Source organism: Lacerta agilis, chromosome 6, assembly GCF_009819535.1.
Source record: "Lacerta agilis isolate rLacAgi1 chromosome 6, rLacAgi1.pri, whole genome shotgun sequence".
NCBI lineage: Eukaryota > Metazoa > Chordata > Lepidosauria > Squamata > Lacertidae > Lacerta > Lacerta agilis.
The window spans coordinates 19,838,175-19,975,971 of record NC_046317.1 but is presented as its reverse complement, the minus strand read 5'-3'; the positions used below and the strand labels follow the sequence as shown (position 1 = coordinate 19,975,971).

Genomic DNA, 137,797 nt, shown 5'->3' with positions numbered 1-137,797 from the left:
ACCTTCAACAATACACCTTAATTTTCAGAAAGTGACCCACAGTAAGATAGCAAGGGTGATTATCCTCAGCAAATTTATAGTAATCAGCCTAGAGATTACGAAAGAGAAACTATTCTTGCAGTGAATATCTCAACATTCCCTCTCCTTCATAAGCACAATTACGTTACACCTTTATGATGATTATAAGAGAATAAAGATAAGCTATATTCAATTTCAAATAGATGCGTGGATTTAAATAACCAGGAACCACTCACAAGTTTGAGCATTCCTATATTCATACAAATAGCTATGACATCAAGGCTTTTACTGATGGGGTGAGCTTGTGTTGGATACACAAATTAAAATTCCACAATATTTCTGTAAATCACCTCTTGCCTAACTTGCCTTCCGAAGGCCAAGCAAAATGGCCACAATAATACAGAGCAAAGGTTGATTGATTCTGTCCTGCTCAAAGCTAGCAACTGCATCCTGTCCCAGCTTTTCGGTGGTGCCCAGGGGCGTAGCAAGGGAGGGGCGGAGGGGGCGGGGGCCCCCGGGCAGTGCCCCTGCTGGGGGTGACACATTGCAGGGTGGCCCCGCCTCCTGGGCTTTTTTTTTTACTTAATTTTTTTAATAAAAAAAAATCTTTTAAGGCTATTTTTGGCACTGCCGAGGTGGAGCCGCAGGGGCGGACAGCAAGGAGGGGTGTCACCCCACCCCGCTGGCCGCCCCGGCAGCGCCGAAAATAGCCCCCCCTTCCAGCGGCGGAGCTCGGCATGGAGGCAAGGGGTGGGCCAGCGAGGTGGGGTGCCACCCCCACCTCGCTGGCCCGCCCCTTGCCTCTTTGCCGAGCTCTGCTGCTGGCTGGCTTGCGGAGCTGGGGCATGGAGAGGGGCAGGCCAGCGAGGAGGGACACCCTTCCTCGCTGGCCCGTCCCTCTCCCTGCCCCGACTTGCGCTCCGCCAAGGGAGCCCGGGCAGCGGATTCGGGAGTCTTTGCAGCCCGCAAAGACTCCCAAATCCGCCACCCAGCACCCCCGGGGGCGGGGCGTCGCGTGCGTCATGACGTCATGATGCACGCACCGCGATGCCCCGCCCCCAGGGGTGCCTCTTAGCTTCCCGCCCCCAGCAGCCAAGGGGCTAAGAATGCCCCTGGTGGTGCCCTCTCTTTACAGTCCTTACTTGTGTGGCATCATCATCCTTACAAGAAGGTGGGAGTCTGCTCAGGTTCCCTTATCTCCAGCCACCTCCAGTAGATCAACTCTAGCTCCTCCCTAAGTTACCAGTTGCCAGCTACCCTACAACATAGTTATAATTTTTGTTTGTTTTTTAAATCAGCCCCATCCAGTCTGTAACTCAAAAGACTTGCCTTTCAAACACCTCTCAAGCAGGGATGAGGACATGCATTTTGAGAAGGCTTGTTCTAAAATTACAAATGTTTGGGTTATGTTTTTTTATTTAAAAAAAACACCCACCCCCTACTTGTGGACCCCCCCCCCAAATGAACAGACCCCCAGAAAGAAATGTGATAGCATCACATACAGTATGTACCAGGTACACTAGTGATGATCTAAATTAAAAATGTTTAATTACATTGCCTCAGACCCACTAAAACAATGGGGTGTTTTTTTTTCTTCAACAGCATGCTTTGTGTTTGCATATAACTTTTTTTAAAGGTTTCATAAATTTAAGACCACTTAAATTCCTGTCATCTTTAGTATAACATGTCCTTAAACTTAGAAACGGCATAGGCATTTTAAAATGGGCCTTTTGTTTGAATAGGATGAGGACGACACAACATTATCCATAATTCAGTTAAGACAGACTATTTGCAATTAAATGAGTGTGTTTATTAATCACATCTGGAGTCAGAATACAGCAGTGCTTGAAGTGGGATCAAACCCTAACTCTACTGGGTTTTTTTAATCCCACTTCAAGTACCTCAGATTATAAAAGTACAAAGAGTGTCTCAAAGTGTAGGTTCGTAGGACCCTGCTTATTTTTATGGTTGTTAAGTTGTTTTAAATTGTTTTTCATATTGTGTTTTAATGCCCTTGAGACCTTAGAGTGAAGGGCGGGACAGAATTAAATAAACAAACAATAGTTTGGGTGTTGTTCGCAGCTCAAAATCAGAATTCGGGACATTCTAAACTACTACATGGCTATTGAAGTCCTTATTGTAACATCCCTACAGCAGGAACCTCCGTGACACTTTAGAAGCTAGAAAATACAACAGAGAGGATTCAGGTTGAGGCCAAACTCCATTAAAATTCTGTGGACCTTTGGTAGTCGAAGAATTAACTGTCAGGAGAGGGTTTTTCAGTTTTTCACTCTTAAGCCAGTCATACTCTAAAGTAGACCCTTTGGAATTGATGGACTCAAGTCACTTACTCCCATTGTGATTTCAATGGATCTACCCTGAGTATAAGTAACCATGGCTGCCCCCCCCCCCGTGTTCACATGTGCCTAATCCTTTAAAGCTTGCATCATTGTTTTGCATCGCTTGTGGCAAAAACTCAATTTTTTTCTCAAATAAGGCTTTTAGGATTCTGTTCAAAACCAACTGATAGATACAACTTTGAAAGGTCTTTAGGATGTAATATACTGTTCATTTGAATAGGTATTAAATTGTTCTAATAAATTTATTATTGGTTTCATACAAACTGCCGTGCCTAAGCAATTTGTTGTTCTATTTTTCAGTAATTGTATCTGAGAGACTGAAGAAGCCAATTTATGTGGGTTTCATAAAGTTTATGCTTGAGAACATAAGTTAGATATCCTGGCTATATGCTGAAACGGGAATGCCTAAAAGTTTATTTAAGGGAATGTAGTGCTTTAGGGAAACTAAGGGAATCTGGTGCTTTCAGATAGCTGGAAATAGACACCAAAGCAACATAGATGGAGCAAATACTGCCCTCGTGTTATATGCTTCTGAAATATAATTATTTATGTATTTCAGGACGTTGACATGCATTATTCAATCTCCTCCACCCACCCTCTATATATATTTTTTCTAATGTCACTTACACATCCCATATGATGAGCTAGTATGTGTGTCTCTTGCAAGATGGGATAAGAGTAGGAAGGAATGATGACCAGGAATCAAAGATATCTCTTTGCCAAAATGAACTATTCTATGACAGACTGACGTTGTTTTGTATACACCACCAAATAAATAAATAAATGTTTCAGTAGAATGGCTCGAATGCAGCTGGGGGAAAAGCTTTGAATAATTGCGCAGATAAGCCCGTCTTTAACCTTTTCTAAGATAAGAATGCAATTTTAAGTGCTCATCAACAAATCCAATGTTTAAAATTCCATTTACAGATGGTTTGCCGCAATATAGCTTCCACTGCTGAAATCATTTATTAGCGCCTTTTATCCGTGGGTCCAGAATTGGCCTCCACAGTCACTTACAGACTCACTGTTAAGACCGTGTTCATGGAAGACAATCTCACTCGGTTACGAGTGATTGCCAAAGAAGAAGAACCTGCATTCATAGCATCTCAGGACAAAGCCAGCTACACAGACTGCTTCACAGATAAACAGTTTTAAAGAGGGCATTGTGCATTCTTGGCGACATCGGAAGGGGACCACACTGCAGCAAATACTACACTAACAGTCTACGTGAGAAGAGGACCTTAGTGCCATGTATAAATTCATATTTATATCCAATACCAAAGACGTACTAGTACATAACATTCTGTAAAGTCACACAGCATATATTACCATTCTGTGCATCTAGTCAGAAAAGAGACATAATGGAAGTGGCATGGACACACAATTCTCTATTTGTGGCTGTAGCTTAATCATTCGTCTTCACTTTTCACTTGCTACACCTGCCACTCCCAAATATTCTTCAGAGAATATGAGTTAAGGAAGAACTCAGTGTTCTTGTTTCAGGAACAGAAACTTAATAGCATTCTAAGAGAACACGATAGTCCTTTAAAAGAAGATAAACATACCCATAGGCCTTTATGAATCTGGAATTCCGAGCAATGAACAGGAAAAGCCAGTTTGGCACCATTATAATGCCCAGGCTAGACTGACCTGCTTACATACTTTGACTTGCTTTACCAGAAAGAACATCAACTATGTTAGGAACTTGCACAACGGCTACTGAAAATGTCATTCGTAGTTACCAACCCCCGTGACACAGGGTAGTTTCCAAAGACACAAGGGCATCATAATGGACACTCTCAGAGTTTTTATTAACATGTTTTCAGCTGTTTGCAGTTCAGCTTGACAGTTCGCCCTTTGCTTTTGAATTTTCAGGCAAGGTATCAAAAGCAAATTTATTGAGCGCTTGGTGGGCTGCCATTGATGGTGAGTGGGGTGCATTTTGCTTGAATGGTCACAGATGTGCAGGTCTACCTTAGGCAAATGTTATTTGGAAGGGGGCCAAGGAAGACCCTGGCTACCTGCCGTGTCTCACAAATATTGTGAGCACAAAGTTTAAACAATGTCCTTTATTGTGTGTTATAAGAAAAATACTGCTCCTTTCCCTTATGGGGTATCTAAGAGCCCATACAGAGTCCTTAAGTAGGTTCTCTGTTAGTAGAAGTAAATAACAGAGGCTAACCAGAGAATATTGAGAAGCAAAGCAGCTAGTAAGCATTATCTTTATTAAACTGTTGCAACAGGGTCCCCCGGTCACCCCACGCAGGGCGGGAGGAGAGGAACCTAGAACAATGGTGTGCAAGCTCTTATATAGACATTTGAAAATTGCCTCCCCTGTAGCTCAAGACCACCCCGCAAAACATCATACATACATCACTGAAGGGGAGGTCTACAGCAGAAAACCTGTCTGCCAGGATACCTGATAATGGTCAGCAGGGGCGTCGCTGGGGAGGGGCGGTGGGGGCGGTACGCCCCCAGTGACAGGGTGAGCAGCGGCGGGTGGGGGTGACAAGCGGCGGCCCCTCCCGCCACTCCCACGCGCCGCCGCTCCCTCCGTCACCCCGGGAGCAGCAGCACACGGATGGGGTGCTTCTGCCGCTTTTTTCGGCGGGGGGGGCGACCAGCGAGGGGGGTTGTCACGCTTGTCACCCCCTCCTCGCTGGTCACCACCCCCCGCCGAAAAAACCGCGGGGGGCGGGGAAAGCCTGGAAAGGAAGCAGAGCAGGCGCATTTAAGCGCTGCTCTGCTTCTTTTTCCGCTTTCCGCCGCTTTTTTCGGCGGGGGGGCCGACCAGCGAGGTGGGGGGCACGCTTGTCACCCCCTCCTCGCTGGTCACCACCCCCCCGCCGAAAATAAGCCTCGGAAAGGGGAAAATCACCCCTTTCTGTATACACGTGCGTCGTGACGTCATGATGACGTCATGGCGCGCGCGTCGTGCCCCTCCCCCAGGGGGTGCCTCTGCGCTGCCGCCGCCCCCAGCAGCGCAGAGGCTAGCGACGCCACTGATGGTCAGATTACTTTTACCTAGGCATCCTGGCCATTCTTTTGTGAAAACAAAATAAAAAATAAAAAAATAAAAAATAAATCCTTCCAGTAGCACCTCAGAGACCAACTAAGCTTGTTCTTGGTATGAGCTTTTGTGTGCATGCACACTTCTTCAGATACACTGAAACAGAAATCACCAGACCCTTATATATAGTGAGAGAGTGAGGAGGGGTATTACTCAGAAGGGTGGTGGGAATGGGTGATTGGCTGATGGGTGTGGAAAACCTGTTGACGACTGTTAACGACTGCAATTAGTCTTAAAGTAAAAAGCAAGGGGTGAGATAGCTAAAGATAGCTTTGTCATGTATAATGAGATAAGAATCCAATGTCTTTGTTCAGACCAGGTCTCTCCATGGTTTTAAGTTTGGTTGTTGTTGTTCAGTCATTCAGTCGTGACCGATTCTTCGTGACCCCATAGACCAGAGCACGCCAGGCACCCCTATCCTCCACTGCCTCCCGCAGTTTGGCCAAACTCATGCTAGTCGCTTCGAGAACACTGTCCAACCAGCTCATCCTCTGTCATCCCCTTCTCCTTGTGCCCTCCATCTTTCCCAACATCAGGTTTTTTTTCTAGGGAGTCTTCTCTTCTCATGAGGAGGCCAAAGTACTGGAGCCTCAACTTCAGGATCTGTCCTTCCAGTGAGCACTCGGGGCTGATTTCTTTAAGGATGGATAAGTTTGATCTTTTTGCAGTCCATGGGACTCTCAAGAGTCTCCTCCAGCACCATAATTCAAAAGCATCAATTCTTCGGCAATCAGTCTTCTTTATGGTCCAGCTCTCACTTCCGTACATTACTACTGGGAAAACCATAGCTTTAACTATACGGACCTTTGTCGGCAAGGTGATGTCTCTGCTTTTTAAGACGCTGTCTAGGTTTGTCATTGCTTTTCTCCCAAGAAGCAGGCGTCTTTTAATTTCGTGACTGCTGTCACCATCTGCAGTGATCATGGAGCCCAAGAAAGTAAAATCTCTCACTGCCTCCATTTCTTCCCCTTCTATTTGCCAGGAGGTGATGGGACCAGTGACTATGATCTTAGTTTTTTTGATGTTGAGCTTCAGACCATATTTTGCGCTCTCCTCTTTCACCCTCATTAAAAGGTTAATTCCTCCTCACTTTCTGCCATCAAGGTTGTGTCATCAGCATATCTGAGGTTGTTGATATTTCTTCCGGCAATCTTAATTCCGGTTTGGGATTCATCCAGTCCAGCCTTTCGCATGATGAATTCTGCATATAAGTTAAATAAGCAGGGAGACAATATACAGCCTTGTCGTACTCCTTTCCCAATTTTGAACCAATCAGTTGTTCCATATCCAGTTCTAACTGTAGCTTCTTGTCCCACATAGAGATTTCTCAGGAGACGGATGAGGTGATCAGGCACTCCCATTTCTTTAAGAACTTGCCATAGTTTGTTGTGGTCGACACAGTTTGGTACTCTAATGAGTTGCAATTCAGCTGTTGCAATTTGTGATGGTACTTATTTCCTGAATTCAGGTCACAGACTCACCCTATTCATACACAGATACGCCCTTGTCGGGGTTTGGGTGCTGGAGCTCCTCGTGCACGGCCTTGGATTGGTTATGCACGAGGTACCAGTTGCGGGGAAAGTGGCCAGCGTTCCGCGTGCTTTTGAGCACGGTCGCCGGCCAAGCCTCACAGTCTGAAGGATGATGAGTAAGCCAATTGACGACTCCGATGAAGTGTGAGTTTCTAATTGCCTTCTTTAATGAACAGTTGCCTCGTGAAATAAAATATATACCCTGACTCTGAATAGACGGACCAGTTTAAAGAAATAAAAATTTTACTTTACTCCCCCCTTTAACCCCAAAGGAAGACAGACACCGGTTGTATCTTTAGTGGCTTCGGCAGAACCCGCATAGGCTCGTCCCCTAAGCTAAGTTCTCCTAAGCTTAAAGACCCTGCGCGCCCAATCTTCCGCGAGGCTAACTAAATAAACTAAAACCGAAATATCTTCCGCAATTCTAGCCCTAAGCTAAACCTAAAGAAAACCTAACTAAGGCTAAACCGAATGATCTTCCGCGATCTAACTCTAACTAAAGAAAAACCCATCCAACCCGTCCAGCCCGCTCCTAGCCCCTTAAACTAAACTTGACTTCAACTAAAACCCAACTAAAAGAACATAAGAAGAACGTGCGGTCTCGTGCTACTCCTCCTGCCTAAGCGGGGTGCCTCTGCCTTTTATTAGGGAACAAACGTGACATCATCAATAGTACTTTAACCAATAAAATCACTGTTGCTGCCCTCCAAAAGGGCGGGAAGCAAGTTTAACGCTCATTAACAACTTTGAACATGACCGGATCTACAAAATAAAGGCGGATTAATCTTGTAAGTGAATCACACTATTCATTCATGCTTTCACTTTCACTTTTGCGCGCAATTATACCAAAAGTAAACCTTGAAAAACCCATAAAATAACCAATTAATTATGAATCCATGGCGGATCCGTGAAACGTATTCCGACATATCATCTTTCTTTTTTTGTTTTAAATTAAATTAATTTTGATTTAGTTATATAAAAAAAAAATTAGAGATATCATAAGCATTTATCTTGACACAAACATTACCATTTGCTTCAATATAAACCTCGACATGAAAAGGCAAAGCGTCAACAGTGCTGACAGTGTCCACATCAAGACTGTGATATAAACACCAGCAAAACTATCAACATCCACCCCTTTCATAGGAGGAAATACTTGTACAATAATGTAGCAATAAAGTCATGAAAATAACAAACCACTAGCCGAACATAAAAAATGATCGATCCGATACACTATAAACCTTCTAGGCATATATAAATACTTCAATATGTAGTGTAACACAACAAATCACCTCATAAACATGTATACTTTCGCGTGCAGCGTAAAACAACAAATTACTCCCCAAACACAAGAGAGGACCTGATACAGGTCCAAAATTAAGAATAACGGATAACGACTGCCCAAACATAAGAGAGGTCCCGATCCGGGACCCAAAATTAAAGTATAACTAGAGCTGGGGCTACATGGCCTACCCAGACCCCTCCCCCATTTTTTTTAATTTTTTATTTGGAAAACTGAGGAAAATGGATAAGGTAACGGAAAAGGGTTATGGCTCTGAGGCTACAGAATCGAGGGAACTTTAGATTCTGGACTTACCACAGCGACCACAGGTAACGGGGAACTAGGGTCCGATTCCAGAGAGGGGATTTAAGCCACCTATGTACAAGTGGTTTTCGCCACAAGAGGGGATTTAAGCTACCTATATAAAGGTGTCCCAGCCAGGATGAGGATTTAAACCATCTACGCAAGGGTTTCCAGCGAAACGAGATGGGAATTAAACCAACTACATAAAGGTCTCCCATCAACAGCAGGAAACAGAGTGAAGGGAAAAGCTGGGAACCTGGTTTACTGCCAAAAGGTAGCATATAGAGGGGTATTCTTCAAAGAAAATAGGGGTACCAAAAGGGTAGGACGCCACCAGACTTGACACATATATCTTGAACAAATCCGAGAATGACCAATTCTTTGACCAAAGGAAATATTTCAAATAAGGCATATAAGTGTTACCACATTTTGAACTACAACTTTTGCAAGCACAACGTGGAGATTTAGGATTATTGAAATAAAACATATATGTATAAATATGTCTATGACTAGAACTGCACAAAGACGATATTTTTAACCTTACATAAACATTTCCATATCATCAAAGTTGTGACGCTCTAAATGGAAACCATTTCAGAAAAGCTTTGCATATATAAACATCCATATCATTAATTATCAAGCTATAAGGAAAACACATGTAACATGCGAGGCGGATATTTCAAGAAGCATACAAAGGTAAATATGCAATTTTTACAAGTACAATATAAAGTACAAGACAGGTTTAGAACTGCAAAATGGTGTTGGAGAGGAGGATGAAGACGATGAATGAGTTGCCGGTCGTCTTCTTCTCCGACTACACATGACCATGTAGAAGAAATAGTCCTGGAACTCAGGAAAAGTTCATGGAGCTCAGGAAAGTACTGAAACATCGAGTTCTGAAGAAACAACGATACCTGTAGAAGAAAGGAGGTTAAGCAAGCAAATCAAGGTGATCTGCTAGTGAGTGCAGGTATGGGAATAACTGGAACAAATCTAGGCAGCCAGGAACCAGAGGCCGCCCAGAGGCAAACAAAAGGCATAGGTTAAGGATAGTTGAAGAGTTGCTGCATTTGACACTGGAAACTAGTGCAGCCAAACAACGAGGTGGATATTCTCAACTTGGTTCCTTAGCTCTCCAAGGGCGCACACATCTGGCAGGCACCCAAACAGCCTTTTCTTCAAGGGCAACGGCAGCATACCCACGACCCCAAGTGATGAGTGGAACTGGTCCTCGCCATTCAATGTCAGGCAAGAGGCGATAAGAGACCAAAGGTCGAGGAAGCTGTTCTTCTTTCTTGAAGTGGAGATCCACTGGGGAATGAGGCTTGTTATGTGGAAAGAGAAGAAAATTTAAGGTGAACAGCACCTTTGCAACTGCCAAAGGGATCTCCGAGGCTGGAAGGTGACGTCCTGCGGTCTGTTTGTGGAGCAGAGTTTTGAAAGTGAGGTGTGTCCTTTCAATGAGAGCTTGGCCTGTCGAATTAAACGGAATCCCGTGGGATAGGGAAATATTCCATTGCACACAAAAGTCATTAAAGGCCTGAGAAGCATAGGCCGGGCCATTATCTGTTTTAATGGCTTGAGGTTTTCCCATAACTGAAAAGGTTCTCATGCAGTGCTGTATGACGTGCCTCGTAGTTTCTCCCTTCAGTGCTGTAGCCCAAATGAAACCTGAAAAGGTGTCCACTGTGACATGCAACTTAGACATTGGAGCAAGGGCTGGGACATGTGTCACATCCATCTGCCACAGCTGATTCGCCTCCGTGCCTCGAGGATTTACAGCGTCAAATGGCAAGCAGATAGGAGACTTGGAGCACGAAGGGCAGCATGAAATAATGTCCCTTGCTTGTGACATTGGAATGTTGAAGGTCTTGTGTAGAACCTTTGCTGATTGGTGGAAAGTTTCATGGCTTGTCACAGGATTGTCGAACAAGGAGAAAGCTAGAGTCCTGAGGGCAGCGTCTGCTACTGCATTTCCTTCCACCAGGAATCCTGGAAGGTTAGAATGAGAGCGCAAGTGTGCAGCAAAAAAGGGAAATGAACGTCTCTGTAGTAGTTCTTGAAGCTGTGCGAACAGATTAAAGAGATTTTCGATACATACTGAGAATCTACAACGAGGTTGAATGCTTCTGTAGTGAAAGTTTTAAAAGCGAGAATCACTGCTGCCAGTTCCGATCTTTGTGCTGAAAGTTGTTTCTCTGTAAACACAGTTTTCCATTGTCCATCCTCCTTCCATGCAAGGACACCATAGGAAGAGGAGCCATCTGTGAACAGAGTTTTTGCAGTGGGAATAGGCTGAAGCACCAACATGGATGAAAGGTGATAGTTTACTTGTTGCAACAAAGTGAATCTTTTGTCCTTAGGAGGATTATACAAGAATGAACCGACAAAATCTGCAATAGCAATTTGGAAACTATCTGAAAACTGAATCAAAGTTAGTACTTGTTCTTGAGAGAAAGGAAGGTAGATGGAAAGCAGATCATTTCCACTCAGGCGAATTGCACGGCCTCTGCACTTAACAAGGAGATCAGCAACAGCGTCCATACTGGGGTACACATTCCTTTGAGGCGTGTGCGAAAGATGAATCCACCCCACGATTGCCACCTTTGAGGAAGTATCCGGAACGTATAAGGCTGCTGTCGGCAATCTTGGTGTAGTGAAGATAGCACATGAAAGAGCGCAGTTGGCTGTTGGCACACGATCTACAGCTATTTGGTGCAGTTTTGTGTTTACCCCTTGTAAAGCAAGACGCATCTCAGAAGTGCATGGAATAACATCTGAAGGAGATGTATGTCCCTTAAGAGCAGAAAACAATGGCGAGAGTTCAGATGTTGGAACTGCTAGAGACTTTCGAGCCCAGTTTATCTGTCCCAAGAGATGCTGCAATTGTGTTAAAGTAAAGGATTCTGGAATGACTATGCTCGGCATCTCCGGCAGGGCTGTATCTTGAAGCAGTCTGTGACCCAAGTAATGAAATGGAGCAGTGCGCTGTACCTTTTCTGGGGCAATACAAAGCCCAAAAGAGTTCAGGATGCGCGTAAGATGCTCAATATGATGCTCTGAGACCTTTTCTCCATGGATCAAGATGTCATCCATGTAATGACAAACTTCTAAGGCTGGATATTGTGCTCTGAAAGGCTGTAATGCTTTATCTACAAAGTTCTGGCAGAGAGTCGGCGAATTCACCATTCCTTGAGGGAGTACCTTCCAAGAGTATCTGGAAGCTGGTCTGGTGTTATTGAACACAGGTAGAGTGAAAGCGAACTTTTCTTGATCTGCAGGTGCCAGTGGAATGGTAAAGAAACAATCTTTAAGATCGATGATTGCAAGCTGATGGTTTCTAGGAATGAGGTTAGGGTTAGGAAGTCCACATTGAAGGGGACCCATTGGAACAATTCTTTCGTTGATTTTTCTCAGGTCTTGAAGCAAACGCCATTTTCCACTTTTCTTCTTGATGACGAAAATTGGAGTGTTCCAAGGGCTATTAGAGGGTTGCACACGATCCTGGTGTAGCAGCTCTTTGATTAGGGCCTCTGCTGCAGCGAGCTTTTCTGACGTCAGCGCCCATTGGTCGACCCATACAGGGGGTCCTTCCTTCCATGTGAGTGGAAGAGCATGTACTGGCGCTGATGCAAAGGCCCACATCAAAAATGCGTATGGACAACAGTTCTTGCTTTAGACAATAAGTCTCTACCCCAAAGGGTGATAGGCACATCCATAACAAGTGGACGGAGCTGCACCATGGAGCCTGAGTCTGACTGGAAGGTAATCGGATGCACGCTCTGGTGGGCGGGTTCGAAACCTCCGACTCCGAAGACTTCCTGGGTGACAGTCGTTGCCCACTGGTCAGGCCAATCTTTTCTGGCGATCACTGTAACATCTGCGCCTGTATCAAGAAGACCCTTGATCTTTCGTCCACCCATTTCTAAGACGAGATGAGGGCGTTCTTCTGTAATCTTGATTAGCGCCATTGCTGTCTGAGGAGGCAAAGAGTCTACAGGAGCTGTAGGCGTAGAAGTAAGCAAATAAAGTCTGGCAATTTCTAAACCTTTTGTTAGGACACAAGGAACAGTTGAAAATCCTGGAATCAGCAACTGCGATGAATCTGTGATTCGAACTAGGCCTGCAGTCAGTGTGACTGTGGCAGGGAGGCGATCCATCCTAGGCAGGATAAGGCAAATTGAGGTGTCTGGGAATGGACCACGAATGGATGTTGGCAATTGCTGAGCAAACCATGGATTTGAAAAATAACAGTCCTCTGTTAAGAAGAGTGGTATACCTGGGACAGAAGATTCTTCTTGTTCTTCGTTGGCAGTGTTTGAAGATATCTTTTTGGCTTCGGGTTTTTTGCACTGCTGAAGTTGGCAACTCTGAAGCTGCTTGGCGTTGAGTTGGCAAACTTGAGGTTCCTCTGTTGGTAAAAGTTGCTGATGCTGTTGAACCTGCTGGCATTCAGTCAGTTGTGCATCAAACTGGCAGGATGGAACTTCTTCTTTGACACGAGGCAGTAGAAGTTGTTGTTCCTGATAGTTGTTTGGTTGTGGCGGGCTGAGCTTAAAAGCTGGAGGTGACACAAAGGTGTGGACATTGTTAACTGGAGTGATGTTTAAGCTTCCACAAGAGGGAGCTGGCTCACTCACTTGCATTCTTTGGCCACATGGAAAGTGATCATCAGCTGGGTTGCAACTTGAACACTGCTGTTTCATCAAGGGCAAATGTCCTTCAATGACAGATTGACCTTGATTTGAAGATGAATAAAGCTCAGGAGTTGCGAGATTGATCTCAGTAGGATGTCTTCTCAACGTTGAAGGCAATTCTGCGATCAGAGGCTTGACTGTGATTGCTTGCTGTGAAGCAGGATCAACATCAGCAGGAACTGAAGGGCGGTCAGCAGAAGGTGAACTGAATGCTGTGTTCTCTACTGGAACCCTTTGAATAGGTAAGGCAGATGATGAAACCTCTGGAACCTGAATGCTTGATGAGGTCACATCTTTTCTCTGGACATCTGAAGAGTAGATATCTCTCTGGATCACTCCTTTTTCCTGATGACCTGGATAAGGAGTAGCGTTGTTCACCTTTCTGGGATGGTTGACCTTCATGATGTTCTTGAACTTGCACCCTATTGTTTTACCGGGGCCGGGGCGCGGCCCGCAGAACCGTTTCCCTGAACTGGAGATGAGGTAGGTGATGTGTTTTGTGGATTCAAGCGACAATCATTCGCCCAATGAAATCCTTTCTGACAGATGGGACATCTCTCTGGCGGCTTGGCAGAAGGCCTTGGCGTTGTTGTGCACTGCGACCGGAAATGCCCATCGCCTCCACACCCATAGCACTTCTTGACTGGCGTAGAGCTGTCTTGACGTGGCATCTGTACCGCAGCTGCCAAGAGCTGTGCTTTGTAGGAGTGGGTACCGACATTCTGGCAGACGCGTAGCATCTCAGTCAATGTGGCATCTGGACGAGCTGCAACTGCTGTTAGGGCATTCTTGCAGTCATCATTGGCATTTTCAAAGGCAAGTTGTTTTGTCAGCATGTTTCTGGCATGACGATCTTCTATCTGGCGTTCCACTGCAACAATCAGGCGATCCACGAAGTCCCCATAAGGTTCTTTTGGACCTTGCCTAACTGCAGCGAATCCTGATACTGAGCTAGCATCTGTGCGATTGGGTAGTCTGCGCCAAGCTTTGACTACAATGTCTGCTATGGTGACAAGTGCAGCATCAGGTATGGCTAGCTGTTGATTGAGATTGGAGTAATGTCCTGATCCTGTGAGCATATCTTCTGTGGCAAGTGGCGTTGCACGTCTGGCTGCTACTTCTTTCCACTCTTGCAGGCACAGAAGAGCATCTGTAGGCGACAGGAAGGTGCGAAGAATCAACTTCCAATCAGATGGCAGAAGTCTACTAGTGGACAGTCCTTCAAGTAAACTTCTAGTATAAGGAGCTTGAAGTCCATTTTCGCGTATGGCTTTTCGCAGTTCACGTAGTGTTTCAAAAGGAATGGCTTGATATCTTGCAGGTTGTCCTCCATTAGCACGAATCACTGGAAAGATGTGCATTGGATCAGCACTAAAGTCTATTTGTCCCAAAGCTGCTTCCAAAGCTTGGGTTCTGCAGATGGGCTGCATTGCTGTTGGATCTGTAGGTGGCATCAGTGAGTTTAAATCTTCTTGATGCTTTCCAAATGATGAGCCACTAGATGGTGCTAAAGAGTCTTTGACATCTGGATGCCTTGAAGATGGCTGACTATGAAGACAAGATGGCTGACTTGAAGTTGGATGAAGACAAGATGGCTGACTTGAAGTTGGATGAAGACAAGATGGCTGACTTGAAGTTGGAGCATAAGGTTGTTGGCTCTGTACTGCAAGTCCTGGCATCTGGATCATCATTGTTTGGCTTTGCTCTTGTCTTGGAATCTGCATTGGCATTGGAGGTGCTGAAGGGTTGGTAAATTGCTGTTGTGCTGCTTGCATTGAAGCTTGGATTGCTGTTGATTGGAAATCAGCTTGCTGCAAAACTGGAGCTGCTGGCTTGAGCGCGGCCTGCAGGGCAGCAGGGTTTGCTGGCAAAAAGGCTGCTTGCTGCTGCTGCTGCTGGATCGCTGGCAAAAGCGCGGCTTGCGATGGAGGAAGCGGGACCGTTGCTTGGAGCGAGGTCCGCGGCTGCTGCTGACTTGAAATCGCTGGCTGGTAAAAGGCCTGCGATGACTGCTGAGCGACTGGCGGTGGGGCAGTCCGCGGCGGGGCTTGAAAGGCCGACGGCGTCTGCTGCACCGGCACAGGCGGCAATGAATCTGGCAATGACAAATTGGACAAGGGCGAGTGCGTGTACGACAACGGGGCCTGAACTGGCTGCTGCGAGGGGGCCGAAAATGGCACAACCGCAAGCGGCAGCACAGGGGCACTATTAAAAGCAGTATTTCCTAAATTCACTGTTCCATTAAGCAAAACATTTCTTGGAGCGATTTGTTGAAAGCAGTTTCTTACTTTGCTCCATACTAATTGTACAGGAATTCCGATTTTCGGGTTGGCCATAAATTCTAACCCGATCCTTTCCCATGAGGCTAAATCTTTCGTTCCCTCCTTAGGGACCCAGGGACAAATTTCCCCAATGGTTTTAACTAAAAGCTCTACTTCTGATTCAGAGACAGGGTGACCATTTCTTTTCAAAAGGTACAATAAATCTTCACAAAATTTTACTTGAGCAGTTGAGAGTGAGGAGCCCATTTTTTAAACACTTTTCAAAACTTTTCCTCCCCCACCCGTAGGCTTCTACTAGGGGACACCGGTTCTACCCGTAGGCTTTAACCGAAAAACCTGGCACCCGTAGGCTTTAGCCAGAAAACCTCCGCCCCCACCCGTGGGCTTCTACTAGGGGCTACCGGCCCTACCCGTAGGCTTTGACCGAAAAACCTGGCACCCGTAGGCTTTAGCCAGAAAACCTTTCCCTCCCACCCGTAGGCTTTTTCGGGAGACACCGGCCCTACCCGTAGGCTTTGACCGAAAACCCTGGCACCCGTAGGCTTTTGCCAGACCCTGGCACCCGTAGGCTTTTGCCAGAACCCTTCCCACCCGTAGGCTTTAGGGAAGACCTTACTCTGCCCGTAGGCTTACACTAAACTCCTTGCCGCTCTACCCGGGGACCCCTTGGGGCAAAATATACGCGCGCGACTTCTATTTACACTACTTTGGGCAAGCGGTGGATTCGCGCTACTGCAGCGAAATCCTGGATAAACCGGGCCGTTATACCTCACCTCTCAATGTCTATTTCCGAGCCACTTCCGATATGTTGCCTTCAACCGGAGTCTTCGTGGAAGCGATTTTTGACTACGCTTTGCCTCAGAGAGGGCACCACTTGTCGGGGTTTGGGTGCTGGAGCTCCTCGTGCACGGCCTTGGATTGGTTATGCACGAGGTACCAGTTGCGGGGAAAGTGGCCAGCGTTCCGCGTGCTTTTGAGCACGGTCGCCGGCCAAGCCTCACAGTCTGAAGGATGATGAGTAAGCCAATTGACGACTCCGATGAAGTGTGAGTTTCTAATTGCCTTCTTTAATGAACAGTTGCCTCGTGAAATAAAATATATACCCTGACTCTGAATAGACGGACCAGTTTAAAGAAATAAAAATTTTACTTTACTCCCCCCTTTAACCCCAAAGGAAGACAGACACCGGTTGTATCTTTAGTGGCTTCGGCAGAACCCGCATAGGCTCGTCCCCTAAGCTAAGTTCTCCTAAGCTTAAAGACCCTGCGCGCCCAATCTTCCGCGAGGCTAACTAAATAAACTAAAACCGAAATATCTTCCGCAATTCTAGCCCTAAGCTAAACCTAAAGAAAACCTAACTAAGGCTAAACCGAATGATCTTCCGCGATCTAACTCTAACTAAAGAAAAACCCATCCAACCCGTCCAGCCCGCTCCTAGCCCCTTAAACTAAACTTGACTTCAACTAAAACCCAACTAAAAGAACATAAGAAGAACGTGCGGTCTCGTGCTACTCCTCCTGCCTAAGCGGGGTGCCTCTGCCTTTTATTAGGGAACAAACGTGACATCATCAATAGTACTTTAACCAATAAAATCACTGTTGCTGCCCTCCAAAAGGGCGGGAAGCAAGTTTAACGCTCATTAACAACTTTGAACATGACCGGATCTACAAAATAAAGGCGGATTAATCTTGTAAGTGAATCACACTATTCATTCATGCTTTCACTTTCACTTTTGCGCGCAATTATACCAAAAGTAAACCTTGAAAAACCCATAAAATAACCAATTAATTATGAATCCATGGCGGATCCGTGAAACGTATTCCGACACGCCCTTAAGACAGGATTCGTGAACAAAGAGACAATGGGGAGGCTTTCCCATTTCCTTCCTCCTTGCAGAGAAACTTTTCAGGTCAATTTAGGAAAGTCAAAATGGTTTCAGGATTGCTCTCCTGTACTATTTCAGACACGTAATTTATACACTTACGTTATGTGTTTGCCTTGTAAATTTATGAATATATATATATATAGATAGATAGATAGATAGATAGATAGATATGAGAGACCTTAGAATCCTATAACACTGTTCTTGAAGAAGTGTGCATCTGAAGAAGTGTGCATGCACACAAAAGCTCATACCAAGAACAAACTTAGTTGGTCTCTAAGGTGCTTCTGGAAGGAATTTTTTATTTTATTTTGTTTTGACTATGGCAGACCAACCTACCTGTAACTGTTCTTGAAAGTTACCCATACTCATGTAGAAGAAAAAGAGAGAGAATGTTTAACATGAAGGAGAACGTGGTTACATCATAATAATAAAAACACTGTGTGAGAGAAGGTAGGCTTATGGCACCATAAATCTGTCCCAGGACTGTGCATGGCACTTGTAAAAAAAAGGGGGGTTGAAGAGGAGGGGCAGGACGAGGGGTGCCTGCTGCCCTCCGCTCGCTTCCAGCCCCTCAGCCTCCTTTCCCAGTCTCTGCGGAAAGCTTTCTCCCGCCCGGACTCCGGGGGTTCCCCGGGGGAAGTTCGCCCTGGAGGAGCGCGGGGCTTCGGCAAGGAGCCTCGGAGAAAGGAAGGGCCGTCCGGGGCGCTGGGAACCGAGCGGGCGGAGCCGCGGCTGCAGCCGGAGCGTTGTCGGGGCGGGACCGGGAGTGGATGGCGGCGGCGGCGGCGCGTGGGGGGGAGAAAGCAGCACCCGGAAGGGAAGAGCGCCAGGCTCCCCGCGCGGCAGGTGAGGATGGGAAGCGAAGGAGACTCGGGCGGGAAGGAAGGGCAGCTCCTCGCCGAGGGAGGCAGCGGGAGGAATCGGGCCCCGGAGGGGATGCGAACCTGTAGGAGGTGGGGTTCTTTGGGGTGGGGGGCGTCTTGGGTTTCAGCACCCCCCACCCCACCCCGAGGGATTGGGCTCCCCCACCGAACGCGGGTGGTCCCTCCGAGCATGTGCAGAGTGCCGTCCCGCCCAACCGCAGCCAGAAGCAGCGAGCCCGTTCTCAGCCATGCCTGACGCTTTGTGTGGTCACGGCAAGGAAAGGAAAGTTTCGTGTTCTCAGCTTCGCCTTGCGCATTGCCCTCTGGAGTCCCTCGAGGAGCTTTGATTTTTCCCCTCCAGGATAAAAGATGGACTTTTTGGCTGGGAGACAGCTCTCAGCCGGTGTTGCATGAGGTCCTTGATCTCAGGGTGAAAGGTTCAAGTCAAAGATTCCCGCGCCGCGGGGGGTTGGGCTAGATGACCCCCGAGGTCCCTTCCAACTCTGCAGTACTGTGATTGGTGCAGTGGGTCAACGTGTCTGGCTGTTGGGGGTTTGAGGCCACCCAGGGACCGCTGTGGGCTGCATTCCTGGGTTGCAAGGGGGTTGGACTAGATGACACCCTGGGGTGCCCTCCGGCTCTGCAGTTCTGTGATTCTTGTTTTAGAAATGTCTGGCGCCAAGGAAAGCGACCGCTGAGCTTAGAATTGGCTAGTTAAGCTTGAGGCTTACAAAAATTAAGGAGCCATTTGAATCAGGGATGCATGAAGTTAAGAGACATCCTGCCATACCTTTGTGCCTTATGCCACTCCTGTCTCCTGCCAAATAGGTTGCGGCTTGTTGATGGGCTCAACTTGAAGGACTGTTGAGAAACAAATTTATTACTATTGTGCATTGAGTTCTTTGAACACTCAGATGGCCTGGATTCCAGTAACTTGAACTTTGGCAAGTGAGGAACACAGGGAGATGGTACATGGCAGTTAATTAGAAACAACAGCAACTTCTCTATGGTTTTTTTTAACACATGAATGCTTAAAAAAAAAAAATCCTTCCAGTAGCACCTTAGAAACCAACTAAGTTTGTTCTTGGTATGAGCTTTCGTGTACATGCACACTTCTTCAGATAATAAATGCTAGTTTGTTGCAAGCCAGGAGCATGTAGCCCAGGGGTGTAGGTAGGTAAGGAACTGGGTTGTGAGGAAGTTTGAAGCTTAACACTGGGAAAGATGCAACGAAAAAGGGCTGCCATTCCTTGCATATGAAAAAGACACAAACAGCAGAAACTCCCAGAATTACTACACTTGTATTAATTCAGTTTACACTGTACCTAAGGATTAATGGCACATTTGTCCAAATATTAGGAAAAGTGCAGTGTGGTCTCACTGAGCTTTACTCTCAAGAAAATATGTATGGGTTACAGTGGTACCTCGGGTTACAGATTCTTCAGGTTACAGACGCTTCAGGTTACAGACTCCGCTAACCCAGAAATAGTACCTTGGGTTAAGAACTTTGCTTCAGGATGAGAACAGAAATCATGCAGCGGCAGCAGGAGGTCCCATTAGCTAAAGTGGCGCTTCAGGTTAAGAACGGTTTCAGGTTAAGAACAGACCTCCGGAATGAATTAAGTTCTTAACCCAAGGTACCACTGTACAGTATAGGATTTCAGCCTAAAGTTACTATGTGTACTTTACCAGCTGGTGCCTATCACTATATTATACAAAGAGAAAACATGGAGTGACATTTACACAATGAAAACATTGTATGTACTATTTGTGAATAAAGAGAGGGAAACGATTCCATTTGCTTTTGCCACAGAGAGTTGGACGCAGGAACTCCTAAGTCAATACCAAACTCCTGCTTCTCTGTGTGTGCACAGTAACAGCTAATTTGTGGAGTAATGTAAACCTACGAGGCCCAGAATTTCCTGTGTATCAGGATTCTGGTTTTGCGCTCTTCCTTACTTGATAGCTGAATAGCAGCCATCTAATCACACCTTTGTGTATTGTGTCAGGGAATTTCTATTTGGCAGGGAGGAATAGAGGAGACTGAAGATGTATCACATGTTTTACACTAAGGTTACAGCCTGACTCTCTATAATGCCTCTTTGAAAGGTTTCCCCACGCAATTAGGTTGTACAATTTCCAGAAGTATTAAAAGCACAGTGAAACAGGTTTCTCATATCCTCCCTGGTAATTGAAATTTGGCGGCGGGGAGAGACGGTGATCTTGGAAAGTATCCAAAAATATCTGTGTCTTTGTAGAATTACTATTGAAGGGGAACTGAAGGATTAAGAAGTAGAATTTGATTTTTGAGCAAGAACTAGAAAAAAATAACAGGAGGACGAAAGAGGATGTCAACAGGGAGATAAGAAATGACCCAGTGGCTTACAAAAGGAAGGCAGGGATTACGGGGTGAGGTAGACAGAGGGCGTATTGGGATCTACTGGCAAATCTGTGTGAGTTGCAGTAGATCTGCAAGGGTTTCCAACTCCTGATTGTTTAACAATAGCAACAGCAAAATGACTTTTCCAGCTCAATTAGACTGCTGAAATGAAGAAAAGTTGAAGTACCAGTAACTAGGAGTGGACTCTGCTGCAAAAGAAAGTAAGCTCTTTTCTAGTAGTCCTATGCATGCAAACAACCGTTTTATGTCTCTTGCACCTGACTCTGGTTGGTAATCTTTTGATTCTAGGAAGAGACAAAATACATGCAGCAAGCCTGAACTCTGCCCACCCCTGAGTTGAAAGTCAAACTAATAATTGCCTACAACTGTTAGTACTACTGCTGCTGTCATCAGTCTTTGAAAAACACATCTACCTTTGCCAAGTGCTTTGTTGAAATAACTATAGATGATGTTGCATCGCAGCCCAGGCCATGTGAGATTTGTGTCACACTGTGAAATGGGTGGGATAATAATTTATTATACCCCTCCCATCTGGCTGAGTTTCCCCAGCCACTCTGGGCGGCTCCCAATCGAGTGTTAAAAACAATACACCATTAAATATTAAAAACTTTCCTAAACAGGGCTATCTTCAGATGTCTTTTAATAATAGGGCAGCTGCTTATTTCCTTGACATCTGATGGGAGGGCGTTCCACAGGGCGGGCGCCACTACAGAGAAGGCCCTCTGACTGGTTCCCTGTAACCTCACTTCTCGCAATGAGGGAACCGCCAGAAGGCCCTCAGAGCTGGACCTCAGTGTCTGGGCTGAACAATGGGCGTGGAGACGCTCCTTCAGGTATACAGGACCGAGGCTGTTTAGGGCTTTAAATGTCAGCACCAACACTTTGAACTGTGCTCGGAAACTCACTGCGAGAAGCAAAACTACAGGGAACCAGGCAGAGGGCCTTCTCGGTAGTGGCGCCCGCCCTGTGGAACGCCCTCCCATCAGAAGTCAAGGGAATAAACAACTACCTGACATTCAGAAAATATCTGAAGGCAGCCTTGTTTAGGGAAGTTTTTAAACTGTGATATTTTAAATGTATTTTAATATTTGATGGAAGCTGCCCAGAGTGGGTGGGGTACAAATAACATATTATTATTATTATTATTATTATTATTATTATTATTATTATCTCTCAGGACTGGTGTTATATGGTCCCAGCGGCCACTCCCAGTCACCAGTCTAGCTGCCGCATTCTGGATTTATTGCAGTTTCCGAGTCACCTTCAAAGGTAGCCCCACGTAGAGTGCATTGCAGTAGTCCAAGCGGGAGATAACTAGAGCATGTACCACTCTAGCAAGACAGTCCGCGGGCAGGGAGGGTCTCAGCCTGCGTACCGGATGGAGCTGGTAGACAGAATTAACCTGCGCCTCCATGGACAGCTGTGAGTCCAAAATGACTCCCAGGCTGCACACCTGGTCCTTCAGGGGCACAGTTACCCCGTTCAGGACCAGGGAGTCCCCCACACCCGCCGTCCCCTGTCCCCCCAAAACAGTACTTCCGTCTTGTCAGGATTCAGCCTCAATCTGTTAGCCACCATCCATCCTCCAGCCGCCTCCAGGCACTCACACGGGACATTCACTGCCTTCACTGGTTCTGATTTAAAAGAGAGGTAGAGCTGGGTGTCATCTGGAAGTGTGCATTGATGTGATGTTTTGGACCACAACTCTCATCCTCTTGCAATTTAATTTCGGTAGTATGGAAGAAAGGTGGGTGAGGTTAGGCGATAGCAAGTAGAGCAGGAAAACTGAGGGTATTTATTCATTCACATATCCTGCTTTTCTGCTTGAAAATTTGCTAAAGGCAGTTTACAATTGTGTTTGCGTGTTTTTAAGTGATTATACAACTTTTTTTTTTAAGTACACAATCGAAACAGACAGGCAGTAGGGCAGATAAACAAGCCAAACATGACAGAATAATAAACTTGACTAGATTTCTTCTACCTTCACACTATGTTACTGGGACCTCAGTCTTAATTTATTTTAAAAATGCATTCTGGCTCAGGAGAAGCTTTTAAAATAATTAAACAAGTGATTTGACAACGTGAAGGGGAAAGTTGTAATTCTCTGCAAAGTACTTGCAAGTGAGGTCTGACGTTGGAAATACTAAACTAGAGAGAGGTTTGAACAAACAGAACTACAGTACCATGTTTACATTGATGGGTGTAGGCCTGGGTAGGCAAACTAAGGCCTGGGGCCCAGATCCGGCCAATCACCTTCTAAATCTGGCCCGCGTCCAAAAATCAGTGTGTTTTTACATGAGTAGAATATGCCCTTTTATTTTAAATGCATCTCTGGGTTATTTGTAGGGCATAGGAATTTGTTCTTCTTTTTCTCTCTCCAAAATACAGTCTGGCCCACCACATGGTCTGAGGGATGGTGGACCGGCCGACGGCTGGAAAAGGTTGTTGACCCCTGGTGTAGGCCATGGGTAGGCAAAGTAAGGCCTGGGGCCCAGATCCGGCCCAATTGCCTTCTAAATCCGGCCCGCGGACAGTCCGGGAATCAGTGTGTTTTTACATGAGTAGAATGTGTCCTTTTATTGAAAATGCATCTCTGGGTTGTTTGTGGGGCCTGCCTGGTGTTTTTACATGAGTAGAATGTGTCCTTTTATTGAAAATGCATCTCTGGGTTATTTGTGCGGCATAGGAATTCATTCATTCCCCCCCCCAAATATAGTCCGGCCCCCCATAAGGTCTGAGGGACAGTGGACCGGGCCCCCTGCTGAAAAGGTTTGCTGACCCCTTCTGTAGGCCAGTGTCATTGGTGCATGTGCTGACTAGCCTTTATTCATACACTGAAGCATTGTGAGGAATTTAAATGGTGGCTCCAAGCTGCCCCGAGGTTAGGGCAAAGTTTTTCAACCTTTTTGGGTCCACAGCTCCCTTGACCAGCTACGTTCCTTCTGCAGCACCCCTTTGGGGCTCAGGAGCTCAGTTATGTCACCCCTTGCCTGCAGAGCCAGCAGCCCCCTCACCCCTTTTCAAACACCCTCAGTTGTAGAGTGTTCCCCCAGCCTCCTCTCTTCTCCCCTCTCATTGGGAGTCCTCTAGGCAGCCACTGCTGCCGCCCCTGGTCTCTGAGCTGCCCTACCCCCACCCCAAAGAGAGGCGCCTCCTAAAATTGCCCCACAGGGGCCTGGGAAGCACCCCCTGGCCAGCCCCAGAGGCACCATTCGCCTGGGGGAGCTTGTAGCCAGGGCTGCTGCAACAAACAGCCATGCAAGCCTTTGGGAGGCAGAGACGCGAGAGGGCATCAGAGGAGGGAGGGAAGAAAAAAGGAACAGAGGCCAGGGTTGCCCGCGGCACCCCTGACCATCATTCAAGGCACTTCAGGACGGCACCCTGGTTGAAAACCACTGGGTTAGGGGGACACTGATGATACAGCTCACCACTAGGGGGTTGGTGAGTTTTCAACTAACATAGGAGGGGCCCAGGGGCTGAAACTCTGCCAAAGACCTAGTCAATGCTGCAGCCAGCCCAGATTTAGCCTATTATTATTATAAGGTGGGCAAACATATGCACCACACTCACAGTACCTTTATGTTCAAGGTTTTATCTTCAAATCTGAATAATCACAGTTCCTATTTTAATTCCTAACGCCTCTATCCCATAAGGCTTAAATGTTTAGTGCAATCCTATGCATGCCTGCTCAGGAATAAGTTCTGTTGAGTTCAGTACAAGGTTGCAGGCTTTTCAGCCTTAGTTTTCTAAAAGTCTCCCTTGGCTAATTTGTTGTGTTGCCCAGTAGTTTCTACAAATAGGAAGATTTCCAATGTAAAACCCCTGCGTTAAAACCTGAACCCATTGCTTTTTGCCACCATATCCCCCCCCCCCAAAAAAACCATTGGTAAAGCCAGTGTGGTGTAGTGGTTAAGAGCGGTAGACTCGTAATCTGGGGAACCAGGTTTGCGTCTCCGCTCTTCCACATGCAGCTGCTGGGTGACCTTGGGCTAGTCACACTTCTTTGAAGTCTCTCAGCCCCACTCACCTCACAGAGTGTTTGTTTTGGGGGGGAAGAAGGGAAAGGAGAATGTTAGCTGCTTTGAGACTCCTTCGGGTAGTGATAAAGCGGGATATCAAATCCAAACTCTTCTTCTTCTTACCTTGTTTTTGACAAGGTTATAGATATTTAATATTTACCCCCAAAATTATACTGCTGAATATAATAAAAATGCACCATATCCTCTGCTGCTGAGCAAAACTCCATTCATTTTGGTCTTTCATGTACCATGCACCGTTCTAAAGGTGCAAATAAGGTTATCAAGCTGCGTCTTGGAAACATTTTATAGTTGCCCATTTACATAGACACATAGCAGGGTTAAACCTTATGTTGCAAGTTTCTATGTTCGTAAATATTTAGCGTATATAAAGTGCTTTGTGGAATTGAGTCTCTGTTTTGAAGATCTTTAGTCAGATTTCTTATCTAGAGGAAACACGGTATATAAATAAATATCTCTCAACGGGCTGTGCTTCGCAGTGAGTGGTTTATTGTTTGCCAGTTACACAATTTCTGACACGTCACTTGTCTTATATGCAGTGTTAGGTACAGCATAGCATCGAATGCTTTTCTGTGTGCAAGTTACTTAAGTGTCCACATGAGGAATCGGTCTTTTGGAGTCACCTCTTGACTTAGAAAAACATTTTCCCTACAAGAAAATGAAATCATTTTGCGTATGCTACAAAGGTTGGTGTTTGCTGAAGAAGAACGACAGCAAGAAAAATTGGTGTATAGCAAGCTGACGATACACAAAACTTGGAAATCTTGTGCTTTCTTGTAAGACTGCTTGGGAAGAAAATGTGCCATGGAACTTATCAACTGATACCAGATGGGTCGTTCTTTTCCAGCAAGGTTGACTGAATAATTCTATGTGCCTTACATTTCAGTTTTTGAAATGGCAGCTAACGGAGAGAAGATTATACTTGAAGTTAGTATATCTCTATGGTAATTTTTTAATTTTAATTTTTTTAAACCATTTTCTACCGTATATGTTTTTATTAAGAATGCTCTTAAGAAAATACCTAACAGTGCTGAATATGTTGGGGGGGGGGTTTCTTGCTGGCTGAACTCTTAATGGGGGTGAGGATCCAAAGAGCGACTTCTGGTATGCCAAAGGAATTAGGTATGTCAAAGAAATTTTTGCCCCCCCCCCCACCTTCAAATATTAGATCTGTGTGCTGCTTTTTATGCTATATTGCAAATCACTTTTGAAAATCCCCTTAGTTTCAAAAGTGGTTTGTATGTGGCATAGTTGTTTTTCTCTTTGATTACCATAAGCCCAAAATCTACTTGAACATGCAGAATTAGTCCTGAGCTATTTGAGGCTTTATGGGTCAAAACCAGCACTTTGAATAGGGCCCGGAAACTAATTGGTAGCCAGTGCAGTCAAACCAGAATCAGTGTAATATGCTCAAACCGTCTTGCTTCGGTGAGCAACCTGGCTGCTGAATTCTGCACCAGCTGAAGATTCCGAACCGTCTTCAGAGGCAGCCCTACATATAACACATTGCAGTAATCTAACCTTGAGGTTATCAGAGCATAGACAACAGTAGTTGGGCTATCCCTGTCCAGATAAGGGCATAGCTGGGCCACCAGCCGAAGCTGGTTTGACATAAAAGTTGAGAAACTTGTTGTTCAGGAGAAACGGCCATCTGTCTTCTGTTGGACAACTTGTTTATTAGGCTGTATTCAACAGCTCGTATGTTAAGGTAGTTCATGAAAATTTAAATTGGTATTTCTTCCTGGCTTGTGTTTTGTTTAGTTGTTCAGATGTTATACAAATATAAAATATGTGCAGGAGAACTCTAAGAACAGTTGTTGTTGTTGTTTAGTTGTGTCCGACTCTTCGTGACCCCATGGTCCAGAGCACGCCAGGCACTCCTGTCTTCCACTGCCTCCTGCAGTTTGGTCAGACTCATGTTGGTAGCTTCGAGAACACTGTCCAACCATCTTGTCCTCTGTCGTCCCCTTCTCCTTGTGCCCTCCATCTTTCCCAACATCAGGGTCTTTTCCAGGGAGTCTTCTCTTCTCATGAGGTGGCCGAAGTATTGGAGCCTCAGCTTCAGGATCTGTCCTTCCAGTGAGCACTCAGGGCTGATTTCCTTCCGAATGGATATGTTTGATCTTCTTGCATTCCATGGGACTTTCAAAGAGTCTCCTCCAGCACCATAATTCAAAAGCATAAATTCTTCGGCGATCAGTTAGATGTGTTCTTTTCACTTCCAGGACGTTTGTGCAAAACTCAAAATGCTGGTCAGTGTGAAATACGTCTGGCTTTGAACTGAAATGTTACAAATGTACAAATTCATTTATGCCTTGCACCATTCCAGAGTGTCAGGATGCCTTACAATATTGTAACTCTTCCTTCCTGTGGGATTATTTCTATCTTATTCCCTTACAGCTATTTCTTCTAATCCTTGAACAGTTTTTTTTAAACCCACAGATAATCGTTCTCATTCCCTTTTGTCCTAGTCAGATTAGCATTTCTTCACCTAAGTTTCCATAAGCAACTCATACAGTTTCATGAAATATTACTTCCTGAGCTCTTCTGCTTTCAGTTAACACTGAAATCAAGGCTGGGTCTGTTCCCAAATCATCCTCTTCTTGGGTACCAGGCATCCATTGGGTTCATCTACAATAGATGGCATCATCTACCATAGAAAAGGTGTAAAGAAAAGGTGAAATTGGTCACAGATGGAATGGAAAGTCACCTGGCTGTAAACTTCCTTCCTTCCTTCCTTCCTTCCTTCCTTCCTTCCTTCCTTCCTTCCTTCTAGTCTTAGTGACAGCTACTGCCACTTTGTGCTATAATCCTCTATCCCAAGCTTTGGTTTTCAGCTCTAAATCCACATTGCTCCGGAAAACTCAAGGCAAGAACCCATCAGGTATTTTTCCCTGAAATGTCATTGGGAAATAAGCATTGTGGGACATAAAGTTCACATTTGACTAAGACTGCAGTATTCAGTTGATCGATATATTAATCAGTTAAAAAAAACCTTTTGGTCAAGCAAAAAGTTGCTGGTTATCTGGGCAGCAGATTAAAAAAAAACTTTATTACATGTATTTTAATACCGGTATATGCTTAGAAAAAGCACAAGTATTGGGTGCCATTCTAAAATAAAAATTTTTTTGTCCTAAAGTGCCACAGCATTGTTATACTGAGTTTCACATATATATCTAAAATCAATTTACAAAACCTAGTAAAAACCATTAAGAACAGTGTAAAAAAATAAGAAAAGATTAATTTAAAAAAACAATACAAAACAGACACCCCTAGCAGAGATCTGTTCAGCCAACTGGAAAAGCTTGTTGGAGCAAAAAGGCATTTTAAAAGGCATTTTAATTGCTTCCGGAAAGTACAAATAGTGGGAGGCATTTATCGCATCTGGGATTTCTTCTCAGGGTTATCAAAAGAAGAGGCTATTCAGCATCCGTGACTGGCTAGCAAGTAATAGGAGCTTGCTGAAGAAAGAGCCAGCACCTGACCTTTTCATGCCTTCATAATTTCCTGCCCTCCGAGGCAGTGTGGACAGGACAGGTTGAGGGCTTGAACAGCTTGGGCGACCATCTATTATTATTATTATTATTATTATTATTATTATTATTATTATTACTACTACTACTGTACTATTATTAAATTTGTACACCACTCTGCAGCCATAGATCACAGGGCAGTTTGCAACATAAAAATACTATTGGAAAACAAACAAACAAAATGCATAATAAAAATAAGAGCAAAACCAAACCGGTCTCCCGCGACACATTTAAGGGTATCGTATGTTAACCAGCCAAAATCATCTCAGGCCCTCTCCTAAGGCTGCCATAGCATCCCATACACCCACCCCACTGCTGATAAGAGGCCATTGGAGAACGCACAGAGGAACATTTTTTGCAAGCCTCCCTCTGCCCCAGGCCCTCCAAGTGTCCTTATTTGCTAGGGACAGATCTGGATTTACAGAAGCCATCTGGGTTTCTGATTTGATCCTGGAATGTCCCGCTTTTCCTTAGGACGTCTCTATTGCCATCAGAGAAATGTTGGAGGCTGTGGAGTTATGTGACCCCCGCCCACCCACCCAAGCCAAGGAGATAAGTCACTAGGAGACATCTGAAGGCAGCTCTGTAAAGGGAAGTTTTTAAAAGAAAAAAATGTAGGTTTTTATATTTGTGGGAAGCCACCCATAGTGGCTGGGGCAACCCAGTCAAATAGGTGGGGTAAAATAATAATAATGTCCCTGTTTTCATCGGAGAAATGTTGGAGGCTATGGAGTTATGCAACCCCCCCCCAAAGCCAAGGAGATAAGTCACTATGCAGACTTATAGAAGACATCTGAAGGCAGCTCTGTAAAGGGAAGTTTTTAAATGTTTTTTCTAGGTTTTCTTATGTTTGTTGGAAGCCACCCACAGTGGTTGGGGCAACCCAGTCAATTGGGTGGGGTATAAATATAATAATAATAATAATAATAATAATAATAATAATAATAATAATAATAATAATAATAATAATGATGTCCCTGTTTTCATTGGAGGGAACGCTGCCCTCTTGAGAGCAGAGGAGCTACGCAAGCCCATTGAGCTCCATGCTCTTCCCCTTCCTGCCTTGGAGGCAGAGAAGGAGGAGGCCAAGAAGGCTGGAGTGTTGAATTGTGGGAAAGATGGATGAACAACACACCTCTTTATTACAGCAGTTAGAACTGCTCCTTGTGTCTGACACAACAGCATAGCTGGCTGCTTTATATAATACTAAGTAACTTGTAACAGTAACAAATTCCAATTAACTAACCAATCAGTGAACGACAGCTCTCAATCCTTCATTTGCATACTGGTGGCCCTGAGTGAGAACTGCAGCCAATCTTAATACATAACTTGGAGGTTGGCCTGGCTCCCCTGTCAAAATGGCACCCAGCAGCAACCAGGCCCTAGGAGAGCATTGAAGGCTTTGTACCCAGAGGGGCTCTTCTTTCCTGACTTTTGGCATCATTGCAAGCAGTGTTGCAGCTCATGCCAGCTACCCCCTCTATAGAGGCACAGGAGGAACCTCAGCCTCCTCTCTTTGCCGAGCATCTCTCTCATCCTCTTACGAGAGGCAGTCCTGGAGCGCGGCAAGAGGGAAGCCCTGTGGCGCCTAGCCTGGGAGGAACCAGTGCAATGGAGAAGGTTAGCAAGTCCCCCATTTCCCACCTCTCCCGGGGGCAAGCAACTTCCCCTCTCTGTTATGGGGTAAAGAGCTGGAATGGGGTAAGAGCCAAACGGCCTGACGGAGGCCTTGCGGTTCAGGCACGAACAAATCCAAGATAGGTGGCAGCTTTTTCTTTCCATGAAGGCTTTATCGAGGGTTAATAAGTAGAGGGCCTCCCAAAAAGCTTGTCACCCACAATATCCTGAAAACTAGCCTTTCTCTTCCTATAACAGGAGCCTAGAGAACTCCTGAACTTCTGACCGAGACGAAACTATAGTATTATAGAGTTGGAAGGGCCCACAATGTGGGGTCCAAACCCCAAACCCTGATGTTAAGAAACTTGTGCTCTTCCAACTGAGCTATCCCAGGAGCCCTGAAAAGCAGTGAGGGAAAACGTTTTGCCCTACTTCTTCTCAGACCTACGTAGACACTCAAACCCAGAAGACTTTCCTGATGAGAAAAGTTTGATAAGTTGTCGGGGTGGGAAATTGTAGGGGCCAAACAAAATTGTTATTTTAAATATAAATTTGATAAACTGATTTGCTGAGTGATTGCCCCCTTGATGGAGGCTAACTTCACGCGATGTTAACAATATAATTAGTTATATAATAACTTGTTGTGGCTTTATGGTATGGCTTTTTGTTTATGTTGCTGTAAACTGCTTTGCTATATATATATATATATATATATATATATATATATATATATATATATATATGATAGAGCAGTATACAATTTTTTTAAAAAGGAAATAGATAAATACCTTTATAAGGGCCAACCAAAATGTCACAGCATTTTGGCAAGCTTGCTCTTTGTTAAGGTGAAAAAAGCTGGTTTAATGTCAAGTGAAGGATGTCAGCAGGAGACAAAGTAAGAAAGGAAGCGGTATGGAAGGGGAAATTATGGACATATGTTTGCAACAGGAGCAGGAAACCTGATTTTAAGAAATTGTATTAAATTTAAGTAATTTGGTTTGATTTGTTATAATTTGGAAAAAAATAATTAAAATAATTAAAACCTTTTGGCAAGCTTGTGAGTTCTGCACAACTCTTCATCAAACATGAATCGGAGGGGGGGGGGAGCCATAAGGTCAGAGATGTAGGCTCTGTTCTGAGATAGAGATGGCAGCCAGAATAAGTTTCTTTCAGGTGCTACACCCCAAAGAGCAATAGCTCTCCATTGTGAGATGATAAATCCTGGCATGTAACCCAGATCTGCCCTGTACCTTAAACAAAACAATCAGATTCCAAGATAACTAGAAAGCAGAAATAAAGAAAAACAGGGGAGTCTTTATCTTGGTGAAATTGGAGATTAAGTTTGAATAATGTACTAGTTAAGAGAGAAGCAAAATAGTGCAGTATAGCCTAGTTTCTGATGGAGATGTAACCCTCAAAAGTCAAAGTGTTTGTATCCTGAATCAGGGATCAGAGGGTTGTATCCAACTAAATTCTACTCAAATCAGACCCATTGAAACTAATTGGGAGTGGGTTCCTTTTATGATCTGATCAAACCAGTTGTAAACATCAGCTAATTGGCACTGAAGTCAACCAGGTTAGTGTTCCTGGCCTTCCAGGATAGTATCGCACGTCTTTTCATTCAATTGGGTACCATGTCTTCAAATGCCTGCATTGATCCCCAGAGAAACTTAAATTTTGTTCTGCTGCAACAGGAAGCCAGCAAGGTCATTGTCAAAGTATAGATGCCTTTGACAACCTTTCAAGTAATCTGTAGAAGTTACCTCAGCAAACAGAGGGGCCTATTTGGTGAGCCTGAGAGTGGATTCCTCTCCCTCATTGATTCCAGCAGATTAAATTTGGATATAGCTGTCCATGGCCCCAGCCTGGCTCTGACAATTTGTATAGAGCCAGTGTGGTGTAGTGGTTAAGAGCGGTAGACTCGTAATCTGGTGAACCGGGTTCGCGTCTCCACTCCCCCACATGCAGCTGCTGGGTGACCTTGGGCTAGTCACACTTCTCTGAAGTCTCTCAGCCCCACTCACCTCACAGAGTGTTTGTTGTGGGGGAGGAAGGGAAAGGAGAATGTTAGCCGCTTTGAGACTCCTTCGGGTAGTGATAAAGCGGGATATCAAATCCAAACTCCTCCTCCTCTTCCTCTTCTTCTTCTTCTTCTTCTTCTTCTTCTTCTTCTTCATAGCTTTCTTGTGTATTAAGGGCACGATGCAACTCTTGTGCAACCCTAATAAAGTCTACATTTGGGGGGAGAGTACGCTCCAAAGTCTGCTTTATTAACAGTATGCTCCTGTTAGTATGGAACTACATGAGACAACGTCTGGCCCAAATATGCACACACAGCACTGTATTAAAGTTGTATGTCAGACCCTCAAGTGTCCCTATTTTCCAAGGACAGTCCTGGATTTACAGAAGTTTTCTAATTTGATCCTGGAATGTCCCACTTTTCCTTAGGATGTCCCTATGTGCCCCCCCCAAGCGATAAGTAACTATACAACCTTTAGAAGATATCTGAAGGCGGCCCTGTATAGAGAAGTTTTTTAAAAAAATGTTTAATGTTGTATATGTTGGAAGCCTCCCAGAGTGGCTGGGGCAACCCAGTCAGATGGGTGGTGTATGATGATACTACTACTACTACTACTACTACTGATGATGATGATGATTGATGATGGAATAGGGCATCCCTATTTTCAATGGAGAAATGTTGGAGGGTATGGTATGTGTGTAAATGTGACTTACAGTGGGGGAAGGTGAGGCAATGAAACCTTCAGATACAGAAGAATAGCCACCAGCTCTTGAAAAATCATGATGAAATTCTAAAGGAGTGTAAAAGAGTAGGTTGGAGTTTCTTTTTACACAGTTCTGGCTTTTTAATCAGCTTTTGCTATGCCCCATTTTCAAATGGGGAACCTGTGGCCAGGCCAATGTTTTTGGACTACAACTCACATCAACCCCATAGGGAAGGATGATGGGAACTGTAGTCTAGATTCACTATTCCTGCTTTGACATTCAGTGCTTTCACCAGCAGTGGAATTCTTCACTGCCGCACAGACTATTTTGTTCCAGCAGGCTTTCTGTTAGCGTTGGCATTTGAAGTGGACTCTGTTACTTCCTTGCTGTACTGCTTTGACTTTTGATTGTTTTATTGCATGATGAATGTTGTTGGCTGCACTGAATGCTACTTTGGTAAGTGGAAGGGCAGGTTATAAATAAGAACCAGCCATCTGTTAGCAAATTTGTAAAATAAACATACCCTCCATAGTAACATGGGGTGGTTTTTTAACTACCTGCTGATTTGTGGGTATATAGTTTAAAAAGACACATTTGTTTTTCTTAACTGTCTTCAAAATGCTTCCTGCTTTTGAGTAGCTTGAAGTTTTAATTGGGGAATTGGCAGGCGGCTCAAAGAAAAACCGACTGAGCAATAAGATTTATTTATTGTCATTGTACAAGTACAAGTACAACGAAATTGGATGCCTTAAAGCAAAAATACCAGTCCTTAAAGCAAGTGGCAACAGCCAAAGTCAGCAAGAAAAAGGTACAGTGGTACCTCGGGTTAAGTACTTAATTCGTTCCGGAGGTCCGTTCTTAACCTGAAACTGTTCTTAACCTGAAGCACCACTTTAGCTAATGGGACCTCCCACTGCTGCCGCACCACCACCGCCCAATTTCTGTTCTCGTCCTGAAGCAAAGTTCTTACCCTGAAGCGTTACTTCTGGGTTAGCGGAGTTTGTAACCTGAAGCGTATGTAACCCGAGGTACCACTGTATTGTTTCTGTTGCATTGGCTCAACGCTGCCACTACAGACCATTGGTTCTACCTGTAATGCAGTGGCTTCATCAAAAAAAAAAAAAAACTTGGTTCGTTACTCCTTGACTTCAGAGACTTCTTTTTGTACTGAAAGCAATTCCTAAACAGGCTTCAACATATTATTTTAGCCTACTCAGTAATCCCTTTTTTTACATTTGATATGTATGTTTTCTTTTTCCCCACCAGGAAAGCGATAGTCAAGCTATGTCTACCAACTTGAAATACCTATCCTTGGGGATTTTGGTATTCCAGACAACTAGCTTGGTTTTGACTATGCGGTATTCAAGGACACTGAAAGAAGAAGGACCTCGTTATCTATCTTCAACTGCAGTGGTTATTGCTGAGCTTTTGAAGATCACAGCCTGTATTTTGTTGGTTTACAAAGACAGCAGTAGGTGTCTGCTATTTGTTTGTTTGTTTGTTATGAGGCGCTTAATACTTTTTTCAATACAAGGTGGGACCTTTAGCAAAATACTGCATTGTATCCTCCCTCCTAAATGAAACGTTCCTGTTCAGTGTTGCAGGAACTCGTCTTCCTCAAAAAGAAAAATCCACTCTTCTTCCCACACCTACTTGTTTTTTGTTTCCCCCAACTGTATTCCACAACTAGGCTAATGAGCATGCTCAGACCTCATGGGGCTGTTTTTTTTGGGGGGGGGGGTCAGTTTGGCCTCTTAATCTTTTTGTGTGTGTAAAAAAATAAATAATAAATTCCATGTCTGTAAACCTCAGGTTTTCCCATCCACAATTATAATACTGTATTCTTCTTGTTTCTTGCTGGTCCTGTTTTTGCTACAATTCTGTTGCCACTCACCACCTGAATTAACTACAGTGGTGCCTCGCTAGACGAAAACCGCTAGTTTTCGCTTAAAAAAAAAAACGTCTTGCGAGGCAGCCCCATTGACTTTTTCGTCTTGCGGGGCAGCCTTCCGCTTGCGAATGCCGTTCGTCTAGCGAGGCATTCGTCTAGCGGGGCACCACTGTATTAGAAATGTACGGAATTGTATTTTGGACACAGCAACAACTTCTTCATTTTGCTGCCAGTGTTCCTAGTGCTGAAGAGACGAGTTAGATGTCTTCATCAGCAAGAACTAGATATTGCTATATCTTAATCGGGAGACACCATTGTCAGCTTTGCACAGTTATGCAATGAAGATGCTGCAGAAAACCCATTGCTGTAAATTGACATTAACTACATAGCTATGCAAATTTTTGCTTAGAAATGGCATGTTTAAAAGCAAAGCTCTAAAAGTTTTTAGCAAAAAAGCTAGTTATAATTAATAGATCACACTAATCTATTTTTAAACCTACAAAGAATTTATTATCCTCTCTTTTTGCATAGAGTGCAATTTACGATCTCTGAACAGAGTGTTGCATGATGAAATCCTTAATAAGCCTATGGAGACACTTAAACTTGCTATTCCTTCTGGGATTTACACACTGCAGAATAATCTCCTGTATGTTGCCTTGTCAAACCTAGACGCAGCCACTTACCAGGTATGGTATGCTTTTGAGGAGTTTGCTGTTGTTTGTTTGTTTGTTTGTTTGTTTGTTTTTAAAACTGTGCACACAAATAATGAGTCATTAATCAAGAGTCATCTTGATTTGGTCTTTTCAGGTCACGTATCAGCTGAAAATTCTTACCACTGCGTTATTTTCTGTGTCCATGCTCAGTAAGAAATTAGGTGTGTATCAATGGCTTTCATTAGTGATTTTGATGGCTGGAGTTGCATTTGTACAGGTAAATATTTACATAAACATACTCCTGAATATTAAAAGTGTAGATCTTATTTGCTTTACTACTTAATACCTGGGGTAGTATCCAGTGGTTTTTTTAAAAAAAAAGTTTAGGGGTACTCTCATTATCCTACTCATATTAAAATACTGCCCCTCAATGAGGCCAAACTTAGATTCACAAAATGTTTAGGGGTATGTGTACCCCTGCATCCCCATAGAAAAAAGGCACTGGTAGTATCCAACAAAGGACTTTTGGCTGCACAGTGGAACATCCCTTCCTTCTCTCCCTCTGTGCCCCCTAAATCTGTTCTGGGAGGATTGTTTTTTTATTGATATTTAGAAATGAGAGAATAAGGGTGGGATCCTTATTAAATGTTGATTCCCGGATCAGTTTATCCATTGATTGCAGATGCTGTCAGCTGAGAAATGAGACAATACAGAGTACAAGATACAAAATCATAGCCCCAGTAAAATATCAAAGAAGATCCAAGACATTCAGATATTTTGGCACTTAATTGGTAATAAATGTATTGGTACCTTCTAGGAACATATTCAGAAGGGTGTTTTAAGATTGGCCAGGAAAGAGTCTCATGATAAGATATATTATGTGTTCTCTATTCTGCTGATAAAAAACTGTTGTAATAGAACACATGTTCACACACGTTGCCTACAGACTGCACCCCACTACTAATGGTGTTTCTTTCCGGGGTCATGCACTTTTGCACAGTCTTCCTAAGCCAACGTTTGGCTTGGCATGTTGTGTGAAGCAGATCAGTAAGTGCAACAGAACCTCAGGATCCATTTCATGTGTTTGAACCTGGTTTCAATGAAGTTGGGCAAACTCTTTTCTCTGTGTTCGTGTCACAAAATCCATAACTGGATATTAAATGCCAAAAGAGGAATAAAGAAATAGCACACAGTTGCAATCAGCTCTTTTGTCAATAAACGTCCCTCCCTGGATCTCTACTTGTAATTCATTTGTCAGATATACCTTAAGGGTGCATTGAACTCCTGATTAATTTAACAGTGATAAGCAGATGGTGAAACTGCAGAGCAACATGGGCCAAACATTCACAACTCTTTAATAATAATCTTGTTTAATAATCTTGTTATTTTGGAAGGAAGTAGCAGAATAAATACTGTCCTAAACATGTTTTCACACGTTCAAATTATGCATGCTGTTCTAGGACATGATCCCTAGATATAGGCCATGTCACCAATAAATGTGCCTAGTTCTTTAGGGTCACTTACAAAACATAGAATTCAGTGCTCCCAGTGTTGAACATCTGTTGAGTGACTTGCTGGATTAGTTGATTATTATTAGTATTAGTATTATTCCCTGCACATCTGGCTGGGGTTCCCCAGCCACTCTGGGTGGCTTACAGCATGTATAAAACATAGTAAAACATCAAACATTAAAAACTTCCCAATACAGGGCTGCCTTCAGATGTCTTCAAAAAGTTGTGTAGTTTTTTTAAATCTCCTTGACATCTGAAGGGAGGGCATTCCACAGGGAGGGTGCCACTACTGAGAAGGCCCACTGCCTGGTTAGATAACACACAAACAGCATTTAATAAAATAGTAAACCTGAGAAACCCCAAAACGCTTCAGAAGACTGGGTTAAGAACTAGATGTTTTTATTAGCAGGCGCTACAGCACAATTCTGTTTGTGTTTGTTTGGAAACATGGCTCTCTGTATTCAGTAAGGCTTAGTCTCAGATAAACATGCTTAACTACCAGCACATGCACTCTTATATGAGAGTACGTCTCATTGAGATAAGTGGGACTGGTTTCTGCATAAACATCAGGGCAGCCTGAATATGTTTAGAGCCACAAACTAAAAAGTTGCAAAAACAAAATGGTGGGCATTAATTTGGGCGAAAATATTTATCTTTTTAAATGTGAAGGGCTATGCCTATGCATGCAACTTTTAAAAGGACTTACTAAAAACCCAATTCTATTGTCAGTACAGTTTGATTCACTGCAAACTTGGAATGCCATCAATAGCTGCTCAGGGGTATAAATATGTGAATAAGGACTAAACAAGAGCTGGATGGGAAATGTATCTGGTATTTCATTGCCTCTTTTCGCTTCCTGTCAGCACAACTTCTGCGCTATGTTAAATTATATTTAGCAACCTGTTGTACGATTTTAATATACATGTTTTATTTTGCTTGTTTCCTTTAGTGGCCATCAGATTCACAAGAAGCGGCCACTAAGGAACTCTCAGCAGGATCACAGTTTGTGGGCCTGATGGCAGTACTTATAGCCTGCTTTTCAAGTGGATTTGCTGGAGTGTATTTTGAGAAAATCTTGAAAGAAACAAAACAGTCAGTATGGATCAGGAACATTCAGTTGGGTGAGTCTTGTTTAGAGAGAAACACAGAACGGAGATTCAGATTTATAGCAGAATCTTATCAGAGTACCTCAACATGCTTTTGTGTAATTAAATTGTTAACAGAAGCATATGCCAAATTTGCCATTAACTTTGCTAACAGGAACTCTAAACGCTGCATCCTGTTCGGAATGTAATTGTTGTTCATTTAACGTCTGAGTCAGCTTGTTTTGTTTGATTTGATATCATCTAATGGGTGCTAAATACAGTGGCTAAGATCCAAACCACAGTGCAACTAAAATTCTCTTTTAGGGGATTTTTTTTAATGCTTTGTCATTTTCCATGAGGGTCCTCTGTTTAAAGATTAAAAAGTCAAAAACTCCGTCTGAAGTGTCACAAGTTCATGGGCAAAACTCAGATAATTCTTTGGATCCTGGCTCATGTATTGTACTAGAACTAGATTAAATTTGACTGCATGTTTCCTATTTAAAGCATAATCGTAATGTGGCAGTTATTTATACTATGCCTTTATTTTAAAAATAAACTGGGAATATCATGTATCCTGCAAACATTTTCTTGATGAATACTTAAATCCCTCCCCCATGTCTGTAATAGAAATGTGTAATAAAAACACGCATGAATTCCTTTTGTTTAAAACAAAATATATCATTTCTCAACAACTGATTACAGGATTATGGACTGCCATTTTAAAAATATGATTGCATGTATATTTCTAGAGATATATTATGAACCTGTAGGAAAGCTCCTCTCCAGTTCATAGGTTAGATCTGAATTGACTGTACAATTGTGACACCTCATGTAAGCAGTTGAATTAATTTTGCTAATTGCCTTTGTCCTAAATGCACTCAAGGCAGCATTGAAAAATCCAGTCTTGGTTACACAGTAAAATAACTATAACAGTAAAATGTAACTGCAAAATTTTTTTAAGCACAGGAAAATAGAAATGCATTTACAGTATGATTGCATCTTACACAGGGGTTTGGTTCCAAGGGTTCAGCGGACACAGAAGAACATGTATATATTGAAATCCTTGGAACTGTCCCCACACGAGCATCCCTGGCATGCTGGAGCCCATGCACTAAGAAAGACAGAATTTTAAAGCAGATCTTAAAAAGTGGGGAGGCTCATATTTTTATTCTGTTTAATTATTTTAAACTGTATACGCCAGCTTTCTTCACAAGCAACAATTGCGCACCGCTTTCCTGTAATAATTTGCTCCCAAAGCAGCTAATAATAATAATAATAATAATTTATTTATACCCCACCCATCTGGCTGGGTTTCCCAGCCACTCAGGGCGGCTTCCAACAAAGATTAAAAATACATTAAAACATCAGTCATTAAAAACTTCCCTAAACAGGGCTGCTTTCAGGTGTCTTCTAAAAGTCTGGTAGTTGTTTTTCTCTTTGACATCTGGTGGGAGGGCGTTCCACAGGGCGGGTGCCACTACTGAGAATGCCCTCTGCCTGGTTCCCTGTAACCTCACTTCTCGTAGTGAGGGAACCACCAGAAGGCCCTCGGCACTGGACCTCAGTATCTGGGCAGAACGATGGGGGTGGAGACGCTCCTTCAGGTATATAAAACAGAAAAGCAATGATGGATAAAACAGTTTGCAGCTAATAAAAATGCAAAAACGTAAGCACAGAATGAAGAACTAGTAGCTTCAGAACAAAATAGCCTTTTTAAAAGGGGAAACTCTTAAAAGCAACAGACTCAATTAAAAACTTGCTTTAATAAATATGTTTTCAAATCTAAGACTTTCTTTTTGGCAGATAAGCTGTGAGCATGTTGTTTAGGGCTTTAAATATCATAATATCCTGCTCCGGGTGGGCGCCAGTTTCAACCATCGCAGGCTGAACACCAGGCCCAGGGTGGCGAGCAGTCATGCCCAAGCGGCCAGCTGGCATAAATTCCCTGGCCAGCCACATTGCAGGGCAGAACAGCCCACCAAGTCTAAAGCTCAAACTGCCCAGTCATGGGCAATCAATAGGGTGAGGCTTGGTTGGTGGACCTGGGCGAGGGAGTTCCCGCTCTGGTCTGGCGGCTAAGGATAAAAAATCATAACAAAGGCCTTGAACAGGTGAGGCAGCCAGTTTACTTTCTACCTATGACCAGCACCTGCCAGTAAACGGACAGAGCTTTATTCTAGTTGCAAGTACCAGGACATTATTTGGGATTCCCCACATGAGCACATTAATTGACACAGGAGGGGACCAACCTGCGTTTCTACGTACATGCAGGTGAATTAAGAGAGTTTCTTCTTTTATTTTTGTCGTTCGTTTCACTGTGCTTTAAAAAACCTGTCTTGTCTTTTTTAGGATTTTTTGGCAGCATATTTGGCTTGATGGGCGTCTACATTTATGACGGGGAACTTGTATCGAAGAATGGGTTTTTTCAAGGTTATAACCAGCTCACCTGGATAGTCGTCGTTCTGCAGGTAATGCATCCAAAGTTACATTTTTACATAAAAACCAGCAGAACTTATTCTCTCACAGGATAAACATGTCAGTTTTCTGGGATAAGTGCTACTGCTTCTTATTGTGGAGGGTCAATTATCTTTATTCAGTTCAATTACTAGTTTAAAGTATTTTGACTTATTAAAAAGCCGCCCCCCCAATAATCAGACATTATTTTTCCTAAATTGAAATATACATATGATGGCAAATTACACCACCAAATCAAACTTCTAACACAAAGCATAATGTCTCTTCTAAGACAGTTGTGGCATGTGCAGGTGTCATCTTATAATAGTTTCTTTTTTACTTCAGATTATTCATATGCAGATTTAATCAACAAAACCCCAATTAATCAACTAAGTTTTCTTCAATCAGTTGACAGCCCTATTATTAATGTGATATAATTTTGCACTTCCTCACCCTACATGTTTGTGTTAACAAATACCTATTTAATGCAATACTTACAAAAGCCAAAGGGGGATGTGCCGTCTTTGAAAAGACAGTCTCCATTTTATTTGCATAGTAAGGAAGGCCTCTTCTTAGAAGTTTTCAAATATGATGACAACTTACTTTTCAATGTTTTGTCAGGCACTTGGAGGCCTTGTTATAGCTGCTGTTATAAAATATGCAGACAACATTTTAAAAGGATTTGCAACATCTTTGTCTATTATACTGTCAACATTAATCTCATACTTCTGGCTGCAAGATTTTGTCCCTACAAGGTAAGAGTATGTTATATAAATAACTTGAAATTTGTGTCTCAGCTGATTTTAAGTAAATTTAACTGCTTAGGTTAGTACGCACTCTAAATACTTTGCAATAGGATGCAGCCTTTGTATGTGGCGAATGGTGGTTGTTATGGGGATTACAAAATATAGATTCTAGTCGGAGTCTACCAAAGGTTTTAAAATGCACATTGACGGTCGCTTGTGTCACTGTTTCAGTACCTTTTCACATGCTTTTATGAATTTGTGTCTCCCCCCCAAAAAAACTTCATTGTGAGTTTCATTGAATACAGAAGAACTTGATTACAAGTACATATGGTTCAGATAGCAACTGTAAGACATTTAAAAGAGCTCTACCTCTTTCCCCCTAAAAAAATAATAATAATCTCTGTATCTGCTGATCCTGATTTTGTTTAGTGTTTAAATCTGAGGCGCTATCCGCAAGATCTACAATAACTAAAGTTACAGTTCAACCAGAAGCCCATTATTAATAGCTCAAACATTAACTAGACAAGGAAAATCATCAAATTCAGTATGCCAGAGTGCAAAACATTAGCTGAGAGTTGGCTTTGGTTTGCTACTAATTTTCACTGGTAATTCAATTACTACCATCATACCTTGGTTCTTGAACAGAATGCATTCCGGGAGTCCGTTAGACTCCCAGAACTGTTCGAAACTGTTCGAAAACCCAGATGCGGCTTCCGATTGGCTGCAGGAGCGTCCTGCAGCCAATCGGAGGTCACGGTGGATGCCCGGCTTCCAAAAATCATTTGAAAACCGGAACATTCACTTCCAGTTTTCAATTGTTCGGGAGCCGAAACATACAAGTTCCAAGGCGTTCGGCAACCAAGGTACGACTGTATATATTTTTGAAACCAATATTCACCATCTGTTGTTGGACTGATGTTGGGCATCCTGAGTTCTAATACAGTACATACTCAGGTATCAATATTTGCCTGGCAATTGTAATCAAACTGTAAACGAACTAAACAATAAATATTCGTGGGGATTAGGTGTTTTTCAGAACGTTAATGGGGATTAGACACACAAATGGCATGCCCATTTAAAGCCTTCCAAAGCCTCCCCTAGCAGGGTCAACATAGATTGGGCTTTTATTGATGGCGCTGAAGTCACTTGTTGCCAGTCTATCTGCTCCAGGTTCCATGGTCCATCCACTTCTCATGGAGATTCTTTTCCATTGATGAGCTGTTCCCGTTCTGTTCATCAGATGTGAAAAGCTCAATTTGATGTAATTCATTCTGAGCAAGTCTGAGTCCTATTTTTCCTGGTGGAAAAGCAGTTCCTTCAGCAAAACTGTTTTTTTTTTGTGAAAACCTCTTGAGGATTTTGCAAGCCCCAAATCAGTGACTTCTTCCGCTTGTATGACTATTACTGGCCTGTCAGGATTTCTGTGTAGAGAACTGCTATGGCAACAAAACTGCTGCTCTACCCTTACAAGCATACAATATTGGCTCCCGTTTATGATGGAGGGAGGGAGATTTTTGGCCTAAAGTTTCTTGCTGCTCAGCTGCAATTTCATGTGCTCTAGCACAGCCTTCAGGGGTGATTGACACGTTACACCATCTGGTAGAGTGAATAAAAGTTCTGTCATCTTCTTCTTTAGAATGGGAGCCAGGGAACAAGGAGGGCACTATTGATAGTACACCTGGCAACTGTTTCCCTTGTCTGACACGCAGGATTGTAGCTCAGTAACATGCTTTCGATGCAGTGATCTCTATTACAGTCCTTGGCATTTTCAGGTAGGATTAGGAAAAGCCATTTATAAAACCCTGCTACTGCCAGTCATTGATTGAGCTGGACAAGCCAACAGTCTAGATTTCCCATCGGGCAGCTTCTTATGTTCCCATGTTGAACCATAAGTTGATTAGAATCTTTCCTTTCCTTATTTCCATACTTTAAGAGAGAATATTAAAACACCAGCAGTTCATTCAGTCAGAAACGGAAGAAAAATATTTAACTCCAATAGGAATATCTCAGAGCAGGTACATACTGCCTGAATTTTGAAAGACCACTATTTTGATACCCGCAACTTTTTGATACTTTGAATTTTGATACCCACTATTTCAGCCATTTTGAACCCGGCAGCACGCATATTGGACTTCTCGGTCTGAGCCACTGTCTTCCATGCCTGTGGAAGTGTCCAAGGCAAAACAATGGCTTTTATGTCCAGTTCCCTCTCAGACAACATCTTGAGACTTTAACAGTAACCATTTGCAAGCTGGGAAGTTCTGTCGTGTTGCCGTGCAGAAGTCTCACATTTGCTCACTGCATCTATTTAATAAGGTGCTATTTCATCACTTTGTTATTGTTATAGTTCCAGTTCCTTTGCAGATCTCTGTAGGTGTCCTGGTGTATGCTTGTAAGGGTAGACCAGGTTAAGAGAAAAGCCAGAAATCTGCTTGTAAGAAGAATGGGGAAATGGGGAAAGCAAAACTAATGAACATTTTGGTCGTAAAATAAATACCAGTACATTGAAGTAAATGATTTCCAGTTTATGAATGTATATGGTCTTAAGTCCCCCCCCTTCTTTTTCACTTTCAGTGTTTTTTTTCTTGGAGCCGTTCTTGTAATAGCTGCTACATTCCTATATGGTTATGACCCAAAGCCTGCGGGGAATCCTACTAAAGCGTAGCAGAATCTTCAGTGCCAGCCCTTTATTTGCAAAAACTGTGCATTAAGGACCTCAAAATAATTATATGGAGGACCACCAAGCACTGGAATGGAAGAGTTTACATGGTATCTGAAGAATGACAACATATTAAAATACTGGTTTATGGGAGACAAAACTACAGAAAGACAGAAAACAGTATGTACCTCTGGAAACGAAGGAAGTCCTAGAACAAAACTTGAAGGGAACATGTTGCAACTAATACCTACAATTAGAAATGCTTCCTGCTTGAACTCTGAGGTTAAATCAGAATTATTTACTGTATTTGACAGCTGCAGAAATGCCCTATGCACTCTTCTTGCAAGAGCACATGACATTTGTTGAATTGTACCTTTTTTCTTTTCTTTTTTGCAAATCGACGATTTCATCTTAGTATTTTTTTTTAAACTTGCTGTATATTTGTAATTATCAAATCAAAGTGAAATAAGACTTGGTGCAACCATGGCGTTTCTGATTTGGTATTCCGATTTAAACCCCTGCAAAGTAGGATTGAATCATTCTCCTTTCAAACATTTTAAATATTTTATATAGAAAGCTGAACAAGTAAACAGAAATTGGTGTTGGGAAACGTATCTATACACATTTCTTACGGTCACGAGAAATCTTTTTGATAAGATTCCCAGAGAGGAAGTATTTGAATCCACAAATAATAAAAAGGATTAACCAGAAGTGTTGTGTATATGTAGGGATCAGGTCACAAATCTATGCTGCTGCAGCACAACCATTGAGTCTGACCAAAGGCTTCGTAAAAACAAATCGAAGAGGCATAGCTGCTGTGCTTTCATTCAACAAAAGGCTATGATAAAGTGCCAGAGTTGGCACCAGATATGGATGTGTGTGTTCAAAGAGCAAATCATTTATATATATATATATATATAAGCGAAAAAAGTCTTGTAATTACCTTACAGTGCATTTCATTGCTTCAAAATTTAATTTGAAAATATTTTAAACTGTATTTTTTAAATTAGTCATGGAAATGTTTAAAGGTATAATCGTTCCTTTTGGAGCCATGGTGATATATCATGTGAATATACTGTATTATATTACAGAGCTTTAAAACCCACCCACCCACCCACCCACACACGTAAGAATTATGTAAATGAGAGTGGTTTTTGTCCAGTCTTGTGAAGAATACATGCTAACTGTATTAATATTGATAACATTATTGTGCAATGAGCATAGGGCATAATTTCTCCTGGTATGAGAAACTGCCAAAGAACCTTCTTTCCTTCATCCTGGAATGGCTGGGCAAACCTTCTTGGAACGCTTGTTACGGCTTAATATTTTGGGCAAATCTGGTGTTAAACTGCTTACGGTAGCATATCAAAAATAAGGAAATGTCTACAAAACACCCCACTTACACATCTGTGTAACAACCATGGTTCTTCTTGCCTTCTACCCCAACATGTTTTTAATAATAATAATAAGAATAATAATAATAAGACTAAGAATAATAATAATTTATTTATACCCCACCCATCTGGCTGGGTTTCCCCAGCCACTCTGGGCGGCTTCCAACAAAAGATTAAAAATACATTAAAACACCAGTCATTAAAAACTTCCCTAAACAGGGCTGCCTTCGGATGTCTTCTAAACATCAGATAGTTGTTTATTTCCTTGACATCTGATGGGAGGACGTTCCACAGATGTCAAAGAAATAAATGTCAAAGAAATAAGTAGATGTTTCTGTGATGCTGCTAGGAGTCTCAGAGCACTCTTGTGATTCTCACAGCTACAATGCTATGGGTTCTTTGTGGGGAGCTATGAGTTACATTAGTTTAATGTTACTTTGCTCCAGAATTAGTCTATTAAAATATTTCACAGCATAATCCTATGCATGTCTGCTCAGGTGCAAGTTCCCATTACATTCAGTGGGACTTCCTCCCAGGTATGGGAGTGTATGGGATTGAAATCTTAATGACTATGTGAATCAAGCAGTCCATTAAGTCAAACCTAATAAAAGTGTCAGGTTAGTGCACAGCTTGCTTGCTTTTTTACGGTAAAGAATTAATTTACAAACAGTGCATTAATGATCACTTTTCTGCAGCATTTCAAAGTAAAAGTAATTTATATTCCAAACATTGGCATTAGCAAAGAAATAAAGTGTTTATGAAAACAAAGGAGCTTTTTTTTTTTTTCAAAATTGTAATGGTGATTTGACCAACCATATTTAACAAAAAATGCTATATCGTTTGGACTATCAAATGATGTATCCACCCCCCCCCTTTGTTTGTTTGAACCTCATTTATAAATCATTGTTGTTTTAGCATTACAAGGAGAAAATGGGAAAGTTTATCAGATGGTTGTGATACTGACTGAAACTTCTCTCGTGAGTATGTTATGTTGTATTGTGATCATGATTTCAGGCAGCAGAACTATGCATGTTTTGAAGAAATTCTACCCATTTGTGCAAGAAATCCAATGCACATATTGTGGGATCTGTCACACAGAGGAGGTAGGTATCACTTGTAGTCGTTCAGTCGTGTCCGACTCTTCGTGACCCCATGGACCAGAGCACGCCAGGTTCGCCTATCTTTCACTGCCTCCCACAGTTTGGCCAAACTCATGCTAGTCTCTTCGAGAACACTGTCCAACCATCTCATCCTCTGTCATCCCCTTCTCTGTCATACTTATCTGTCATACTAACAGATAAATCATGGGTAGGCAAACTAAGGCCCGGGGGCCGGATCCGGCACAATCGCCTTCTCAATCCGGCCCACAGACGTTCTGGGAATCAGCGTGTTTTTACATGAGTAGAATGTGTCCTTTTATTTAAAATGCATCTCTGGGTTATTTGTGGGGCATAGGAATTCGTTCAGTTTCTTCCTTCAAAATATAGTCTGGCCCCCCACAAGGTCTGAGGGACAGTGGACTGGCCCCCTGCAGAATAGGTTTGCTGACCCCTGAGATAAATGCTTTATGAACATGTCTTCTTATAAGTACAAATCTAGGGCAGAGGAGAATGAGTGTTTGGGGGTGGAGAGGATGCCTAACCCTTTCTACATCTTAACTCACAATGCAAAAGCTGCTCTCTCCCAGTGCCATTTCCTTGCATCCTAACTTCTTCCAACATCATAACCTGACTGGGGTTGGAATAGGGAGAGAACAGCTTCAGACCTTAAAAAATTAGAAACAATTGAGAAGCCATGAAAGTCTTGCCGTGTTCCAATTTCCTCTACCATGAGCAATTTTCTAACAGTCCATATGTTATTCAGCCCTGCACCAAAGGCTTTTAAGAAATTAATTATAACCTTGCCTTTCATCAAATGCTCCCAAGGTGGGTGGATGTTGTTGCCATCATCATTAATGTTTTAATTGCCTTCTACACCATCACCTCAAGTGAACTGAACCTAGATCTCAGAACCAAATAGAAAATAGCTATCCCACCCCCACCCCAGAAAAAAGTGCCAATTAAAATTAGTGCAACATCTGAAGCAGGTGCTCGGAGAACACGGCAGCGATGGCTTCATATTTTTAAAATGGCACAATCGGATTCATTCCATACATTGCTATCCTGCTCTGTATCCCAAAGTTCCCAGAGTAGCTCACCAATCAAGAATAAATTAAAACCTAAAAAACCCTCTAAGTCTAAGTAATTAGAAATCAATACACTTTTCTAATCGCAGATGTAATGGCTGCAATCTTCCATGATTCCACACTTTACAGATTAATTGAAACTCTTAGAAAAGTTATTGAAAAACCTGATGCTCCTACTGAGGAGTCTTGCTTGCCCTTATTATTACCCTTGCGCAGACATTATTGGAGAAGCAAGCAATGAAGGAGAGGGGAAATACCAAACATATCACTGGTTGAGTAAGAATGGATCCTCAGACGGGACATAGGTGGCGCTGTTGTCTAAACCACTGAGCCTCTTGGGCTTGCTGATTGGAAGGTCTGTGGTTCGAATCCCCGCAACGGGGTGAGCTCCCATTGCTCTGTCCCAGCTCCTGCCAACCTAGCAGTTTGAAAGCATGCCAGCGCAACTAAATAAATGGGTACCGCTGCGGCAGGAAGGTAAATGGCATTTCCATGCGCCCTGGCACTGGTCACGGTCCTCCGTGCGCCAGTAGCGCTTTAGTCAAGCTAGCCACATGACCTGGAAATGGAGAAATACCGGCTCCCTCGGCCTGAAAGTGAGATGAGCACCGCAACCCCATAGTCACCTTTGACTGGACTTAACCGTCCAGGGTCCTTTATCTTTACCTATATCATACGTTACAATTAGGGGAGCTGATTTATGCTGTAACATTTAAAAGCTTGCCACCACATGGTGGGAGCTAACTAAACCATTCTTGCATAGATGAGACAGCAGCAATAATAATAATGAGCTAAGGACCCTTTAAATAGTTCGCTCCCACATGCCAGCATGCCTTTAAATGCTACAGCAGCACCACCTATGGGATAAACCTGCAGAAGAACAGCTCTCACACCACTTCTGAAAAACCCAGACTACCCAAGATGCCCTTGTTTGTAGTTTCTGCAACCAATAATTCACTAATGTATTTCAAAGTAGTTTTGATATACTTAAATCAACCTTGCCAATGAATACCTCACTATGTAACACACACTTTATTTATAATGAGTGCAAATTTATTTTGGAAGCGTGCATGCACGCAGTAGGAATATGTCACTGTTGTATCTGATCATCTTAGGAATATGTGTTCCATACATCTTAAACAAGCCAGAGCAATGGCTAGAGAAACAAAACAATAGCTACCTGCTGTTGATGTGAAGAATTATTGTGAGTAAGTTTAAACTTGGCATATGCAGCAGTAGCAAAAACGGGAGACGACCAGGTTTCTTGGCTCATCATTAAAGAGACCCACTGATGCAAAACTGAATTTGTTAATCAGATTCATTGATTTCACTTATGACTGCTACCAGTCGTCGTTCTCCCTTGTCACTTCTTTCTTTTGACATAATACCTGTTGTCAAAGTCCATTTTGGCAGATTTAGCTCTGGCACTGGTTTAAACGGATAGCGGATTTGGATGTACAGTACATGAATTGTATGTACATATACACAAAACTGGATATAGAACTTTCTATGAAACAATAAAATTAAATTGAATTTGGTTGTAGGTTTTCTTGCATTCTAGGCTTAGCCAAAGAATAATTGTTCCCCTGCCAATCATTTGTACACAGAAAGATGAGCAATTTTTTTTGTCCTTGCTTATAAAAACTATATTTTTACTGTGACCTGTTGCTGTTGTTTTGTCTCCCTTTAGAAAGTGGATTGTATGTTTGGCCAGAATATTTGCTTTTTACATAATAGGATGTTTTATTATGACGCATATGTGTTGCTGGAGTTGTAGAAATGTAATTTGATGGCTACCGTTTGGAAGGATTTAAAGACCTGATTTTGTTCACTTTTTAAAATACTGTAGATAAATCTTCCCTGGTATTTATAATGCTGGACTGTCCGGCGGCGACGCCATCGCCGGGTGGTCGAAGGCTGCTTCGGGTCCGAAGCGCCTTGTCCATCCCGGGGGTTAGGAGCCGCGCTACCGCAGCGCGCGGCTCCGGTTGGGGTGCGGGAAGAGCGTCCCGCACCCTGGGCTCCCCGGCTGCGCCCGCGGAGGCTCCGAACCCTTCCCCTGCCCCCCTGTAAAGGGGGAGTGGGGGTGAAGGGACAACGGAGCCGGGCTTACGGGGATATGCCCCAACCGGGATGCAAATGCGGCGGCAAAGCCCGCGGTGAGCGTCTAAGTTCTACCTGTGAAGAATGGAGCTAAAGGAACCCGGTGGTCGTGAGTAAATAATCTTGGCAGAAATCGTGTTTTTGGAACGATCCGGGGGGAAGGAGAAAGGCAGCCTGCCTCCCTCCCTTCGAGCCTAAGAAATTAACCAATCTGAGGGATTGCTGCCACAGAACTGGTTATAAAGTATTTAAAATCGATACATGAGACTGGCAAACTTTTTTCTTGGGAAGCTAACTAGCGGAAAATATCTCTATTTAAAGTTGCGGTGTTTGCGCTCCAGCTTAGGAAAATGGCGACGAACAAAGAGACAGGAGAAGAAATATGATACCCACTTCCTCCTCCTCTGCCAGTATGCTGGGTTTCGTCCTTGAACTGGTATTGAACTCTGGGCTAACAGATGAACAAAGGCTCACTGCCTTGAAAGTGGAACTACTTTACAGAAAAGTTAAAGTCTTGTGTGGGGGTCTGAAATGGAACCAACTGCCCACAGAGGAGGCTAACAAAACTTTTGACACTTTGGAAGAAAATCTTGTCAAAGAGCTGAGAGGATGGATGGAAAGATGGAAAGAAACGAGTGAGCTACTTCGGAGAAGAAATTCGCTTGTTGGGGGTGGCAGCCCCAAGGCGATGTCAAGATTTGCTATATCCAGTCCCCGAGGTGTGAGTTCGGGGGCCAGGGACAGAGAATTAAGGTATTTACAAGAAGAAAAGGAATGCTACAAAGAACCGGAGAAGCTGAGAGAGGGAGAGTTGGACACCTCGGAGCTCGTGGCAAGGAGAGCTTTGGACTATGCCTGGATCTGTGGACGTTTGGAGAGGGAAGATGCATGGAAGTTCAGTGCTGATGCCATCAGGAGAAGAAGAATGGACAGAGGGGGTGTGGGGTGATGTATTAAGCAAAATCTAAAAGTAATCTGTTATGGTACTTTGAAATTGGAGGGCGAACACTGTCAACAATAGTTTGTTTTATTATCTGTTTGAACATGAAAAGAGATATTTTAAGTTTTTATGTTATTAGCAGCAGTTTAAAGGACAGAAGAGATAGATTTGATGAGGATGATCTGTGAGGATTTATGAGGATGTAGTATAAATAAAGTCGATTTAAGTGGTTTAAGTTTATAGATTAAGACGATTAAGATTAAGATGAAGATTAAGATGAATGTTTTTCTTTATATATATAATTAAGTTTAAATTTTTAAATGAAGAGGTTAAAAAGTAGATTATGGATATAAACTCGAAGGTGAAAAGGCAGGGGAAGTCAACTGTCAAGATTGGAAAAAGAAAATTTTTTTTTTGAGATGTCTAATTAAGAAGGAAAATCATGGCAATTTTTGTATTAGATGTGTAATTGTATTTGTTTAGTATGTGTATAAATGTAGGTGTGGTTAAGGTTGTATGTGGTTATAAGTAAAAATGTCAATAAATTCTTATAAAAAAAAAAAATATAATGCTGGACTGATTTCATGTTAGCAGCTGCTTCTATGCGAAAGAATGTTTGGATGGAAGATTTCATACATGTGCTCTTGCATCAATCGATGATGATGATGATCCTTTTACCCTGATGAAACCCAAAGCTCCATGCATACTGAAGGAAATTTTGTACCTGCCAAATCAGAATCCACTTAGGAGAGTGCTAAGTTCACAACCTGTAGTGCAAGCCTGGCCCCAATATTGGTGATGATCTGCAGGGGGAAACTATGGAAGTGGTAAAGTTCCAGAGAGCCAAATGGAGCTCCCTCTTCCCTAGTCACTTTATAGCACTGTAGGCTTCCAATGGCTCCAAAAAAGTAGTAAGAACTCCCTCCCTCTGCCCTCATAGCTGCATCTTGCTGATACATACAGCCAACCTCGTTTCTGTCTTTAGAGAGCTTCCCTGCTCTAGGCAGAGATGGTATTTCTTTGGCACACAGTAGTAAACTGCAATTGCATGACTGTTCAGCCCCACAGGCTCATTTCCAAAACAGATCATTGGCGTCAGGCTTGGGGGATTGGAAGCAAAACAGGTAGAAAAAGGGAGGGGTGGTCTAAGCTTTTAAAGAAGTTTGAGAAATTATTACTTGGATGTCTGACCGATCTACGGCCCAAACTGCTATAGCAGGAGGAGACACCTTATTAGTCATCTCCTGAAGCATTTGTTTTATTCTCTTCACTTCCTCATCAGTACGTAAGAGCGTGGGCTGAGGTTTAATCTTGTTCAGCTTCCAAAAGACAGAACATCAGTCCTGCTTCCCCTCAGGCCTTTCAGTTTATAATATGCATACGCAGCCACCTTCTCAAAGCTGCAGACAGGTAAGCGGCCTCTTTGCTCCGTCAAAACCTGTTCCGCCAGGTGCCTGTTATGAACCTTTCCCCTTCCCAAGGTATTATATAATCTCAAAAATACAGTCTCAGCTTCAGAGCATTGTGAAAGTGTTGAAGGCAACTCACCAAGGATTTCAGTTGGTAAGGTGAAAATGAGTTTTGCATTTGGGTGGGTCCAGAACCTGATGGGCTAAAGATGAAAAGAAGGGGGATAATTTGGTAGACATCCTGTCGATGTCAAAAATAAATTTTAGAACCACAAGATATCGGAATAACGGAAGCCCTTTTCAGACTATTTAAAGAAATATTTTATGATGAATTTGAACTGGAGGGCCACAAGAAGTAAATGAAAGAAACCCTTGTGAGCTACGAGGTCTCGCTTCCAAAACATGCTTTCTGCTAATCTCAGTGTGTGTTTTCTGCTCTTGGCTTGCCTTCTTCCAAATGCATAGACTAGACTACTCTGAGGTTAAGAACGTAAGAAGAGATTTCTGGAGCAGGCCAGAGCCCCATCTAGACCAGCGTCCTAGTCTCACAGCGAGCAGCTGGACACCTACGTGGAGTACCGAAGCAGGACTTTGTTTTGTCTTTCCTGAACCTCCCAATGAAGCAGAACATGGGTTCTTCTGCTGTGAAAGAGAAATTTCTCTCTCTTACCTTTCTTCATCCCACACATGCTTTTATGTGCTTCTGTCATCTCATCTCTTGCTCACCTTTTCTCTAAACTAAAAAGCCCCAAATGCTGAGACCCTTCTTCATAAGGGAGTTGTTCCAGTCCTTTGATCATTTTGGCTGCCCTTTTCTGAAACTACCAAATCCTTTCTGAGGTGAGACATCTAGAACTGGGCCCAGTATTCCTAATGTCGCCATGGCATAGATTTGTATAACAGCAGAACGGCCCTGGCATTTTTATTTTACATTCCTTTCCTAATGATCCCTAGAACGGAATTTGCCTTTTTCACAGCCTCCACACACCAGGTTGACATCTTCACTGGCCTATCCACTATGACCTCAAGGTCTTCCTAGTTAGTTCTGGTTGGGCTGTTCTTTGTTTGTTTGTTTAAAACAAAAAATTAAACCGACTCAAAACAACCACAACAATTCTAAGGATCACGTCAAGAGAGGGGGAAACGTACGTGAACGATGTGTCCCCATTACACGTGTTGGAAAGAATATATCCAAGAATAAATGCCAAACATATAGGATCAATTACAACAGCAGACTTGCAAAGCTGAAAACAACCTTCTTTAAACCTTGGAGACAGTCAAAAACATAGTATCTAAATAAATAAAAATCTGGAAGTTCAGTAAATATCTCAAAATAAATATAGAATAGAAGGTGGTCCAGGTTCTTCTGTTGAGGAATTAACGAAAGAAATGAATGGAGACCAGTTATCATAAAATTTATCTCTGGTAATATTGCCCCTGACTTCTCCACAATGTTGTGTTGGTTTGTCTACAAGCACAACCTTCCAAACCCTATCATACCAGTTTTGCATAGCTGATTCTTACACTTTACACACGCTAAAAGCAAATATTTAAGACTGTAAGAATAAAGGGTCCTTCCAATTTAAATTCGGGCCAGGGAACGGGGAAAAGTCTGCCAAAGTTTGCAGAAGCTCTTTGGGCAACAGTGGCCTGCATGAAAGGTGGTGATGGATGAGCTCCACTTGGCTTGCTGCAAAATTCACTTTAAAAAGAAAAAAAGCTTTTCTAATAAATGTTTTTTTAAAAGAATAACAACCCAATTCTGGGTCATTAAAAAACCAACATCTTGACTATCCTTGGCAAGGGAGAGAAATAAAGGCAAGTGAGAAGGGCCTGCTTCCAGTATGAGAATTGCTGTGCATGTTGGTGAATGCTGTTTCCTGCTGGAGAGTATGGGATCTGTAGTTTCCCTTGCCTCCCAAACAGAGTAGGGAAGCAGGGAAAATTTCTAATCTCAGGTTCCTCATCAGGAACCTGATGTTTCATCACATACTCAGGAACTCATTTCCATTCAAGAATGAGGCTTACACTTTTCCTGTCTTGATGAGAAGAAAGCCCTTCTTGTCGCCAGTTCCTTCCAATCCTTTTCAAGGGTATTTTGTTTGGTTGGAGGAGGGTATGGTGATGTGGACAGGATTGCAGTGGAAATGGAGTTAGTGTATGTATTGACCAGGAGGGTCAATAAACCTAGTGTGCAAGAACTGGCTTAATGTGCCCCAATGTGGGGGGGGGGGGAATAATAATGGAAGAATGAAATACATTAATGTACACTTTATAGTTCCCTTTTTATTGCACAATGTAAATATAACCCAATGTACTATATTTACCAGACAAGATGTAAACATATCTTTAAAAAATAAAAAAGTTGTTACATTCATAGCAGAACAGGACATCTACACCTGAACCAAATGGGTGTGATTTGTATACTGTTGGATGCTCCCTCAATCGCCGAGTGGTGTGAGATTCCAGCAGCTTGTACAGGGTTCGTATTTTGTTTTGGAATGAAACACAGTGAAGACTGTGGTGTCTTTACAACCTGAACCTCAACAGAGGGGTTCACAGCATTAACATCCCAAAAGGGTCTTGTTTCTCCCAGTCTTGGATTCAAACACAAATCGAGCATTGTACCTCTTTGGCATTCCAGCTTGCTACTTTACGTCTACTTTCTGGCTCCCTTGGCACAAACTCATTTCTAAGCTCTGGCTTTCCTCTGATTTGAAAAAGGGGCTCCACCCATTTTGTACCTAGCACAGAGCACACAATAAGCTTGCCTGTCTTGATTAGCTTTTAACACTTGCTGAGTCCAGGGATTGGGTGTCTGGCACTCAGTTTAACACCCCAAGCTTGATTCCAACACTTACTGGATCCAGGAAGAGGGGTCTGGCACCCCCAAACATGTAACAATACTTTAGGTTCTACCTAATTAAACCATTTAATTAAGTACTTTAGGTTGTACCCAATTAAGCCATACTTGGAATAGAGCCACTGAAATAACAGAATCATAGAATTAAGTCCAAATGAATGGATTTAAATCCATTGGTTTTAAATGGTTCTACTTATAGGGCACTCCACCGACACTGATATGAGCTGCAATTTCAGATTATTGTTGTTTTATCTCATTTAAAGGCCTGCACATACCACCCACTTATAAAAAAGGCAGTTTATTATTATTTTAGGGCATTGGTACTCCTGCTTTTCATCCAAAACATACAATCCATTCAAGGAAGGCAGGCTTGGGGGGGGGGGGGGAGACAGGCAGGGGAGAGTCAAGGCAGGAAAGCAAAATCAGGAACCAATTCTTCAAACTAGAACTCTAAATTTATTATTAATTTATATTATTATTATTATTATTATTATTATTAGAATTTATATACCGCCTTATACCCGGAGGTCTCAGGGCGGTTCACAGAAAAAGATCACAGTATATAAAATAAAAATAAAAGCAATAATAATGATAAAATTTCATCTAACGACCAGCAGGAAATCATAAGACCGCAGCCTCATTTTAACTTATGAAATCTTGGTACATTCACGCCTACAGAGCCACAAATAGGGAAGAGTGAAGCGCCGCCCTCACGAGGAACCTTCCTGCCACGCCCTGCTCCGCCAGTCACGTAGCCCCGCCCACCACACCGCCGCTCGCGTCCCGTCGCGTGAACCTCTCGAAGGTTGAGAGGGGCTCGCGCGAAAATTAGCGTCGACGAAAGCGATTGGCTCCCTTCCGCCGCCTTGTGTTGGAGGGGGTGGTGTTAGGGGCGAGGCCCCCGGGGCTCACGTGCAGGGCCCCCTGACCAATCGGGTGATCGCGTGATGTGAGCCTCTGTTGCCGGCGCCGCAGTTGTTGTTCCCCTTCCGCCCCGCCCTCCCCTTCCTCTCCCCCGCCCCTCCTCCCCTCTCCAAGATGGCGGCGCCGGCGGGTGCCTGAGAGGGAGGCTGTTGCCGCGCGGAGGAAACGAGGTCCCGGCCGCTGCCGGGAGAGGAAGACGAGACGCCTCCGCCCCGAGCCCCTCTCGCTGCCCAGCCCGCCCTTCCCTCGGCCCTCCAGGACGATGGTAAAATGACCCAGGCGGGGAAGAAGAAGAAAAGGGCCGCCAACCGCAGCATCCTGCTAGCCAAGAAGATCATCATTAAGGACGGCGGCACGGTGAGGGGTGGGCGGCTCCGAAGGGCCCTGAGGGGACCGGGGCTAGGGGGTGGCGCCCCGCGAGACCCCCGCGGTACCAGGCAGGCCCGCTCGCCCGCGTGCTTCAGGCCCAGGTGCTGCCGTCTGCCCGCCCAACGAGCTTGGGTCGCCTTTAACCGAAGGCGGAATCGGTTAACTGCCCCGGTTTGACCGGGGGACGACGACTTTGTTGTTGTTGTTGTTGTTCTACGTGAGGAAATTTTAAGGGTGGCTTTTGGAAGGAACTTTGTTGACTACACTTTCCCTAGAGAGCGAGTTTGCCTTCCGCCGTCCTTTGGTCCCAAGTGGGTTTGGGGTTCCCGTTACAATAAATCAGTTTTTTGTCACAATAGGCTCCCTAAAAGGAGTGTCCCTCTTCTGGGACAAAATTTGTAATCAGGCCTTGTGAGGAAGGTGAATTTCAGGTGGGGAGAATGGGGGGAGGGGAGCACAGTTTCCTCTCTTTCCTCTGCTGTCCTGTATATATCATTAGATGGGCTTCTGTTTCAGAAATCTTTAGAGATAGACATATCTATACTATACATATGCTGTATATATACAGTATTTACTATACTGGAAAGCGTGGAAGGAAAAGGGCTTGTCCTTCTTTTGATTCACAAACATATGTTTTCTCGGAGATTTCCTGGCTGCTGCAGAAATCACTGGCTTTATTCTGGGTGGACCTGATGTGCTTCCATAGTGATGGACACTCTTGAGCTGCTCGAATTCACTATTTGAAGGAAAGATCCACCAGGAGATTGCAAATTAAATCTAGCATATTCAGGTGTTTTTGTTAAAGGAAACTGCTGTAGTTTCACCTGTGCATCACCTTCAGCTGGTGTAGGATGCCTGCTCTGTACTATATTAAATTTATGGCTGTTTCAGCAATGTGTGCTGATCAGGAAGTAATCTTGATTTGAATGTTTAATTGAATTGAATGTTTAATACAGGCATGTCCCTATTTTCATCCCTGAAACTTTTTTTGGGGGGAGGGGAGCCCATCTCTGTCACAAGATGTAGAGCACATTTCAAAGGCAGTTGTAATTTTGCAAGGATGCTGACCGGTTTCTTGGCAACTAGTATTTCTAGTTCAGTCTTGCCAGTTCCCCAGATGGTATGCTGGCACATCCATTCTTAACTTTGGATTGGCAGTTTGAACAAGAGCTTTGGCCTAGTGGGCTTCAATTGCTGAACTTAGTTTTAATTTCTATGCTTTGTCATTTACAGCATGTCACAGACCCACACCTTCACACACCCTGTTTATGAGCTACCTATGTGCATCTCTTGCCAATGGATAGCTTCATGCTTTAAATGTTATTTTCAGCATGGAGATCATCTTGTCATAGACACATGAACACACACTAACTGTGTTTCCTTCTCTAGAGCCATCAAGTAACAGATGCACAATTATCTTCTTGTACTCTACTGGTCAATTATCTTCTTGTACTCTACTGTGACTGCAATTTTTACATTTTTAACACTGGTTGGAATCCAGCTTTGCCTGTTTTTGTTATGTATTTAAGGCAGGGGTGGCTAACCTGTGATCCCCTAAACGTTGTTTGGCTTTTAAACTCATCAACCTTAGCCTGCATGATAAGTAACTGTGGATGGGGGGAGTTGAAGTCCAGCAGCAACTGGCTGGAAAGATTAGCCACCTATAGTTTATGAGCTTGAGCAAAGAGAGAGTTTATGGCAGAGATAATAGCCTATTGATGTTTGATTTGAGTTTGGCTTGACTTTCCTGCTCAGTCATGAATTCAGAGTTGTTTTACATTTAACACATGCCAGTGTGGTGTAGTGGTTAAGAGTGGCAGACTTGTAATCTGGGGAACCGGGTTCGTGTCTCCGCTCCTCCACATGCAGCTGCTGGGTGACCTTGGGCTAGCCACACTTCTCAGCCCCACTCACCTCACAGAGTGTTTGTTGTGGGGGAGGAAGGGAAAGGAGAATGTTAGCCGCTTTGAGACTCCTTCGGGTAGTGAAAAGCGGGATATCAAATCCAAACTCTTCTTCTTCTCTGGTTGCACCAATGTTTTCCATAATTCACACATAAAATGTAAACAGTACACATGTCAAACTAAAACGTGTAGAACCGTGAATAGATCCAAGTATTGTGTCCAATTAGGGACACACACATCAGGGAACCTGAGTCTTTGGGGACAGGCCTCCTGTTTACATTCTTCATGTCGCTGCTGTTGGTGTGAGGAGCTATTCTGGATTCTTCTGTTGGGTTTGTTTGTTTTTGCAGGTGTGCTCTTCACAGTTCAGCACATGAGAAAGTCATGCATGTTTCTTCATGTGCAGGAAAACTTTTTGTGCAAATTGGCAATGAAGAGCTTTGACTCAGAGCTCTGAATGCCATAACCCTGTTAGTCAAACTCATGTTATCAATTTACACAGTCATTTCTGATGGTTCAAATGAATGACACTTTTCACTGAAGGTACAAAGCTTAGAAGATACATTTTCTGAAACAAATTCTGAGTTCCCCATTTTCAAAAGGGAAATAATACTGCAGAATTATTGATGATAAAGCATTTCAATATTTTTAAAAATACCACATCACATTCTTACTTGCAGTTAACTGTATTTTCAGCTTATCACCATTGCCATGTTCATTTTATTTATATCCTATATATTTTCAGAAGATTACTCTTATGTTGTTAAAAGTGCTTAAAGTAGGTAGAGCACCTGTTGCAGCCTCACTTACTTGTAAAATTCACTGTCCCTTTTAAAAACCATGCTTAAAGGACCGTATCTTCTCCCACCCCCCACCTCCTTCATCCTGCTTACCCCAATATACTCTTCACATTGAAGAAGTAATCTGGTGGCATTAGAAACAGGGATGTTCAGCTACTTACATCAGGTTGGATCATGTGATAATATTTGTAACTGTAGTAGTACGGTAGTTAGAATCTTAAACAGAATGGTTGAAAATACAGTCATACCTCATGTTAACGTTTGCTTCATGTTGCGTTTTTTCAGGTTGCGTCCCACGGCGACCCAGAAGTACCGGAAAGGGTTACTTCCATCTTTCGCCGCATGCGCAGCAGCGCTAAGTTGCACTTCGCGCATGCGCACAAACACCGAATTGCGCCGCACACTGTGCAGATACGATGCTTCAGGTTGCGGGCTTTTCATGTTGCGAACGGGCCTCCGAAACGGATCCCGTTCGCAACCAGAGGTACAACTGTACAGTACATACTGGTAGATTAACATTGCCATGTCTATTCCAGTGTGTTTGGAGGGCTTGCCTCAACTTTTAAACTATAGGCAGCCACTATTTTATGTGTGTCTGATTGACATGCAATCACGTACATGCTTGTCACTGCCGACCCAGAAGGGGCCCGAAAATGGGGCGGACTTGTGCATTCTTCACTGACGCGCATGGGGGTCAGGAACGAAACCACCTCGCAAAATGGTTGCCCCTTGTATTGATACTAATTTCAGGTGGATAATGTGTGTGGTTCAGAGGTCACAGATTCTCAATGCTCTGTCCATTTTATTTAAGAAGGCACAAAGTCTATAGATCTTGATTATTCTTGTTCAGGCAAAAGTAGTTTTTTTTTTTTTAATTGAGTGGGATCTGCTGTATCAACAGAAAAGGGACACAGGTGTATTCATGTTATGGTAGAAACTACTAAAGCACAAAGTTGCTCCCTTGAATGGTTAACACCACATACATAATTACTGTTAAAATTGCTAAGTAGTCAGCACAGGTGGTGTGTTGCCTTGTGCTGCACTGTATAGAGCAGTTTTGAGAGAGTGGCCTTTGCCAACTTGGTGCCCCCCCCCAGATGTTTTAGACTACTCCTGGCCATAGGAGTTGTATGTCCCAAACCTGTGGAGGGCACCAGGTTAGTGAAGACTGAATGGAGGGTTGACTTCTTATCAAACAGTTGTTCACTTTCTGGGGGCTCCCTCTGTGGACTGCCTGTGCTTTGAAGGAGAGACTGCTTCATTTTTTTGAAGTTGGTTATGTTGAAACTAGGTTGAGAAAGGATGTATACTTATTAGTGGCCTTGAGTTCCGATTTAATAGGTGACGTCTCACTTCTTGACTTTGATTCAGTGGGTGTCTCCTTACAACTTACAGTGAAACTTATCTCCCTCTCCCTCCAGCTCCTGCTCAATTCTTACCCTTTATGTCAAATTACTATTGCAAATGCTCACACTAGAAAACAAATATTTTAAGTTTCATAGTTGTCACTTTCACCCTCCTTATTGCAGGTCAGATTTCTAAGTTCTAGTGCAACATAAATGTATGTGAAACTTCAAACATTGGGTTCCTTATAAATTACTCCAGAAATCTGGGTATTTAATGTACTTGGAATGCTTGTTTCCCTGGGGATTACTTCTCTTGATCCTTGAAGGTACTTCAGTAATAAGTCAGTACTTGTGTGGCCTTTTTATTGCTAAGAAAGAAGTTGGCAATTGTGACCTAATGCTCTTCTCCAGCAGGAGAGTAAGTACACTGTTGCAGACAAGTCACCTCTTTTATCCTTAAAGGGATGGCTGAGACACCTGCAGCACTGCCTATTACAAGACATGAGGCAGGGTTGTCACAACTTCCCAAGGCACATGCCCTAGCTTGGCAATAGATTCAGACCTCTGAATCACTACTTAAAGAATCTCAGGTAGCAGAGGCAGGAAAATCCTCTGCCTTAGACTTTGGTAAGCTGCTGATAGTGGTGGTTCACATGAATCACCAAATCATTTTTGGGCATTAGGTGGAAGAGATTATCTGAACCTTCAGGCTCACATTCTGCCGCAAAGCCAGGCAGTCAGTAAATCACACAGTCCAAACTGGAGATAACTGTTTATTAGCAGAACAAAATAAAAAATAAAAAATACTTCCAGTAGCACCTTAGAGACCAACTAAGTTTGTTCTTGGTATGAGCTTTCGTGTGCATGTACACTGTTTATTAGCAAAGCACTATTTTCACAGACTGGGCAGTTTCAGCACAGCATCTTACTTCATGAAATCAGTTGCTGAGACTGAAAGTTCCTTCCTCCCCACAGCCATGTCTTCTCCTCTCCAGCGCTTCTTGCAAGCAATTGGAGACTGCTCCTGTGTGCAGCTTGTCTTTCCTCCTCTTTCATGCCTCATCTGGTTCTGGAAGTCTGGGTGAAGAGGGGTGCTTGTTGCAGCAGGAGGGGGAGACACCCGTGACTCTTCACCAGCCTGTCTCATCTCTGCCTCTGATTCTGGACTTTTCTCTGCCACAGACTCACCCCACTCACTAAACCCCATTTCCAGTTTCTGACACCACCTCCCTCTGACCGCTCATGTCGTCCTACCACCACTCCCTATGCCTTGAGCCATTTTCCCTTGGTGGTTCCCCAGCTGCTTCATCTTACCATTCTTTGCATCCAACCAGTCCATGACACATGGCCCCTTTCATCATGCACCACAATTCCCTACTTCTATTCTTGGATAAATCTCAAAGGAGAGAGGTAATGGCCACACAGGAGAGTAGGAAGAAGTGTACAAGACTGAGGCTTGTGCACATAACGTCAAACCTTGGTTTAGCATTGCTCTTGAACTATTGCCCAATAGTCAAGAATCATGGGGGTTACAGTCATACCTTGGTTGTCGAACGTCTTGGTATTTGGACGTTTTGGCTCCAGAACACCGCAAAGTGAGTGTTCCAGTTTGCAAACATTTTTTGGAAGCTGAACGTCCGATGCAGATTCCAATTGAGTGCAGGAAGCTCCTGTAGGCAATCAGAAGCCATGCCTTGGTTTTCAAACCATTCTGGGAATTGAACAGACTCCCGGAATGGATTAAGTTCAACAACCAACGTACCACTGTATAGTCTAAAACATCTGGAGGACACCTGGTTGGAGAAAGCTGAACTAGACAGACAGACTTTTTGACTCGTGGCTTAACATGCATAGGCTATATGTTCTCTACAAACGACAACTACTGGGTTAGTATTGCATCTGAACCAGGGATGGTGGTTTGTTTTGCTAAAAAAAAAAACCATGGCTGATAAGCAAAGAACAAACTTTGGCTTATCCTTGTGGTTTGGAGTAAAACCAAAACATGGATGGAACATGAAGGCAGGGCTCGTGGTTTGTTTCTCTCCAGTGCAAGTAGGGAGAGGAGCAAAGCGAGCATGATCAGTGCACACATGGCAAATCATGGTTTAAAACACATATCACTCTAAGGCAACTTCATGTATTCATATGCAGGAAGAACAATATTGCTTCATCACAGTGCATTTCCCCCCTTGGATAAGGAGTGCTGTCATGCTCTTTCCAGTCCAGAGTAAGATTGTTGTGGAGAATGAGGAGGTGCTGTTACTACTTTACACCCTCAAGGGAAGCATGTAATTGCCCTTCTGTGCTGATTGTACATAATGGTGTAGTAGGTACCATGTGTTTGGTGCTCTGTGGTCTTTAGCTGCATATTTAATGCCTGGGGGGCCTTCATGAAAAGTTGCAGAATTGCTTGTAAACTTAGCTGACTTTTGTATCTGCATATAAAAGCAATGTGGTCAGTCAGATGCTCTTATAAATGAATGTTTCTGTGGGGATGTTTTCAAGCGTTGCTAAGAACTGTAAAATATGTTTCTGGAGGAAAACGTACATAAGTGGCATAAAGTTCTGACTAATTTTCCTATTCCATAATGTGAACTAACAATACTCAAGAAAATCTTAATGCAGAAAAGTTAAAGTAAGTAAAGAAAGGAATACTGCTCCCCCCCCAAAAGGAAGTAACATTAATTCAGTGTCATTCATCTTTGTTGTACTTCCCCATTTGTAATATTCAGTCAATTCCGACGTGTTCATTCCACCATTTTAAGGAAGCATGCTATACAGCTCTTGGGTGTGACAGGATGTGGTTAAGCATTTGATTGTATTTGAAAGTGCTCTAGAATTTTAGAAATGTGAAGTTGTGTGATGCTACTGCAGCTTGAGTACTGTCGTTTTTTAAAAGTTTCTACAATCCTTGTTTTAATCTTTTGCAGTAGATTCTTAACTTTTTTCCAAGTCTGTTATGAGTAATTACAAGGAATTGAGGCACTGCTCCTGTTTATACCTTCCCTTTCCCCTCCATCTGCTACTGTTTCATCATGTCCTTTTGGGAAAAGGATGAAATCCTGAGGGTAGCTGCAGATTAAATCCTCCCCTCTGTTGGCTTGGCTGGGAAAGCGTATTGACTGCTGCTGGTCTGAGTGCTATAGATGTGTCACTATGCCAGAAAAGATGCAGTGTACAGATGCAGGAGCCATAACAAATTTATGTAAGGAAATGCCACAACACCCTGGCTGCTGCCACTCTCAGTGTGTGTGTGTGTGTGTGTGTGTGTGTACTTGGGTGTCAATTTTTTTGGTGGTGTCTTTGGTGTCTGACCAAAAACATTTCCTCTGAACATGCCCCTATTTTGGGGGAGTGGGAGATGGCCAGTTTGAAGGAACGTAACTTGATCCATTTGAAGTATGGTTTTTTTAATGCCAGAGTGGTTGATTTCTGGTTTAAGTGGTGGTCATGAACAAGAGGCTCAAAAATTCAGCCTAATAAACTCAAATGAAACCCAAAGTTAAAGGGAGGAGAGACAAGAAAAGAAGAAAAATGGGGAATCGGAAACTGAAGCAACCAGCTACTCTCCTTCTAATTGGCTGAAAGATTGGGGGGGAGTGAATCTTTTGCATGTAAGTAAAGCTGCTAAATAGGAAATTATTGTTTGTGTGTGTGTGTGAGAGAGAGAGAGAGAGAGAGAGATATGAAACAATATGAAAGTTAGAGATCGTGTTTGGAGCTCAGTAAAAGATGGAGAAATGGTTAACTTTCTCCCATTCTCTCTCACATTGCAGCTGGCATGGGGTGGCAGAGGCATGCAGACTTTTTCTGCCTCCCAGCCAGGTGATAATCTATTTTAGCTTGATGAACAAGGCTGTCAAACCCTCCAGTTACATTTCTTCCGCCTCCCCCAGCTTTCTGTAGTCACAGAAAGAATGCAAGCGTAGATGCATCAGTGCCAGGAGCTCCTCTGGAGAAATATTGAAGCATTCTGGCAGTTACAACTCTTGGCAGGGTATTGTTTTTCCATGCATGAGTTTTGATGCAAAATTCAGCTCAATTTGGGACCCAAACAAAAAAAAGTAGTTGCACACTAAAATATTCCTTTTTGCTTTTGTGTGTAGTACAAAGGTGTAAATGTGCTGTGACATTTGTACTCATTCTTGGCTTAATTTTGTTTGAGCAGTAATTGAATTCCTGTGGCAGTTAAGGTTTTTAGCATCAACCTTTCCATGCCCTCAAACATGTATTGCACTTGTAATCCCAATTAAATGTGGTCTCATGCAGAGTTATTGGGAGAGATATAGTAAGTAAGAGAACCAAAATGAGCCCACTACATGATTGTCTCTGGGTGTAGTGCCCAACAATAAGCTGCTGGCTTACCTGTAGTATGTTCTATATTGAAGAGTTTTTGCTACAGTTAGGCATTTAACCTTAACATCCATTTTAGCAAAGGGCTGTGGCAGTTTTCCAATACATTGATGCAATTAATGGTCACACTTGAAAACTTGGATACTCTCATTTTGATTTGTTCAAGCAATACTATGGCTGCATGTTACTTTGCTGTTGATACATTTTCATGGATAGTGGGTTTTGAATGAAGGTATGCAAATTCTTTGCAAAAGAAAGAAGTAGCACACTTTTAAGTTGAGAGGATTAATTGGGGAAACACCGATCTAGTAATGTAAGACTAGATAACTGGAACATGCACCATTGTCATGAATGTCACTTGACCTGAGAGAATAGAGGACCAGTATTCAAACATATAGTGGAATCATATAAGAGTCAAAATAGGTTTTCATAATGGAAATGCTTACTGAAAAATTGTATGAATAGTTTAATGCATTCAGACTATGGTTTTTCCATTACATGCGCATGGAGAGTTGAGTCTTGGGCTTGTGCACTTTCTCCACTCACACACAGGGGTTCCCTAAAGTGGTTTCCTGTTAGCCAGCAAGCCATCAGTTTTCCATTTTTTCTGAATACCTGTCCTTAATTTGCCCTTAATCAAGGATCCTAACATACATTTTGTTCCTGCTTTAAGAACAAACTATAATTGGCCAAACCCAAATTTGTCATTGTGCATGAATGTGACAAACTTTTATCTTGTCAACAAGCAAGGTCACTTTATAAATCTCTCCTGGTCAGGTGGGTGGGTAGAATACCTGAGACATAAGTTCTATGCATGCATGCAACTGCAAACTGTAATTTGCCATTGTGTCTGAATGCAGCTTGGGTGTCTTTCATTCCCTTGAGTTGTAACATCTGTCTTCATCCCCTGTTGCAGGAATGCCTCTCTGTATGCTGTTGAACTGCAAGTCTTATCTTCCCTAACCATTGGTACTGCTGGCTGGGGCTGATGAGAGTTAGAGTTCAGCAGCATCTGAGGCCACCTCTTCCCTATTGTTTGCTAGTGAGGAAATTATATGTGACTGGTGTTGGGCTATATGTAGTAACAATTATATTTCTTTCTTTCAGCCTCAAGGAATAGGCTCACCTAGTGTCTATCATGCTGTGATAGTAATATTTTTGGAATTCTTTGCATGGGGGCTTCTGACAGCACCTACCTTAGTGGTAAGTGATTTTTTTTAAAAAAAATACTGTATTTTAACAAGGGATTAGACCTGACTCCCGCTCCTCTCTCTGCTTCCTCCCTTCCTTGGTGCTTAAAGCTGGTTAGTAAACTGACATTAAATCACAGTTCCCTGTTTTGGAATAGCTGAGGTTTGATTGAATCAGCAGGCAAATATTTAGGAGGAGGAGTGAGATGGGTTACTCATTCTTGCTGCTAAACAACAGTTTAGGAAGTTGGGGGCTGTGCATCTGTATCATGCGTAAAACAGTGCATGGTTATTTGGAAATACGCAACAGAGTAAACAGTTATGCTTGCCATCAGATAAATGTGTTCAGTCTTGGCATGACTGGCAGGTTATGTGCATTGCTGTATGAGAGAGCCATTCCCCTTAAGCAGACATTAAGATGACTTAATGCGTGCTAAAAGCAAATTCTGAATACAGTGGTGCCCCGCTAGACGAAAATAATTCGTTCTGCGAAAATTTTCGTCTAGCGGGTTTTTCGTCTTGCGGAGCGGCAATGACAGCCGCGCTCCGCAAAACGAAAAAAAAAGACGAAAATTTTTCGTCTTGCGAGGCAGCCCCATAGACTTTTTCGTCTAGCGGGGCAGCCTTCCGCTAGACGAATGCCTTCGTCTAGCAAGTTTTTCATCTAGTGAGGCATTCGTCTAGCGGGGCACCACTGTATATTCTTAAGTGTTCTGTTGTGGTTTATTGCTATTTCTGTATCTGGCAAAATGCTGTTCTTGATGGTAATATGTAACTGAAATGGGGTGGTTTGTGTTCAAGGGACATAGTGTGACTGGGATATTTGTTCTCAAGTAAATGTTATGTTCTCAGTTAAATCCAAGTAAACTGGCTTGTCTTGCGTTTGAAAGGTAAAAATAAACACTCTTTGAATATACAATTTTAGCTTTGTAATAAGAGGAGGAAGTATTTCACTGCTAACTTTCTGAAGTATGGAAAGCCTAATACAATCCAGCAGAGACTGTGTTTCTGTAAATTCGATTCCAAAACACACACCCATTTAGAATTTCCAAGGACAGCTCTGCTTTCACTTTCCCCTTTTTTGATGCAATGTGAATCTGTCTTGGCCAGAAACATGCTAGCAACGTCTGGCTTGCATGTGGATAGGTGGCTTTGAATTTTGTAATATCTTCAGGGAAAGGTCTTCCTAGATTCCTTTGCCAGTTCTAACTCTGCAGCATGCACACTATCCATGCCTTCTGTCTCTTCAGACTTTTTTTCTCCTAGCTCACCCCTCAGTAAGAGTCAAAATTTCCTTCTCAGTGCCTCATGATATAAATGTGAACACAATTCCAAATTCTCTATGCAGAAAAAGCAAACAACTGAAAATAGTGCAGTGTATGCAAATATGATAATGGAGGTAGTAAACAAATTGCTGACCATCAGTGTTCTTGTGTTTGCATGGTCATTGTAGCTTATTGTGTGCTGTTATGTAATGACAGAAAAAAACCTGCACTTGGTACCAGAATAATTTATACTAGCTCTCTAAAACCTTTTACTGGTTACTTGCACTTTTTTTTAATTGTGTAAAAATGAAAATAGAAATTGGTGTTAAACATGATATAGGAAATTATTGGATATAATATTTCAAATACTCCTAAAACTGCTCTTCTGTGTGTACTAAACTCAGAAGTAGTACTTATAGAAGTGCAGTTAGATTGCCAGTCTGGCAAGTTTATGCATTGTCCAACCTTGAAAAGCAAAAATATTCAGTCTTTCAAAAAATGGACAGAATATATGGGAATTATTCCTAATGACCAAATTAATGCATGAACTTTAAACAACCAGCAAGCAGGCAGATTTAAAGCCTTTTAAAAAATTAATAATTGGAATAACAAAATTAGTTACAATTTAATACCACATAATTCTTTTCCACCATTTGATGCTATGGTTTCCTTTGATGTTCATGATGTTCATGTTTCTTCAGAGTAATCATATTTTTTTTTCTTTTGATACATTAGATATTTCTTTTCTTTAATATAATTAGAGCCTTAAGAAAGTCATAGTCACATTTTATAGTAGTTTGATACACTACAGAATTTGCATTTTTTAAAAAGTAAAATATGAGTGTGTCTGCATTATCTGAATTCGCATATGCAGAAACCTAGAAACTGTCCCTTTTTAAAAAAAGAGGCATAGTATCTCAAAAGTCAGGGCAAAAGGAAGCTACTGATGGTAGTACTGTATTGACGCACTGCCAAGTAACACCATACCACACTGGGATTTCTGACAAATGTGGGCATGGATACACCAGCAGTTGCAATGTTCTTTATGGTAGAAACAGTTCCCATGTTGAGTGATACAGTTGTATCGCATCATAACGCTGCAGGTATTGCAGGCCCTTAGCTGTAGAACGTCATTCTTCTCCCTCTTCCTTTTTTCTTAGAAAAATCCAATGTACGTAACAAATGGTGATAAGCTTTTTACAGTATTGGCACTAGTGAGTGTTTTCTGCTGCGAAGGGAAGTGATTCTGTCTCAGTAAACTGTGGTGGTGGTAATGGAGGCTAAGGACTTTGAAACTTTTTTGTGCTTAAATAGAGTATTCATACTCTTAGGTGTCCTTCATTAATATGTCACATGCATAATTGTTTCACAGGTTTTGCACGAAACCTTCCCCAAACATACGTTTTTAATGAATGGCCTAATCCAAGGAGTAAAGGTAAGACCAGCCTAGTTTTTAAATGTTTTCTATTGAGGTGTATGATTCATTCATAAATCAAATGCCTGCAAATTAGACCTGAATGGTTCAAGTATTCCACCTTTTTCTATTCAAGTTCAGGATTATACCTGACGTTGTGAATTAAGGGTGAGATCAAACACAATAAGCCAAAAGTTAGACTGCATTTAATTCTTCGTTCCCTCTACGTATTTCATATCATTCCTTTAAGAATCGTCTCAAAACTCTAGGAAGATCATAGCCTTCAGTTCAAGATACGGTGTTACTAAATTCCTGTAGTGACAGGGATTCCAAATGTTCTAGTTCAGTCTTGGAAGTGAAGATGTGTTATTAACCCAGGCCTTTTAAACAACTTGTGTGTGTATAATATAGGCTTCTCGGTTTTATGATTCCTGTTTTCTTTATCAAAAAGAACAAGTTTAATGCATTTTTTATCATTTTTGTGAGCCACTCAGATAACAATATATTTTTGAGCAAGTATTTATTTGGAACATGCTGAGGGCCAAACAGTTTTTTCCTGCCTGGTTATCTGCAGGTGATTTGTTCTCACCTAGTAAACCACTGTGTATAAGCCTGCTTTATATCACAGAAAAAGGCTTTTGCAATGCCGGCCTCCAAAACTGGAAGGAGTACTGTAGGGCTACCTATGTTTATGATGGGCTAAGAGACATCCATATGAGCCCTATCCTGCACTTTGTGTCATATGCATCCTATTAACTGAACCTGCCTGTTGTAGAGTAGTGAGTCATTTCAAGGAAGGGGCAGATTATCTTTTTGTTTAAAAGTAGGCTTTAGATGAATGTATTTCTTTTAAAAAGGCTTTAGATCAGTGTTTCCTAAACTTGGGTTTTTTCAGACTACAACTCCCATCATCCCTAGCTAGCAAGACCAGTGGTCGGGGAGATGGGAATTGTAGTCCAAAAACAGCTGGAGACCCAAGTTTGGGAAGCACTGCTTTCAATGAATGTATCAGGATGTTAAACCTTTCAGCTCTTCTTTTTGCCTTCAGTGTGTGCATTGTCCTTCACTTAAGCATTTGTTTTTACTTCCCAGGGCTTACTGTCTTTCCTAAGTGCCCCTCTGATTGGGGCTCTGTCTGACGTTTGGGGCCGAAAATCCTTCCTGCTGCTAACAGTATTTTTTACCTGTGCACCAATTCCACTAATGAAGATCAGTCCATGGTTAGTGTCCCCTTTTAAAGTTTGCCTGTATACGTCTGTCATGTTAGTCTTGTGTGCTTGGTTTTCATTATAAGGAAGGCACGCTTGGCAAATCCACATCGTGATCAACTCCCGCCCAGAAACCAATGTCCCCACTGTGGAAGGGCGTGTGGATCCAGAATTGGCCTCCACAGTCACTTACGCACTCGTTGTTAAAACCGTGTTTATGGAAGACAATCTTACTCGGCTACGAGTGATCGCCAGAGAAGAAGACGACGACGACGACAAACAAAATGTCAAATCTTGAACTGTGTTTTGTGCAAAGCTAGATGGTGCTTGTTAGCAGAGTGCCAGCTCACTTACCAATGAACGTATTGTGAATGACATAGACAAGCTGTCCTTGGCTGCTCTCCTTGTTTTGTTCTCAGGCAGTGCTGCAGACCAACATTGCCTTTTGGTATGCTTTAGGCTTTCCTGCAGTCCCTAGGTTTTATTGAAGCAGAGATTTGGTTCATGGGACTCTGCAATTTCTTGTTCCTCAGGTTTCTGGACAAGAATGAGTCCTATACAGTTTTTGGCGTAGAGCGTCTCTCTGGAATGACCAGTTATATGTCATTTTTTGCTTCTCCTTTTCTGCTGAAACATTCACTTTTAGTGACTCAAGGATATTCACTTTGACAAAGTATGCCAAATGCACCTGTTCAATGTGCTTAACGTAACCCATGTTTTTCTTTCTGTGTGCATTGAATGGGCTTAGCTAAAAAGCAGTTTATAAATACTTTGAATAAATAAAACAAATATAAAATCTTTTTAAATCTAATATATTGTGGAAAGGTTTGTCAAAAAATGCTGCCTTTTACTCAGTGGTCCTCTGTTTTAATATTTATTTGAAAATTTGGCTGTATTTCTCCACCCCAGGCTAGGATTTTTCTTGTTAATTGCAACTACCTTTAAGAAACTATCCCTTTAAGAAACTATTACTGTGGTTTTTTTGTGTTCCTAGGTGGTACTTTGCTGTTATATCTGTCTCTGGAGTCTTTGCAGTGACCTTTTCAGTGGTGTTTGCTTATGTAGCAGATATAACCCAAGAACATGAAAGGAGCATGGCGTATGGCTTGGTATGTGTGTAGTTTATCTGAATGTTTTAAACACAACAGTCGTTAGTAATTAGAATTCTTTTAATGTGAGTTGTAACACGTTACAGGAAGTACATGCACCTAATTGGGTTCTTGGTTAGCATCCTACAGTGCTGGCTTCCTGTTCCTATTTATCAGAAGAATCTTTACTTCATCTGTATTGCGAAAGAACTATCTATTGCTACTCTTACTCATAACTTTAAGTCATTCTTCCATTACCTAACATTCAACAGTTGCTATAGGAAAATCATGATCATTAAGTCTATAAATTATCAAAACTTACGGTGGTGTTTTGTATTAAATGCTTTCCATTTCTCTGTCTCCTTGGCATTAGAAAGAGAGGATGTGGTTGCTCAAATATTATCCCTGTTATCATTCATAGGTTTCGGCAACTTTTGCTGCGAGTTTAGTTACCAGTCCTGCCATTGGTGCCTACCTTGGTCGTGTGTACGGAGACAGCCTGGTTGTGGTCCTAGCTACAGCTATTGCATTGCTGGATATTTGCTTTATCCTTGTTGCTGTACCTGAATCATTGCCAGAAAAGATGAGGCCTGCGTCGTGGGGAGCACCCATTTCTTGGGAACAAGCTGACCCATTTGCGGTAATAATGTATTTAAACGTTTGGTACAGAGGGTGCTGTGGTGTGCCTTGAAACTGGAGTTTTTATTAATGTGTAACAGTAAATGTTTTGTTGAGCATGTCTGTACCGGAATTTCACCCCACTGCTTTTTGCAATTGGTTGCTTAGCTAATGTTTTAGAAGGCTCTGGGGTGGCACAATTTCAAAACATGCGAACACACTTGGTCTGCGGCTAGATGCCTGGCTGGTTTATATTTCCATACAACTTTGATTACTTAATCTCTTTCCAGAGTCACACTTGTAGGTCTAGGCAGGATTCTTCTTTAGCCAGTTAGCTGTCCCCAATTTCCCTAAGAAACTACAGTCGTACCTTGGAAGTCAAACAGAATCCATTCTGGAAGTCGGTTCAACTTCCAAAATGTTCAGAAGCCAAAGCACGGCTTCTGATTGGTTGCAGGAAGCTCCTGCAGCCAATTGGAAGCTACGGAAGCCCCGCCAGACGTTTGACTACCAAAAATAGTTCGCAAACCAGAACAGTCACTTCCAGGTTTGTGGCATTCGGGATCCAAGGTTCGACTGTATATGGAAGTTCCCAGCCAAGTGGAATGGCTCACTAACTACTGTAAAAATATTTAGGGTAGTGTCAGTACACAAAAGAACTTGGGCTCCAACATGAGCACATTATTGAACTCCTGGGGAGGAATGAATGGTTAAGGTGTGGGGACTGTGTGTCCCAGCTGAAGTGGCTACACCAGGACTGAATTCTGTCCATTTATCAGTCCTCACTTTTTATGAAGGTCCAGAATAGAGACATAAAAGTAACAAACCGATTTCTGAAAATCCCTATCTTTGCTTCAGACCATATATGTCCCTGTGATTGGGGAGGATTTAGCTTTGATGGGGATATAGCCCTTCAAAACGTTATTTTGTTCTGGAGAAATCCTGGAGAGAGGGAAAATATAGCTGGGTTGGGGAATGCACACATTCCCTACCCTAATTGCCCACCCAGGATACTAGTAGGGCACTAGGTGTTCATCCAAGTTGGTTTTTCTCTGTCTCTGTTTATTTCAAACTCTCTTCAACATTTTGTGGCTCCTGAACGGCAGTGGACTTTCACATCTTTGTTGGGCTGTTTCAGTTTTTTTCTTTCCTTTTAAAATTTACTCATCTTTTATCCTGCGTTCCTGGGGAGAGATCTCTTCATGTATGCAGAAACCCCCGCATATATGTGTGGCCCTGTCCACTGTCCTCCCGTGAGGCAAGGAACATTTATTTATTTTATTGTGCTTAAATCCCATCTTTTTCTTCCAAGGAGCTCAAAGTGGCATGCATGGTTCTCCCCTCCCCCAGTCTCCTTTAAACCCCACAACAACCCTGTGAAGTAGGTGAGGCTGAGAGGCAGTGAGTGGCTCAAGGTCACCCAGTGGCCTTCATGGGGATTTGAACCCTCCTTTCCCAGGTCCTAGTCAAACACACTAACCACTACATCACATGGGCTCTGTAAATTATACTTGACCATTTCCTTTCTTCCCTTTGTTCTAGTCATTGAAGAAAGTTGGTCAGGATTCCATAGTGCTGCTGATCTGCATAACAGTCTTTCTCTCATACCTCCCTGAGGCAGGACAGTATTCCAGCTTTTTCTTGTACCTCAGACAAGTAAGCATTTGCCTAATTATTTTGATTGTGGAATATTAAGTGACAGAAATGAGGGGTGATGAAGCCGGAACAATTTGTTGATAGATTCATTTGCTAGGACTTGTCAGCTTTGCCTGAAAGGGGCAAATCACTTTTTTATTCTGTGCTTTGTGGAATCATTTGCATTGCTTAAAAGCACATTCACTTTCTGCTGAAGAACTGACTGAAATCAGGCCTCTGTACCATTGTAAAGGTAAAGGGACCCCTGACCGTTAAGTCCAGTCACGGATGACTCTGGGGTTGCGGCACTCATCTCGCATTACTGGCCGAGGGAGCCAACGTTTGTCCGCAGACAGTTTTTCCAGGTCATGTGGCCAGCATGACTAAGCCGCTTCTGGCGAAACCAGAGCAGTGCATGGAAACGCCGTTTACCTTCCCGCTCGACCGGTACCTATTTACCTGCACTTTGATGTGCTTTCAAACTGCTAGGTTGGCAACAGCTGGGACTGAACAACGGGAGCTCACCCTGTCGCGGGGATTCGAACTGCCGACCTTCTGATCGGCAAGCCCTAGGCTCTGTTGTTTAGACCACAGCGTCACCCGCCTCTCCTGTACCATTGGAAGGACATTTTAAAAAATTGTCCTGCCTTGAAATTGAGTTGGCTAGCTATATTCAGTATTTTATTAAATGAAAGATTTTAGTTAGATAGGTAACATTATGTGAACTGAACACACTTTGACACGCTCATCTATGTTTAACGTAAAAATGATCTGATGATTTTTATTTATCCTTTAGATAATGAGATTTTCACCAGAAAGTGTTGCAGCATTTATAGCAGTCCTTGGGATTCTCTCCATTGTTGCCCAGGTAACTATAACTGACAATCATGGTTTGCTGTAGAGGTTCTGTTAACAGAATATCTCCAGGAACAGAGGTGGTTGGGCTGTCACTGGTGATTAGCTAAGTAAGGCACTAAAGTTTTCCTGTTAGGGCACTGATGTTTAAACTATAATCTGTGGAGCCACAGCAAAAATAAGATGAAAACAAAGGGCTTCCCAGTACAAATTATACATAAAGTTCAATTTCTACATTCCAGTGTAGCTTTACTAAATGTGTGTGATGAAAGCAAACAATAGTTGTTACTTTGATTCTCCGCTTGCCACCCCACCCCCAATCATGTTCCCAGTCTCTAGCTTTGTAGAAATCAGATGCATGGGTCACTGAGAACTAGCTCGGGATTTTCTGTAGCTAATGCTTTTTTAAATCTCTGAGGTGTCCTGGGTGTTTCCAATAACCATATACTGCATCAACTAGAATAATGTCATTTTTCTCCCCTCAGACAATAGTTTTGAGTTTACTTATGAGGTCAATTGGAAACAAAAACACCATCCTGTTGGGCCTGGGATTTCAAATACTGCAGCTTGCGTGGTATGGCTTTGGCTCAGAACCTTGGTAAGTAACTTTTTCATTTGTTGCTTTTTTGTTTATTTATTGGCAGAATCCTGTTCTTAATTTAGAAGACTCCTTAAAATATATGCTATGTGACTCATAAATCTCTCTTTTTTGCTTTCATCCATAGTATTGGAAAGTGTATGTTCTAAAGATGTGCAATGCTGATTGTCATAATGCCTCTGTTCCAAGCCACACATTCAGGGTGATATACAATGGTTAAATCTGAGTACACCCATCCAAATGCATGGGTTGTATCTGATTAAATCATATTGTAATGCTAGAACCGTGGCTATCACTGTCATGGGTATATGTATTTCAGGATCAGAGGCAGTATTCCTCTGAATTCCATTGCTCATATCTTGCTTATGGGCTTCTCGTAGGCATCTGATTGTCCTCTGTGGGAAGAGGAGGTGGACTAGATGGGACTTTGGTCTGGTCCAGGAAGGCTGTTCTTTGAAAGCAGTGGATTTGAATTAGTCATGACTTAAGCCTTTTGATTTGAACTGGTCTACTGAGAGTATGACTTTTGGGGGTATTGCCTTTAATGATTGCAGAGAAGTGTAACAAGCTGTTGTTTTCTGATGTCTTCTATGTAGAATATGTTAAATACATTATTCAAGCTATTTTGTTGCTCCTTTTTGCAAATAATAATAATAAGGCACATTCTTGTCATACAGACGGCTTGTTTCCCTGCAGCATTACATGATTTCAAGCTGAAATTCTCAGAGGTGATTCTGAACTGTATCTTGACAAATTTATCCGTTTCAATTTCAACTTTTTTCCAGGATGATGTGGGCAGCAGGGGCTGTTGCTGCCATGTCTAGCATCACGTTTCCAGCCGTCAGTGCGCTTGTTTCACGAACTGCTGATGCTGATCAACAGGGTAGGTACTTCATAAGACGAGACACGTGAAGTGGAAAATTCTCAGAACCAATGAATGGCTTTGTTTTTTTAGAAGCACATTGAGTACTAGTAAAAAGTGATCAAAATGTTTTTAGTAATCTCGGGACTGGGGGGAGACAGTTTCCAGATAAGGCAGGCAAATATTTGTTGAGCACACAGTATCTGTTTTTTAATCATTGCCCAAGTATAGAAAATGGTTAGCCTGTAGCTGATTCTTTTTTTGTTTTCTAGGTGTGGTACAAGGAATGATAACAGGAATTAGAGGCCTCTGCAATGGCTTGGGACCAGCACTTTATGGTTTTATATTCTACATTTTCCATGTAGAATTGAATGAAATTCCAGTGACTCAGAATGATCTGGGAGATAATGTAGCCACACCGCACCATTCGCAGCAGGTATTGTCTTCAGCGTTTCTGTATATTTTAACAGAGGGGGGCTAACACTTCACTGCTTGCATACAAGTACCTCTTGGGTGTATATGTGGTGGTAGACTTTGCTTAATGTGTGACTTGTCCTAAAGAGTTATTTCAGAAACAGAATTTGTGAAGGTTGCTCTAAAAAGTATCTTCTCTGGTACATGATGGCAGAGGTTGTGAGTACCAAGCTTACAGCATGGGTAGCCTGTGTGGTACCATACAGGTGTCGTCATCCCTGTCCATTGTTCATGCTGACTGGACTGATGGGAGTTGGCAGTCCACAACATTTAGAATGTACCATGTACCTGGCTTAGAATATCTGATCCTCAGAATGGCTTAATACATCAATTCATCACTGCATGGAAATACTGAAGGTTATTTTTTCACCATTCTCGATTTAGAAATAATAACACTTCAGATCTGTCCACAGACGGAAAATCATTTTATTTTGTTAACTGTGTCATACCTTGCCTGCTGCAGTTTTTGCTGTTGGAAAGGGGAGTGAGGCTGGCTGCATGTGCACAGTGGTTTTGCAGTATCTCGAGAAAACCCATATGCAGCTTAAGACCGATTTCTGATTGATAAATGCGCACTTAACCTGGGAATGGCATTCAAGTGTAAATCCAGAATTTTGCCAACAAAGATTTTGTATTACTTTTACCAGCAAACTACGTGAACATTTTATTCTTGCAAGTCCAATGCTTGGTGCAGTAGCAGTAGCAGCAGCAGCAGCAGCAGCAGCAGCAGTAATAATAATAATGCAGAGTAGCCATCATCTCTACTTCGAATGACATATATGGGATTACCTGTTGTGTTTGGCATTCTCCAGCATCTGGAGCAGTTCTGTAGTTTGGTTTTAAATATGTCACACACACGGAGGTGAGATAGGTTATTGTTTGCGTTTAGTGGCTCAAAGTCCAGTGCCCTCTAATCGTTTTGGTTAGTGGGAGGAAGGGTGGGAAAGAAAATTCTGCAACTCTGTTGGCCCAGTGTCCAATCTTTGCTGCACCAACATCTGGCATAAAGTAATCTAAAAGGGAAACACAATTCAAACTAAAAGTGGTGGTTTCTTTTGGTAAACTTTTCTTGTGCTTTTCCTTGCAGAACTCCATCATTCCTGGTCCCCCATTCCTATTTGGAGCATGCTCTGTATTACTGGCTCTGCTTGTTGCCTTGTTTATTCCCGAACACACCAACTTAAATGGTCGATCGAGCAACTGGAAAAAGCACTGCGGTGGCCACGGTCACCCACACAGTCCACAGGCCCCTGGAGAGGCCAAGGAACCTTTATTACAAGACACAAATGTATGACAACAAAACTCAAGGACTCCTAGAGCGAGTTTCTTACTCTCCCCCCCCCCCCTCACCTGCAGTTCTGGATGCACATTCCATTTCCATTGAAAGTATCGTTTCTTAAGGTGGTCTTAAGAAATTTTATCTCTTTGCATGAAAATTGTAAGAACCACAAACAGGAAGTGGAAAATCCTCCAAAGAAGTTACAACTTAAATTATTTGATTTTTGATTTTTTTTAACCCTCTAGGATTTTTTTGCCATAATGTCCTAGTGAAAAAAACAAAAACTTATTAAATCTTTACATCTTAATTTTGAAACTAAATTATATATATTCAAGGTATCGGCATGTGTTCTTGCATCAGTTTCTGGAAGGTGTTAAGCTTTATTCTCTTCATGTTGGTCTCAATGAGACATACTAGCAGGACTTGGGTACCCTTTTATTTGAACTGTAAAATCTTGGGTCAGACGAATTCAAAGCCTTAATGTAGATGCACTTGACCAAGAAAAGTGAACTGGGTTGACCTTGGACTGTCAAATCAGTGTCTGGCGGGCTTTCCTTATTTTTACTAACACAATCATGTGTTGAACACACATCCTGAACAGTACACACTCCTTTAAGTGCATTATTCTGCTGATTCTTTCATTCTTTTAATTAAGTATATATCGGTATGTAGTACTTAAAACTAGTGGGTAGCGTGAGCCTAAAAGATTTTATTACTGGCTCCAGAACTCTACCTTCCTAAATACAATTTGATACCACTATGCTTTGGATGTTTTGCATAAGGACCTCAACACTTGAACACACAAACTCAACTCTAAGCTGATAGCCTTGAAGACGTTGGTGTGGTCTATACTGGATTGCCACTTCTGTTACTGGTCAGCGATGGTAGCTTTTTAAGTACAGAGCTAAAGCCAAATGGCAGTTGATCTGCCTTCTCTGGCTCTGTTGTTATTTGTGAATGAAGTCTGCAGAGAGAGAGAGAGTGGTGACTGGTAAGTAGCCCTGCCTAGTAATGGAGGCGGCAATCCTTGTGCTATAGTGGCCTTTCAGGACTGTCACAAGTAACACTTCAGAGCCAAGGATTAGTCCTGCCGTTTCAGGACCACAGTACAGGAGAGAGCTTTATACAATTACTGATGTGAATTTCTCTAAAAATGTATATTTTTGTGTCCGGTTGTATTATTTAAGTGTTCCTTTGTATAAAACGTGTATAAAGTATTGTATAGTTCAAAATGTTTTCATCTTGTACTGTGGTTATTGCTTAGCTTTTTTAATGCACCACGGTTGACTAAAAGCTGGAAAAAAATGTAAATACACTGTTAATAAAGTTGAATATTTTAGTGATTTTTTAAAACAAATTACTTGAAACAAGACTATATGCTATGTGTGTAGATGAGCTTATACCTTTCTCATGGTAACTCTGCTTCTTCTATGTACTCACAGATATTCTTTACTACTTAAAGGCATCACCAACCTGTACTTTGTATGAGACACCAGGAAGAGGTAAACATATTCTATAAGGTGTAGTATCTAATGGTGACTATGTATTAATGGAAAAGAATCTGCCAGCAGAATGGGGTGGGGAGGAAAATTTGGCAACCCCCCTCCCAATCTTAAATCTGCTTTAAACGGTTGTCAGAGCACTTGGTGAGGGGAGAGATGGAATATTGTAGAAAGAATTCCCTGCTGACTAGATAAAAGGATGTTTATCAAATTTGGCTCTTGTAAAACTTATAGGAGCAAAATGTATTTACATAGCACCAACTGGATTTAGCTGTTAATATTTCTGCCTATGGCTATATAAAGAATTAATCAACAGTTATTTTCCAGAAGGGAATCTTATTAGGTAATGTACAGTTTTTTGGCATTGTCTTCAGCTAGTAATGTCACTGCAAAAAGGAGTTTCCCCATGAATAATTTTCTTTATATACAGTTAGTGGAGGAGTTATATGAATAAGACAGTTTCGTATAAGATAACCGTAGAATTGAAACTTGAAATGCTTTTGGTGGGCAGCTCCTCCACTTGAGACAGTAGTGGGCAAGCACTAGAGTAGTACTGTAAGCACACAACTGGGCATTTACACCTTTGCTGTAGTTGTTTGGTCCTAGGAAGGACTGGTGCATCTCTCCCATTATTCTCAGCCTCATTTTGTAATTTCCCTGTGGAAAAACTTAATAGTTGAATGGGTAGAATTATGGAGGTAGATAAGGCTTAAGGAGGTGACTTAGAGAAAAAAGGCTCATCAACCTGGTGATCCCTGGTGTTTCCAGTACAGCTGGAAAAAACTATCTCAAACTCTCGGTGATGGAGCAGTGAATCAATAAGGTGTTTAAGCTTAAAAATTGACAGTGCTGCTACTTTGCCCTATAACATCTGAGAAAAGACATGCTTTCTCTACTGGAAGAAAAACTGCAAAATTTCTGTTCTGCAATACAAGGAGTAGGGCACAAATCAAATGCACTGATGTAAGATCTAAAAATCCCTGTGTCCTTCAAGTGAAGGCTAGGTAAATCTTGCCTATTGGACTGGGGTTGTCTCCTGTTTCTATGTACCCCAGGCTCTGAGCTTTCATTTAGAAAGAAAGCTATGGAGCAAAATGTGCAGGTACCTACGAAGCAATTTCTGTGAAATGAGTGTGTTATGCCTACCTAGTATATTTTTCCTGGTACTGAGGAATGCATGCTGTTGCTATTAGCAACAGGTTACAGTGCATGAAGGTAAAAATCAGTGTTGTATATCTCCCACAATGAGGACCAACAGGATACAGCTGTCTTCCCAGGGTAACAAAGTTGTTGGAAGTAGCTCTTTCACTCATTTTGTTTTGCCATGTCGCAGCCCCAGCACTCTCAAAGTTGGAAATGTGCCCACTGGTCCAAAAAAAGGTTGGTGACCCCTCTTATAATATGGGCAGAAGGTGACTTTCTGCAACAATCTCTTTTAAGAGCATTCGCGATCCTGTGTCATATTTGTTGAGAAGTCTTTATAGGATTGTAGCCATAATCAATACCATGCAACCATTAGCTTTTGTCAGTTGACAAAATTAAATGTTTGCATCTTCTCTTAAGAGTTAAAATTTATATATTAATTCCACCAGCAGTATTTGTTTCATTTTATTTGAAAATTTACTGAAACAAGCATTTAGATACATGTGAACATGCATTCTGATTAAAAGACAAATGTACAAATTCTACACTGCAAAGAATGATTCTGCCATACATGTTCAAATAATTTGTATTTACAAACCTGTAACAATATACAAAAAGCCCATGTGCTTAAAAAGCAAGCCACTCATAAGTGGGTAACAACCTACTATACTAACTGCCTTTAAAAGACTTGAATATCATGACTGCTAACAGCTAAAGAAATGACACTCCAGTTTTGAAATCACACATGTAGAGTTCCCAATACAAATCAGTTAGACTGATAAAAAAGCATGCTTTGCAAAAAAAATCTTACACTGCTGCTATTTAGAATAGAGAAGTGTAATCACAACCTACTGAAATTAATAGGTCTTGCACTGGGCATTAATCACCCACCATCAAGTATTCTGAAATTTCATAGCTTTTGGAGAATCTGAATAGTGCTTATTACTGATTTCAGTAGCAATGTAAAGGCCTTAAAATCCTTTTGAAGGATTGCTGATTTTCATTAATTTTACAAAAGTTGTTTGTTATCGGTATGCACCAGTTTTATGTAATGTAAAACTTTGACTGCAACATTTTACAACTTAAAAACTGACATTCTAAATTTACAATATTTTGAAAAGCAGCAAAATTATCCTTTGTTGTGATTCAAATGTTGGACAGTAGCTTAGAATGCTAAACATACTCGGATACTATACTACAGACCATTAAGATATAAAAAGTTGATATATTTCAAAATTAAGGTTTGCTGTAAGGCTGAACTCACCTGGCAAATCTAATTTAGACTGCTGCATTTGGTATCCAACAAAGTCAAGTAATGCCTCCTGAACCCTGGTAAGAACTAGACACACCTTGCTTACTATTAGGAATCTTGGTGGAAGAATTTTGCACTGGTGAATGTCCCATTGAAATTAGTGGAACACTACCAAATTACTTATATTTAGGATCAATGAAAAATAAATTTGCAAAATAAACCTGGAAGAGCTTATTTACTTTTCTCCCTGTAAAGTTAGGAAAGGTTCAAACGTTTATAAAGAGTGCCACCATCTGGTCAAATAAGCAACAGACAATCAATATTAAGATAATTTAGTTTGACATATGGTAAGTAGGAAATTTGTGCACTTCCGAAAGCCTCAGAAGTGTTGCAAAGAATGAATGGATGAGCTCATCCTTGGTATAATTTTAATTTAAATGACTTGCGTCAGTGCACTTTGATGATATTTGATACAAAATTGCTCAATCACTCATTTGGGTCCTTACAATGTAAGCAGACCAAAGAAAAACTAGCTCTTGTTATCTCTCAGATTTTTCATTGCTTACTAAATGAGTTTATGTTGACACTTTACAGGGAAGATAACCATAAAAAGAACTGCAACTGCTGATAAACATTTTACCATGGCAAATATGTTGTCTACTATCCAGGGAAGTAAGCAGAGGGTCTGGAAGGTGCTGCAGATTTCGCTGGTATTTGTGTTTTTATCAAGGCAGTCTTCAGGTGTCCTAATAATGGGGGAAAGAATCTTAAATGAACAGCTTCAGAAGATTTCAAAAAGTTTTAGAGCAACTTCTCACATTTTAAATTTAATGCGCATGCTTGCCCACCTGTGTTGTGAGATGTGTTTTGGTTGAGCCTTCGTAAAGGAATGCTGTCTTCTCTTTTCTTCAAATATTTTGCTTCCAATCCCATGTTTTCACCACTAAATCAGAAGAAAGATACTTGCTAAGAGGAAGCATGTTTCTAAGTTCACTAGGCTGGTGTTTTGTAAGATCTTCAAATAATACATTTTATGGTATCCTGAAATACTGCTTTCTTTAGAAGTCAAAACTCTCCAGATGGTTTTGGGGACGGTCAGAGTTGTAGTCCAACCTGCTGGCTGGTGCTAATGGGAGTCCCAACAACATATTGAGGGTCACAAGTTAGACATTTCTTCAGGAACACTCAGACATGTAGCCTGTTTTGGACTGCCTTAGTCAAAGTATTATTATTTATATCTTACCTTTGCACCAAGGAACTAAAAATAAGGTACACGGCTCTTCATTTTATCTACCATAACGTAACAGCCTAGTGAGGTAGACTAGGCTGTGAGAGACTGACTAGCCCAAGGTCACCCAGTAAGCTTGGCCGAGTGGAGATTTGAACCTGGGTCTCCCCAGCCAGTGTCCAAGGTCTGGCAGCAGCTTTTGGGTTCTATTCAGATCAAGCCCATTGTCAGGGAGGGCCTACAGCTGGGAAGAGTCATATTGCTCACTGTTAAGAGCATATGCTTTCCATGAAGAAAATCCCTGGATATTTCCACTAAAAGGAATCAGATAGCAGCTGATAGGAAAGGCATCTGATGGAGAGCCAGTGCCAGACATAGTAAGTAGATCAATGATCCATGTAACCCAGTATTCAGCATAAAGCAGCTATACATGTTTAAGGGAAGTCAGATTGAATTCCACAAGGGATCCATTTCAGCTGATAATTAAAAAGTATGCATATCAAAATGACTGCATGTACACAGTGTCACCTATACTTTGGATACAAGTAGCATCACAGAATACTTTTGCATCTTCTATGAACATCACATTCACTTGCTGGATCCCACCACTTTTGGTGTGCCAGTGTGGCCAGAGGAAAACAGACCAATGCATGCATTGTCGCCATGCTGCCCTTTAGTCTCTGTCACTCTGTTATGGACAGTATTTTGAAAGTTACCATAAATGGGTTCAGTCATACTGAATAGCTTCTCCATGAAAAGGAATCTGATGAAAAAGATCATGCGTACCTGTGTATAAAATCCCAAGAGATTTATCTCAAAGGTCCCTTACACACATTCCTCCTTCTCAAAAATAATACTGCTGCTGTTGCTCTTGGGATGTGGGCAGGAGAATACTTTCATTTTTTTACAATCAGTTATCTAAAACATGTCTGAAGATCCTATTTCAGTCAAAGCCTAGGCCACATTCCTTCAGGGATAATATGATGGAGACACTTTCAGGATGTAGACACCTGCTTTCCTTCCTTCCTTTCCACTCCTTTTCTCTCCCCACATCCTGTAGACTGCCATCCATTTTGGCACCCCTTTCCTTTCTTTTGGCAACCTCCATCATACATAATTAGGCCAGGGCCACCGATGGACCACTCCTAAACTAAAAGCACAAGTACTCACTTCTCTTTATTTGTTGGGTGATTCGTCATCACAGGAATTCCTGGCTGCAAATCTGAACATCTGTTGATCTCTTGAGGCTGCACATTGAACTGAACCTGCTGGAGAAAGAAATTTTTTCACACACTCGCATTTCTATGTCAAGGCTTTAATTATACATTAAAGAATACCAAGAAGAGTTATCCTAAAATCTGGTTCATACGCACAACACTTTAAAACTTAACCCAAAGGTATAAACCTTAGGCTTCCACACTCCCAGTATTTTGCTGAAATTATAAAGGAGGGCAGTTGTGAAGATTAATTTCACTTTATATATGTGCAAAAAGGACAGGCTAAGATTTCAACAATTTAGAGGGAAAAGAGTTGTTCCTGAGAGATGAGGTTTGACAAAACAGTGACAGCATAATTTTTTTGTTCATTAAAAGTATTTCCTTTAGTTCTGCTGCCACAAGTAGCAGTTTCTCCATATGAGAACTTAAAGCTTGGTCCTTGTTACACGTATTCTTAAAGTCTGTATTCTGGGTGTGCAACAGCTTATAATGCTAACTTGGAAATATGCAATAAAATTATATATTTGGGTGCCTGCCTTTTGTCCTGAAGTTTGCTGGTTGATGCTTTTCACAGCCATTGTATCTGGGAAACTTTGAAAAGGCAGCAAAGGGGAGATGGGATAGCCTAGTGCAGAGTTCAAAAATGGGATTCTGCTATCAACCTGCAAAATAACAACAGCACTATTAGTTCCAAAGCTCCTTTCATACCTTTCCCCTTTTTTGTATTTAAAAGCAAACACATCCAAAATTAAACTATACTAATAATTTATATAGTACTTCATAATTTGTACTCTTTCCATTTGAGAACAAATTCCTCTATTTGTATCTTAATGGTAGTGGATATTGGGTATAAGCACTTCCTTCTCTCCCAGTATGTGTAGAAATTAACTGTATAGGAGAAGGAAAGGACCAGAAGCAAGCATACAAACAAAACCTTGTGCTTGATCTCATTGTATCTACTAAATAGTCTATGATCGGTTTCTAAATAGTTCTGTGTACTATGTGTATATATGCATGCTTTTTTAAGAAATCCCAGTAAGATTTTGTTGCATGTGGTTTAGGCGGGATGTGGGTGGCACTGTGGTCGAAACCACTGAGCCACTTGGGCTTGCTGAACGTAAGGACAGCAGTTCAAATCCATGCGACAGGGCAAGCTCCCATTGCTCTGTCCCAGCTCCTGCCAACCTAGCAGTTCAAAAGTACGCCAGCGCAAGTAGATAAATAGGTACCGCTGCGGCGGGAAGGTAAACAGCATTTCTGTGTGCTCTGGCTTCCATCACGGTGTTCTGTTGCACCAGAAGCAGTTTAGTCACACTGGCCACATAAACCGGAAAAGCTGTCTGTGGACAAATGCCGGCTCTCTCGGCCTGAAAGCAGAGATGAACACCACACCCCGTAGTTGAATTGTACTGGACTTAACCATCAGGGGGCATTTACCTTTTTTACCTATTCCATGTGGAACTTCCAAGTAATAGAATGCAGCTTTGGGATCACTTTTACAGACAGACAAAAAAATCATAAGGATGTTACTATTACCATACTGTGAGGTGAAATGCCAGTTCTTGGTGTGGTACCACTAGGACTAGTAGATGTTCCTGACACTTCTTGCTTCCTTGTCATCTGAATTTCATTCAGCTGCTTGTTTAGCCATGTGATGACTACAAAGAAAAAATGTGCACCAAGTATTCACTTTTCAGGACTTTTATCTGCTGTTTTAAATCTAAACCATAGCTCAGTATACTGCTGGACAGCCATACACAAATAATTCACAGTGCCATCCTATGAATGTCTACGCTGAAGTCAGTCCATCGAGTTCAACATGCCTGGGTGTAGGACCGTAGACCCACGAAAGTGAGATTACATCTCAAACCAGCTTCAATTGTTAGATTTAGATATTAGTGGCTAATGCAAGAATCTCATGTACACACACCGTTTTCATTGGTTTTGAGAAGATGCTTGCTTTCCTCCAGCTTCTGTACTGTAGCTTCCAATTGTTCCTGCAACTTGCACACCTGAAATGTTTTAACACAGGAGTCAGCAAACTATTTCAGCAGGACCTTGTGGGGGGCCAAACTATATTTTGGAGAGAAAAAAATGAACAAATTCCTATGCCCCACAAATAACCCAGATGCATTTTAAATAAAAGGACAAATTCTACTCATCTAAAAACATGCTGATTCCCAGACCATCTGCAGGCCGGATTTAGAAGGCAATTGGGCCAGAGCCGGCCCCCGGGCCTTAGTTTGCCTACCCATGTTTTAACACTATCAAGTCCATAGCAGTTTAATCGGCAGCACCAAGACTTACTTTAAAAGCAAAGTGTATTAAGTCTATTAAAAAGTTCATACTGACTATTTCCACCACACCATAGAATTGGTCTGCCAATCATATGTACAGGGATTATGCAAAATGGTTCAAGGCAGAGACCTAGCATGAACTGACATAGCATGAGTTTAAAGTTAAGCATCTTTAAAACAAACAAACAAACAAACAAAAAACACTTACTGGATAGAAACCTGACCCTTAAGTTACCTCTTGCTCTTTTGCTCGGAGAGAACTTTCTGCTTCTTGTAGATCCTTTTGTTCCTTCTGCAGTTTTTCTTCTTTTTCAGCCAAGAGTTTTTCTTGCTGAATTGTTACTGTATTTTTCAGCTTCAGTTTGCTCATTAGAGTCTTTACATCGCCTTGCAATTTCTTTATTATCTCATTCGCCTAATAAAACCACAGAATTTTAAATTAAGAACACATGAAGTCAAATAATCATCGTCAAGAAGGACAATAACGTGTTTTGAACAAACCTTAAGGAGTTCAGATGATAGTGACTTTAGTGTCGTTTCCAGATTTCCTATTTGAATTTGTTTCTTTTCTATATTTTTTTCCAGGTTTACCTTTTAAAAGAGCATATATTGTATTAGGGAGGTTTTGCCAAGAAATATTCACATGGATCAGTTGCATAAAGTAACAAGAACACTAGTTCTGAAATTCCTATTCTGTAATGTAAAATGCTAACAATTTCTGAAAAGCCCATCACATCCAAAAATGCTTATTTATATTACTATGGTTACTACAGTGTGGTGAAACTTTTTTTTTTAAAGTCAATGCATTGTAGTATTGCCTGCACTTTCTAAATATAGCAATAATCCAGAGAACTACATAACTATCTGTGTGTGCTCAGCAGGTTTTGGATTTCTCTGATGGGAATGTCCCATGCCACACAGCGCACTATTTTTGAAACTTAAAAGGAATTTCAAGGGCATATTGTGGAACACAACACTTACGTTGTATCAAATAGGAAGTAAAGTAAATAGGGCATGAGGAAACCCTGCTATGCACCGATAAGCAGCTTTTTGGATTGTAGCTCATGTTCTTTCATTTCAGCATTCAATTCTCCATGAATTAAAGTACTGCTGTATTCTAGAAAGTAAAATTAAGAACCTTTTGCTCATGTGTTGCATCCGATACTTCTTTCGCCCTAGTAACCAGATCCTCCTTGCTTTTGACCTCCTGTTCTAAAACAGCAACTCGAGTCTGCAGCTGATTTACTAGTTTTTCCTTTTCATGGCATTCAGCATCTAGGGTAGCATTCTCTCGACGTAGAGACAGAACTTCCTGGTTTGCTCTCTGGCATTCCTATGTGGTTGAAGAAATATTTGACAAGCATTTTAACAAAAATGTTGCTGGCAAACATTCATGCTTTGTTTCATGCTTTGTTTGACAGAAGTTAAGCATATTCTATAAAAACAAAACAAAAAAACTTGTTTTCAATACATAACTGGGATTATTTGGTATTATCTGTATGAGTGTCTGGAAACTAGCAAATTGTCTCCCAACGTAGATCTTAATAGGTGAATATTACATACATCTTCTATGCCAGACAATTTCGCTTTAAGTTCTCTGACTGTCGAATCGCCTTTGTATCTCCTTTCCATTAGCTCCTTGTTGACATTTTCCAATTCCTTCAGCCTATTCTGCAGCTGCTGCACTGTTTTCTGATGCAAGCTTTCCAGATCCCTTTTCTGTTGCTCATTCTGTTGTTGATATTGTGCTTGTGCCTGCAAAGAAAAGCAATTACTTGAGCAACTAGTAAAGGCATAAGGATTCTGGCAGATGTATATAGGCATCTCTATACACACACCTGCAGAGCTTTCTCCTTCTCATTTGTCAGTTCCTGGGTATATTTGTTGGTTAGAGATGCTGTTTTGGATGCCAATTCATTTCTCAACTTGTCCAGTTCCCTGCTCTTTTCCGACAAGCTCTAAATATATGAAAATAAAAAGTAAGATAGTCAACTTGCATGTAATTGAAGGGTTTTAATCAATAATATGCCAGTGCTTTATAAAATGGTTACAGGCAGGTTATCCTATTACAAACACACCCCACTGCAAATACTAGCCTACAGAACATTTCCCACATCACAGCTATCCCAGGAAAAAAAACCATATTTGCTTTGCACTTTACATCCTTATATAGACAGGTACAATTCTTCTGTTTTTACATAAACCTATAGCACCTTAAACACTAAAACTTAAGCATAGTATGAGCTTTTACAGCTGAGCCTTCCCCTAACCTCCCATGCATCTGATGAAACAGGCTTTTGCCTATTTTAGCACAAGCTGCAATAAGTTTAGTTACTGTTCAAGGAGCCTGAGAACTCTGTTGATTTTGCTTCAGCCATCTAATGCAGCTATTCTTAAATCATTTCCTCTCCTCCTGTACTGAATCTCGGCAAGAAGGCATATCACAGATCCTAAATTTAGACACATTATTTATACAATGAATTCAATAAAATAGAGACAATAATCTTCATTTTCTTTTAATCCCACCCCTCAAAACACATTTCATGGGGAGCCTTTGGGCTCATTCTCTTAGCCCCTACACCTTAGTGCAACAAACTGAATTGCATGGTCTTTCCCTGCCCTGACCACACCTCCATTTCCCCCTTCCCTCTGTTGTTTTGCTATGTCTGATTTTGAGTTGAGTGCCACTTGGAGTAAGGATCTGTCAGACTTTTTCTCTCTAAAGGGTCAGGTACAAAAAGGTCATTAAGTAAACACAATACAGTAATTAAATAATAGAAAGAGTCAAACATTGCTCAAGCAGACTTCAATTTGTGCAATGGGTTCCTATCCTCTCTGCAGCCCCCCAATGTACTCCAAAAATCTGTTCCAGAAGGGTTGTCATTTTAAGGACATGCAGGGGAGAGGGTAAAGAATCAGATAATTGTAGAGTTGGTTAGGACCCCAAGGGTTATATAGTCCAAAGCAGGAATCTCAACTAGAGGAAGATGATGCCACAGTAGAAGTTTTGTTCACACACAGATAACATTGTATACAACCTAACACAGGGGGGTATTTTTAACATTAATTTTCTACCAACTGACTCACAGTGGAATTCTGTTCTTACCTGATGGGCATAGTTCAGCTGTCTTGTAAGATCCTCATCTGTTTTTCTAAGTTTCTGTTCCACCAGCAATTTTTCTTCCTAGGTACAGTTGACAGCTTTGTCAGTCAATGCAACCCTTTCCAGTTCTTGAAATCATTAAACCTACAATCCTAAACACTCTCACTTGGAATTAAGTCCCACTGGACACAGGGAGATTACTTCTGAGTAAAAATGCGTAGGACTGCACTGCTATTCAGCACATCAGATGTCAAAGAAAAAAACAACTACCAGACCTTTAGAAGACATCTGAAGGCAGCCATGTTTGGGGAGGCTTTTAATGTTTGATAGATTATTGCATTTTAATGTTCTGTTGGAAGCCGCCCAGAGTGGGCAGGGTATAAATATTATTATTATTATTATTATTATTATTATTATTATTATTATTATTATTATTATTATTATTCTCACTCCTGTTACAGGAGTTGGGCTACTTAACTATTAGGTGCCTTTCCATAGGCCTAATTCTGAAAGACGCACTAGCCTTGTTTGCACATCACATTAAACCATAGTTAAAATGAAGTATGGTTTAATGTGAATGAGCAGCATGTTGGTGCACACTGCTGAACTCACAAGTGCTTTGCTTTTATTCCACCGTGCTGCAAGGAAACAACCATGGGCCTGAGGCTTCTTTCCCTCAGACAAACCATGAGTGGTAAGCCAAGCACAAACCTTGGATTCAATTCATAGTTTGGCTGGAGAGAAACAAACTACAACCCACATCCAGATGACATGATAAGCCAGAACATAACTTGTTCCTGGCAGTGCAGCAGGAGCACCTGCAATTTCACATTAAACCGTACTTTATTTCAACTTTGGTTTAATGTGATGTGTGAACTTTCAATTGTAAAACATAGAAAACTTATGTCAAGGCGGCTTTGTTACACCACTGTCATGAAAAGAAAAGCAGAGTATGCCAGACCACACAGCAGGACACACCCCACAACTTTATATTTTGCTTCCTCATTTAGACAAAGTGACCCAAGCTAGTCGCTATGCCAAAAGATCCAAAAATGTAACCCAAAACATACAACTGAAATCTTAGTTTTACCTTAACACATTTCAAACAGGTTGCCAGAAACTTCTTGATTTCTGCATCATTTCCTGGTAGGAATTTCAGTGATAAGTGGGTGAGGTGTTTAAATGGGTTTGTCTCGACCACGTTTAAAAAAGCAGGAGTGTGATCTAAATTAGGGCCCGATGAAACCAGGTGCAGTAAAAACCTAAAAAGAATGAGTAAGAACACATTAAAAATAACTTGCTAGCTGGGTCTCTCAGCACATGACACACATGTCCTTATGGAAGGGTAGGCTGGTACAGAGGAAATAACTTCCAATTCCACTGCTATCCCATTGGCGTGTTAATCCACTAATCATTACAAATACTGGCTACTTCCTCTGCCCACCGGTAACTATGTTGATCAATGCAGGTGCAACAACCTTTTCCTAAGCAGTCTGCAAGCCTTATTTAAAAAGCCAGCAACAATCTCTTAGAAGTAGCTCATGAAAAGGCAAAGGAAAGGGAATAAGGGGGTGGGGGGAGGCACACTGCACTATAACAGAGCATTAGATGGACTGGGCAGAGTTTGTACTTTGCCTCTAACTCTCTCACAGCAAGAGGTATGTGTTCTCCACTTAAAGGGTGTCAACAACCCCAACTACCATGTTTTCCCAAAAATAAGACACCGTCTTATTTTTTTTTCCTCAAGAAAACACACTATGGCTTATTTTCAGGGGGTGTCTTATTTTTGTTGTTCGGGATGCGTCTGCAGCGGCAGGCGGAGGCGGAGCCGAAAGATGACACCGGCCAACCAGGAGTTCCACTTTCCCGATTGACTGGAGGCAGTCTTTTTCACCATGAGCATCTCTCTCGTCTAGCGGCTGAGGCAGCGAAAGCGAGAGCGGCCATGGGAGGGGACCGCAGTGTCTCTAGCCCTGCCTGCCTGTGTCTTGGGGGCGGGGCATGCACGCCAGGAGCAGGCGGTCGGGCCAGGACTCGGGTGAGAGGCGTCTGTTTGTGCACCGTCCCTGCCCGTCTCTCGCTTGCTGGCTCCCTGCGAGGGGGCGTGAGAGGGGCTGAGGTGGCAGGGCCTGGATGGAGAAAATATGGCATCTCCTCCGAGCCCGTGGCGGCGGCGAGGCCCCTGCGCTACTCTGGTCCGCTGGGCAACTTTGGCAGCAGTGGCGAGGCAGCTGCTGCTCCTCCCTTAGGCGACAATGGGTGAGTTGCCTGCTCTGCGCCTTGCAGCTGACTGGCCCCTCGGCAACATGGCACCGCTCCCCGAGACATCCCAGCAGGGGGAGAAGAAGAAAGCGCCCGGGGTTGGAGGAGGGCATTCTCCGGAGGGGCCTGGCGAGTGTGGGGAGAGAAAGAGAGGGCGCGGGCTGAGTCATCCAGGCCGGCGGCCCTCGCTCCCTCACAAAGGCTCTTCTGACGACCGAGGGGCTGGCGCTCTGGTACCGATCCAGCCCTGTGTTTTCCCCACTGTGTTTGAGGAGCAGCAGGAAGAGAGAGGTGAAGCTGGGATGATTCACGTTATCTCAGCACTTGGCTAAAACTTTGTAATGGATAGGCGCCCTCCAGAACTGCACCTATCACTATGTCTTATTTTCGGGGTATGGCTTATATTGCGCAAATGCTTAGAAATCCTGCTACGGCTTATTTTATGGGTATGTCTTATTTTCGGGGAAACACAGTAGCACTCCTAGAGCCAAGTCAAAGCAAAATATAATTGACAGATTTATATGGAATAATTCAACATAGAGCTAAGCAGATTGCTTTGGCAGCACAGACATTTCTCCTTGCCTGATGGGACAGTCAGTTATCTCCTCCTACAGCTCATTCTAACAGATCTCCTGCCCCGTCCCCATGTCAATTTGGGAGATGGCATGGGGACGGAAGAGTGGGAAAGCCCACTTGTGCAGGCTTGCACCAGCTCAGGCATGTCCAACAGGTAGATTGTGATCTACTGGTAGATCTCAGGGTATTCCTGGAGGATCTTCGGCCCCTCAGTGATTCACCCCCCCCCCAAAAAAGGGGGGGTGACAACAACTGTGGCTTCCTAAAAAAAGCTGAACGACTTTGCCTTCACCAAAAAAGCAGCTTCCTAAAAAAAAGCTCAGTAACTTTGGTCCATCCAACAACAATGGGTAGATCACTGCCAGTTTTTTTATACTGTGAGTAGATCACAGTCTATTGGGAGTTGGACGTCCCTGCACTAGCTGAATTCTGCCCATAGGTTTTGCATTGCCCATTTTTGTTTTGTTACTGAACATGAGATTTCAAATGGTGTTAATAAAATAAATGTTTTAGACAATAACAGCCTCCTTGAATGCTACTTTTGCTGTTTGTATTACTTGTTTTAAAGAAAACATAGGATTACTGCTTAAGCGTTACTAACCTTGGGATGTCTTTATTTTGTTCCTGGATGCAGTGTTGAAGGAGGTCTATAAATCGCTGAGGAAAAGCAGAAAAATCTACCAGAAGACTCTGCTGGAGTTTTAAACTATATAAAAACAAAGAGCATAATAAATATGTATTCCTGTAGAATATTTGTTACTAAAATCATAGAATTGTAGAGTTGGAAGGGACCTTGAGGGTCATCTGGTCCAACACCCTGCAAGACAGGGATCTCAATTCATACTTGACAGATGACCATCCAACCTCTGCTTAAAAACCTCCAAGGAAGGAGAGTCCAACAGGTATTGTAGGAGTGTGTTCCACTGTTAAACAGTTCTTACATGTCAGAAAGTTATTCCTGATGTTTAGCTGGAATCTCCTTTCTTGTTTAGTCGGAATCTCTTTTCTCCTCACTATGTATTATTATTACCTTTTTTTCCTTCTGAGATATGCAAGTCATTAGGTACATAGGAACAATGTTCATAATAATCATTAACTAAAACACTGTGGCCACCTCATGAGAAGAGAAGACTCCCTAGATGGTTGGACAGTGTTCTCAAAGCGACTAGCATGAGTTTGGCCAAACTGCGGGCGGCAGTGAAAGATAGGCGTGCTCTGGTCCATGGGGTCACAAAGAGTTGGACACGACTGAACGGCAACAAAAACACAGCTTCCCAAACTTTCATCCAAATATTTCCTAATCAGAACTTGGTAACTTACCTTTGAAAATCTTCCTCAGAAATAACAAGATTGTATAGAAAATAAGGGTCAGAATCATCAGTTAGTCGAACAAGTAAATCCTAGAAGAAAATAGTTTGGAGAAATTTATTACAGCTTCACAATTCTTTCAGAGTCATGCATTCATTGGCTGTGTCTGCACACTGCACTATGTAACAGTTTGTTTTAACTATGTATTGTTTTTCATTTATTTTATCCCCTTTGATTAAGAAAAAAATCTCAAGGTGGTTCACAATCAAACATTAAAAATACAATAAAAACAACAAATTCGGGAGCAAAAAAGTTAAGATAAAATCAACATGTTGATATTAATGGTTAGCAAAAGTCTGAAGTAGTAGTACGTTTTTAGCAACCACTGCTAACCAAGAGTAGGTGTTTGCCTTATCTCAAGGGAGACTGTTTCACTGGCAGGGTACCACAACAAAAAGGCCTTTTTGTTGGCTGTCACAAGATGAGCTGCAAACCTAATAATAAACCTGGGTTACCGCTCATAATTTGTCTGGAGAAAGACAAATAACAAGGCTGAGTTTAGATTACATGCTAAGCAAAACCATGGCTTAACTGACAGAAGGAAGAAGACAGCAGGAGGAACAAAGTGCCCACAATCCAATCCCCAGCAGTCTGCTTGTTCATCCTAAACCATTGTTTAGCTTAGCAATGCATGCAAACCAGCTCAAAATACTGTATTTTTCGGACTATAAGACACATCGGACCATAAGATGCACCTATTTTTAAAGGGGGAAAACCAGAAAAAAATATTGGCCTCCCCCATCCTGCCAACAGGGGCAGAGAAAGGGGAAGCCCGGTAGCGCCGCACGCCCCTTCAGAGCAGCTCATCCCCCTTGCTTTAATGGGACCTGGGGACGAGGGGAGAACACTCTGTTTCTCCCCTCGCCCCCAGCTCCCTTTAAAGCAAGCGGGGGTGAGCAAAAGCCTGCTTTTGGGATCTGTGGGTGGCGCGGAGGATCCAGCAACATCTCTGCTGCTGCCGCCCCCTACCTCCCGCCGAACGCGGCAGGGGGTGGGAGCGGGTAGCATGTTTCTGCAAACGGAGGTGCGGGGAGGATCCAGCAACATCTCCGCTGCTGCCCCCAACCTCCCGCCGAACGCAGTGGGGGGAGGCAGTGGGAGCGAAGCTTTCGCTCCATAAGACGCACCAACATTTCCCCTTCCTTTTTAGGAAGGAAAAAGTGCGTCTTATGGAGCGAAAAATACAGTAGTAACAAAGTAGAAAACAAACCATGGGTACTCTGCTAGGCTTGGACATTCAAACAAACCATGCCTTAGTGTTACATGCAAACCAGGTCAGCAACAGCCTGCCCATGCATTTTGTAACTGTTGAATGCATCTATACAACAGATGACACCACAGCACAATAACATAGAAATATTAAGCCCGAAGACAATGTTTATTCATAATGTTCCACAAGAAACTGTACAGCAGTTCCTACAAAAAGGATGGGGAGTTGTAGACCTCCATATATTGTTGGTCTACATCATCCCTGTCCATTGTCCATGCCCCAGCCTTTAGGGTATTGTTTATACTTAGGAAATGTCTCAGGAAACACAGTATGTGTTGGGGGGGGGGAGACTAATAATCCCCAGAAATCTGTTACTTCTTACAAGGCTACTGTTCATGGAATCAAATTTGTTTGGAGCCTACTTTGTGTTAGTAAACATCATCATATGAAGAAGCAACTAAAGGATAGCAAAACCAGCACATGTCAAGCAAAGTACAAACCTTTCTATGAATGGGATTTGTTGTTGATTGCAGCTCAATATTCACACGAACGTTTATTCGCCTGCAAAACAGACATGTGACTCCATCTTTATTCTTCATTTTACTAAATGAAATATTTTGTACTTCAACTGATCAATAGGATAAGATTTTCACAGGAAAAAAATAGATTAAATGCTAAAATAAGCTACAGAACAGCAATGAAACCTTAATCATTGAATAATTTAGATTATATTTATATTCAGCTAGGAATTTTTCTCAACAATACAAAAGTGAACTTGGGTAACAGATACTTTTCCTAATGTAATGTCTCCATACATGCCACTTGCTTTAAAATTGCTATCTAAACCATTCATTTATACACACATCATTACTCCTAAAACCAATCCACTAATATGGAGTGGTATGCAATTACAGTAAGTTTTACTTACAGTAGACACACTGAAATTAATGGAATTTACAGTCATGATTGTTAATTTCAATGGGTTTCTAAGTGAGCCTTAGTTTCATACCACCCATTGTTTAGTTAATAACAACATGCCCACTCACTGAGTGTGGATCCTTATGAAGCCAAAACAGTATAAGTTATCAGCTGGCTACATTATCATTTCCAATGGGGATATGGTGGGGTGGACAACCCAAAACAGCCCAAAGCAGATTGTCCATGATCAGAGTGCACAAGATGCCGAGCAACTGTTGGGGCAGCAGTAACGGTGAGGAACAGTACCTTGGTTTGCAAACTTAATCCGTTCCAGAAGTCTGTTCTTAAACTAAAACGTTCTTAAACCAAGCCGTGCTTTCCCACAGCAGCGGGGGGCAAACGGAACACACTCAACAGAAAGCGGAACATGTTCTGTTTCCAAGGCAAAGTTCACAAACCATACACCTACTTCTGGGTTTGCAGCTTTCTTAATCCAAGTTCTTCATAAAGTAAGCTGTTCTTAAACCAAGGTACCACGGTATTCTGGAAAACGACAAGGCTAACTAGAATCCTGAACACAAGCACTCCACACTACAGCATTGTTATAGGTTCCATTTGTATAGACAAACAAGAAATAAACAGAAGCTTACTAAGTCATGCCTGTGTTGTCCAATTCATTCTAAAATCTAAATAGATCACCACATTATCCCCAGTTTCCAATTCTAAAATTCTGTAACAAAATACAACTGTTTCCATATAATATAGGCAAAGAAAGGAGGAAAGCTCTATAAAAATGGTTACTCACAGCATTCCTAAAAGTTATGGGCTTCCTGCACTTAATGACTCATTAACAGTGTGATTTTTACTATGCATGTTTCCTTGGAAGTTAAGTCCTATTGCAATGAACGGGACTTGATCCCTAGCAAGAGCTTTTTAGAATTGCAACGGGAATTACTTCTAAGCAAGCGAACATGGCTCAAATTGTGCGCTCCACCAAGTTCAAATGCATGTGTGCTCAAGTGTGAAATCTACACAGCCTGTCCCATTCAAGTTAGAGAGAGCATGCGAACAGACCCACAACCATGGAACCACCACAAGGCCCTCGGGCTGAACGATGGGGCTGGAGATGCTCCTTCAGGTACACTGGGCTGAGGCCGTTTAGGGCTTTAAAGGTCAGCACCCAGCACTTTGCATTGCGCTCAGAAACGTACGTATTCTATTTACAATTCAATGAAAAATACTGAACTAAAAGTAGAAAGCGTTGAAAGATTTTGAGATTTTTCCCTAATTCGAAAGGAATTAAAACTATTGTCTGACTGGACAGTTTCATTCCCGATTTGCTAGACAAAAGATGATGACAGACAAACACACACAGGGTCAGATTTAGGTTTGATGAGGCCCTAAGCTACTGAAGGTAACGGGGCCCTTTGTATGTCCAGCTATTTGTCAACAACAAATTGTCGCTGTTTTTTGTGCTGAATATATGCTATATGGTAATTTATGGACCTAAAAGGTATCTAAAACCATTTGCGCATAACAAAATATGTATTTTATCAAAGCAATTGATATAGAAATGAGCAAGCCAGTGATATTTTAGGGAGCAGGCTAGCAGACGGGGCCCATTACTTACACATCATAGAAGCCTACATAAAACACTGTTGTGTATGTAGGTTTTATTTTGTTTTTTATCTTATATTTTGGAAATGTACACCCAGGTTTTTTCCTTTAAATTTTTTTGGGGGCCCCCAAGAGAGTGGGGACCTAAGCTATAGTTTGTTTAGCTTATACTAAATCCACACACACACACATATTATGATGGCGCCAATATGCTGGGAAGGGGATGAACTCGGGCAAGACCCCTAAGGCTCAGGTGCGGCGCCTGCCTCCTCCTCTCGACTGAACTCAGTTGGACCACAAACACACGCAGGTTCCCGAATCCGTTGCTCCCGAGCCCCGCAGCGCTTTAAAAAAAACCCAACGCACATTTATCTGCAACCTCGAAAGGGGGTTGTTTGAAAAGCGTGACACGCATCTTCCCAGCCCGCCAGAATTCGTGTTACGACCAGTTTCTGAAAAAGCCCCCCCACAAAAAAACTCGATAACCCCCCCCCCCAAAAGCGGCCAAAGTACAGAAACCCGCAGCTTTCTTGTTTCAAAAGGGTCCGAGGGTCTTGCGCTGTAGAAGTGGGGGGCAAGCAGCCGTTTCCCCCACCCCCACCTCAAAGGCCCCTCCGTCTCCCCGGGTCCCACCAGGGGACGAGCCAACCGCCCGCCTGCTGCGACGGAGGTAGGGCGGCCCTTCAATCAATGCAAGCGAAAGGAAAAGAAAGGAGGCCATTGTGAGGGGAGACAAGGAAAACGTCTCCCTTTTGGGGGAAGCCGCGCCGCGCCGCTCACCTATCCTCGCAGCCCTGGCACTTGGCCTGCACCGGCACCAACTGACTGAACAGGCTCTCGGCGGCCGCCATCTTGCGCTTTGAGTTTCGCGCCGGCCTCCCGCGGGGCGGAGAAAAGAGGGAAGGAGGCCTCTCGGGGACGAGCGGGGGAGGAGGAGGAGGAGGCAAGATGGCGGCCGAGGTTGCTGCCGCCGCGCCGGTCTCCCCTGAGCCGGGCCGCTGCGCCTATTTCGTGGCGCGGAAAAGGCGCTTCTGCAAAATGGTGCCGGCCCGGGGCAAGCGCTTCTGCGGCGAGCACGGAAGCCGTGAGGTAGTCGCTTTGGAGGCGGAGGGCGGGGAGGAAAAATAGAGAGAAATGGCCGCAGCTGGAGCTCGTTTCTCACCAGGCGACGTGGAGGCAGAGGGAGAGAATGGCAATCAAATAGCTAATTCGCTTTCGTTCTAATAAACAATGACCCCCCCCCAAAAAAAAAACCACCATCAAAAGACCAAAATAAAAACCACGCCGTCAGTAAGGACACCCTTCGTTCCAGAAACGAGGAATTGCGCTTTGCACGTGCTCAGAGGCACGGTGGTCTGTTACGACAGATCCACCACATTTTCAGTACTGTAGCTGCAGATTTCTCGTGGCTTCGTTTGTTTCCATGCTGGATGAAGGCTTCATCAGTTGCAACACACACACACACACGCTTAGTTCTTTAAATTAATATTTATAGTGGACGACTTCTAGGCAGTGTATCATTCCCAGGAGGAAAAAAAACACACCCTATAAAACTGAAATCTGAAATTCTGTGCAATGCAATCCTTTGCTCAGTTGGGAAAGCAGGAGACTCTTAATCTCAGGGTTGTGTGTTGGAGTTGGGCAAGAGCTTCCCCGCTTTACAGGGGGTTGGACTAGATGACCCTTGGGGTCCCTTCCAACCCTATGGTTCTATAATTCTACCCAAAAGTTACCCAAAAGTAAAACCCATTGACTTCAATGGGACTTGTGGCCAGGTTAATGTGTATATAGGACAGCAATCTGAAACATCAGGTCATAAAATGAAAAAAGCTTTCTCTTTTACACATGCTTTAAGTAAAACTTGTTGCCAGGTAATGTTTTAAGGGTTTGAGTGCAAACTGCCCCATTCTATGAAAGTCAATTTTGATTTTGTATTCCGTTCCGGGGTGCAAAATGTGGTTTAGAGGTCACGATGACTAACTGAAGTCCAGTGATCTCAGTGGGGCTACTCTCTGTATAGCATAGCTGGATACAATCCATTGACTGCTAAAGTAAACACACAGTTTTAAAGTTAAAACTTTTTTTGCCACCCAGGAAGAAAATAGCAGGAAAAGAATTCCCTGCCCTTTGGATCCGAAACAGTAAGCATGCTTAATACATGTTTGTACACTAACTTTTTGTTTTGAGAAAAGTGAATAGTGCTGCTAGTTTTCTTTCTGTTTCTGCTTTTAGTACTGTATATGAAGATCAGCTACAAAAACACTTGAAAAAGTGTAATTCAAGAGAGAAGCCCAAGCCTGTAAGTGTACTTCTAATGGTTTGAATGAATTAATAGGGTTTTTAATGGTGTCTTTTAAGCAAAGCTGCCTTGTGCAGTGATGTTACTGCCATTCTTCCTTCTGATGGTTCTCTGGTGAGATAAAATATGTGGATTTGTTGTGGTGGTGTTTTCATTACAGTTATGCAAACACGGTTTATAGAGTACTGGGTTCTCTTAAAGCAATGGATATAAAAGTCTAAGGCAGGCTCCTCTAAAGAGGTGGCCACTAAAGTTTAAAACAGGGAAATAAGAAGAATGGCACCAAAAGAAAAATGGAAAGGGGATGGAGAAGAAACTCTTTCAGTGAACCTTTTAATGAAAGGCTAGGTAAAACCTTATAAATGTACTGAAAAAGTAAATGTAAGTTGTCTTGCCATAATTAGATTCTAACATGATATTTGTTCCACAATTTAATTAAGGTCTACTACGCTCAAGATATTAATGCAGGACTGAAAGATACGACAGAGTTGCCAGGAGAGCAGGTGAATGATTAAATTTTAATATATATAAATGATAATCAAGGAAACAGTTGCAATATGTTCTCTGGTGCAAAGATACTGCCTCTTGTAAGTGCACATTTCCTTGTGTGTCAGTCATGGTTCTGCAGCAAGATTTATTAGCCTAGAAGTCAATACAATGGGTTTAAACATTGGTTTTAGCTGACCTGTATCTTAAACCTCAGTATAGAAAAAGCTGTTTCTTTGCTTTTGGTTTCGGACAGAATCATATGCTGCTGATCATTTGAGGCACCACACCCAAGGGGCCTTTGTTCAGATGACTGCATCCATCTTCTTATATGTGCCATTATCTTCTTCATCCATTGTTGCTGTGGCTGCCTCTGCTGAAAAAGCCCAATCCTATGCGTTTTTGCTCATAAATATATCCCACTGAAATCATTGGCACTTACTTCCATGTAGATGCATGTAGGACTGGACTACAGATGCTTATGAATCACACCAAGCAGGATCCACTAATACCATAACAGCTGTTTTTTAAAAAAGCACCAGGTGGGATGTAACTGACAATTGCTAAGGCAACCATGTTTCTAGATGTGTGTTCACACTTACTAGGCACAGTGAGAAACATCAAGCACTCCTCCTCATGACTTTTCATTCACTTCAATTAGAATGTGTAGATAAGCTGGGAGTATTGCACCATTATTACTTCTGCATTGAATTCCCTTTTATTCTCCTTTGTCTAGTCACTACATTTTTTAATGGGAGAGAATTTGAGGATCATGCCCGGGGGATCTGTACATGATCCCTTCTTCCTGGTGACCAACACCAATCTAAGGGCAGAGGCGCCTTGTTTGAATCAGATCAAATTTAATACTGCTTATTTGAGGTTTCTTCTTTTTGGATATATAGGCTAAACTTTTCTTTTGTTCAGGTAGGTAGCCGTGTTGGTCTGACACAGTTGAAATAAATTAAAAAATTGTCCGGTAGAACTTAGTTGGTCTCTAAGGTACTTCTGGACATTTTAATTTTTTTTTAATTCTTTTCATTTATAAACAGACAGAAAAGAATAAACTTTGTATAAATTTCCTTTTGTGTACCCTTCAGCAGGTACCAATTTCTGCTCTGTCTAAAGAAGAGTTGGAGGACTTAATTAGAAAGCTACGAAGAGCAAGTAACTGTGAGTCTTTTTATTTTTATAATAGACTAGCTGGCCCGGCCGCGCCTTGCTGTGGCTCCTCCCCCCCCCTTCTCGTCTGGTTTCCCACAGCTTATCACCACAAACTTCCATGTGGCCCATTTCAGTCTTCCCTCCCCCCTGTTTTTGCCTGGTTTCCCACACGTTATCCCAATGAACTTAAGCCTGCCTCCTCTCAGTCTTTCTCTCCCGTTTTCGCCTGGTTTCCCACAGCTTATCCTGATGAACTTTTTATTATTTTTATAATAGATTACATAGGGAGATGAGGAAATAGAGTACTGTATACTTAGTATTGTAGAAATAATCCTAATGGTCAAAGCCTAACGTTTTTAGAATATATTTAAAAAATTAAAAAAAAATTGTCCAGTACCACCTTGGAGACCAACTAAGTTGTAAACACCAACTGTTTAAAATATTTTTGCTATTCGGAATTGTGTACTCTCATATGGTTGGTAACTTGGTCACAGGAGTGTGGTGGGTCGATGGTGCTCACCTGACACCTCTGGTCAGTTGTGTTGCTGCTGTTTGCAAGAGATGGAGGGGCAAGGAGGCAGGGGCGTTGCTATGGTGCAATTGCATTGACAGGAGTGCAGGATTTGCTGCATAAATGAGTTGGCCCCATGTTGCCTCTTTTCCCCTCTCCATAAGCAGCAGTGGCACAACCAGCTGGAGGTTGGGAGTTGCACAGCCCCATCATGCCACCCATTACCCTTCCATCTACAAGATGTATTTACTTGGAAGGAGGTTCTTTGTGACTGCCTCAGTTGAAACTCAGGTAAGGGATAACAATGCTTTTCCTCTACAGGTATAAATTATGTACTTAAGGACCAAATCCTCTCTCACCAAGCTTTACAAGAGGCCTTGAATGACCCCCAAAATGGAGACGTGGCTTTTAAGCATTTGAAACAACAGGTGAGTACTCTTAGTGGTAAACACTGACTTTAGCAAAACTTTCTTTTAAGTTTCTGTTCTGTTGGCTACACTGCTTTCAAGCCTAATTTCAGCAAGAAGAGGGGTCTATGTGGATGGCAGGAAGGGCCTCTGTGGGTGCATGTGCCTGTGGTTGCCACATAGATGACCCCCACCCCAACCTGGAATTATCAGAATATGCTCAAAATAACAATGCAATAATTTAATCCTGCAATCCAATCTCAAATACCTAGAGCAGGATCTTATGTGTGGAAAGTAAGGAGAAGTCACGCAGAAAGCTTAGTCTTCTGTGATTGCTAAGATTGTTGTACCATAAGTATGGGCAGAATCAGAAGTAGCATTTTAGTAGGTGCTATGGAAAATTATTCTGATTGTTACGTTGATGATATTAGAGAGAATTAATTTTGCTGGGCTGATAAATAATCTTTTGACATCTGTAGGCTTCTATATTAGGTAATATGGAAAGACTACATTTGCTTGAACCTGGCAACTGTTTTGTTGAATTTGGAGCTGGACGAGGAAAGCTGTCCCACTGGGTGGATATAGCCTTACAAGATTCTAAAGATGTGCATTTTCTTCTTGTTGAAAGAGCAACTACTAGGTTCAAGGTAAGGCAGTATTGCAAGCCTGATAACCCCCCCCCCCCAGGGGAAGCCAACTCAAGAGTTTTTTATGTTTTTTGTTTTACAAAAAATAAGTTTATCAATAAGGCCAAATCTAAACTTGTCTGTTTTAAAGTCTTGCCAATAATAACATTGCAGCAGAAAAATATATACTGAAATTGTTACTGAACATTTTTTATTTCAATTGTGAAATATAACTGGAATTTGCCGAGTTGCTTTTTTAGGAGGCAATTACTTCATAATACTTTCTTGTTGTTTTTTCACAGGTAGACGGCAAGCATAGAAAAAATTGCTTTGAAAGGCTTCAGGTCGATATCCAGCATTTGTGTTTAAGTAAGTTGCTCATTCATTCTTCAGTTTGACAGTAATCATTATTTATGAACTCTGTGAAAGACAGTGCAGAAAAAACCCTGGTGATCTTAGAAACAGTTAAAGCAGGATCAGTCCTACTAAACTGAGATTTGAGAACAAGTGTGGTGCAAGAGCTAGAGAACAGGATTTCAATGGCAAGATTTTACATAGTTAGGTATATAAATACAACTTTTCAAATCCATTACTAGACACTCCCCATTTGTATTCCTTAAGTGTTAATAATCACAAAGCAGGTCAGATAACACAAATCAATTAGAGTGTTTCAATTTCATGCGCATTACACATTTGAATTGCCATCAGTGAACTAACTTCAGATTGGTCCTCTGTATATTATTTTCAGAATATTTGTTTGTGGCTAAATGCATTGCGCTGAAAAACTTGAAGGCACTGTATCCAAGTACAGTGGTACCTCGGTTTTCGAACGCAATCCATTCTGGAAGACTGTTCAACTTCCAAAACGTTTGAAAACCGAGGTGCAAAGGGCAGTCTGCCAATTAAATAGAGAAAATTGTGAAAAACAACAGATACACGCAGCAGAAGCTGTTCGACTTCCGAGGCGCGTTCAAAAACTGAAGCATTTACTTCTGGGTTTTTGGCGTTCGAAAACTGAAATGTTTGGCAATGGAGATGTCCGAAAACCAAGGTACCACTGTATAAAACTTGATACATTTGACTAGGAATGTGTGTTTGAATTGTTTGGCATCCTTGACCAGCTTACTAAAGGGGTTGGAAGAGGGCTATTGCCCTTCACATCCTTATTGCTTATGGATTCCCCAAAGCTGGCTTCAAAAGAGCTTGTGAGATGGGCTTTTGATCTGATTCACTTATGTTGTTAGATTTGATACTCTTACGTCCTGTGCTTTTTTTGTAATCTTTCTTTTAAAAACCTTTCATCACAGTGTCTCTGGCTGCTCTGTGGCTGGACTAACATGTAATTCGTATGTAAAAGCATACGATTTTCTGTTTTCATTTTCTTCTGATTGCTTGATGCACGTTTGTCAGAAACATGCTGGCTGGGGTTCTCTTTTTCAGATAAGGTCCCCGTTCTTATGAAAGAGAAGCTGCCTGTGATAGGAATTGGAAAACATGTTTGTGGTGCGGCAACAGGTACAAACAGCACAAGACCGTATTAGTTGGTAAAGAGAGAGGTGAATGAACTATACAGTGAGAAGCTATCACTGATTAAAATCACACAAGCCCAAAGGGTCAATTGCTTGACACAGGCTTTGACTTTATTCTGAGTATCATTATTTCATTGTCTCTCCTTGGTATATAGCTGAACACGTTGGATCTGCTTAAAAATATTCACGGAAATGTAATGTAAGGCCTTGTTTCCCAAACTTGGGACTCCACCTGTTTTCGAACTACAATTCCCATTATTCCTTTCTTGCTCACTAGGGATGGTGAGAGTTGTAGTCCAAAAACAGCTGGAGACCCAAGTTTGGGAAACACTGATAAGGTAACAAAATAAAGGAATTTAAGGCAAGTTAATAGAACTTACCAAACCCTTTCATAAATAATTGTACTTGTTAAGCTGCAAGCCTCCCTACACTTAACTTGGGAGTTGAGTCCTATTGAACTCAAACTGAGCACAAAGTTGGGCCGCTAAGAAAGAATATAGCTTGAAAATGTTGCACCATAAATATGGTACATCTGTTAACGAACCATGTTTTTTAAACTGTTGTGGATGGAATCAGGTGAAAAGATGGTCCAGACATCGGAAGAACATGACCAAGATGACATAAATGCTATAAGTTATACATTATTTCTATTGCTCTTTGAAGCAGTCACAATTCAAACAGTACTTTTGTGTTCACAGATCTTGCTTTGAGATGCTTAGTCGAAACATACGCAAAACTCTGCGAAGGTGAAAAGGAGAGCCCTGCACCTAAACGCTTTAAGAGCAATGAAAGCAACATAACTTCTAATAATTCTGGTGAATCGCATGGCAAGCCTATAGCAGACAGCTGGAGCCCTGTGGCTGGAGTTGTTATTGCTCTGTGTTGCCATCATAGATGTGACTGGAAGCATTACGTAGGCCAAGACTTTTTCACAAAAGTAGGACTTGGGGCGATGGAATTCAATTATTTTAAAAGGATGACAAGTTGGGCCACTTGTGGCATGAGAGAAACTGCAAGGAAAAGCTATGCAACTCATACAGAGAATGATGAACAAAGCAACAAAGCAGAAGAACATGACCAAGATGATAGATGTATTGAATACAATTTGGATAGCCTGCAAGGGTACGTGATACTTTTCAGCACAACAGGTTATTGGAATAAATAGGTTTTAACTTTATGCATTTGCTATTCTTTCAGATATGTAAATTAGGAATATTATTTTCCCTTCCAAAGTGTATTTTGTAATTTGTTACAACCTGCAAGATTTTAAAGTAGATCCCAGTCCATGAAAGCTTACACAAACATAAATTTGTTGGTCTTTAAGGTACTGTATGACTTTTAAGGAACTCTTAAGCCACCTGTTTGCATTGTAGTGCTCTAAATCTGATGTCTCCTTGAGATGTTATAGTTGCTGTATTTAAAACATTTTTCCTTCTGCTTTTAGGCTGTTAACCACTGAGGACCGAAAGCAGATAGGTCAGCTTTGCAAACTGTTGATTGATCATGGTCGGATCGAATATTTACAGCAGAGAGGGTATGAAGCTGTGTTGCAGCACTATACAGATCTCAGCGTTTCCTTAGAAAATGTACTCTTGACAGCTGTGCCATGTCAGTCTTCATTAACCCCCTCAACTGCTTAAAAGCGAGAGGACTTTAGAAAAAACTGGACACACCATCTTCAGAACATGTCTCCTTTTCTAACATCCAGTATAGAGCTTACCAAATAGCTATTGGTTTTTATAGCCTCCTCTGGAACCAGAAGAAAGGAAACACCAACTTAGTCTTCTTCACCGAGAGAACGCCTTTGTTTGGAAGACATATTCTTGTGAACTTCTAGTAACAGTGAAAACTCAGACTGGCAAAGATTTTCTTTTTACTTTTCATTGACAGCAGCACCAGCTAGCATACCACTTTCCATGTTTTCTGAAAGAGAAAATATTTAATGAAAGAAATCTACATGCCAAGAAACTTACATTAAAAAAACAATGCTGGCAACTTATTTATAATCCTATCTGTTGAAAGGTTTTTTTAAAACAAGTTTTTATACTCTTTGCAATATGTGCTTGCATAGAATTAAAGAAGAAGAAGAAGAAGAGTTTGGATTTGATATCCCGCTTTTCACTACCCGAAGGAGTCTCAAAGCGGCTAACATTCTCCTTTCCCTTCCTCCCCCACAACAAACATTCTGTGAGGTGAGTGGGGCTGAGAGACTTCAGAGAAGTGTGACTAGCCCAAGGTCACCCAGCAGCTGCATATGGAGGAGTGGAGACACGAACCTGGTTCCCCAGATTACGAGTCTACTGCTCTTAACCACTACACCACACTGGCTCTCCAGTGTACTTAGCTGAAGCCTGTTGAGTATTTTTTTTTCCTGCTAATGGACTGTAAATTAAATTATACCTTACATGTAACACATAGTTTACTTTTTCACATGTTTATATTTTTTCTTTTAAAATAGCAACCAGAGGCTCCCACATCAGAACAGGGATTGCATTGCAAAGAGAGTGAGCATTGAACCCTTTCTCCTTTGCAGTGAAAACCCTTACTTTTTAAGCTGCAATTTGCCTCAGGAAGGGGTGATTTTTCACCAGAGATTTCATAGCTGTTTTCCCTTAGAAAGTCCTACGCTATAGGGGGGGGGGGGTGAGGCAGGAAAAATTACATAGCACATGCAAACATGCTGACAAATCTAGTAATATACAGTGTTAGTGTTTCCCAGCCTGCCTTGACAGCCCAGAGAGAAATGCCTTTGTTATTTGTTAAAAGTAGCACTAACAATCTTAAGAAGGAATATATTTCCACACTGAGGAAGAATAAAGATTAGAAAGCAAAAAATTACAAGTTTGCATCACTTGAAAATATGCCCTTAGCATTTGGTCACTGAATTCAAATATAACTTTTATTTTAATGGTATAAAGATACCTTTTCTGCTGAGTGACTCCTGAATGTATGCATGCATGAACTGAATGCCATACAGTTCCTGTTCTTCTTCTTCTTCAGGATTCTCACAAGGGGGTAATGTTACCTCCAGCTTCAGTGGATTGTCTCTGAAGTTGACGAATCTAGCGATGCATTAGAGAGAAATTCAAAAAGCAAAAGAGGAAGAGCTGTTTCAGGCCTTAAAATCTAATCCTCATGTGAAATGGTTTGCAGCAAAGTTTACTGGAGTAGTATGTGCCCTTTGAAACCTTATTGGACCACTTCCTCCACAATATTAAAGCAGCAGTATGGTTGTGTGTGTCTGCCTATGAATATGAACATTGCACGCAAAGCAATTGCTTTCCTCTCACCTCAGCTCCGTCATGTCCTTTAGGCAGGCAGGAATATCTTGGAGCTTGTTGCTGGTAAGGACAAGCGTGCTCAGATTTTTCAGGTTACGAATGGATTCGGGTAAATGAGTTATTTCATTCCTTTGGAGCCACAAAGTATGTAGGTTTTCAGCTCTGTGAAGTCAAGCAGATACCTTAATTATGAAGAAAACAATTTGGCTATAGATAGATAGATAGATAGATAGATAGATAGATAGATAGATAGATAGATATACAGTGGTACCTCGACTTATGAAGTTAATGCGTTCTGAAGGCGCCCTCGTAAGTCAAAATCTTCGTAAGTCGAAGGCGTCGTTTCCAAACGGCAAAAAATTCGTATGTCGAAAAAACCACATTCAAAACTTCGTAAGTCGAGGTATCGTGCCGCCGCTTTCCCTTCGCAAGTTGAAAAAATTGGAAGCGGCCATTTTTTCGCTTCCGGAGGTCATTCGGAAGTCGAAAAATACGGAAGTTGAGTCACTCGTAAGTCGAGGTACCACTGTACACACACACACACACACACACACACCAATTTCTCTGTGGTATTCAATTACAGAATCTGGCAGCTAGCTGAGGATAAATATCTGCCTGAGATCTTGAAGAGGTGGTGCTTGTCAGGGCTGACAATATGAAACCATTAGTTTGAATTGGTGGAGGGTGAACCCTTGCAATAGTAATTAATTCTAGCATTTCCAGGGGAGAATATGCCCCCCCCCACAAAGTCAGACAGTCATGCCAAAATTGTTTTGTCATTCACCTGTTCATCCCTCTTTGCACAACTCACAAAGGGGACTTCTGCGATCCTCATCAATGTATGAGCCTAAACTGCTAGCTTGATTTGCACACGCTTATATTTAAGGACTCACCTGGTCATAAGCATTCAGAATTTCATGCATGTAACTTAGTGGGCTGGTGGAGGAAGGATGGGCAACTTTGTTTCTCTGCTGGCAGAGAACTTGTTTGCTTTTAGGATAAATGGTACAATAATACAGCTTGCCATTACCACAATATATTACAGTTTTTACTATCTAGGTAACAAGACATTTTATTGGTAACTTTGATTGTTAACAATAAATACTGGAAAGTGGCAGGAATTTCCCCAGGTTTTGTAATTTACCTGTCCAGATCCCCAGGGATTTCTGTAATTTTGTTGCTCCCCAAGTCTAACCATTCCAGGTTTGGCATATCCAGGATGACTGATGGGAAGGTGGTGAACTGATTCATACTCAGGTCTAGGTGATAAAGCTTCTTCATGTTGCTGAGCTGGGAAAAATGCATAAGTATTTCAGTGATAACAACTTCATGAAGCATGCCATGGGCTATAAACATTGAGGAAGCGTTGGATCCAATTTTGGGCTCTTCTGTGCAATAAACTAGTAGTGCCTCTCCCTACCCCCCACCCCCATGAGGTGGGAGAGATCAGAGGAGATACCTGGACATAACTCATATTGCTTCTGTGATCTTTAATCCATCCTCCCCATTGATCTTTGAAAGCATAGCAGAAGTGTAGGGTCCTAAGCATTGTACCACATGTGCAGGACCTAGCTCAGCAGGTATCGCGAGCAAGCCAGCAATAAACCACACCATGCAAGTTGGAGTTAATGCTTTATTAGCAAGAACATAATCTGCGCAGACTTGGCATAGAGGCATCATGAGCACAGCAGCTCGTCCCCGGTAGGTCTTGCCCCATGGTTCAGTTGCCAAGACGGAAAGTTCCTGCCTCCCCTCCTTTCTAGGGTTTTCCCAAGCAATTGGAGACTGCCTGTGTGAAGCCAATCTCTCCGCGCTTTTCATGCCTTTATTGGTTCTGGGAGGCCAGAGGGGAGGGAAGCAGGAGGGAGAGACACTCCAAGGACCTGGCGGTTCCTCTCTGCGAGAAGTGAGGTTACAGGGAACCAGGCAGAGGGCCTTCTCAGTAGTGGCGCCTGACCTGTGGAACGCCCTCCCATCAGATGTCAAAGAAATTAACAACTACCTCATGTTTAGAAGACATCTGAAGGCAGCCCTGTTTAGGGAAGTTTTTAAGGTTTGATGTTTTTAATCGTGTTTTTAATATTCCATTGAGAGCCTCCCAGAGTGGCTGGGAAAACCCAGCTAGATGGGCGGGGTATAAATTATTATTATTATTATTATTATTATTATTATTATTATTATTATTATTATTATGGCGGCTCTTCACCATCCTGACTCATCTCTGCCTCTTGGACTCCCTCCCCAGCTTCAGCTTCTGCCTCTTGATTCAGGACTTCTATCTGACACAGACTCTCCCATTCACTAAGCCCTGTTACCTTCTCAGCTTCCAACACCTCTTCCCATCTTCCTTCAGCCCACTAAAACATCGTCCCACCACCACTCCCCAGGCTCTGAGCCTTCTTCCCTCGGTGGCTCCCCAACTGCTTCCTCCTCCCAGTCCTCTGCGTCCAATGAGGCCATAGACAGAGGTCTGACCTTACTTGCGCCATTGCCAGCTAAGCTCAGCCACCTACTTGAGAAGAATCATTTCTATATCAGTGGCACCAGGGCAATGTGTTGGATATAGTCAGGCAGCCAGCTTACTCTTGAATCTAGTCCAGTATACAATACTGTAAGAAAGATGAGCCACAACAAAGGGCCTGCAGAGCAGGTGCCTGAGTGACCAGTGGGATATGCTTGTTCAATAAATAAATCTGCCCTGTTTCTATAGCAATAGCTCGTTTGTTCTCTTTCTCCGTTTGACTTTGTATAATAAGAACATAAGCCTGCAGGCATTGTGCAAACAGTATGAAAGGGCCAACACAGAGTCCCAAGATATTTTGGTAGAGTGACAAAGGAAAACCAAGCCTGAGAATTTCTGCACGAAATGTAACACAAATGGCTCCAGAGTGAGCTAGGCAGAGCCATGTCAAACATTACAAAACGGAATGAGAAAGTAGAAGCATGAGTAACCTCTCTGCAAATAATGGATCTCCTTGCGATAATATCAAGAGGATAATAAACAAATCATTAGCGCTGCCCCCTTGAACCTCTTTGGCTGCAACAATTAGGATACTGTTCTAAGCAAGCTTACTAAGGAAGAATCTCCATTCAACGCAGTGGGGCTTACTCCTGAGTAAACATGCATAGGCTTGTGCTGTTGTGTCATATGCCATCTTATGACACAACAGCACAAGCTTCCCACCTTCTCGCAAATACAAAAGGAAAATCTCTCTACTGTGGAACATGCATGCATCATCTTTTAAAATTATGTTTCTCCTTCAGAACTATTGTTCGACGTGCCGACACATGCAAAGTTAACCAATGGTAAATCAGTTAATCAACCGAGATTCCTTTAATTGGTCAATCAGCCCTAATGGTACAATGGAATGTGATACAGTGGTACCTCTGGTTACGTACTTAATTCGTTCCGGAGGTCCATTCTTAACCTGAAACTGTTCTTAACCTGAAGCACCACTTAAGCTAACGGGGCCTCCTGCTGCTGCTGCGCCACCAGAGCACAATTTCTGTTCTTATTCTGAAGCAAAGTTCTTAACCTGAAGCGTTATTTCTGGGTTAGCGGAGTCTGTAACCTGAAGCGTATGTAACCCGAGGTACCACTGTACTAGGGGACCACTCAAAATGGCAACCCTCGCATGGGATCTGTCATTGAGCTAACCCAGGCATAGGCAAACTCCGGCCCTCCAGATGTTTGGGACTATAATTCCCATCATCCCTGACCACTGCTCCAGTTAGCTAGGGATGATGGGAATTGTAGTCCCAAACATCTGGAGGACTGGAGTTTGCCTATGCCTGAGCTAACCATTGGACAGTGGTTGTGCAGCAGTCTCTTTATGAGAACTGGCATACCCCCATGGCGCAGCTACCACAATTTTGACCATTAAAAGGCTTCCACAATTGGGCAAACTGTGACAGTTACATTAAATCCACTCTCACAAGTGGTCCCTCCATGTTGGTGCCAACTGGTTGCAAGGGAAGGGAAGGGCTAAATTGGCACATGGTGAAGGAAGAGATTCCACATTTGTTACACTGGTATAAAAATGGTAATCGTAAGCAAGTCCCTTGTCACCCTTGTGATCAGAGAAACGGAGAGAAGGAATATGGTCTTTCCAAACCTGATGGGGAAGGTCACAGATGTCTCTGTTCACTGCCAGCTCCAGTCTTTCTAAGCTGACACAGTTGCTTAGCTCTTTAGGAACGGATTTAATTTTATTGTAACTGAGGATCAGCTCTTGGAGATTTGACAACTGGCCTGCAAAAGTTACGAATGAAACAAAAATGGGTGATAAATGTTCACTTGTTAAAAGCTTATTTTCCAACAAATAGCTGTTTGTATTTCTTAGTGCAGAAAGTATTGATCTGATGTGTAGATATCTTTCCTATTCTAATTCATTCAAGGGGGTTCTGGAAGCGTCTCTGTATGAAAGAAGCTTAATGTTGTTTGGGTTATACCTTCTGGGAAGCTGACTATAAATATAGGCCAGGAGTCTGGGTTTTACTTTCTTTCTCTTTTTATCTCTCTTCCCTCTGGTGTGGTGTTCTGTACATAGTATGCTTAGTGCTAAGGTTTACCCTTACAGTATTATGAGTTAAGTTTATAAGTTTTTGTAAGCGCTGCAACTGAATTTCTTAAGGACTGTGCCAATCCTGAATGTATTGGATTTGTGACCATTACGTTAATTTGCCTTCAGCACAAGTAAAGCTCTGCTGGATGAAGTACTATTGCCTCTGGTCTGCATGTTCACTTCATCAAATCTGGCCCTCTTCGAAAAAAGTTTGGGCACCCCTGTTTTAAGGTTTTCCTCCACACGTACGACAATAGCATCCTCTGGGGAAAAATCAGATGAAGACATCAAGAAGATGAACACTTTGGAGGGGCCATCTCTGATAGATTTTGAAGGCTTTCTCAATTTTATCTTCAAGACTGTGGAAGCGTTAAACTGGGTCCACCTCCACAGAGACCATACGGGAAGGCCCTCTCTGTGGGAAGCCATCCCAACAGGAATCCCAATTTATTATTATTTTATCTGACTTGTATACCACTTTATATTTCAAGCAATCTCAGAATGATTTTTGTCTCAGCAAAAACCAACTGACGGTGCATTTTAAGCATATTATTTTCGACAGGGGATATATGTTGCTGTGGAAAGTCCTGCAGGTCTTCCTCATTCAGAAGCAACTACAAGTTTTCATGGTTCAACTCACCGATTTCCCTAGGAATTTCTGCAATGGAATTTCGAGACAGATCTAGAACAATGAGACTCTGAAAGCGACCGATGAATTGAGGGATTTTAACCAAACCAGTTCTGTGAAGCTGCCATTCCTGGAGGTGGTTCAGTTTCAGTAAGCAGGAAGGCAGAGTCTATATTTGCATGAGACAAAACAAGAGGGAGATGTCACTTATCATGCCAGAGGAACAATTACAATAATCCAATCAGTTTGGTGCCAAATAAAATCAGGAACCAATGCAGAATATATATAGCAAATGAACGGGTACTAAGAGATTTTTGTTTATGCCTGTGTAGTTTTGACACCTTAAATAATCCAGTACAAAGAATATTGGTAAAAACACTGTTTACAATTTCCAAGATTCGGTGGGCAGGGGAATAAAAATAGTAAGCATTCAGTATGCTAACATAGACCAGATTTCAATATATTAAAGTCTATAAAATGCCAGAGAGCTCAACTTCAACCCAAACCCTCATGACCCACCGCTCTCTGTATAATAACTACATTTGCAGTCGTACATTGTTTGCCATGTTTATTTATTTATTGAATTTCTATAGTGCCCTATACCCAGAGGTCTCAGGGCGGTTCACAGGACAAAATCAGAATATAAAACCACATAGTATATTGCTATGAGTCTAGCAATTAATGGGCAACCAGTGGCTTAACAAAAGGGAGAAATTGTTATTTGGTGGCTTAATCTCTCTCCCTCTTGCTCTTACCTGTCTCACCCATCAGGTTTTGGGGAAGGTGTTGTGATTCTGATTGTCACTTTCCTTTGGCTCAAGAGACTCCATCTTAGAAGCCCAACTGCAACCCGTCCCCTCCATCCCATTGGACTAAATGACTGCTGAAGCAGGCTGAGAGGAAGGTATTCCTCACACCGAAGACGAGACTAGCTATTGAAACCAAGCGGCGGCTCCTATTCAAGGCTGAGGGTGACTGTTCCTGAAGCAACATCAGAGCTCTGCTCTCATGAAGTCTTCAGCCTGAGCCTAGTGTGGAGCTGTCTAGGGTACCCCTCTGCTTGGCTGAAGTCAGCATTCACAGCAGAATAGGACAGAGAGACCACTAGAAGCAATCTGCAGCTCGAGAGCATCTAATGGAGAGAGAATGAAACTGGAAGCCGGGTTAGGGAGCTGCGGGGAGCTCAGCGCTGTCGGTGTGGGAATCTGATGCAGGATTAGTGACTGTGCTTCCTACTTTTGGAAGCCTGTGTATTTCTGTGCTGTGCTTCTGTACAGTATATAAAAAAATGATATTATAGAGACACACATCTCGAAGCAAGCACACTAATCCAAAATAAAGGAAGTCTTTGTAGCATTGTCCCTGGAGCCCTTCTCCTCCAAGAAGACGGGAGCATATAACAATAGATTAAATCAGTTTTTTCCCAACATGGCACCCTCTACAATTCCCAGCAGCCTCATCCAGCATGGATGATTGTCAGGGATGATGGGAGTTGTAGTCCATAATACTGGCAAAGCTTGGATTAAACTGATTAAGTGGAGCATTGAAGCTGGGATAACAAAATGTGAAATGTTTCGTTAGCAGCATCAGGCGATACCTTCCATTCTTCCTGTTCAATCTTTAAAACAGCCCTTCCGTCTTCTGTGATAACTTTTTCTTTGAGCTTGGCCAAACTGACTCTCTCTTCCCAAACAAGCGTCAGCCTATAAAAAGGTTGTAACATATTTAATATATAGAAGGACTTTTTGGGGGGGGCTGACTTTGGAATAACCCCCCAACTTAGAGTCATCTCTGTCTCCCATATTTTATAGTCTTCAGACATCAACCGAAGACATTTTGAATTACCTAAAGTTTTACAGTTTGATAACGAGATGCTTAATCCTCAGAAGCAATTTGAGTCGTTGTTCCACTGTTTTTGAAATTTAATTTTTAGCTCATATGTTTTGATTCATGTTTGGTGCATTTTGCTTTGTGCTTGCTGTCTATTGCCATTAACTCCTTTGGAGTATTAGGGTATTCATAAATACCCTAAATAAACCAACAGATTAGGCCTTCAAAGGAGATAGTTCAACTTGTTGCTCCCAATGAAGCTAGGAAATCAATTTCTAAATTGTGTTTTTTTTTTGGGGGGGGGGGGACTCAAGACATATTGACAACCTACCTCTCTGCAGACCTCTGAGTGAATGCCTTTTGCTTTCGAAGCTCTTCACTGATTTTCTGGATCCTGACTTCCCAAAGTGCCTTAACAGCTGTAAACGTGCCGACACAAACTGACGTTTCAGTCATGGCCCTTCCACCTCCCGGTTCAGTGTCTGGTTTCATTTTTCTGCATCACTGTCACATAAAAAGAGGAAAATCTGGCGAGACTTTCAGTGTCAAGAATCGTTGATCCCTGCTAAATAATAATAATAATAATAATAAATGTACAATGAAAGTGAGGGGGTTCCACAGCCTAAAATGATCACAGCCTACTTTGCAGGCCTATGTAGTCAAGCAGACAAAAAGAGGAGAGGAGAGTTATTTATTTATTTTGGACAAAGCCACTCTCACAATTGCTCAGCGATCACAAGCCGTTTCAAAAGCCTGCTCCCATTTTTAGCCACAAAGCAAACAGATCAACAAATCCGTTGCTAATGCATTCACCTCAGGCATTTAACGGAAGCATTTTGTATTGGCTTACCTCAATTATTGCCTGGTTTTCCATGACTCCCTGATTCTTGTGCGACAGCAGAAATCGGCCGCAAACCCTGAATGCTTTGCTAAAGCCATTTACAACCTTTGTACCAACTATGGAAGAGTGAAATGCAACACTTGCCAAGATCTAATTTTAACCCATGGCACTGGCCGGGAATAGTAAGTATTGCTGTGGCCGGGTGTCACAGCCCTCTGAAGTATTTCTCCAATTTTGAATCCCTTTCCGCTTTTCAGAACTCATCATCGTGTTCCTACAGGTCGAAGAAAGCTCAGCTGCTCTGTACGAAAAAAGAGGAGTTTTACTATATTGTTACTATAATACAGCTCTGGTTATGATTGGTGACACGAATCTAAATCCATGAGGAATCCTGGATAGAACTGCCAATATAACGGGGAGCAACCAGAAATGCTCAAGCAGTTTATTGTAAAGTTCCTGGCAGTAACTTCTCTCTCTCAATCCGGCTTCAACTTTCTTATCTTTGGCCAGAATTGGAGCAGGGTCACCCCTCCAGAGAGCATGAACCCTGCCAAAATTCAGGAGGATAGCTGCAGGGACAAGGGTAGACATCATAGTTTTTGGATGAATGAAGAAGTAATCACTTAATCTTCCCTAGTGTACTGTGGGCAGTTCTGTGGGCATGAGAGAGGTGCTCCTGCAAAATTACAAATAGATCCAGAGGTTTTTGTACTTGGCAACATTAAAGGCGACTCCAGGGTGAGAAGAAAAAGAAGGGGTGCACTTTTTACCAGCTAGGGCTGACAGTCAACAAAGGAGGTCTCTCTTCTCCCTCCACCATGAGGGAAAGTCCCTTAAGCTTAGAGATCTAAGTTTTGCTCTCTGTCCTAAGTACTGGGACTGAAATGCACAGGTAAAAAATTAGAACTGACCTGTCAGTCACAATGGAACTCTTCCTTCAACTTGTCTCCTTCCCCCATTGTCGCTTCCAGAATGGAAGAAAGGGAGGGTATAAAACTGACTTGAAAGTTTAAAGAGGGAAAAAATAACCTAAACCCCAGGATTTGTTTTTAAAAAGGATCGCTGTTGTCAGGGCTGGATTTAGGTTTGATGAGGCCCTAAGCTACTGAAGGTAATGGGGCCCTTTATATGTCCAGCTGCCCTTTGTCAAAAACAAATTGTCACAGTTTTCTGTGTTGAATATATGCTATATGGTAATTTATGGATCCAATAGGTATCTAAAGCCACTTGCAAATAACAAAATATGTATTTTATCAAAGTAATTGTTGAACTGAAATACAATTAAGAAGTATATTAATAGTGAAATACAATTAATATTAATAGTGAAATACAATGAACATTAATAGTGAAATAATTATTAAGCTCTAACTTAAAATGATTTTTTAATTCATAACAAATTTAATAATGCAAACACATTGGCATTTGGCAATAACAAAACTTCCTTTACAAAGACTCATTATTTTTTGGGGGCCCCCCAAGAGAGTGGGGCCCTAAGCTATAGCTTGTTTAGCTTATACGTAAATCCAGCACTGGCTGTTGTAAACATTATGATGATTTGCTTCGGTGAAAGGAAGTGAGGAGGGAAACAGAAAAATTGGCATTGCTCAGCCAGATTCTTGAAAAATCTCTCGGTCTTCCCCTGCTTCTGATATTCCCACCCATTACTGTCCCATTTCTTCTTGTAGCTTGATCATGCCGCATAGCCACTTTTCCTCTGGAATCTGAATTTACATCCACTCTTCAATCCAGTCTATGTGTCAGCACACAGGTAAAAAGGAGGACAATGCTGTTGGTACTATGGAAAATCTTTAAAGAAACAAGTTTCTGCAGATGAGCTCAAACGGCTGCTTTCATGCGACATGATGAATGGTGTTTAATCAGGACCTTGTCCTGGTATGTGGATTTATGTTCTTGGTGGATTTAAAGTCACAAATTACCCTCAGATAAAAGTCTTAAATCACAAAGGTTGTAATAAAAGATTTATTCAAGAATAGAAAACAATTTAAAAGAAATGTTAAGACAGAATATAATAATTATTTTTTTTATAATCGGCAAAAGTGAATACAAAATTCCTCACAGATGTTTGAGACTTGAGTATTATTTCACATCTTTAGGTATCTAAATCTCAGATATTTTACCTCAACTTTCTTCCCACAGATGACAAGAGAAGTGGGTTTTTTTTAAAATAAAAAATAAAAAATGAACATATACAATTTAGGAGTTTATAGGGATGTTTAACCAAGTAACTTTCACAATGAGAATACAATATTGTTTGAAAATACGCTGTGCGTGCAATACTAAGCTTCTGTCAAGCATTTTGAGCGTATGATTATTTCCCATATGATTTTCAGAAGCTTTATTATTTTCTTTCTTTAAAGTGCCTGTTAGTTTCTGTCATGTACAGCCTTTAATCTGGCACGTCACTTTAAATCTCCCTAAACAGTTGTGCATTTGTGTATTGCTCATTTTAAACCCCTTTCTGCTTGCATCTCAGGTTTTCGCTGTTCTGAAGTCCAGTCCACAATTGCACAACAGGGTTGGAATAGCCTTCTGAGCAGATTTGGGGGATGGTATGGGGGGCAATTCCTGTGCACACAGCGACTTAACTGGATACAATTCTTCGGCTCTAAACGCACGTGCAGAAAAAGAGATCGTGAACTCCACTGATGCTGTGGAAAATCCTCAGATGAAACCACTTAACAGTTGGCACAGCTTGCGCCCAGCGTCCCTTCAAAGTATTCATTTCATGTAAACGGGCAAACACCTTTCTGCTGCATGCCTTTACTTCCCACTTAACTGTCTCCTTTCCAAACCCAGGCATGCACTCATGTGGAGAAACTTAACGCATGAATTGGCCATTAGCAAATTTTATTATTGCGCTGGCTCAAAATGTGCCTCTCTGATCACAGGAAGTGATGTCAGCTATGTCTATCTGTGGTTGCCTGCTTCACAAATTACATTTGTCCACACCAGAGGTGCCAGATTGCGAGGGCGATGGGTGGGGGGCTGATGTCACACAAGATGTCAGAGCATCTGGAGGAGCCCGGGCAGAGCTGGACATGGCGGCCACATGGCTTCAAGAGCCAGTGGCTCCTCCTCCTTCTCCCGCTGCCATTGGCAGGAGGCTGCTTAGACCCTCCTTCCCCTCCTCATCAGGAAGAGGAGGAGGAACTGGCTATGGAAGCTGCACCGCGCTCAGACCTCCTCCTGTTTTTTGGACATTGGGCCCCCCAAAATATTGGAGGGGTGTCCCAAAAGGGCTGGGCCCCCAGGAGTCTGTGCCCCTGGTCCACAGCAGCATGTGGGGGACAACGAAATAAACAAACATATTGTACAAACTATCATTTGGGCACCTCTGTTACATTCATTAGATTTCACACAAAATATCTATCCCGACCATCTTGATATGGAGCACTAGTAACTGTCCAAAGTCAACGCACTTGGGGCTCTTAAGAAACTCTATTTTGCATGAGTTTCACTTCTGGCTCTTTAGCTAAGCTGTGCCATGTATGAGCTTCAAACTTTACTCCTATTGGACATATTCCCATTTGCCGACAGTTGCTTCACATTATTACAGAAATGAATTTAGGCAGAAAGGACGTTTGGAAAAGAAAAGTTAGCGTCAAGAACCAATGAAAGGCCATCCCCGTGTATTTAATAAAATAAGCAATGAAATCATTTTATTTGAACATGATTTGTGCGTTTGTTGCATCAGAAACTTGGTAACATCCCTTTTGTTTTGTCAAAGAGAAAACCCCGTTTCCAATAAAGAAAAGATTAAACTACCAACAGCAGAAGCAGTTAAAAAATAAATGCTAGTAACCTTCATCTGGCAATGTCAGTGTAGTGGAATATGGCCTGTTATCAACGTAGATTTCTCACTGCCGCACCAAAGAGCCAAAGTATGACAGTCTCTAGCCTAATAATTTACAAACTAACCCACTCAGCCCGACAAAATGTAACAGCTAATCAGTACACTGACTGGTGATCAGAAAGGCCTATCGATCACATCTTGTAAGTGATCACACAATTCACACACTGAATTGTGAAATGTAGTATTTAAGGACACTTGCTAGCATAGCTAGCTTGATAGCAGTTTCAAAATTTAAACGATGCATCCATGCATTAGTCCTCTTTATTTTAGATCCAGCAGCATGAAAGCAGGATTCTCCAAGTAAGATTTCCACAAGTTGGAAAAACGGGACATGGTTGCGCCGTCGATAATTCTGTGATCGGCCGACCAGCTCACGTTCATTATCTGTGCTTTAAATATTTCACCTTTCGCATTAAACCGAGGAAGGCCCTAAAAAATCCAGGAAGAAAAGGACAGAATACTAATGGAGTATTATTAATACATCAGAACTCTCTAACACCTTTGTCTATTGCCCTCGATATGCAAGAGTCCCTAAAATTAGTCGGATTAGAGTGTTTCCCCTCTTGACTCTGAGAGCTTGCCTCACAAAACTGATAGTATCACTCATAAAACAGTCAGTTGTGTGATTTTCTCTCTCTAAAGGCCTCAACTAAGCAGACGACAAATCTGCAATTGAGGAAAATGCTAGTATTTCAAGTTACTTTTACAGCACAATCCTGTGCATATTTGCTCAAAACCAATTCCCACTATGGGGCTTACGCCTTAGGAAGCTATGTTTGAGACTGCAGGCTTATTGAGCAATCCAAACCCCATCCCCTACTTTGTGGAGCAAGTGCTCATCCACAGCCCTGACTCTTCATGGTGACTTGCAGCAGGACAAATGTGCCTTTGTGAAACAGCAGCAAGACTGGTTCAAAATCTGGCCACTCCTCACAATCAGAACACTCTGTTTGAGTTTTCACTGCCCCTATGTGAAAACCAACAAACGCTTGCAGAGCGTCGTGACCAGTGCTTTTTCCTAAAAAAAAAATATGTTTAGGGGTACTCTCATTTTCCTACTCATATTGAAATACTGCCCCTGAGTGAGGCCAAACTTAAGATTCACAAAATGTTTAGGGGTAAGCATACCCCTGCGTCCCCCCAGAAAAAAAAATTACACTGGTTGTGACAATGCATTCAAAAACATATGGGAGTGGTCAATACTGAACCAATACTGAAACTGTAGGTTTATAATTCAGAATCAACATACTTGTATTTTCCCAAGAGCGCCAATAGCTACTTCAGGAGGAAGAATTACGGGTTTTGCATAAGTACCGCCAATCTGGAACATAAAAAATAAACAAGCATTTTTTTTGGATGACATCTGTATTGGGTGATCTTTAATCTGGGGGAAATAACCCCCTTCCCTCCCAGACCATGGGTGAAGCTGTGCATGTTGAGCATTTCCTTCGGTCGTTTGCTATGTGTGCTCGCATGTACACAACACCATTACTCTTCATGGGGGGCCCATACCACTCTCTCATATTCCAAACGCCCTGCGAGGAAGAGACGCAACAGCAGACAGCAAGGTCAACGGACACCTTTGCCATCTCCACTCGTAGCTGTTTTCGCCACCCCTCCACTGCAGCGACCATTAGGCTCCACTGCCCTGTGACGAAGTCCGGCAGGACTATCTACTATGGCAGCAGTGGGCATCATCTAAGCCGGGCATGGGGGAACCTAATCCCTCTCAGAGGTTGTTGGGATTCTAGCTCCCCTCAGCCCTAAGGGATGATGAGAGTTGCTAGCTGATATTATTATCCATCTGTGGGAGCCTTTTCCAGCTTAAATGTAGGGCAATTTACATAACTAAATATTCATTCATCTAACCCCCTGTCCTCCCAGGGGCTTAGTCCCCAAAGCTATTCCAGTTTCTCCCTCCCCCTATGGGGTAATAGTTTGTGGCCTTGTTGTATTAAAACAATATGGCTAGATATGTTTCTAGAGTTGGATTTTAAAAGGCTGTTTAAACTCACTGTGCCAATGTTGGAGAGTGTGAATGTTCCCCCGGTGAGGTCGCTTGTTCCCAGCTGATTGGCAGACCCCAGGCTCTGCAGACGGTTTAATTCTGAAGCGACCTCATATACACTGCAGGCCTGGACATTCTTCACATTAGGGACAACTAGGCCTTGCCCTGTATCCATAGCAACTCCAATGTTGTGAGAAGCCTAGAATGAATGAATGAATGAATATATAAAAAATATTAATCTTTGTTTTGGACAAAACAGAATTTCTCTTCAAGATGTAAGAAGGCATGACCAATATATTCTCCCTTTCCTGCTCCACAACTGGACTTCAATTCATGCAATGCTAGATGCAGTCCGGTATTGTATTGTACTGAGCTGGAAAGACATGGGTTCAAATTCCAAGTCTACTAGCAAAAGCTCCAAGGGTGGCTCTTGGGTGAACTGCTCTTTCCCTCAGGCTGACTAGCAGGGGTGTTGAGGATAAGATGGGATTGGGGGGAACCACGTATGCTGCTCTGAACTCCTGAGAGATGTAACACTGGGATAAAATACAGGACTTTGAATTTTTTTTTATAAAAACCCATGCAAGCTGCAAACTGCTGTTGACGTACTCCCATAAGCACTCTGCTTGCTTGCAGTACAAACTATAATTTCCTGTATCTTGTTGGCATCAGGCTTGAGAGACAATGGAGTGCGCTTCCACAGGTGAAGTCAAACCACTGCATTAGCAGCACCCAAGTGACCTCCCTGGGATGCAAGCCTGGAAAGTGCACATGGAGGTCCTGGGCTGCTCAGACAAGATGTTGTTGCCTCACTGATGCAGTCCAAAGCAATACGTTTGGCACCAGCTTGGCTGCAGGGGTTGCCAAAAGGAGGCGTCCAAGATGCCATCCAACCATCTTAGGGAGTCTATTCCAGATCTGTGTTGGGTTTACTCCTTAGACTTTTCTTCTCCTGAAGATATCCCACAAGGCAGTGGAGGTTTTAGGACCCTCTCCTCAACGGGCTCCCTTTCTAGGTTGATGAGCCCCATCTGCCCCCCATGCAGAAACTGTCTTCTCGTCCACTATTGGTCTCGTCCGCTCAATCCACTGGAGCCTGTCTTTGCAAGAGTCTGAGGCCTATCGCCTCCCCTCACCTGGTTTAGCCGGCCAGTCAAAGCCATTCCCAGGATGCGGCTGCTGTTGCATGCTGACAACTTCGAGGAGCCACAGGTGAGAGCCGAATGCAGGGATGGACGGACGACCCAAGGTGGACAAACTACCCCACAAGGAGCACAACATGCCCCCCATCAGAGGTACTACCCCTCCCCTAACACCTGCTCCCCGTATTGAATCATCATAAAATAGAGCTGGATCTCCCTTAAGAACGTAACAGGAATGTCAGTATACAAACCTTGTAAGTGATGTTTTGGCAGTTTTCATCCAGCGAAGCATTGAGGATCGGATAATGTAATAAGGCTAAAGAAGCGGCCTGTTAAATATTTTTTTTAGAAAGACAAATGTGATTATTCTAGTAGCCAGAGCCAAGAGTCTGTATGCTTCAGAAACTGTGCAACGTAGCTTCTGCATACGTGTACACAGGGAGATAGTGGTAGAGCACCTGTTTTTCATGCAGAAAGGTCCAGCATCTCCAGGTAACCCTGTGAGAGACGCCTGTCCGAAACCCTGGAGAGACACTGCCCATCAGTGCAGACTTTACTGAGGAAGATGGACCAATGGTCTTAGTTTAAAGCAGCTTCCTATGCTCCCAAGGGCTTCTGATTGAGCAGAGGTGCCTACTAATGCAAGAGGAGGGGATTCCACCCCCACCCCAATTCTCCTTTCTCACTTCCGCCCTGTTCTGGCACGTCCCCCAACTCACTGGAGCTGAAGGGGGAAGAGGGAATGGGCAGAAATCGTCTTCCCCTCCTCTTGGATCAAGTGCCCTTCTGTGAGCTGGATTAAACCCCACCCCCACCCCACTCAAAATCATACCCCTAATTTAAATAAATGTGCTTGGATGCCCATCGGATTTTCTTTATCTAGCATTTCAGTGCAAATGTCTCCAATCAGAGTAAGTAATTTCTGGTATTCAATGGGGAAAAAAATATTGGATGGAAGATGCTTTTTGTTAATTACAGCATTATTGTGAACCACCCCGAGACCTTTTGATGAAGGGTGGTATGTAAATCAAATAACAAACAACAACAACAACAACAACTTGTGATACACCCCCAAAGAATTGCATTTTGAAAGAGGACCATGACTACGCCTCATACTTTTCAAAATATTTTGAGAAGCATGAAAAATCAGGTGTGTATGTGTGTTTTTAAAAGGTCAGTCTATTGTTGCAGCCAAGCATAATTGCAAAACTAAATATGTTGTCAGTGTAACAGCCTGTAAGGAGGAGTGCTGTCTACCAATTAAAGGACTCTTATTATTTATTATATAGATTTCTGTACTGACCCTCAATAAAAATCACCAGGACATAAAAACAAAACACATTTTTCACTACATTAATTATCTCCCTTGAAACTTAATACAATTTGATGCATTTGCATCTTAACAAAACTACATAAGCAAGGCCTGCTGGTTCTGCCTCACCTTTAAAAAGAAAGGCATGAAGGTGAGTTTAATTCCACGTTCGAGCGCTACAGGTTTCAGCTCCTCTCTCAGCCGGACAAGTTGCGTGAGATCAATCTCGTCGCAATAACCGAAGTGAGGAATTTTCAGCGCTGCAGACATGGTTTTCACCATGACCTTCTGGAATCCTGGAAATAAGGGGGAGAAGAAGACAAAATACGCCCAGTGATATCCCTGGTTTCCTGCCTTGCTTTCCATCTTCCTTCTAATTTATTTAACAAAATTTATATGCCAGTTAACTGACGCCGATGACAACCTCAGACATGTAGGCATCAAAACTATTAAAAAGGCTAAATATCGCAGATGGGACTACAGTAAGACCTAGGAGAAACTCGGGGGGGGGGGGACCATATGAGAAAATACCTGCTTGTTTATTTTCAGAAGACTGCAGTGCAGTAAGAATGTATTCGTCCAATGAACAGATTACAGTATCCAAGGCTGTTTTACTGTTGAAGCTAAGTGGGTGCATACTTTATCCATGCCTGGGTGGGAGATGTTCTGAGAACGATGCGTGGCCATATCTATGGTCTGATTACCCAGAGTACCAGGGTAACCAGAAAATACACTACGTTGGCACTGCACCACAACAGGGTGTTGTTCTTTCCTGCCCTGTTGCATGGTGATGTCACTGAATCCCAAGGCTTAGAAGTTGTACCAAGACAGTGTCTGGATTAATTTTCCGGGACTCAGGAAGACAATCTGGTAATTCCTGATTACTGTAATATGAGAATAGATGGGAGGGGGGAGCTGTCCTGTCAGTCTTTGGAAGCTTCCATAAGTACCAGTGCCTGAATGAACTCTCCCAAAAAATCTGCATTGCCATTTTCCTGGATTCATCTCTAATTGTAACGGAAAATTGCAGCACACCCCTCAACATCCTACTGGGATTATATGTGGAAAAACGCCAGCAGTGTGCTTCGCTACGAATGCAGAAACAAATATTAATGTTTGACTCACTCAGTTGCCCTTTACAAATATTTTACGCATGCTGTTCTATATTAGATCCTCGGGAGGTTTCATTTATTCATTTACCTGAAACGGCCACTGTTTTATCTTTTTGTGAAATGACGACAGGTTTGGAAATGGGCAGAGGGATTCTCGGCGTCTTTGGCATATCCGCTGCAGGCTTCGTTGTCGGCGGCGGCGCGACAATTTCAGGTTTTGGCGATAGAGGTAAAATAGCTCCCGTCTGTTTGGCTAAGTAATTGAGAATGTCTTCTTTGAGGATACGGTTATCTTTCCCTGTTCCAACAACTTCGCTCAGTTTAATCTGAAAGACAAGAGCACAAGCTAAAGAATTCTGGATACAGAGCATAAGCAGAAGGAGCATGTTGTTTTTATTGAAACGGCAAAAGAAAATGTGAGAGAAGGCAGGCAAGTTAAGCGTTTGAAGGAGATGTGGGCCGTTTCCAACTTAGGCGTCCCCCTCAGTGCAAGTATTTCCGTTTGCACAACAGAACATGCCCTCTCTTGCCCCCATGCACCCCCCCCCCCATTTTCCTTTGCAGAAATTGAAATCCTTACACTGATGGGATGTATTGGTTGGATACTGCCCTCTGCAAATATTTATAGGTACTTCATTAACACTGAATCCACATGTGTCCAGTAATTTAATCTGAAAGCATCTAATACCAGTATTGCAGGATTGTTGAAGCTAAGTGAGTGTGGAGCTGGGACCGGTAACCCACCCCCTCCCCAAGGAATCCACATGCCCCTTAAATTGGTGTACACATGCATGCAATTGAATAGTGTGAACCAAAAATTCTGTATCATCCATTTGCTCAAAGCTACACGGGAAATGTGCGGTGACAAAGATCCACACATAATTCCACTGAGGCTGCTAAAAGCTGGGAGAAGAAAGGATTTAACAGGAGATAGCTTCAAATATTTGATGGGCTGACACATCAATAAATAACAAATTTGGTTTTTGTTGCTCCAGAGTTTAGGGCCTGAACCAATGGGTTTAACTTATTGGTGCGGACGACGACATTTAGACTAAACATTAGGAAGAACTTCCTGATGGTATGATCTATATACAACAGTGGAACAGATTGTCCTGAGAAGTGGTGGGCTCTCCTTCAGAGAAGCTGGGTGGGTGTAATCTCCTGTAAAAGGTAAAGGTAAAGGACCCCTGGATGGTTAGGTCCAGTCAGAGGCGACTATGGGGGTGTGGTGCTCATCTCGCTTTCAGGCCAAGGGAGCCGGTGTTTCTCCAGACAGCTTTCTGGGTCATGTGGCCAGCATAACTAAACCACTTCTGACGCAACGGGACACCGTGACAGAAACCAGAGCGCACAGAAACGCCGTTTGCCTTCCTGCCACAGCGGTACCTATTTATCTACTTGCACTGGTGTGCTTTCAAACTGCTAGGTTGGTAGGAGCTGGGACAGAGCAACAGGAGCTCACTCCATTGTGGGTATTCGAGCTGCCAACCTTCCAATTGGCAAGCCCAAGAGGCTCAGTGATTCAGACCACAGCGCCACCTGCGTCCCTGTATTTCCTGTATTGGCAGTGGGCACCTTCCATGTCTGATTCTACAGCAGATGGGACTACGCTGCCTGCCTCATACTTTAAACTCCCTGTTTGTGTTAAACTCCTTCAGCGTGGACCAGGCTGCTTCAGGGCTTCTTCCAAGGTTCTCCCGATTGTGGGAGTGGCATGAGGGGTTTCTCCCGATGACATGGGACTCAGAACATCTCCTGCACAAAAGGAGCTTGACATTGTGTGCCATTATGCATGCAAAGTATTAATGTATTTTTAATTTTGTTGGAAGCCACCCAGAGTGGCTGGGGAAACCCAGCCAGATGGGCGGGTTGCAAATAATAAATTATTATTATTAAAGTCACATGTATTGTATATCACCAAGATACTTCTGTGTTGTAACGGAACTATTCCGCACAAGAAGTGAATGGCTTCAAAATTCCTGGCGCTAGCCATGCAAGCCACTTCATCAAGCCACGAGTGTTGCAATGCAGGACTTAGGAGACTCTCCATGCTCCATGGAGTCTCTCAGCCCACATTAATCCCCAGCAAGCCTCTCCACTGTGTTTGGCATAATATAGCACGTGGTGGGTGGAGCTTGCCGTAAAACCCAGCCCACAATAAAGGAGGTGGGGCACTAACATACAGGAAGGCAATGTACAGTGGTACCTCGGGTTACAGACGCTTCAGGTTACAGACTCCACTAACCCAGAAATAGTACCTTGGGTTAAGAACTTTGCTTCAGGATGAGAACAGAAATCGTGCAGCGGCAGCAGGAGGCCCCATTAGCTAAAGTGGTACCTCAGGTTAAGAACGGACCTCCAGAATGAATTAAGTTCTTAACCCAAGGTACCACTGTACCAACTCCAGCCACCAAGAAGTTACCTACTCCTGCCACGAAGCATCAAACCTTCTGATCAGCCGTTACATTAGCACAATCGTCGTGTTAGCCATTACGTTAGCACAGCTTGTGAATGCATTACACCAGGCCTCGCGTCCCTCCTCACAAAAAGAGATCAACTACGAGGCAGCCCGCTTCAGTGAAAAGTAAACGCACATTGTTTTCCATGGCAAGGCGGCGGACGGCAGGAGTTGCCAAAGTTTTGTGGCCTTTAATCTCCTGGTGGGTCTGTTCTTCATGAGACACGGCAGGGGTTTCGACCACGTCCTCTTCGGGAGCAACATCTGCAGGTTGGACGCAAAGGGGTTAGATTACGGCATGGTGGTTCCTTCCTTCACACATCACTGGAGTAATGTGGGACAACACTGCCCTGGTCTCTGGCCAGGGTGCAAAGATATGTACAATTAGCTCCATGCACTCAAAGGGACTTTAGGCTTGTGGCTCTGCAGCAACGGTGTGTCATAGCACAGCAGACAGCAAATGGCTTTTGAGACATCCCAAAGCAGTTTGTGACATGGACTGAGTTTGTAAGTACAGGAATCCAGGGTTTCCCACTATCAGAACGAGCTACAGTCTTGTGTGCGCCTATCTCCCCACTCCTCGTCTTTTGCATGTCAGCGGGACAAGATCGGAGGCTTCTGATTTTAAACCACTGTGACGTACAAATGCAGGGAACTATGGTTTCGGTTTTGAGAACAAGCTAGGACCTGAAAGTATGGTTTGATCCTGCCTTATTTTCACCAACCAGAATTTAACCAGGCCAGAATTTCCCAGGTTTCAGATGCCATAGTGGTTTCTAAAAAATGCAAGGCAAAAGCTTCCAACCTGCTCCTTTGGCCTGCAAAAGAGGAAGAAGGTACAAGCCCAAGACTTGTCTTTCTGTTTTTTCAAGAATTGTATATGGCAACAAGAAATAATAACCCGAGTCTGTTGCTCAAAGCCCTTGTGCATACTTGAAATGGTTCTCTGGATCCTGACTTCTGTTTATAACGTAACTGAGTGACTAGGCTCTAAAAATGAACTGAGAAGCGCAAAAACTCCCCCCCCCCCCCACTGCCTAGTGAAGAACCTCCTGCAACTTGCAAAGCACTTGGAAACAAGAATTGGTTTTTTTTTAAAAAAATCCGCATTTACCTATTTCACATTTGATTCTATGAGACTAAAACAGACATCCTGACAGAATGATGAAATCCACTGACGTTACCTTTCAAGGCAGCTGTTTCTATATCCACTAGCGGTTTCCCCACATGGGCAATTTCGTCTAAGTTGTAATGGAGTTTTCTAATGACGCCATCGTAACGGCTGGTGATGGTGACAGAGGCTTTATCGCTTTGGACTTCACAGATGCTGTCAAACTGTGAGACAACATCGCCTTCTTTTACATACCTAAGAGAAAAGGAAGACCTGCGTAACATACATGACAGAGGAGCCGGAGGGTTACCAAAGAACAATGGGACAATCGGCACCTCTCCTTTTTTTAATGCTGTGCTTTCAGTAAGACGGTGTGCTCCAAAACAGGTGCTGCAGAAATATGGCAGAAATGGGTTGGCAGTATTGAGTAGAACCGTGGTTTGCTGATGTTTCAGGAAAAGAGCTGTTTTTCCTCACCTTCCCTTCGATTGCTGTGGCAACCTTGATTTATGTGGGGCCCCTAGCGTAGCTCAGCCAGCCCCCCTTCAAACTGCCAATGCACACTCAGTTTTATGTTTCATGGCACAGTGTGTGGAAAGTCCCTCTGGTTGAAAGAGCTTGTTCAAGAAAGTGGTTGAGGTCCACCTTCTCATCCTTCTCTAATTCTGGCCAATTGGTTGTTCCTCATGTCTCACTGTTATCTTCCGTGGATACAGAAAGGTATTTCCAAAATTAGGTGGAAGTATTTAGTCGGACGCACGCAGAATGCTACCTCCAGCTACGCTCTTGAAATTAGTGGCCTTCAAAGATGAGGGACCATTTCCCCCCCAAAATGGACGATGTGCCAGTCACTGTCAGAAAATGGGGCTCTGCTCTACATGGCTCAGCACTTGCCAGATGACAACAGCGATGACTAGCAGCAGAACTTTAATGTGCAGACTGCAAGCTTTGGAGTGCTCTGCCTATCAAGGTCCTTTGTACAGTCGTACCTCATGTTACAAACGCTGTGTGTTGCGTTCGTAAACGTGTCAAATGACGTCATGCACATAAGTGCCGAATCGAGCGGCGAGCATGCGCAGATGTGGCGATCAGGATGTGGACTGCTCAGGATGCGAACAGGGCTCCGGAACGGATCCTGAGGTACCACTGTATGTGGATTTTGTGAGAGGCCTCTCGACACGATGCGATTCCTGTCTTAACACAACTTGAACATCCTTTCCTACCCTATTCCAACTCGTCAGGGAAGTGCAAGGCGACGCAGGCCCTGTGGCACGAAGCGAGGGAACCTACCATTCTTTCACCGTCACCTCCGTAATCCCTTCTCCAATATCGGATAGCTTGAATTGGACAATTTGGCCACGTGACACTTATGAGGGGGGAAAGACAAGGGAACAAATGTCAAACAAAACAACAGAGAGCAGCATGGAGTAGCTCCATGTACAGACTATACAATTCTTACATTTCATTAGAGTCAGGTCCCAACAACTGCTGATTAGAAGTGCAATCCTGTGCCCACTTTCTAACCTATTTATTACATTTAAATCTCAATCTTCTTCACTTGTGGAATCAAGTTGGGGTACACAGGGTTCTCAGGCAGTCTCCCATCAGCCCTGCTTAGTTTCAGCAGTGTATTTATGTAAATATTTATAAACCTCACCTTCCTAAAGTATATTAAAGGAGGCTCAATGCACACAAAACATAATAAAACCCAAGCAGAAATATGAATAAAACATCAGCAGGTACTGGTTGGTTAAAATTCTGATTGTGAAGACCCGTCTGAACAATTTTCAGAAGACATGAAAGAAGCCAGGGACTGTGCCTGCCAAACCTTTAGTGGCAGGCAGTTCCGCAGGGCAGGGCTTGCTCCATGAAATACTTGGTCTCTAGTGAAGGCATGGGGAACCACCAGCAGTGCCCCATCAGAGGATCTCAGTAATTTGAGGTGGAGTAAAAGCTATCAGACGGTCCTTAAGGTACTTTGGGTCCATGTTGTTTTGGGCTCTGTGAATTAACTATGTATTGCTGCATCATTTACCTCAAGACTGTGTTCAGTGATGCTTACTGCAGAATGGAGTGCTTCAGGGTTTCAGCTACTCCATCCTATTCAAACCCCACTACCAGTTTTTTTCCCCCCCACCCTCTCTCAGTCAGCATTTCATGGCCAGAGCACACCAGTCTTCTCTGAGATATTTGGGACTCCTCCACCATGCATGAGGGTTGTTCCTCACCTCTCTTTTAGGTTTTTTGACTTTTTGCAAACCTCAGGATTTCCCCAAGTATGCTGATACCCAGTGGTGGCTTCCACACATAGCTGTCAACTTTTCCCTTTTCTTGTGAGGAATCCTATTCGGAATAAGGGAATTTCCCTTAAAAAGGGGGAAAAGTTGACAGCTATGCCTACACAACAGACTGAAGTTGGGAGGGCAGTGCCCCATTTGCCCTAACGGGCCACCATTCACTGTCTATGGCTCCATTTTGGCTGCCATTTTGGCTATCTAAGTCCTGGCACTTGGAGAATTGAGATTGCTCCAAGTATATACGTTGATCCCTTCCTTGTTTGCTTGCCTCTCTTTGGAGTGACCAGAACTCCTAATAAAATAAAAGAATTTTATGTGTGAAAGAAACTCACCAATAGTTGTTCTGAACAATCGGTGTGGATTTCGATACCTCCATGAGGGCTTGTCAAGCCCACAATTGTATTTCGCCTTTAGCGAACGGAAGTTACTGTACAATCTAATATGGTGGACGCAGAGCTGGCAAAGAAAACAAAAACCAAGCCTTAGAGACAAGCACGACTGAAATTGCCACTTATTCTCTTCTTCCAATTTGTCAGAATCGCACAGAAGCAACTTATTATTGGGGAAGAAAAATGACAATTAAAGGTAGCAGATGTTATCATTTGCATCTTACTCATTGTTATTAATTGCTTTGTTTCAGAAGGCAAATTCTGCCATATTCTGTGTTCATTGGAAGTTAACAAAATCCCGAGGGGCCTGTATAGAAGAAATGTAAACAACCATATTAAAAACCACCATCAGATTCCCCTAGCTCTGGGCCATGGGCTTTGGAGTCAACACGGAGCTCCGTATAAAGAGAAGCTGCCCCCCTTCTCTTCAGTTTTGGGCAATATCAGGAAATGTACACCCACAGTGCATCTATGGACCATGCTCCAGCACTGAAGAGGTAGCCATTTTGTATCTTACAAGCTCATCAGAGCTTTGAAGGTGTGACCAAGAAAAAAACCACACCAGCAATCTGTCTGACCAATCACTACAATATTGTTTACCAAAATCACAACTAAATTAATGCCACAATTAGGTCAAAATCAGCAGTGAGAAGGTGCATCTAATTATCTTCCATAGGTGCTTGCTTGCTTACTTAGGGGATACGTAATCTTAATGCCAATGTTATTCTCGTTGGATATAAACTGCATGTATTTGCTTATTGCTTTCTTAGTGAAATAGTGGGAAGGGAGGAAGAATTCCTATGCTGAGGTTCTCAAGCTGTGGAGGAATGCAAAGGAGCAGGTGCGTGCGCTGCAGAAGATCTTCTTTTGAGAAGCTGGAGGGATGCTCAGCTCAGCCACAGAAATGCACCAGGTCTCATCCATTCATCAATGGTGGGAGGAGTCACAGAGGCTGTCCTGCCCCCAAGTCCAGTTTTGAAGTCATTAGGGCAGTGAGAGAGCATCTGCAGAATAATCTACAAGGCACCGTTTTTTTCCATTTCAAAAACTGCACAATACTCAAAGAGTTGTTGTTTTGCACAGCTTCCCAAAAGAGATCAAGATGCCTTAGATTATCAACCTAAAATGGTTTAAAACAACAGTTAACCGCTGGGATTCCTAATAAGGAAGTGTAGCAGGTCCTGCAAAGTACCTCAAGCATTTCACATAGTAAAAACTGAGAAATGATCTTCTTGACAGATCCAGGAAAGAGGATACCTGTGTGGGGAAGTTGGCAATTATGTGTTTAAATGTGGTACCTTTAACTCCGAGTGAAGAATATTCAAACTCTCTTCCCTTCTATACTAGGAAGAAATTTACGGGACCATTCACATGTCATTCCATGTTATTGGCTCTTCTGCAATGCTTCCCCAATGTTAGCCCATTATGGCCATGGGGGGGGGGAAGTATTGCAGGACAAAAAATAGGCCCGAACATCTGTGCTACAAAGAGTTACAGGATGTTAAGGACTTGCACTGACTGGAAATGAAGAAGTTGTATGTCCACTCTAAAGACATTTGCAAGTGTAAACAGTATTGGTAGTGTGGTCATGGATAACCACCTCAATACCATCATAAGCACAAATCACCCCATGAATAAAGTACTGAAATTGGCAATTTCCGTGTCTATCATCAACGTATTAACTACTTTCTGCAGTAAACTTCTGCCAAAACTCTTTTATACAATCTGAAGTCAAAGCAGACTGCAGCAGCATCTCAACTCACAAATCCTGCAAACCACACACAAAATTGCACCAGACATTAAATGAAATCAAAACACCGTACCAAGATCCACACAGCAGGGTTATTCTCATTCCCAATCCTTTACACTGGGATTAGGTATCGGGCTATCATACAATAGCTACAGCTCACAGTGGAATTTAATGGAATTATCAAAGAAGCTTAGACTTAACTAAGCACATGCATATCGTTTACCAATTCAGGTTATCAAGTTCTGACTGTATGCCAAATTAATCTGCACGTGTGTAGACAAGGATCAAGTGAAGGATGTACTTGCAGTTAGTCCCATGCGGCGCAGTGGGTCAGGCTGTTAACCAGGAGGTTGGTGGTTCGAGTCCATCCAGGGATGGCTGTGGGCAGGATTCCTGCATTGCAGGGGGTTGGACTAGATGACCCTCGGGGTCCCTTCCAACTCTACAATATCAGTTTAACAAAAGTTTGCTAACTTGAATACATTGTAAAATACCCCTGTTCAGTGTTCATCACAAATGGAGAAGACACACATGGAATCTAATCATCATCCACAAATGTCAGGTCAAGAGTCCCTCAGTGGGTTCACAAAGGACAGACCACTGGACAGATGGCAGGAGGTCCTGTGACAAGATCTGAAGTTTGGCACTGGGTACTGTTTGTAAAGGGACATGGGTGGTGCTGTAGTCTAAACCACAGAGCCTAGGGCTTGCTGATCAGGTCAGCGCTTCGAATCCCCGCGACGGGGTGAGCTCCCGTTGCTCGGTCCCAGCTCCTGCCAACCTAGCAGTTCGAAAGCACGTCAAAGTGTAAGTAGATAAATAGGTACCATTCCTGCGGGAAGGTAAAAGGCGTTTCTGTGCGCTGCTCTGGTTTGCCAGAAGCGGCTTAGTCATGCTGGCCACATGACCCGGAAGCTGTATGCCAGCTCCTTCGGCCAGTAAAGCGAGATGAGCACCGCAACCCCCGAGTCGTCCGTGACTGGCCCTAACAGTCAGGGGTCCCTTAACCTTTACTGTTTGTATAGATTGCCTGGGGACCATACATAAGCTGCCCTGAGCTCTTCAGAGGACTAAGTGCAAAACATAAACAACTGACTTTTTTAACCATAATTGCCTGGGTTTTTGTTTTTTTGTTTTTCACATTTCTAAATATTCATCATGTAACCTCAGGCAGCATACATGGGGCTTCTAAGACGTCTCCCAGTCAGGCATGGACCAGACCTAGACTCAGCAGAATGGGGACCTTTGCCTATCTTCAAACCACCAGTATTTGTCTCAACATCTGGGACCTACCCAGAGGTATGCTGCCTCTGTACATGGAAGCTCCATCAAGCCACCAGCACTAACATTGGTTGGAAAACATCTTTCATTAACAAATTTGACTATAAACCACTGCTGTTGTTTTCAAAAGCCTTATATACAAATGGGAGTGCGGCAGGGCAGATTTTATACTGGGAAGTTTCAGAGAGCTAAAACTGCAAAAATGGGCAAGTCAGCAGCAGCGGTAGGGGGTGTTGAATTCTTCAACTTCCAAAACTGAGGACTGCTTAAAAAGTTGTAAGGCAAAAGTTATTTCGGTTAAATCAATAGAATTTAGCTTTGTTGTCTAAGCAAAACGTGTGACAAATTGCGCAGAAACCATTAGAAATGATTGGTGTTATATATGCTGTTATTCTTATTTACTATCACCTTACATTCTCAGATGGTAAGTTTAACATGATTTAGTTCTGCAAAACTAGTTTATGTGCTTTTTAAAAATGGAACGCAGATCTACCAAACCAAATGTTGTCCAGTCACAAAAATAATAGCATATTTGAATTCCTCGCACCCCAAAGCATATTTTTAAGACCCCCTCATGGAATAATCTGCCAAATTTAAGTTCAACCCCCCCCCCTCCAAGATGACACGCTCTACCTACTGCAGCAGCAGACATCTCTTAAGGTGTTACCGACAGGGACGCTTTGGGGAGGGGAGGAGGATCAACCACAGTTCCCCACTTTTGACGACCCTGATTTAGGTGACCCTTCAGATCCTTGCAACCCGCCTTGAGCAACCATATGGCGGGCAACTAAGGCGCTCAAACACCCGCAATCATTGGCAGATTTCAAGGCAAGGTCCTCCCAGATCTCTTGCTTTCTACAGAGGAGGATCGCTGAGGCGCGGGATCGACTGAGGAGCTGCTCTTAACCCTCCCCCCCCCAACGCACCCATCGCCCATTTTTCATGGGCTTCACTGCACTGCCCCCTTACCAGGCGCCCCGTCGCCTTGTAAAAACTCCTCAGTCCGACGGCTGCCGCCATCTTATTCTGGGGGAGGGAAGACAAGAGAGAGGAGAGACCCTCGCCTCCACACCCCTCCCTCCTGGCAGCCAATGGGATCGCACGGTTTGCGCCCGGTAGCCAATTAGACGTTGGAAGGCTGCCCCCGCCCCTTGAAGGTCTACTATTTCTCTCTCTCCAATGAATGGTTGAGAGGGAGGCGCTTAGCTTTGGAAGGTAAAGCGAGAATCGCCTATGGACAGCCGCAAGCAACCGAGCGGCACAGAACTCTTCGGCAGGGCACGAAGCCGGGTATATATTTTAGAAGGAACATGGCAGTGTTGTGGCATCACTAATATATATATATATCTATATATATAAGATATATATAGATACATAGATATAGATATACTATGTTTTACACACACATATATGCAAATAAAATACACATAGAAGAAGAAGAAGAAGAGTTTGGATTTGATATCCCGCTTTTCACTACCCAAAGGAGTCTCAAAGCAGCTAACATTCTCCTTTCCCTTTCTCCCCAACAACAAACACTCTGTGGAAATAAAGGGGGGCACTTATTGGAAATCAGTTTTGTCACCTCTTCCCCACAAACCCTGAGACAATGAGCCCAGCCACCTTTTATTCACAGTCGCATAAGCACTACACTACAGCATGGCCTGCACCCAATCTTGTTTTTGTACAATCTTGTTTGTCCCCAGTAACCAAAATTGTATTATCAACGTATACAAGCAGAAAAGTTGTTTTCCTTCATTTGCAAGGAATCATACAAAACAAAGTGGCACTAATAAAGAAACGTTCCAGTGTGGCAACAGAAAGCAAACTAAAAATGCTTTTGCAGTTGATCAAAACTATCCAGCAATATCAAGTTGAAAACTGGTGCTATTAACAGTAATCCTTCTGGTTGGTTAATTGGTTTGGCAACTTCCAGGCACAGGATGTGTGATGATAATTATTTCCCCCAAGAGTTAAATGATAACTAATCAGAGGCAGCTACAGGAGAGCTATGAGATTCAGGTGAGGGTGGGGGTCAGATGACTTGTCAATCCCAGCAGGTATATAAGAGGACGACCCGGCCTGCCCAGGCCTAAAGGAAAACAACTTTTTTCTGTTCCCATATGTTGTTGCCCACGGAGCGCAACTATTCTCAAATTGACAAAGAGGCATGTGCCATTCCTTCTGATGCAAATCTGATATACATATATTGGGGTGGGGTGGGGTGGGGTGGGGTGGGGTGGGTTTGCACATGATCCCATCAAGCTGTGTGTGGGAATTATCCCTCCGTGTGTGGTGCTGTCAGGAGGGGGTCGTGCAAATGCTTCACGTTGTGCAGAATGGAAATATTTAGGTGCGATGTTCTATCCATGGATGCAGCTTGCAGAGGGGAAATTCGAGAGGGTGAGGGAGCATGGGTCCGCTGTGGGGAGCGGAGCGCATTTCTTGCGCATGGGTGCTTGCCTGCAGAAGGGATTTGTGCTGCGGAGCTGTTATGGAAAATGCCTATGTGGTTGTGTTGACAGGTGTGCAAAGGAGGGGTGCAGAAGCTAAAGGTATCTATCTGTCTATATGGCCTTTCCAAAGGCCAGGTTGTGCAGTCAGCTGGGGCCTGTAAAAAGCCAGGCCGGGAGACACCTTAAGTTGAGGCTGCATAGGCCTTGTGGTGCATGTGATTCAGATTCTATTCAGTTGAACCTCTGGTTACAAATACAGGTGGGTAGCCGTGTTGGTCTGCCATAGTCAAAACAAAATAGAAAATTCTTTTCAGTAGCACCTTAGAGACCAACTGTGTTTGTTCTTGGTATGAGCTTTCCACTGTGTTTGTTCTTGGTATGAGCTTTCTGGTTACAAAGTTGACTTTTTTGCAGTGGCCCCCTAGTGAGCCTTCTTTTGTTCACTTCTTTTTATTTCGAGGCAGTGCACACCTATGTTTGTGGAACTGCAAACCTTTTGTTATGTATTGGGTTTAACACGTTATGATTCTAACCAATCGCAGAGCGTAGGTGGACGAAAGTTCCAATGGCAAGGTCTATCAACTGTCAACTGCCAACTGGCAGTTCGGTTTGGCTTTCATAGTGTGTTCTTGTTTTAATATGGAGTGAGCTGTGGAATAAACGAAGTTACATTGGGCTTCTGACTTTTCCTGAATATTTAACACTGGCGACGAAGGTGGGATTCTGGCCCTCCCGGATTTGAGGCCTGAGTTGGCACTGCAGCACCGCCCTGCCACTCATAGTGAGTGCGACATCCAGTCACACTGGACTCTGCGGAGAACTCCGGTAGTGAAGAAGGGCCAGCAGCGCCTTCGCAATCAACCAGCACAACACAAGCGACAGCTCAAGGTACGAAAATGGCCGCTGGGCAGACTAGGCCACCACCAGACTTCGACTTGAGTCACCCCGAGCAATGGCCACAATGGCTCCGCCGAATAAAGAGCTATGTTCGGCTTCAAGGGTTTACTAGGGAAATGGATAAAGTAGATGTACTTCTCACTGTGCTGGGAAGTTCCGCCATCACTCTACTGGAAGGTCTGATGGCACCCAGGGACATAGAGGCCTGCACTTTTGATGAGCTGACACAGGCTATGACAAGACACCTCGCACCTCAGCCAACTAAGAACCACTGCCGCTACGACTTGGCGCACAGAGTGCAACAAGCGCAAGAGTCAGCGAGGGAATACATCACCGCGCTCCGGGCAATTGCGATGTATTGCCAATTCACTGACATCGAGGAACGACTTCTCGAAAGATTCATCACTGGTGTGCGAGACAGCCGTCTCCGCCGCAAGCTGCTGGCAAAAGATGACATCACAATGATGGAAGCAATAAATATGGCCACATCCTTTGAGAAGGATAACGCCCATGAGGCGGCCTACAGCCTACATGCCGAAGTGAGAACTCACCGCATACAGCGAGACCGGTCATCTTCAGTAGATTCCCACAATGGGGATGTCCACCGAGCTTCGGACAGATCCGACCGACACCACAGCTCCCAAGCTACAAGCACTTTGTCGAACCAGCGATCATCTGACACACCTCAAGGGACCTGCGCCAGCTGCGGAGAAAACCACGAGCGGCGGACATGCAGGTTTCGGAATGCCACATGTCGCCGCTGTGGGAAAACTGGGCACATTGGTCGAGTCTGCCGCTCCAAGACCTTCGGAGCACGACCCAAGCAACGTGTCCATGAGGCCTACATAGAGGAGGAGTTACAGTCCACCTCTTCAGCCAGGGTACTGCAACTTCCGTCCCCGGGGCCCAATAAGCTTAGGGTGCGACTCAAGATAGAGGGATCCCCGTGTACTATGGAATTGGATACCGGCTCATCCTACTCCATAATATCTGCTAAGACTCTGAAAGAGCTTTGTCCTGACGGCGGTCCTCCTCTCCGCCCGGCCCCCATAGTTCTGCGGGACTTCCAGAGGAAAAGAATACAGCTAAAGGGTATGGGCACCTTCAAGGTCCAGTTTAAGAAGTACACCAAGAATTTGAACCTCATCATAACTAAAGGCCCATTCACTAGCCTTCT

The 137,797-nt window shown here is 42.7% G+C and overlaps 6 protein-coding genes across 11 annotated transcripts; 3 read left to right on the top strand and 3 right to left on the bottom strand.

Moving 5' to 3' along the window:
* Positions 1 to 18,180: 18,180 nt before the first annotated feature.
* SLC35A3 (solute carrier family 35 member A3) lies at positions 18,181 to 44,704 on the top strand. Of its 2 annotated transcripts, none has more exons than XM_033151534.1 (8): positions 18,181 to 18,275; positions 33,871 to 34,075; positions 35,027 to 35,181; positions 35,303 to 35,425; positions 37,609 to 37,780; positions 40,094 to 40,212; positions 40,820 to 40,953; positions 43,519 to 44,704. In XM_033151534.1, the coding sequence occupies exons 2-8, from the start codon at positions 33,889 to 33,891 to the stop codon at positions 43,607 to 43,609; spliced, it is 981 nt and encodes a 326-aa protein (XP_033007425.1). In that variant the 5' UTR covers positions 18,181 to 18,275; positions 33,871 to 33,888; the 3' UTR covers positions 43,610 to 44,704. The 2 variants fall into 2 exon arrangements, with proteins under 2 accessions (XP_033007425.1, XP_033007423.1); XM_033151532.1 differs by lacking the exon at positions 18,181 to 18,275 and adding an exon at positions 25,636 to 25,657.
* A 10,807-nt stretch (positions 44,705 to 55,511) lies between these two features.
* MFSD14A (major facilitator superfamily domain containing 14A) lies at positions 55,512 to 78,022 on the top strand. Its single transcript, XM_033151531.1, has 12 exons — positions 55,512 to 55,778; positions 65,301 to 65,396; positions 68,021 to 68,083; positions 69,155 to 69,282; positions 70,265 to 70,379; positions 70,780 to 70,998; positions 72,519 to 72,632; positions 73,408 to 73,479; positions 73,952 to 74,064; positions 74,850 to 74,947; positions 75,199 to 75,362; positions 76,488 to 78,022. Exons 1-12 carry the CDS (start codon positions 55,692 to 55,694, stop codon positions 76,692 to 76,694), a joined length of 1,476 nt encoding a protein of 491 aa, XP_033007422.1. The 5' UTR covers positions 55,512 to 55,691; the 3' UTR covers positions 76,695 to 78,022.
* Positions 78,023 to 79,773: 1,751 nt separating this feature from the next.
* On the bottom strand, positions 79,774 to 97,299 carry SASS6 (SAS-6 centriolar assembly protein). 2 transcript variants are annotated; one of them, XM_033151526.1, is made up of 17 exons: positions 97,153 to 97,299; positions 94,338 to 94,398; positions 92,580 to 92,659; positions 91,861 to 91,965; positions 89,512 to 89,683; positions 88,425 to 88,502; positions 87,157 to 87,276; positions 86,882 to 87,073; positions 86,457 to 86,651; positions 85,820 to 85,909; positions 85,554 to 85,733; positions 84,952 to 85,033; positions 84,558 to 84,679; positions 83,558 to 83,683; positions 82,975 to 83,072; positions 81,425 to 81,519; positions 79,774 to 81,322 (listed from the first exon to the last, which is right to left on the bottom strand). In XM_033151526.1, the coding sequence occupies exons 1-17, from the start codon at positions 97,221 to 97,223 to the stop codon at positions 81,237 to 81,239; spliced, it is 1,953 nt and encodes a 650-aa protein (XP_033007417.1). In that variant the 5' UTR covers positions 97,224 to 97,299; the 3' UTR covers positions 79,774 to 81,236. The 2 variants fall into 2 exon arrangements, with proteins under 2 accessions (XP_033007417.1, XP_033007418.1); XM_033151527.1 differs by having other exon boundaries at positions 82,975 to 83,069.
* A 6-nt stretch (positions 97,300 to 97,305) lies between these two features.
* On the top strand, positions 97,306 to 105,066 carry TRMT13 (tRNA methyltransferase 13 homolog). Of its 2 annotated transcripts, none has more exons than XM_033151529.1 (11): positions 97,306 to 97,461; positions 98,467 to 98,513; positions 98,605 to 98,671; positions 99,112 to 99,174; positions 100,258 to 100,327; positions 101,151 to 101,257; positions 101,716 to 101,883; positions 102,165 to 102,231; positions 103,303 to 103,377; positions 104,090 to 104,513; positions 104,836 to 105,066. In XM_033151529.1, exons 1-11 carry the CDS (start codon positions 97,321 to 97,323, stop codon positions 105,029 to 105,031), a joined length of 1,425 nt encoding a protein of 474 aa, XP_033007420.1. In that variant the 5' UTR covers positions 97,306 to 97,320; the 3' UTR covers positions 105,032 to 105,066. The 2 variants fall into 2 exon arrangements, with proteins under 2 accessions (XP_033007420.1, XP_033007419.1); XM_033151528.1 differs by having other exon boundaries at positions 100,255 to 100,327.
* On the bottom strand, positions 103,138 to 114,674 carry LRRC39 (leucine rich repeat containing 39). The gene is made up of 9 exons (XM_033151530.1): positions 114,546 to 114,674; positions 114,027 to 114,199; positions 113,463 to 113,568; positions 111,878 to 112,034; positions 110,788 to 110,924; positions 107,817 to 107,962; positions 106,682 to 106,834; positions 106,314 to 106,453; positions 103,138 to 105,314 (listed from the first exon to the last, which is right to left on the bottom strand). Exons 2-9 carry the CDS (start codon positions 114,185 to 114,187, stop codon positions 105,265 to 105,267), a joined length of 1,050 nt encoding a protein of 349 aa, XP_033007421.1. The 5' UTR covers positions 114,188 to 114,199; positions 114,546 to 114,674; the 3' UTR covers positions 103,138 to 105,264.
* Positions 114,675 to 118,184: 3,510 nt separating this feature from the next.
* On the bottom strand, positions 118,185 to 134,343 carry DBT (dihydrolipoamide branched chain transacylase E2). Of its 3 annotated transcripts, XM_033151522.1 has the most exons (12): positions 132,291 to 132,321; positions 131,432 to 131,496; positions 130,183 to 130,306; positions 128,844 to 128,919; positions 127,627 to 127,808; positions 126,579 to 126,706; positions 124,073 to 124,310; positions 123,002 to 123,168; positions 121,812 to 121,889; positions 120,426 to 120,617; positions 119,660 to 119,731; positions 118,185 to 118,839 (listed from the first exon to the last, which is right to left on the bottom strand). In XM_033151522.1, exons 1-12 carry the CDS (start codon positions 132,304 to 132,306, stop codon positions 118,672 to 118,674), a joined length of 1,506 nt encoding a protein of 501 aa, XP_033007413.1. In that variant the 5' UTR covers positions 132,307 to 132,321; the 3' UTR covers positions 118,185 to 118,671. The 3 variants fall into 3 exon arrangements, with proteins under 3 accessions (XP_033007413.1, XP_033007414.1, XP_033007415.1); XM_033151523.1 differs by lacking the exons at positions 131,432 to 131,496; positions 132,291 to 132,321 and adding an exon at positions 134,240 to 134,343; XM_033151524.1 differs by lacking the exon at positions 131,432 to 131,496 and having other exon boundaries at positions 132,295 to 132,321.
* Positions 134,344 to 137,797: the final 3,454 nt, after the last annotated feature.

Bases quoted from the DNA above. Each gene is read 5' to 3' on its own strand.
- SLC35A3 (XM_033151534.1), top strand. From the start codon at position 33,889: ATGTCTACCAACTTGAAATACCTATCCTTGGGGATTTTGGTATTCCAG. The intron at 35,182-35,302 runs GTATGGTATGCT...TGGTCTTTTCAG, and splicing joins TAGACGCAGCCACTTACCAG to GTCACGTATCAGCTGAAAAT. The intron at 40,954-43,518 runs GTAAGAGTATGT...TTTCACTTTCAG, and splicing joins CAAGATTTTGTCCCTACAAG to TGTTTTTTTTCTTGGAGCCG.
- MFSD14A (XM_033151531.1), top strand. From the start codon at position 55,692: ATGACCCAGGCGGGGAAGAAGAAGAAAAGGGCCGCCAACCGCAGCATC. The intron at 68,084-69,154 runs GTAAGACCAGCC...TTTACTTCCCAG, and splicing joins GCCTAATCCAAGGAGTAAAG to GGCTTACTGTCTTTCCTAAG. The intron at 70,999-72,518 runs GTAATAATGTAT...CCTTTGTTCTAG, and splicing joins AACAAGCTGACCCATTTGCG to TCATTGAAGAAAGTTGGTCA.
- SASS6 (XM_033151526.1), bottom strand. From the start codon at position 97,223: ATGGCGGCCGCCGAGAGCCTGTTCAGTCAGTTGGTGCCGGTGCAGGCC. The intron at 83,684-84,557 runs GTAATAGTAACA...GTTATTTTGCAG, and splicing joins GCATTTCACCTCACAGTATG to GTTGATAGCAGAATCCCATT. The intron at 83,073-83,557 runs GCAGGCACCCAA...TTCTTTCTCCAG, and splicing joins AGCAAACTTCAGGACAAAAG to CAGGTTCAGTTCAATGTGCA.
- TRMT13 (XM_033151528.1), top strand. From the start codon at position 97,321: ATGGCGGCCGAGGTTGCTGCCGCCGCGCCGGTCTCCCCTGAGCCGGGC. The intron at 98,672-99,111 runs GTAAGTGTACTT...AATTTAATTAAG, and splicing joins CAAGAGAGAAGCCCAAGCCT to GTCTACTACGCTCAAGATAT. The intron at 101,258-101,715 runs GTGAGTACTCTT...TGACATCTGTAG, and splicing joins TTAAGCATTTGAAACAACAG to GCTTCTATATTAGGTAATAT.
- LRRC39 (XM_033151530.1), bottom strand. From the start codon at position 114,187: ATGAAACCAGACACTGAACCGGGAGGTGGAAGGGCCATGACTGAAACG. The intron at 112,035-113,462 runs GTATCGCCTGAT...ATGCAAATATAG, and splicing joins TTGAACAGGAAGAATGGAAG to ACTCTGCCTTCCTGCTTACT. The intron at 107,963-110,787 runs GTTTGGAAAGAC...CATTTTTCCCAG, and splicing joins TCTGTGACCTTCCCCATCAG to CTCAGCAACATGAAGAAGCT.
- DBT (XM_033151522.1), bottom strand. The intron at 127,809-128,843 runs GTAGGTTCCCTC...CTTTTCTCTTAG, and splicing joins GAGGTGACGGTGAAAGAATG to GTATGTAAAAGAAGGCGATG. The intron at 120,618-121,811 runs GTTTGTATACTG...CATTCATTCTAG, and splicing joins GCCAAAACATCACTTACAAG to GCTTCTCACAACATTGGAGT.